The 120,750-nt window shown below is 36.7% G+C and overlaps 19 protein-coding genes across 21 annotated transcripts; 7 read left to right on the top strand and 12 right to left on the bottom strand.

Annotated features, from left to right (window-relative positions):
* Nucleotides 1–571: 571 nt before the first annotated feature.
* On the top strand, nucleotides 572–2,152 carry LOC137726665 (protein EXORDIUM-like 7). The gene has a single exon (XM_068465600.1). The coding sequence runs from the start codon at nucleotides 611–613 to the stop codon at nucleotides 1,739–1,741; it is 1,131 nt and encodes a 376-aa protein (XP_068321701.1). The 5' UTR covers nucleotides 572–610; the 3' UTR covers nucleotides 1,742–2,152.
* A 1,078-nt stretch (nucleotides 2,153–3,230) lies between these two features.
* Nucleotides 3,231–8,228, bottom strand: LOC137725749 (uncharacterized protein At4g19900-like). Its single transcript, XM_068464525.1, has 5 exons — nucleotides 6,738–8,228; nucleotides 6,499–6,648; nucleotides 4,875–5,009; nucleotides 4,139–4,333; nucleotides 3,231–3,847 (listed from the first exon to the last, which is right to left on the bottom strand). Exons 1-5 carry the CDS (start codon nucleotides 8,108–8,110, stop codon nucleotides 3,661–3,663), a joined length of 2,040 nt encoding a protein of 679 aa, XP_068320626.1. The 5' UTR covers nucleotides 8,111–8,228; the 3' UTR covers nucleotides 3,231–3,660.
* Nucleotides 8,229–8,899: 671 nt separating this feature from the next.
* On the bottom strand, nucleotides 8,900–15,015 carry LOC137725830 (uncharacterized). 2 transcript variants are annotated; one of them, XM_068464632.1, is made up of 4 exons: nucleotides 14,909–15,015; nucleotides 13,843–14,134; nucleotides 13,621–13,737; nucleotides 8,900–13,537 (listed from the first exon to the last, which is right to left on the bottom strand). In XM_068464632.1, the coding sequence occupies exons 2-4, from the start codon at nucleotides 14,125–14,127 to the stop codon at nucleotides 9,410–9,412; spliced, it is 4,530 nt and encodes a 1,509-aa protein (XP_068320733.1). In that variant the 5' UTR covers nucleotides 14,128–14,134; nucleotides 14,909–15,015; the 3' UTR covers nucleotides 8,900–9,409. The 2 variants fall into 2 exon arrangements, with proteins under 2 accessions (XP_068320733.1, XP_068320734.1); XM_068464633.1 differs by lacking the exon at nucleotides 14,909–15,015 and having other exon boundaries at nucleotides 13,843–14,604.
* A 692-nt stretch (nucleotides 15,016–15,707) lies between these two features.
* LOC137726666 (peroxisomal ATPase PEX1) lies at nucleotides 15,708–24,427 on the top strand. Its single transcript, XM_068465601.1, has 18 exons — nucleotides 15,708–16,043; nucleotides 16,133–16,306; nucleotides 16,401–16,500; nucleotides 16,628–17,110; nucleotides 17,501–18,259; nucleotides 18,408–18,499; nucleotides 19,109–19,182; nucleotides 19,305–19,527; nucleotides 20,211–20,304; nucleotides 20,445–20,599; nucleotides 21,206–21,436; nucleotides 21,628–21,828; nucleotides 22,016–22,141; nucleotides 22,226–22,287; nucleotides 22,692–22,809; nucleotides 22,994–23,278; nucleotides 23,388–23,461; nucleotides 23,953–24,427. The coding sequence occupies exons 1-17, from the start codon at nucleotides 15,849–15,851 to the stop codon at nucleotides 23,424–23,426; spliced, it is 3,411 nt and encodes a 1,136-aa protein (XP_068321702.1). The 5' UTR covers nucleotides 15,708–15,848; the 3' UTR covers nucleotides 23,427–23,461; nucleotides 23,953–24,427.
* Nucleotides 24,428–25,460: 1,033 nt separating this feature from the next.
* Nucleotides 25,461–28,487, bottom strand: LOC137724504 (proteasome subunit alpha type-5). The gene is made up of 10 exons (XM_068463245.1): nucleotides 28,382–28,487; nucleotides 28,054–28,096; nucleotides 27,858–27,939; nucleotides 27,646–27,726; nucleotides 27,057–27,170; nucleotides 26,881–26,982; nucleotides 26,453–26,511; nucleotides 26,164–26,266; nucleotides 25,849–25,914; nucleotides 25,461–25,745 (listed from the first exon to the last, which is right to left on the bottom strand). The coding sequence occupies exons 2-10, from the start codon at nucleotides 28,065–28,067 to the stop codon at nucleotides 25,653–25,655; spliced, it is 714 nt and encodes a 237-aa protein (XP_068319346.1). The 5' UTR covers nucleotides 28,068–28,096; nucleotides 28,382–28,487; the 3' UTR covers nucleotides 25,461–25,652.
* Nucleotides 28,488–28,604: 117 nt separating this feature from the next.
* On the top strand, nucleotides 28,605–33,434 carry LOC137724505 (proteasome subunit alpha type-2-B). The gene is made up of 11 exons (XM_068463246.1): nucleotides 28,605–28,754; nucleotides 28,841–28,917; nucleotides 29,118–29,182; nucleotides 29,649–29,695; nucleotides 30,403–30,478; nucleotides 30,637–30,704; nucleotides 31,337–31,406; nucleotides 31,915–32,000; nucleotides 32,137–32,199; nucleotides 32,343–32,408; nucleotides 33,082–33,434. Exons 1-11 carry the CDS (start codon nucleotides 28,714–28,716, stop codon nucleotides 33,128–33,130), a joined length of 708 nt encoding a protein of 235 aa, XP_068319347.1. The 5' UTR covers nucleotides 28,605–28,713; the 3' UTR covers nucleotides 33,131–33,434.
* Nucleotides 33,435–36,708: 3,274 nt separating this feature from the next.
* LOC137725693 (glycine cleavage system H protein 2, mitochondrial-like) lies at nucleotides 36,709–39,053 on the top strand. The gene is made up of 3 exons (XM_068464463.1): nucleotides 36,709–36,861; nucleotides 37,761–38,020; nucleotides 38,630–39,053. Exons 1-3 carry the CDS (start codon nucleotides 36,783–36,785, stop codon nucleotides 38,753–38,755), a joined length of 465 nt encoding a protein of 154 aa, XP_068320564.1. The 5' UTR covers nucleotides 36,709–36,782; the 3' UTR covers nucleotides 38,756–39,053.
* A 120-nt stretch (nucleotides 39,054–39,173) lies between these two features.
* Nucleotides 39,174–40,367, bottom strand: LOC137724659 (F-box protein SKIP23-like). The gene has a single exon (XM_068463400.1). It carries the CDS (start codon nucleotides 40,365–40,367, stop codon nucleotides 39,174–39,176), a length of 1,194 nt encoding a protein of 397 aa, XP_068319501.1.
* A 398-nt stretch (nucleotides 40,368–40,765) lies between these two features.
* Nucleotides 40,766–42,410, bottom strand: LOC137722896 (F-box protein At2g26160-like). The gene has a single exon (XM_068462014.1). The coding sequence runs from the start codon at nucleotides 42,055–42,057 to the stop codon at nucleotides 40,840–40,842; it is 1,218 nt and encodes a 405-aa protein (XP_068318115.1). The 5' UTR covers nucleotides 42,058–42,410; the 3' UTR covers nucleotides 40,766–40,839.
* A 2,771-nt stretch (nucleotides 42,411–45,181) lies between these two features.
* Nucleotides 45,182–47,621, bottom strand: LOC137726283 (AAA-ATPase At5g17760-like). Its single transcript, XM_068465185.1, has 3 exons — nucleotides 47,558–47,621; nucleotides 46,408–47,411; nucleotides 45,182–45,630 (listed from the first exon to the last, which is right to left on the bottom strand). Exons 2-3 carry the CDS (start codon nucleotides 47,398–47,400, stop codon nucleotides 45,211–45,213), a joined length of 1,413 nt encoding a protein of 470 aa, XP_068321286.1. The 5' UTR covers nucleotides 47,401–47,411; nucleotides 47,558–47,621; the 3' UTR covers nucleotides 45,182–45,210.
* A 3,485-nt stretch (nucleotides 47,622–51,106) lies between these two features.
* Nucleotides 51,107–61,674, top strand: LOC137725181 (protein NAP1-like). The gene is made up of 24 exons (XM_068463779.1): nucleotides 51,107–51,266; nucleotides 52,241–52,675; nucleotides 52,777–52,851; nucleotides 53,239–53,319; nucleotides 53,960–54,040; nucleotides 54,210–54,289; nucleotides 54,852–54,936; nucleotides 55,116–55,241; nucleotides 55,327–55,434; nucleotides 55,638–55,682; nucleotides 55,763–55,905; nucleotides 56,198–56,330; nucleotides 56,476–56,586; nucleotides 56,693–56,771; nucleotides 56,942–57,135; nucleotides 57,567–57,712; nucleotides 58,225–58,306; nucleotides 58,403–58,513; nucleotides 58,727–58,852; nucleotides 58,950–59,089; nucleotides 59,199–59,295; nucleotides 59,379–60,370; nucleotides 60,627–60,839; nucleotides 60,998–61,674. The coding sequence occupies exons 1-24, from the start codon at nucleotides 51,261–51,263 to the stop codon at nucleotides 61,476–61,478; spliced, it is 4,170 nt and encodes a 1,389-aa protein (XP_068319880.1). The 5' UTR covers nucleotides 51,107–51,260; the 3' UTR covers nucleotides 61,479–61,674.
* Nucleotides 61,675–62,014: 340 nt separating this feature from the next.
* LOC137725182 (sulfiredoxin, chloroplastic/mitochondrial) lies at nucleotides 62,015–64,172 on the bottom strand. Its single transcript, XM_068463780.1, has 5 exons — nucleotides 64,059–64,172; nucleotides 63,619–63,788; nucleotides 62,566–62,599; nucleotides 62,304–62,397; nucleotides 62,015–62,211 (listed from the first exon to the last, which is right to left on the bottom strand). The coding sequence occupies exons 1-5, from the start codon at nucleotides 64,129–64,131 to the stop codon at nucleotides 62,196–62,198; spliced, it is 387 nt and encodes a 128-aa protein (XP_068319881.1). The 5' UTR covers nucleotides 64,132–64,172; the 3' UTR covers nucleotides 62,015–62,195.
* Nucleotides 64,173–64,345: 173 nt separating this feature from the next.
* Nucleotides 64,346–66,570, top strand: LOC137725402 (14 kDa zinc-binding protein). The gene is made up of 6 exons (XM_068464069.1): nucleotides 64,346–64,452; nucleotides 64,559–64,651; nucleotides 65,180–65,266; nucleotides 65,676–65,823; nucleotides 66,019–66,136; nucleotides 66,230–66,570. Exons 1-6 carry the CDS (start codon nucleotides 64,415–64,417, stop codon nucleotides 66,295–66,297), a joined length of 552 nt encoding a protein of 183 aa, XP_068320170.1. The 5' UTR covers nucleotides 64,346–64,414; the 3' UTR covers nucleotides 66,298–66,570.
* Nucleotides 66,571–66,587: 17 nt separating this feature from the next.
* On the bottom strand, nucleotides 66,588–69,387 carry LOC137725400 (probable arabinosyltransferase ARAD1). Its single transcript, XM_068464067.1, has 3 exons — nucleotides 68,403–69,387; nucleotides 67,770–68,135; nucleotides 66,588–67,155 (listed from the first exon to the last, which is right to left on the bottom strand). The coding sequence occupies exons 1-3, from the start codon at nucleotides 69,357–69,359 to the stop codon at nucleotides 66,967–66,969; spliced, it is 1,512 nt and encodes a 503-aa protein (XP_068320168.1). The 5' UTR covers nucleotides 69,360–69,387; the 3' UTR covers nucleotides 66,588–66,966.
* Nucleotides 69,388–73,472: 4,085 nt separating this feature from the next.
* On the bottom strand, nucleotides 73,473–76,301 carry LOC137725401 (probable arabinosyltransferase ARAD1). 2 transcript variants are annotated; one of them, XR_011067518.1, is made up of 4 exons: nucleotides 75,276–76,301; nucleotides 74,643–75,008; nucleotides 74,133–74,242; nucleotides 73,905–74,038 (listed from the first exon to the last, which is right to left on the bottom strand). XR_011067518.1 is itself a non-coding variant. In XM_068464068.1 (3 exons), the coding sequence occupies exons 1-3, from the start codon at nucleotides 76,194–76,196 to the stop codon at nucleotides 73,850–73,852; spliced, it is 1,476 nt and encodes a 491-aa protein (XP_068320169.1). In that variant the 5' UTR covers nucleotides 76,197–76,301; the 3' UTR covers nucleotides 73,473–73,849. The 2 variants fall into 2 exon arrangements, 1 of the variants encoding a protein (XP_068320169.1); XM_068464068.1 differs by lacking the exon at nucleotides 74,133–74,242 and having other exon boundaries at nucleotides 73,473–74,038.
* A 1,798-nt stretch (nucleotides 76,302–78,099) lies between these two features.
* On the bottom strand, nucleotides 78,100–81,180 carry LOC137724660 (MADS-box protein FBP24). Its single transcript, XM_068463401.1, has 7 exons — nucleotides 80,923–81,180; nucleotides 79,748–79,814; nucleotides 79,470–79,634; nucleotides 78,886–78,927; nucleotides 78,753–78,794; nucleotides 78,292–78,559; nucleotides 78,100–78,104 (listed from the first exon to the last, which is right to left on the bottom strand). Exons 1-7 carry the CDS (start codon nucleotides 81,108–81,110, stop codon nucleotides 78,100–78,102), a joined length of 777 nt encoding a protein of 258 aa, XP_068319502.1. The 5' UTR covers nucleotides 81,111–81,180.
* Nucleotides 81,181–87,739: 6,559 nt separating this feature from the next.
* LOC137724662 (uncharacterized) lies at nucleotides 87,740–88,171 on the bottom strand. The gene has a single exon (XM_068463402.1). It carries the CDS (start codon nucleotides 88,169–88,171, stop codon nucleotides 87,740–87,742), a length of 432 nt encoding a protein of 143 aa, XP_068319503.1.
* An 11,200-nt stretch (nucleotides 88,172–99,371) lies between these two features.
* On the top strand, nucleotides 99,372–100,737 carry LOC137725732 (uncharacterized). The gene has a single exon (XM_068464503.1). It carries the CDS (start codon nucleotides 99,481–99,483, stop codon nucleotides 100,441–100,443), a length of 963 nt encoding a protein of 320 aa, XP_068320604.1. The 5' UTR covers nucleotides 99,372–99,480; the 3' UTR covers nucleotides 100,444–100,737.
* Nucleotides 100,738–101,848: 1,111 nt separating this feature from the next.
* On the bottom strand, nucleotides 101,849–104,339 carry LOC137725734 (peroxisomal 2,4-dienoyl-CoA reductase [(3E)-enoyl-CoA-producing]-like). Its single transcript, XM_068464504.1, has 5 exons — nucleotides 104,057–104,339; nucleotides 103,001–103,160; nucleotides 102,724–102,893; nucleotides 102,397–102,619; nucleotides 101,849–102,275 (listed from the first exon to the last, which is right to left on the bottom strand). Exons 1-5 carry the CDS (start codon nucleotides 104,240–104,242, stop codon nucleotides 102,121–102,123), a joined length of 894 nt encoding a protein of 297 aa, XP_068320605.1. The 5' UTR covers nucleotides 104,243–104,339; the 3' UTR covers nucleotides 101,849–102,120.
* Nucleotides 104,340–120,750: the final 16,411 nt, after the last annotated feature.

Here is a 120,750-nt window from a genome sequence, read left to right on the forward strand (position 1 = left end):
AATCTTCTACCCTAAGTGTAGGCTTTATACATAAAAAGGTTGATTAGCATAACACCTTTATTCTAATTAATATGGGAATAAGAATACCAGAGAGTTCTTTTTATTTCATTAATTAGTCTCTTAAACCTAACCAAGTTAGTAAGAAACGCTTAAAACCCAAACTATAGAATACAAAACTCCTTATATATAGTGTCATTACAGTTGAGTGCAATAAAATTTGCGCTCACAGTTCTATCCGTTCAAAATAGAGCTTACATATTAAAATAACAATTGTGTAAAATATTTGTACCTGCTTTCTCCTTATGCACATCTTATTATTCATTTATTTTTGTTACTTAATTTAAGAGTAGGTTAAGTCTCTGGGCTAGCCATAATAATGTGATTCAAAATCGCATTTGCAAGAATCAAACTTAAAATCTCTCATTTACAAATATAAAGAAATACCACTAAATCGTAGTTAAGCAACAATTCTTCATTAATTTCTTAAGATTCTATTGTAAAAAATAAATAAGAGTGTATATTTAAGAGAAAAAGGCTCCCATAAAGAAAAGAAAAGGTGAACAGCATAATTATCATTAAAAAGTAGACAAGACCTTGAAATTATGCAAACATGCAAAAAACTGCTCATCACCACCCACCCCATTATTTACTTTCATTGGTTTCAACTTTCCCTATCTATAAGAACCTCCCCACTCTCACCACCCACAAACACCACATACCATTAAAGATGCAAAACCTGGAACTTTGCACTTTCTTCTTCCTCTCTTCCCTCTTTTTCTCCACAACTTTGGCTCAATATTCATGGAGCCAAAACAGACAATTCAACCAGGCCAAAAACTACGAGGGTTCATCTGATCTGGTGGACCTTCAGTACCACATGGGTCCTGTCCTTGCTTCTCCTATCAACCTTTATGTTATATGGTATGGCCAGTGGAACCCTAATCACCAATCCACCGTTAGAGACTTCCTCTACTCTCTCTCCTCTCCTGCTCCGTACCCTTCTGTTGCTGATTGGTGGAGCACTGTGAGGCTCTACACTGACCAGACTGGCTCAAACATCACTAGAACCATTGCTCTCTCCGGCGAGTTTTACGATTCTTCCTACTCCCATGGAAGCTATCTCAGCCGTCTTTCGATGCAGTCCATCATAAAAAATGCCGTCACTTCACATCGAGGAGCCTTGCCTCTCAACCCGAGAAACGGGGTCTACTTAATTTTGAGCTCTTCTGATGTTAGGGTTCAAGACTTCTGCAGGGCGGTTTGTGGTTTTCACTACTTCACATTTCCAACCCTAGTTGGTGTGACTGTGCCGTATGCATGGGTGGGTTATAGCGGGAGTCAGTGTCCGGGCGTCTGCGCCTACCCTTTTGCCTGGCCCAAGTACTCAGGCCGGCCGCCACCAGGCACACCTGGAGGCAACAACATTATGCGCGCGCCCAATGGGGACGCGGGCTCTGATGGGATGATAAATGTGATAGCTCATGAGCTAGCGGAGGTATCGAGTAACCCGCTTGTGAATGCGTGGTACGCAGGTGATGATCCGACTGCACCGACAGAAATTGCTGACTTGTGTATGGGGGTGTATGGGAGTGGTGGGGGTGGAGGGTATGTAGGGGTTGTTTCAAAGGACAAATGGGGAAATGGGTTCAATGTGAATGGGGTGAAAGGAAGGAAGTTTCTGGTGCAGTGGATTTGGAACCCTGTTACAAGAAGATGCTTTGGTCCCAATGCTATGGACTAGGAGGAGGAAGGAACTGTGGTTAACAGCTGCTTAATGCTTTTGTGCAAAAGTACTTATGGATCTCTTTCTTGCTTTTGAGGTCAGAGGCGGAAGAGAGAGAGAGAGAGAGAGAGAGAGAGAGAGAGATGTAATCTAATGAATCAAAAGGGTGGATGGCCCTACTGGTAAAGGGATTAGGGATTTGGCCTGCTTGATTTGTTGGGAATTATTAGCGATTTTAAAGGAGACTAGACAAAAGCACTTTCATGCTTTGCTTGTTCTATTTATAGGCTGCTTTTTTTTTTTTTTTTTTTTTACGTAATGCATCATTGTTGTAGAAATACAGTGCCCTTGTAAAGGAACTATTTGCAATTGTAGCGCCATATGAATAAATAAGATTATGCAGGGGTGGGCACACTGCGATGCGGTTCCACCCTTAAATCGGAACCGGAACCGGAAAATATCAACGGTTCGGTTTGGTGCGATTCTACTTAAATTTATTACTAGAACCGTACTGTTCAGTCTACTCTAGTTCCGATTCGGTTCTCGCCGATTTACGATTCCAAATACTAAGCTTAAATGAAGACAATATAACATTTGATAGTAGCCTTACTCAATTATTGAAATTGAGTTGGAAGACAGATACCAAAGAACAAATATAAGATATAACATTTGATAGTAGGTTTCTTTTCTGCTCCGTGAGTGGAACATGTTAGTATTGTTAGAAGTCCTAAGCACGATGTACAATTTCTAACTAATAGTTAGACTTGATCAGAGTAATCATGCTTATGGAACAATTGTCTCCCAAAGGAAACTGGATAAAGAATGTAACAATTAGAAAATTAACGTAGTTCTTATGTCATAATTTGAGAAATCCATGCTTATAAGATATAAAAACCCAGGGCATACACATGGAAGAAGCATTGCACCTCATTTTAGCAATTATCTGTATCAATAAGCCCAAATAATTTAAGCTAACGAGCATGCCAACTACAGATTAAAAAAAAATCACAGAAGCTATTAAATACCTGCCAATTTGTTTGAAATGGCAGAGAACTCCCAAACTCCTCCTTTAACAGGTTATTCCCCAAAGTTTGTTGTTCAAGGGGAACTCCAGCAGAACTAATTTGGGTGGAAGACATTGATGCATGAGAAGTTCCATCGTGGAGAGCGTCCACAAGGAAGAGGGGTCGACTGTGTGAAATGGGGGAATGGGGATGTGAGGCTGTGAGTGAGGTGAGTGAGCCCTAATTGGATTCCAGCTAGTTCGGTTCGGTTCCAGCTAGTTCTTGTTCATTCGAAATTAGAACCGAAACCGGTTTGAACGGTCCGGTTCGATTTTTGAATCAAAGTTGACTTTCCAAGTCAACATGATTATTTTCCGTTTTTTTTTTCATACGGTTCAATGCAGTTTTGCGGTTTGGCGGTTTTTATGCCCACCCCTAAGATTATGTACATTGTAGAGAGAGAGAGAGAGAGAGAGAGAGAGAGAGAGAGAGAGAGGAGTATATAACAAAGAATAAGACATCTTTCTATATTTCCATGTAAACTATTAACAAATAATCTCTTCAATACAGGTGAACAGTTGGCCGAACCAACGTTGCATTCAAACCTTAACCGGTGATGCTCTATACTCGGAAGACAAATGACACAGACTAAGAGCCGCCTACCTAACTTGAGTGAAAAAGATTTTCCAAGATACAGCAGAGATTCCACCAGCATTTCACAAAGTAACGAACTCTATCTTTTCATGAGCATACAGAGAAGATACACGATCTTACAACTACATGAACGAGCTTGCGCTTTCATGTCCTCAACAGACAGATCACCAATACAGGTTAAATACTTATCCTCTAAATATCGGCCGGAGTGAAAACTTGATAAACCTGCAATGTTATCCGGTCCTTTCAGTATTGACCAAACAGAGTATTTATGCTAACTCACAACACATCAGTGCATCGGATACAAGAGTGGTCAATAAGCCTGGCTGCAACGCTCTCTGGCTCTGGAATGAGAGGAGATGTCAAGCTGTTCCAAAAATGGAATGTTGACGACTCATCTAGAATCTTTCTGAACAGGGCATCTTGTTGAGTCTTTTCAGTCTCTGTTGACGGTGCAGTGAAGTATCTGTTTCCACATCAACTGAGTTAGGAGGAAAGCGCATGGGAGATTTGTAAACCAAAAGTTAAAAACTGCTACATCGAAGAACAAGAGGTCAAGAATATTTGAATAAATACACCCGCATGCATCCTAATATAAAACTCGTAAATGTAAGAATATCAGAAGATGGGGTTTTCTTCAATGCAGGATGAATGTTCCAGGACTGCTGTAGGAAATGAGTAGCAGTCAAGGTGGATCGATTGGCACTCCAGCCCACAACACTCCTCTCGCATTTGAAAAGAATTCATATAAGATTACCTTGAGATATTCTGAGAGGTGATTGGGAAAAATACAAAAGAAGGTTGCACTTTCAGCTCCAGCTGTCTAACTGATTTATTACGACCACTCAAAAACCTTCGCGCAACTCTTGTCAAAAGATCAGCCCCATTAAATCTCAGACGAGTATCATCATATGTCATATAAAACTCTTTCAAGCACTCCATTATGAAGTGACTGCATGGAAAAGTGAAGCAAATATCAAATCCAAAATTTTCATACAAGTCAAATATACTAGTTTACAATTTTCCTCATCAGTGCCACTCAAATTTTCAAATATAACTCAATTTCCTAATTTTACATGTGATTCTCCTGGACTCTCTTTCTTTGGTGTTTACACAATAAAGGTTTTGCAATTCAAAACAATTTTGAATTTTTGAGATGCATAAAACACGCAGACATATAGCCCAGTACACACACAAACAAATATAGATATTTTCAAGGGTCAAGGGTTAAGGGTTTGGTGTAATGTCAAGAAGAAATCATTGAAAGCTCCTGTTTATGAATCCTAAACCAGTAGGATGGATGAGGTATAGGGACAGCAGTAGGTGAGAACTCTAGTACTCTACGCAGTGCACCCATATAAAAAGCACACTTAACCAACCATACAATGAAAACAAACCTCGTTATTAAAATTCGATGATAAATACAAGTCTGTTCTGTTTTCAACTGAATAGTATTTTGATTCCCATAATTAGAGATGAAGTCATGTTCATACCTCCTCCTATTAAATGCCATTACAGCACCACTCAAAGAACTTCCCGCAGGTCGATCCTCTTTACCAACAGAATTGTAAAATGAAGATAACGGCTTCAGAACTATTATATCAGAATCAAGATATATTCCTCCATATCTGCAAATGCAACAAATGAAGTTAGGAAGATCTTTATGCTTAACAGAAAAATGTTGAAGTTACGTTTAATGCACCATTCTGTTTAATGTAGCTTACACATATCAGCATCTAAAATCCAATAGGTAACACAGAACCAGATCATATCAGACAGGATGATAATGGCCATGCTTAAGTTTGGCATATACCATATAGAATGAAAACTCTGAACCTAAAAATTCAACATATGCGATAAGTTTTCCATGATATGCTCAGCAGGAAACTTAAATCTTCTTTAGTTGAATCAAGCTCATGTAGCAAAACTTGCAGTCTCTTTAAAACTCAACTGCTCACACATACTATGAAAACTCTTGAGTTCATTTATTTTTTTAAGAATTTTTTGATGAAAGTGAAAATGGAGCTCATTGATTTGTTAAAACTCAACCGCTAAAGCACATACCATGAAAGCTCTTCAGCACATTTATTTGTTAAGAATTTTTGCTGAAAGTGAAAATGGAGCACGGAAAATCAAAAATTTCAGGAAGAGGAATTTCATTTTGCAGAAACAATATTTCATACTTCGCTCCACTCCAGAAAAGGAAAAGAAACCATTTGATTTCCGTCTTTACAACAAAATTATAGCACACAGCTCTGTTACAACAAACAAATAAAAAACGATTGTATAGAAATGAAATGCAATTAAGAAAGATTAAGGTTTAAACTCCTTTCACAACATTAGCAACTACAAGGAGAACTAATAGTGCCCACTCCAAGAATGTTTGAAAATTATTGCAAGGATGACTACAATTACGCAGGTCCAGCTAATGGCTGTAGTTTTCTTCTTCACCAAGTAACAGCCAGATAGTCTTCTTCTAAGCTGAATTGACAGAATTTATCTCTTTATTTTTTTATGAGATACCAGATTAATATAAAATGGATAAACAGAAACATAAAAGGGGAAATAATTCCATTCCGATATATCTATAATGAATGAAACTACCAAGTTAAAATATTCCGTTGATCCTATTTCTACCAATTACTTCCTCCACAGATTGGTAAGGGGTAAATATTAAAACTTTTAGGCTTTTAGCCCTTACTTTAAGTTCCTGCTCTGAACTGTTGAAAGTTCCTAGCCAAAAGCAGAATGTGATTGTGCATTTAACATCAATTATGAATCCTAACACAACTCTATCTTGTTAAACTTTGTGTACCCTGACGATAGGAAAGACGAAAGTTAGTGCCTTGAATTGTGCCTACATAAGCATATCAGATTGACATGGTTGAACAGCTACAGTCAAACTTAAACTACGATTAAAGTAAATTGACAAGAACTTAGATTTCTCATTCATTATCTTCAGCGGTATGATAAGTATGTCAAAGAAAGTCCCAAATCTGACTGTAGGTACTATTTTGTTCCATCCCAATCATGTTCACATTCGTCCCAATTGGATTTAAAAATAAAATAATATTGACTGACCCATATAAAGACTTCTCTACAATTAAATAAACTTACTTGTAGAGAGCAGCAAGGCGGACAAGCTCACTGTAATGAGTAGCATAATACTTGGTCTTTCTCCATTCGAACCAGGCAGAAGCAAATATATGGGTCGGTGTATCCCTTAATAATTCATCAAGATTTGGCATAGCAACAGCAATTTTGTAACTATAAAAAAAGAATTGCCTCAGTACAAAATATGAACATTAGCAGATCAGCAAATAAATGTATCAAAAAAGCAAAATTTGAAGAAGTACCCGTCCTTCAAAAAGTTATCTTTAAAGAAATCGAGCTCAATTGTCTCAGACAACACTAAAACACAGGCATCTCGATGACGGAACAGTACACTCTCAAGCCCCCGCTGCTGTCTTACACTATACATCCAAGGGGGAGAATTCCACACCATAAAAACCCTCATCTCACATTTCCCCTTCCTGAAAAACGCATCCACAAAATCGGAGAATGACAAAAACGGATCCAAACCGGGATAGTAACCCCATCTCTTGCCATCTGCATATATAAAACCTGAAAACTCATCCTTAAAGCCACCCACTTGATCCAGATCCGACTCACTAATTTGTTCAACGGTGTTCCCAATTGCTTTGTCACTCACATTACTCATGTAAGACAAATTCCTATCAGTACCAGAATTTCCATTTGAACCTGAATTCAACCCCTTACTCTCATTTTCATCAAGTTCTGTTCCTACACCTATTCCATTTCCCCTTCCATTCACAACACCATCAACACTATCACTCTCCATTTTCCTACCCTCACTACCATTTTCCCGGAGCTTCACTTCTCGGGGCCTCCCCGAAACTCCCAACGGCTTCTTCCCGAGAAACTGGACCTTCTTAAAGTGATTCAGCCACCATTTCTGCAGCACCTTATCACCCCTTGTCAACCAAGTAATCCCAACCGCATCAGGGTCCTGCAGCATTGGATTCTGCAGTGGATTCAGCATCTCCAGATTGGACTTAAACATCCTATCCCTCCTCAAGAAATCGCCTTTCTTATCAAACCACTCCTCCCATCCCTCCCTCAGCGGCGAAACCCTCTTCCCCACCTTCAGCAAAAGCGCGTCCTCAATGCCTGCTACCTCACTCATCCTCCGCCGCACCTCCATATCCACCGGCACATCGTCCGATCCGAATGCCACCTTGCTCTTATCCAATGCACCCAATCCCACGTTAAACCCATTGTAATCCTCCTCCCAATCCTCAATTTTACGCTTATTGAAACCCCTCCTGATAACCCCAGTCACGTGATCGAATACATACCCGGAAACTCTAGATTGCGAAATCTCCGATTGGGGGTCGTCCTCGTCGTCTACCTCTTCGTCTTTGGGCGTCTCCTCTACGACGTCGTCGAGCTCGTCGATCTTGTCCTCGGTGGCGATGGAGCCGACGTCGTTGCCCTCGTCGGAAACGAGGGGGTTGGTGAGAGAAACGTCGTCGTATTGGGCATCGGGGTTCTGGTGGCGGTGCTGGAAGTGGTGAGATTGGGAGTGAGAGAGGCGAGTGTAGAGAAGAGAGACGGAGAGGAGGAGGAGGAGAGCGGAGATAACAGCGCAGATGTAAACGCCGTAACAGGGTCGGTGGGGCCGCCGGGGCCGAATACTTCTCAGCATTTTGGGTCTGTTTGGGGGTTAACGGAATCCGGTATCATCGGCGGAGGGCAGTGAGAGGAGAGAGATTCAGTTGCAGGTCTTCAGTTATTATAGCTAGAGTAACTTTCGGAACACTAATTTTTTTAAATCAAATTGATGCAGTGGTTTCTTAATTGAATATTCATTAACATTGATCTCTCAATTTATCAAAATATGCAATTATAATCATTTTTATCAACTCTATTAGAATTTTCGTTAAAATGAATCACATGTCCTGTCATCCACGTGAAGTTAAATCAAATGGAAAATATGGAAAATTAAATAAGAAAAATTGTATCAATAGTCCCTCAACTTTAGATTCTTCCAACTTAACTAATTTTGACATAATTCTAAAAAAGACTATAACTACATGTTTTGATGAGTTGAAAGATCACTGATAATGGATTTTTAATTAAGAGATTATTGCTAAAATTTGATTAAAATTGAGAAAACATTATTACAATTTACTCTAAATACAAAACTTCACAAAAAATATTAGAAAAAATTCGAACAAGAGACTTTAAAAAAAGACTTGAGCATAAAACCTTAAAAACCAGAGTCCTCGAAAAGGAATAGAACATAAAACCTTCAAACGCAGGACATGTAAAAAAATAAAGGAAAAAGAATGAAAAAAAACTTGAAAACTTTGAATTTTAATGATAAGGACAAAATAAAGAGTAAAGTAAATAATACAAAGATTGATTTTTTAATGTAAAAATATGATTTTTCGTTAAAATAAACAATACCGGAAGCTTTTTGTTAAAATTACAAATGGGAATATGGGGATTGAACAAATGGTCAATTACATCATAAATAAAACCTGAATTTGATGGTCAATCACATTTTCAACGTGCAATGTAAAGGCATCACCCACACAAACCACTGCAGTACAAGAAACAATATTATAATTTTCCTTCAACCTGATTCAAAAGATTCACACATCCTGGGAACATATTCAAGAAAACTATATTCTTTAACCAAAATCAGAGCTTAACCAACAAAAAGGGGTCATCACTTTGCATGCATAACCGTTGCATTCTTCCACTCCACTCCAAGCAACTCGAAAACAGCTACCGGAAGAAGGTCAAGAACGCGGCACGCGGCAGCTTTCATGCGTGTATTTCCAGCTCCTGTTAGTAACACCACGACAAGCTGAAAAGCCCTAGTACTCCGCTTTTACAGGAATGTGGGTTGATCTTTAACTTCAACTAAACAAATACTTGAAAAAACCTGTTTGTCAACTGCAATGACTCGTTTTCAGGATGAAGCATCGACCGAAAGCTAGGACCTTGTCAGTGTTGTTTGTTGAGCATTCTTCAGCTGCTTCAACCTGGCCGTTAGAATACTCCAAAGCCTCTTGTTTTCTCTTTCAGTATCATCAGTTTTACTATCATCATCAAACTCAAAATCATGAGCTAAACTTGTATTTTGGCTGCAGGCCGTCTTGAGTTCACCTTTTCCGATTCCAACGTTGCTTTGAAGAACATCCTCCCTTGCTTCCGCACTCTCAGAGGTCGCACTGTCTGACCCTTTGCAAGAATTACTGCCGCTGATTGGGAGAAAATCCTTTGCATCGTCCATGTGCTTAGAAGTCTCAATTTTAGAGCAGTTGTCTGCTATCTTGAGTACACGTTTTCTAATGACAGCCCTGCTTGGGAAAATAACCTTCTTCTCTTCCGCATTCTCGGAAGTACCAATGCTTTTGTCAACATTACTGTCGCTGATTGGATGAACATCCTTCACATCGTCCACATGCTTAGAAGTATCAAATTTAGAGCGGTTGATTGCTCTCTTGAGTACACGTTTTCTAATTATACCCTTGCTTGGAAAAAAGTCCTTCCTCTCTTCCACATTCTCAGCGGTACCCATGCTTTTGCAAACATTACTACCACTGATTGGAAGAGAATCCTGTGCATCGCCCACATGCTTAGAAGTATCAATATCAGAGCGGTTGTCGGCTGCCTTGGGCTCAAGTTTTCTGCTTGGAACAAGATCCTTGCTAATCGTATCTTCCATATTCTCAGGAGTATCAATGTCAGAACTTTTGCAAACATTACTGCCGCTGATTTGAAGAGCATCTCTCCTTTCACCCACATGCTTGGAAGCATTAACATCATAGCTTTTGAAACTATTACTAAGTATAAAAAGTCGCTCTCCAAATCCCAAATTCAGGTCCCGAAATTCTAGACAAGATTCTGGCTTTTTGAAGCAACCGACAGTGCCAAAAGGTGCCTCAGACAATTTACCGGATCTGTGATCTTTAGATGGTTCTTGCTTGTCCAAGCAACTCACGGTGTCAAGAGATGCCTCAGACTGCTTATTACTGGATTCATGTTGGTTATCACCAACACCAGCATCTACACAAATAGCAACTTCTTTGGTTCCTCTTTGCAACCCAGAGTTTAGACTACCTGAGCTGCCTATTACTTTACCGATACTAAGATCACCACTTTCAGGACAAAGTTCAAATCTTGGAAGCAACTCCAGTTCATCGACTCTTGCACATTCAATTTCAGAAAAGGCATTTTCTGTTCCAGAATTCTGTTCAGGTAATCGCAGGGCTGACTCCTGAACAGTGATGTGACTGATATCATTACAATCTTGAGACGATTTGAGCACAATAGGAACCTTAAAATCCGAGTCTTTCTGAACATTAGGATTTTTGTCTCTATATGGGATTGCAAGGCCGCCAATTGGGCTGCCAAGATCATGAAGAGACTCCATTCCACCTTCATCTTCAATTTTGACAGACGGTCCGGAAATTTCCGTTTTTTTTTCCTGCTCATATTCTTGAAATCTTTCCGTTTCAGTATTCTCGTTCTCACGACTGCTTTGATGAACTACTTGAGGCCATTCTGTACATTGCAGTAACAACTTAGGAATTGCAAGGTTAGCAATTTGGCTGCCAACATCATGAAGAAGCTGTTTTTGACCTTCGTGAACCACTCGAGGCGATTCTGTACATTGCGGTAACAACTTAGGGATTGCAAGGTCAGTAATTTGGCTGCCAACATCATGAAGAGGCTCTTTTCGGCCTTCATCTCCGAATTTGACTGATGCCGCAAAGCTTTCAACTTCAATTTCTCTTTCATATTTTGAAGATCTTTCAGTTTGATTATTCTCATTCTCATGACTGTTTTGACGCACCACAAGCGACAAACCTGTACCTTGCGGTAACAACTTACCTTGGCTTCCAACAAAAGCCTCACAACTTCCACCATCTGCACTAGTAGAACATTGTTGAGATGATACTTGTAAAATTTTAGAAGTGTTTCCATTCATGCTTTTATCATCACATTGCTCATTCACCCTGAACTTCGGTCTAACCAGCTTCCTTCTTTTGCCATTAACATCTTCACTAATGGAAGATTCTTGTGACGATGCTTGTAAAATCAGAGATGTATTTCCATTTATGCCTTTTTCATCGCCTGGCTCATTGTCATTGAAACTCGGCCTGACCAACTTTCTTCTCTTGCACTGCCCACCCAACAGTCTATCATTTCCTGCACTTTCATCCTTGGCTCTGGCTTTAGTATCACCATTAAGTTTCCGCAGCACACTCCGCCGGTTGAAATCCACAAATGGTATTTCTTCACGCCTTTGATCATCTTCATCTTCAACGCGTGTAGCAGAAGCTATGTTTGACTTCTTTGGAATCAATTCCAAGTAATTACTATCCAACTCAGAGTCCACTTTGGTCTTTTTCTTATTCCTAAACTTCTCTTTGTCATCGTGCAGTCTAGTAGGCCGCTTAGATTTTTTTGATTTCACCCAGCTGTAGTTACTCGCACTCAACATTGCCATGACTTCATCCACTGATGCATCGTTATCATTTTCCTCGTAGTCAGTATGCATACTATTCTCTTTGCCAGGCGTATCTGAAGCCAAGCGAGAAAATACACTTCTTTCATTCTTCAGATCAGAACGCATACCTTCAGAAAATGCACAAGACTTGAGATCATGATCAAAATATTTCTGTTCATGGTGGTCCACGCTGCTATGACCAGAACGCATACCTTCAGAAAATCCATAAGACTTGAGATCATGATCAAAAGATTTCTGTTTACGATGGTCCACGCTGCTAGCGCTATGACCATCAGGATGAATGCGACATTGCAACTGGCACTGAAGCTCCTCAGATGAAGTTACATTAGCAGTACATGATTCATTGTTCAATTTATGTGCCATTTCTTGCTCAAGTTTCTTTTGTAATGCTACAGGATGAGCACGATCAATCACAAAGGACAGACAGTTACTAGGACTGAGAGAATAAGATGTTGGCCTCTTGGTTTCCCTCCCGCTACTTCCAATTTGTGAAAAACTGTCAGTTGATAAAAAACTCTTCAAAACTGGGTCCCAGGAACAATGTTTTCCAGAATAATCTATGGTCATTTCTTCAGAATATGCCACCCCTGGGAAAGGCATGATGTTCCCATGACATGTGTGCTCATAATGGTCAGAGGATGCGAATGGAACATGAACATTAAACTTTGGATTGGACTCTAGGCTTTGATTGATTCCTTTTGGCTCCGTGTATGATTGATTTGCAATGGAAGGAATGCCATGTTGTTTATAACAATCTTGAACGGAATTTGAACTCTGATTGACCCCAATTGATTGTGAGCGTGGATTGTTCAGACTAAGAGCATCAGGATCATAGGTGCTGGTTACAATCGCATCTCTATAAGACGGAGATGGTGAACAAGAATGGCCAGCAATTGGCAGCTCCATTAGATGGCCAACATTTGAAGTTGATCTAGTTTGATCTTGAATCAAAGAACCTGTGTCTTCAACAGGCATGCCAGCACAGACAGGTCTATCAAGACTAGACTGAAAGAAAGCAGGGTTCTCAGTTGGCACAGCTGGCCCAAAAACATTACTTTCAGTATTGCCGATTTGTAATTGATCACCCATTAAACAGATGGAATCATCATGAATTACCAGGTCGTCATCACCATTTCCAGATTGACCCGACATAGGATGCTCAGATGACACAGATTCAACATCCACATTAAATTCATTCCCTGCCCTCTCAGACATTGCAAAAGTAGCATCCAATTGTCCAACTTCACCTGTAACAGGCACAAGATACTCACTCTGCATGATCTCCCCAACCTTCTTGTCTACTTCATGAAGATTACCCACTTCATCACTTGCCAACCTGCCACCATCTCCTTTTCCAATATTCCCAGAGACATTCCCCGGTGACCCAGTCATTTTTGGCCCCTTATGATTGTCGGCAACAAGCTCGTTGGTTGCCTTATCACTCAATAGAGTTTTGCCATCATCAACTTCCTTGACTCTACCAGCAGTGTCCACTGATATTGCTTCTCTTCTATTGGCTAATTCTCTCTGCCGCCGCTGATATTTCAACTTTCGTGAACTGAACAACATTAGAAGCCTTCGAACCTACATATATACATGAAACAACACTGTTAAAGAAAGCAATTCTAAATCCCATCAAGGTCTGACTTAATAGGTAAGGAGAAAACCTGAGCTTTGGACAGACCGAAATTGAACTTCCAATTTGAAAAATAGTTATCTTTGATTGCGCCACTGAATTCAGGTTCTGTGAGCGAATGACAACGCCAAATAAGCTTGACTTTTACCTGTATAAAGAATATAACAAGAATAGATCCAATTGGAAATTTGTAATAAATAAAAACATAAACGAAAATAGTGGATTCTCAACTGAAACTAGACATTATTCATACCTGAGCAGGAAACTGCCTTCCTGATAAATTGTAGGCAGAAGGCGAAATATTCATTTCACCATCAGAGCATGCTTGAAAAACACCATGAAGTTCTCTGCTCTCGAATTCAAACAGAAACAAAATCATTCCAGTTTTAATCTGCTTTACAAATTGGCCTTGTGAAGATGGAAGGCCAAACAGTCTCCGTTTAAAACACTCATCTATTGTTGCACTGCTTGACATGAAAATTGCACCATACTCCGGATATAACCCGCGAAAACAATCCTGCTCCTCGTCTGACTCCATTGGTGATCTAACAAAAAGCTGTCAAATTCACTATTCATAGCAACCATAACTATCCCTTCCTCAGGTAATCATACCCAGCAAAACAAAATACCAGGTCAAAGTACAAAAATGCGAAGGGTTTAGCACAGCAATATATAACTCCTCGCAGTGAGGCATGTTTAATCCAAATTTTCACCATAATCAAACACAATTTATTACAGTAACGAAGGTACAACTCCGAACATTTTCCGAAAAATGTATCCTACATTGTAATCCAGTTTATACACCACTCCGTTTCCAACCAAAAGTTCATTCCATACACAGATTCCTCTCTTTCTCCACCTCTCTCACCAAACCCCATACCCCGAATTCCGAAAAGGCTAATCACTATTCACTAACACGTAATTATCATATATTTTCCATTAAAAAACAAATTCAAGGAGGCACAGTTACTGTTAAGAACTCATTCTAATCACTAAAACGCCATTGATTCTGACAGAAAAACATTAGCAATAAAATATAATATAGTTACGCCCCTTCATATATAAACATGTATATATAATTTACTTATACACAAACAATTACAATAAATTTCTCGAGAAAATATTTACGGAAACCCTAGACCAGATTAGACAGAAAGCGATGACGAACAGAATATAAAAATAAATAAATAAATCTTAGAGAAAAAATAGCGAGAAAATAGCAGAAAAATGTGGACGCAATCCAAGCATTTACAGTAAGAGACTGAGAGAGCAAAGAGAGAGAGAGAGAGAGAGAGCAAAAGGACACGAAACGACGTTACCAGAAGAAAGAGAGAAGAGGAAGAGGTGGAAGAGAGAAGAAGACGACGGCGTGTGGCGGTGTGGCTTCTCGAGAGTGGCGTGAGCTATCAGAACTTTTGGCTCTACGCTTGGTGGAGTTGGTGGGGTTGGTGGAGTTTGATGGTGAACATTTTATACGACGTCGTGTGTGGGTGGGACCCCATAGCGGTTTTTAACTCACTATCGACATGGATCATCCGGTGTCGTTTTTTTTTTTTCTTTCTTTTTTTTTCGTTTCCTTTTACTTTCTTTTTGGGGTTCCAAAAAATCTTTCAACTTTGGCACTGTGTACTTGTATACAATAATTATTTTCCTATTTTACTCATAAGTTTATGGTACATTCCCTTTCGTTTTCTTGGCCAAATTAGTTAATTTTAAGAGAATATTTTCTTGGAATAACTTAATGAAACACCCTTTTTTTATCTTCTTCTTTTTTTAAATATTGTTTGCAAATGTTTTAGCTAAAATAATGATGAGATTGAGGTAAGTTTTTATTTTGGTCACTGAAACTTGAAATCAATATAAATGGTATTTGAGTTGTCCACAGTTAATTATTGTTTGTAAATCTTTGTTAAATAAGGATCGAAACAACAAAACTACTCTCGAAGGTGAACAAGTTCAGAATTATTTTGATCAATTTTAAATTTTGAAGATGAAATTAAAAATTACATCACTCGCAGAAATCATTTAGCTAAAAAACCGACAAATTAATAAACAAGTTATAAAATTCGAAAAAAAACACGTTATAAAATATACACACCCAAAAATCAATGGGATAATTTGGTGGGAGGGAGGATGACGTAATTTTACTCAACTCGAGAAAGCCTCGGGGGACGACCGTTTTCCGGCACTGCTCAAGCTTGACTCTTTATCTTCTTCCCGAAACGAAGCTCTACTCCGTCTCTCTGATTCTTTCTGGCCATGGAGTTTGAGGTCCGGTTAGTCGGAGGCATAGACAACTGCTTCGTCTCCCTCCCCCTGTCCCTAATCCAAACCCTCCACTCCTCCTCCCCATCCCTCCCGCCAGTTCTCGCTCTCGAGCTCCGCTCTTCCTCCACCGCCGACCGCTGGAACGTCGCTTGGTCCGGCGCCACCTCCGCTTCTCAGGCTATTGAGGTAATCTCAGTTTCAACTTCAATTTCTCTGCTTCTGCAACGGAAAACTCTAGAATTTGATCAGTGATTGTGTGCCTGATTGCTTTGCAGGTTGCTCAGCAATTTGGGGATTGCATTTCGTTGCCAGATCGCGCTAGGGTTCAAGTTCAAGCTCTTTCGAATGTGCAGAAGGCTACTCTGGTCACTATTGAGCCTTCCACTGAGGATGATTGGGAGGTTTTGGAGCTTAATGCTGAGCTAGCAGAGGCTGCAATTTTGAATCAGGTGCTCCGATGTTGTCAATTCGTGACCTTTTCGGTTGCTTGAAATCTATAAGTTCGAATATTAGCATTAGTTTGTTTACATTTGATGAATGCAGGTGAGGATTCTCCGTGAAGAAATGAGATTTCCTTTGTGGTTGAATGGCCGCACTTCCATTACATTCCAAGTTGCTTCAACCTTCCCGAAGAAAGCGGTGGGTAAGATGCTGTATGCTTTGTCATAATCCAATTATTCAATGAATTCTTAGCATTTGAAATCGATGAGCCGTGACTTAGTGGTTGTACTCTGTATTGATATCTTGGTCTACTTGTGGGATATTACCAGTGCAACTGGTGCCAGGGACTGAAGTTGCAGTTGCTCCAAAGAGACGCAAGACTGTCAATCCACATGGAGATCCTTCCATGCTCTCTTCTAACGGAAAGTATCATATTTCAAAGGCACTACTGCGCGTTCAAGATCCGGACAGGAGATTAGTTCACAAAAGTTATGTCAAGGGCGTTGAGCTTGGAGTTGTTCTCACTTCTGTTGCTATGGTTCACCCAGAAACAGCAAAAATGTTCTCATTACAATCTCTTCAGTTCGTAGCTGTAGTGCCAAGATTATCACCAAAAGAGAGCATGAAAAATTCTGAAAATGATGGGTTGAAAACAAGAAGCAGTTCAACTCTGAAGGAATCTAACAGTGGAAATGACAAAAAGGACAATCGTGAAGTAATTGTTCGGCTGTTGATTTCTGATTCAGTTGCTAAAGGGCATGTTATGATTGCCCAATCTCTTCGTCTTTATTTGAGAACTCGTCTGCATTCATGTGCGTATATTCTACACAATGTCTAATAGAGTACTTTTTAGCTATAATGCACATCGAACTATAGACTTGAATGATATTTGTTAGAGATTACATTTTGGATGTTATTTTAAACAGATAAATGCTAGTGGAACACCATCTAGATTTTGGATTGTTCTAGTTGCCTTAGTTGGATGTAATCTTCTAATTATACATGTATGATGCTTATTAGCACACTGTTTCTTTCACATTTAATCACAAAAGTTGGTGTCTTCCCAAGTATTTTCTGTCACTTCCTGTATTAAGTGGCTCATGGGGTATGCTATGCTTGCCACTTAATAAGGCAAAGAAGAACATCCTAACCTTTCATTGATGAAACATATTGTTTTAATGGGATTGCTATCATGCCTGCAGGGGTTTATTTGAAGGTATGCAATGGTATTTTGAAGAATGACATTCCATTCCTTTCACTTTCTCCTTGTCACTTTAAGATATTGAAGGACAAAGCTGTTGAAAGAAATGGTCTAGATGTTCTTGAAAGGCATAAACTTCGCAAGAAGAAAAACATGCTTCTGACGACCGGCTCAAGCACCTATATAGATGTTGCTGATTGGTCAACCCACGACAAAGTTGTTGCTGGTTTTTCATGTGAATCTTCTTGCAAAGAAGATGAAGAGGCGGCTCCGCATTCTGACGAGTTAAAGGGAGTAGAGAGTCTTGTTAAAGCGTGGGTCCTTGCACAATTTGATGCTATTGCTTCCAATGCAGGAGAAAAAGTTAATTCCTTAGTTTTGGGAAATGAAACTATACTTCACTTTGAAGTGAAGGGGCATAAATTTGAGATTGAGGAAAAGCTGCAAGAATCATCAGATGGATCCCTTGAAAACAAAAAGAAGAATGCTGAGCAACCAGTTGAAATCTTGTATGTACTGAAATTCTCCAATGAATCTCAACTTGCTGGAAATGCATATGAGCTTGTATTTGATGAAAGAAACAAAGGTAACGATAATATTGGAGGTGTAGAGTCAATTGGGAAGCTGAAGGTGGTCGATCCTAAGATGGCCGATCCTGTGACCTTTAATTCGGTTAGAGAGAGAATGTCTGAAAAAGATATCAATTCTGATGTATCAACCTTGAGCTGGATGGGGACAATTGCTTCTGACGTTTTAAATAGTAGGTATTCGTATTACCTTGTGGAGTTGTTTTCTATTCTGACACCTTTATATGTTCACCGATTCCTATGAGAATTGTAAATTATATTTACTCTTACCCCTTTAAGGATTCCATTGTGTTCCCTAATACATTATGTTTTCCTATGTAGGAATGTTGGTGTTGTTATCTCCTGCTTCTGGGGCATGGTTCAGCTCACACGATCTTCCTCTCCCTGGACATGTTCTGCTATATGGACCTCCTGTGAGTTTATTAACTTTTCAGATTTAGTTTTTCCACTGGGTGATGTATCTGAATTCTGAAGTTAAAACTTAAAACACTTATGTGGCGGTTAACCGTGTAAAGATGTGGTGTTTCTTTTCTGATGGATCTTCAATTTTCTGCTATTGTCGTGCAATTGTCATTGGGTCTTGGGTATAAATGATTAAGGTGTTAAAAGTCCCTGATAGTTTAAACATTAGTATAGTGATCAGGTAAATGCTTATTGTCGAAACATAAGCAGGGTACTTTAATTTCCTATACTCTTTTTCTACTTATCAATTTGATCCCTTAGAATCTTAGTGCCACTATTTGGGGACAGCTACAGGATCAAATTTTCTCAATGAACAGATCAAGTTTTGGTTTTGTCAAGCTTTTCCCAATGGACTTTCTCTTTTTTTTTTTTCTTTTTTTTTTTTTTTTTTTTTTTTTGATATGAAAAATGCAATTTTTTTTAAATCAATTTTAATTTGATATTAATATCAGGAAGTTAATCTTCATAAGCTGTTACGGTGTTATCCTAGGAAACAATTTTTTTTATATATTAAATATTTGATTTGATGTGTTTTTTTCTTCACCTTTTTCTCCTATCAGGGTTCGGGAAAGACATTATTGGCGAGAACTGTTGCTAAGTGTCTCGAAGAACATGAAAACCTCTTAGCGCACATGTATGTTGTCATCGTGATGAATTTGCATTAAAACTTCTAACTTTGTGAATTGTATATGTAAGAGAGGTGTACTGATGGGTAAAAACATAAATGTATTCTAATGCCTCTTTTTGCCTTGGCAGAGTTTTTGTACCTTGTTCTCAACTTGCCTTGGAAAAGGCCTTGACCATTCGCCAAGCGCTTTTGAGCTATATATCTGAGGCTTTAGACCATGCTCCATCTCTTGTAATTCTTGATGATCTTGATAGCATTGTTTCATCCTCTTCAGACTCCGAAGGATCTCAAGCTTCAACCTCTGTGCTTGCACTGACAGAATTTCTCATTGACATTATGGATGAATATTGGGTAAATACTATAGGGATGGTTCCTAGGATGTTAGCTATTATGCTGATGTTAAAGTGTTACTTATTAACATTCTAACATACAACCGTGACTTTTGCGACTTGGTACCAGAATTGATTTAGTATGCTAGACTAGTACAATATAATGTATTTGGCACTGCAATGAATAAATGGAAAGCTTATTTCAGGTTCAAATTAGGCTTGTGGGATCCAAATAAAATTTGTAGAAACAGTTCTTTCAAACCTGAAAGTGAGTATATAAATGCTGTCATTCATTTGTCTCTAAATTGATACGCCAATTTGTAATGGAGCTGTTTCACAAAACAGTCCCTAATCTTATCGATCTATGACCCTCAAGTCTCGGTTCTGCTTGAACGAAAATTAGGGAGAAACGTAGAATCAGAAAATTTCTCCATAGCTTATCCCTGTATTCTGGAGTCCATGAGTCATTTATATCTGATATTTCCTTTCAAGCCCTTTATTAAAAAATATTTGGAGTGTGCTGCTCAAACCAGAATTGGAAGCACTTGCAAAATTAGGATAAAATCCTAGCCTATTCTGTGTTTGTTATTGTAATACCTGAATGACATAGCTTTGAATCTATTATACCAACATGATGAAATGCAATAATTCTACTGTTGTTTTTGTCCTTATTCAAGCTAAGGATTCTATTGTAACTTTGAACAGGAAAAAAGGAAGAACACATGTGGAATTGGTCCGCTTGCATTCATAGCTTCAATAAAGTCTTTAGAGAGTATACCACAGTCATTAAGCTCTTCAGGTTTGTTCTTTCTGAACGTAGAATGAGTACTGCATTATAATTGCGGTAGATTCATAGCAGATATTTGTCTTCTTTTTTTTTTTTTTTTTAGTTTTATTAAAATTTAAGACTGCTCTGCTTTTGACTTTTGATGTTATCAGGAAGGTTTGATTTTCACGTGCAATTGCCTGCTCCTGCTGCCTCAGAACGTGCAGCCATTTTAAAGCATGAAATTCAGAGACGCTGCTTACAATGTTCTGATGATATCTTAGAAGATGTAGCTTCCAAATGTGATGGCTATGATTCATATGATCTGGTATTTTGCCTGTTCTAAAATTACTTCTTCAGTTCTTTGGGGAGGGGGAGTAGTGCAACGATATGTAGAAGAGGGGGAGTAGTGCAACGATATGTTGAAGTCACTTTTATATGCTTTACAAGCTCTTATATTACTCCCTTGTTGCATCCTTATCTTTCTACCTTAGAAATTTGAATTCTTGATAAATGAATGCTTGCCACATGGTAATGTTTTCGCCACCTATAATATAGTGAAAACTGATAATCTGCCTTGAAAAGTGCAATTTAAACCTAAACTGTCCAGGCCCCCAATATACATGTACACACATATTTAAAGGTCGTTTTTTAGATGTTAGAATATTTGTAATAGTTTGAGAGAGAGCTGCCTACTTACTGGTACAAATGAATATGGAGACCTCTTTGTCTCTGATTTAATACATTTGTGTCAGTTTTCTTTTCATGTGCACAAAAGAGAATCCTTTTTAGTGCTTCAAGCATGACTTTTTCTGCCTGTGGTACGACTTTCATGTTTAGAATGTTTTTGTAGGTATTCTGATCATTGAGAGTTATTGAAATTATGTTAGATCTAGTTTTGATATTGACTATCTTAACAATGCATCTGTTTCAGGAAATCTTGGTTGATAGAACTGTTCATGCTGCCATTGGTCGTTTTCTGCCTCATCATTTATCTGTCGACAATTGTGAAAAGCCCACTTTACTTAGGGATGATTTCTCTCGGGCAATGCATGATTTCCTTCCAGTTGCCATGCGCGACATCACTAAATCTGCTCCTGAAGGTTGCCGGTCTGGGTGGGATGATGTTGGCGGTCTTGTTGACATCCGCAATTCAATTAAAGAGGTATGATTGTATCAATTAGTTTTGTAATATTGGCTTGTTTATTAGTTTGTTTATGTTTGTAATATTGGTTTTATATGTTATACTGCTATCATATCTTACTTTTCATGTCATATATAATGCATTTGTTTCAGTACTTGACTTTTAAAATCTGATAGTTCTCTTATCTCCAATTCCTATATGATCAATATCAGATGATTGAATTGCCTTCAAGGTTTCCAAATATATTTGCCAAAGCTCCTTTAAGGTTGCGATCAAATATTCTATTGTATGGTCCACCTGGCTGTGGAAAGACGCACATAGTTGGTTCTGCTGCTGCAGCTTGTTCACTTAGATTTATATCCATCAAGGGACCTGAACTCTTGAATAAATACATTGGCGCTTCTGAGCAAGCTGTAAGTGGTGGTTTATTTCTTTGCATAAGTAAATCCCTTTTGAGTTGATTTCTTGTAGCCTCTATGCCCCATTTATTCACATAATTTATGTGTCTTTTCCTCTACTGGTTCACACAGATCTCAATCCTTTTATGTTATAATGATATTTTGTGAGGTGTAATGCACATTGAATGCTGCTGATGTCTAGGTTCGGGATATATTCTCCAAAGCTGCTGCTGCAGCACCATGTCTTCTCTTTTTTGATGAATTTGATTCCATAGCCCCCAAAAGAGGGCATGACAATACTGGAGTAACTGATCGTGTCGTCAATCAGGTTTCTCTCGTGTTTTTATCCTATTTTATTTTTTTCTTCTTGTCATAGCTAATTTTCTTATCCTGATATCTCCCTTTCTCACAGTTTCTGACCGAATTGGATGGTGTTGAAGTTTTGACTGGTGTTTTTGTTTTTGCTGCAACAAGGTTAGTTTCTCGTCTGAGTAATGGTTTTACTTTTAGATTCATTTTTAAATGTTGAATCCAGATATCAGTCTTTGGGTCAGAATATCTTTGTTCGAAGTACTGTCAATTGTGGTGATCAATTAAATTTTATACAGAAAGTCAATTTAGCGATTGTAATACTCGTGATTATGACCCATACAGGAATACTATATTCGTGCTAGAACAAGAAACCGAATCTTGTGCTTAACTACCTTCGTGTTTTTATGTTGATATTGTTCCTCCTATGCAAACGAAAATCCTGTTTGTGGATTGCTTCTATCATATTTGCTTCGTCTTGACTGAGTATATGTCATCTTGTCTGCTAATATGTTTTCCCATTGACTACTTATCTAATGAAAAAAAGACTGGATTTTCATGTTAAGCAGTAGACCAGATTTACTTGATGCTGCACTGTTGAGACCTGGTAGGCTAGATCGCCTTCTGTTTTGTGATTTTCCATCTCTGCGTGAAAGGTTGGATATTTTGACGGTCCTTTCGAAAAAGGTCAGTAATTAACATTATATGATTAATGCATGTACTTTTAACTTCTATTTGGATATTTTGTGGCATTGTAGCCAAGTCCCTTAACTCGATAGTAGCGAGAGTTGTTACTCCGAAATCCAATGCTTTTCCAGTATATCTTGTTTTCATTTTGGAATTTAATTATGTTTTATTTCTATTGCTTCAGCTACCAATGGATGACGATGTGGATTTAAGAGCCATAGCTTATATGACTGAGGGATTTAGTGGGGCCGACCTTCAAGCTCTGCTCTCAGATGCTCAGCTTGCAGCAGTGCATGAGATTCTAAATGCTGAAGATACCAATGATCCAGGGAAGAAGCCAGTTATTTCTGATGCTCTCTTGAAGTCTACTGCTTCGAGGGCAAGACCATCTGTTTCTGAAGCTGAGAAGACAAGATTGTATGGCATTTACAACCAGTTCTTGGATTCAAAGAGATCTGTTGCTGCACAGGTCTGTCTCTTCATCTCTCTCTAAGTTCCTTTCGTAGTTCCTGTAGGCTCATGTTTTTATACTTTAAAGAAAGAATTTACTTTACGACTAACAAATAATGGTTTTGCAGTCGAGAGATGCAAAAGGCAAGAGGGCAACCCTAGCATGATTTACGAGTGAATTTAATGACGTAATGTTCTTCAGGTAAAGATGGGACATTCTGCACTTTACATATTTCTGAACTCTGATCCATTTTTCGCATCTAGGCAAAAGACATTGTACTCCGTTAGCCTTATTTGGACAGAAAGTATCAAATATGCTTTGAAACAAGTCCTTACTTGTTTTGTTACCATATGATTTAAGTTCTCGTATCGGTTACATTTTTGACAAACAACCCCTACAGAGAAGTAAAATTATGCTTTGAAACCCCTACAGAGAAGTAAAACAACCCCAAAAGTATCAAATATGCTTTGAAACAAGTCCTTGCTTGTTTTGTTACTATATGATTTAAGTTCTCGTATCAGTTACATTTTTGACAAACAACCCCTACAGAGAAGTAAAATTAACCCTATTGCTGTGTCCACAAAACTCGCTTTCCTGGATCTTATATTTTGATTTGTTCTACCTTCATACGTAGTTATATTTGATTTTGAATTTGAATTTGAATTACTTGGTTCTTATTTTCTGTTGTGCAGGAAATCAAAATCCAGAATGGTTGCTTGACCATTTTGGCAATGCTTCTGATGGTGCGGCCTTCACTTTATGTCGCTCTGCTGATGCTGCTGCTTCAAATGACCTTTGCCAAAGAGATAGATAGCGGCGTTGTACGCCCAGGGTATGGTTGGCAGCAAAGGATGGGTGAGAACTGAGAACAGGTTTGCAATAAAATTTCATCGGGACTCAGTAGTTCGATAGAATATCAAAATTCCAATGATTTTTGTTCTTGAATATAGTGGATATACACAGTAGTTCAGTGGACGTTAAGAATAGCGCTTGAAAGGCTTAGCGTGACTGTAGCGTTACTTGGGATTAATTTGTCTGTAACTAGAAGGGATTCATATATTTTTGAACTGTTACGAAGGTCCCCCTGGAGTAATAAGAGGGTTCATGTTAACAAGTGAACCAGTTGGTTTATTTATGAAATATCAGATTTCCTTTTCAGTGGAGCAATTTTTTATTACAACAACAAAGCCTCTATCCTACTGAGTGGGAACGACCGTATTAATCCTAAAACGCTATTACACTTGGTTTTGCACCAAGCCGTCCATTAACTCTAAGTACTCCATGTATTTTCTTAATATCTCTTTCCAAGTCTTCTTGGATCTTCCTCTACCCCTTTCCTCTGAGTCTCGCCTCATAATAGCCCTTTTTTAACGAAGCAATTTCAGTGCGTCTTCATTTCATATATCCAAACACCTTAACCAGTTTTCTCATTTCCCATGTTAACAAGTTGAGCAATTTTTTATTATTTGTTTACTTTAGCGTTTGTTTATTTTTAGCATAATCAGAATTCAGTGCCTTCAGCCATACGATATGCTGATCTAAGGAATGGTAATGACAAACGCACACCTTTTTTCTTCTTGTGCACACCATGTTTATCCTTGGTCCTTAATTTTTCTTCAATTTATTCAATCTAAGGACTAAAAATAAACAGTGTGCAAGAGGACCAATTAACTTGATAATCCACAAGGTTAATTTCATCCAAAAGAACCAATTAACTTGATATATTTTGAAACGCCCGGCTGAGCGAGTTCCAACTTCTGAGCTCTATCTCTTGGTCAAGGGAGGGAGAATAATACCCGAAACTATGAAGTTTTAGAGCAACCATTGGTACTGTTCACTTTAACGAAAAACCATATTTTTATGCTAGAAAGTCAATTCTGGCGCTATTCAGTTTACCTTTTATTTTATCTTTATCGTTAAAACTCAATTTTCAAGTTATTTTCATTAATTTTCTTGTAAAAGAAACAGCCTTCATAGCTCCAAATCTAATTACCGCTCTGCAATCAAACACAGGTATAGAGCGTGAAAGTGGTCTAATAGCACGGTGCAATTCTACTGCTGGCCTGCAGTAGAAACACAAACGGAAACCGACTTCAACATGTAAGATAAAAGGCATCGCATTCCAACTGCTAGCCTGCATTGACCACATATTTGTGCACAAAACAAAATGACAGCTAAAAAGTTTCGAGTTCACATGAAATCATTCATTAGAGCGCAGGAAGGCATCTGCTCATCAAAGTAAGATGATAATATCCTCGGAATGTTTTAGTATTGCACTGCACTACCGAATGACTTTTACCGGTTAACCAGAAACAAATCCGAAATCATTTCTTTAAACTTAGCAAAAACAGTAGTGACAAGAAACAAATTCGATTCAGAGAAACACGAGAACTTATAGGCGAGCAATGACGGCCTCCACCTCAGAGGGGGTATACAGATGATATGTTGGAGAAACCTTTGCGATATCTACATTGTTGGGTGTCACCTGAAAACAGTACCATAGGTCAATCAGTGTAAATCCTATGAAAATTAGAACAACGCTCAAGAAAAGTATGCATACAAAAGCTATATCTATTATAAAGCGTCACCTTTTCTTCCATAACTTGCTTAAGGATAGACAGAGCAATTGTCTCAGCTTCTAGAAGAGTCAAGTCCTGAAAACCATCAATACGTGAAAATATTAACCTATATAGTTGAAAAAGCATGAAGAAGAAGGAAGTTCGTTCCTCCATATCTTGTTTCTACCATAAAATAGTTTTAAAAAAAAAAAAAAAAAAGGCTTCGACCTAGAAGGTCAATCATGTGTAGAACCATTTCATACTCCTTATTGAGAAGGTTGACCCGGTAAGATATGTTTATGGAAATAAGAATACATCAGTTAAACTTAAAACAAGCAAAGATACCTTGTTGTATTGCTCTTGAAGAGAGCTGTCTGCTCCCTCCGAACCTGAACCAATAGCTTTTGCATTGCACTGCCAAAATGTGCCAGATGGATCAGTGTAGTACCTGCAGCGACAGGAAACAGATTTAATTCAGAGAAAAAAATGAGTACTTGAAAGAGAAGAGGATGCACGAAACAGAAGCAACGATTTGGGGATTTTTTATTTTTCAGTTTTTATAAAGCATCTTATCACTTATCAGTGTTTATACACGTCGAATACTGCAAGACAAAGCAGACCAAGTATCACTTACAAGCTGGGCCCGTGCTCATCATGACCAGCAATTAGGAGAGATACCCCAAATGGTCGAGACTGCAAAAAAGAATATAAAGAGCCAAGCGTATAGCAATGGCGAATTACATATCAATAAGAATACAGGAACAGTACAAAGGGAATGTTGTATAGGGCCAAAAGATACTTCACTAATATAAAAATTAATGCCAAGTATATCATGGTTTATCTCTTTCTCAAAGGTAAACAGGTATCTTAAAAAACTCTAGAATTTCATCGTAAAGTGCTTGATCATAAATTGCTATAAAATGAACAGAACAGTTCAATAAACTTTAACGAAGACGAGTATTATATTATATTAGCATTTCCCAAAGTAAACAAACTTAATTATTTGACTAAAGATTAAAAACATGAATTTTCATATAAACTAAGAAATGAAATGGCTATTACCATGGACTCTTCATCACCTTCACCAAATCGTAGGGCAAGATCACAAAGAGCTTGTGTTGTAGACTCCACAGTCATTGGCTCACCATAGGAGAACCTATGATTCTGCCAAAAACTGGAAGTTAGTAAACCAGTAAAAAGGTTAGGAGATCAATGTGTATAACCACCAAGAAAATTACCTGAGTTTCAACTCGCGCATGTTCAACAAGTGTACGAGCATCAGCAATCAGTCCACTCATGGCACATCCTATATGGTCATCAATTTCCATAATTTTCTCCACACTGCTGGGTTCCTGAAAGCAAACAGTATACAGTAGCATTCATCAATGAACTTGCAAATCTCCAGATTTGAAAAATGAACAACTAAATCCACGAAAAACAAGGAGAGAAGACAAAAGAAACATTTTGGAAGACAAAAGTTGTTCCACCCCAATACAATTTTAAGATGAGATCTAATATAAACCTTTCAGAGGCTTTACTGCTCCTAATGTATGCATGATTCTTAAACAACATGATACTGACAATTTGCGAACGCCAGACACAAAAAGTACCATGTGTTGAAGGACAAAGGATCTATAACAAGTCAACTTCCCAAAAAATCAAGAGATGCTATTACATACATTTGAAACAACCTCATAGGAATTTAATTTTGTTTGAGAAGATATGGTGTAGCAGCTTTGGTTTGAAATATAGCCATAAACACTATTAACAACAAAAAGTAAAAATTGGCAAGCACATAGAAGTTATACAAAGAGAGAGTTTACAGACCAGCAAAGGCGAAGTGATGCGCTTCTCCACAGCAAGCACAACACCTTCTTTCGTCTTTAGCCCAATTGCAGTTGAACCCAACTGTAATACGTCAAAACCAATAACTTTATAACACCAACTAATCGAAATCCTACCTTTTATTTATAAATACAGCAAAAAATTGTTAAGATTTTTTAATTTGTGCGAAAGCAAGGATTAATAAGGATAAGTACCTTGATGGCCTCAATGGCATACTCAACCTGAAACAACCTGCCTTCGGGAGAGAAAGTGTTTACTCCTCTGTCATACTCAGTCCTTCACAACACGCACAAACCCCACAATCAAATCAACAAGAAATTAAGTAACACATATTATATATAATTCGAGACAAATAATTCACTTCAAAAAATTCTCAAAAATGCAATTCACCTTGTGAGAAACATTTTGGTCTGATTGGAACTTGGAGATTGATCTGAATCAGCAGTAATAAAGCACAAAATTTCTATCAGAGATTACAGACAGATCCATCTCTAGCTCGGTAAACCAGCAAAAGGGGTTTTACCCAACTAAATTCTATACTAAATATGATCGGGATTACAGTGGTAAAAATTGAAATTTCTCGGAACCCAAAAAGAAAATAGTGAGAAATCGCGAGAAATAAAAAGCTCAGTTCTTTATCAACTCTCACTCGCCGTAGAGTCACAGAGACCTACACCACCATATGTGCGTGTAGAGAGAGAAAGAGAGAGAGAGTTACCGAATTAGTGCTTGATTTGCTTCAATGCGATGAGTGTTGCTTCTGCAGAGAGGGATGGTGTGATTTATGATATACTTTCGTGTTGGAGAAGAAGGGTTTTTCCTCTTCCTTCGCCTTCTAAAGAAAATCAAAAAATAAAAGAAAAATAAAAACAGGCTCGGGTCGGGTCACATTTTTGGGCCACAAAGCCCAATCAAAACCTTCTTCTCCAACAAGTAAAGCTCCAGTCTTTAGACCCCCTTCTGTTCTTTCTGCCAAAGCCACCTCAAGTCTCTCTTTCTTCGATTCTCAGAAAAAAAAGAAGAAAAGCTTCAGTCTCTCTCTAGAAAACAATGGGAGACAGCCAGTACTCGTTTTCTCTCACCACTTTCAGGTATCTCTCTCTCTCTTTCTCTCTCTCTCTGGAAATTTAGTTGGGTTTTTGTATTTTCTGATTTATTTGCGGTGTATGGTGAGCAGTCCTTCAGGGAAGCTAGTGCAGATCGAGCACGCTTTGACGGCAGTCGGGTCGGGCCAAACCTCTCTCGGGATCAAAGGTAATAATGCACTCAGTACTTGCAATCCATTCGGTTTGCTGAATCTCCTTGTTGAAATGTTAGTAGAATCTGGATGAAAAGATGGATTCTTTATTTGGGTATCAATTTTTTTGATGGCTCAAAAGTATTATCAGGTATTTAGTTGAATGGAAATTTTAAATGTTGGGTTGTTTAATTGTGTGTTTACCTGGTTACTGCAGCTGCTAATGGGGTTGTTATTGCAACCGAGAAGAAGCTACCTTCAATCTTGGTTGATGAAGCATCCGTAAGCCACTCGTGGTCACTCTTTATGTTTTCCATTTAAAGTTTCAATTTTATTAAACAATCTTATTTTAATATTCATTATATTTTTTTATGTTAGTTATATTGCTTAGTGTTTGTAGTGAGTGACTCTTATGGTGATTATAAGTTTGTATCACTTTTAGCATTGTGTAACTTTTGGAACTCCAAGCGTGTGTTGTATAATATCTATGTGCTCGAACAACATTTTGTTTTCATAGGGTTGTTTCTCTTGTGTATGGTATGATCGGCATAGTTAATTTTCCCCTTTCCTGGTCTGAACAGTTTTTTTTTTTTTTTCTTTTTTTTTTTCTTTCTCTAGAACTCTGTTTTACAATAAACTTTCATTACTGTGATGCATTGTAAATTGTTCTACTCTCTTAGTTTCAGAGTCACACAAGTTTTCTCTCCTAAGATGGTCGTTTCTAATGATATGTGTTTTCTTTGGCCAGGTTCAAAAAATACAGAGTTTGACACCCAATATTGGACTTGTTTACAGGTTTGCTTTCTGGCTCATTCCTGTCATGAGGCTTGCTTTTTCTTAGTACTGAGTTCCTTCATAAAGGAGATGTTGCATCTAATACTTTGTGTAAGGATGATTAATGATGCTTCGTTTTGTGGACTTTCTAGTCGTTTGTCCTTGCTCTTCTTGTAAAGTTCTATAACCTTGGGCCCCTAAACATGGTTTACAAGGTCATGTGTATTAGAGACTTGGGTATAATATCATATAGCTAACATTAGAAAGCTCAGCCTAGAGGACTGGTATATCGAGTTACCTACAATTTCAAGAGAAAGTATTACTCTAGTGATGTATTCGACACCTTTGAGTTTAGAGAAACTTGATCAGCTTTCTACTGTGATATATAGATTTTAAAGGACCATATTATTGATATCAGCTTTCTACTGTTATATATAGATTTTAAAGGACCATATTATTGATATGAGGATGGGTCATGTGTTGGATGTGCAACACGGTGTGATAAGTGAGAGTTTAAATGAAGAAATGTAGAAGACACTGCATTCATGAACTTGCATTTGGAGACTACAATTCTGGCTTCTGAATGATCACGTTTGGATTGACACGAGACCCTTACTGTTGTCTTTTAATAACAGTTCCAGTGTCCTAATATTTTGTGTCCTTGTTGAATCTATTATTTATCTTCATTCAGTCTATAGGTATTCTTACCATTGCTTTCTCTCCTGCAGCGGTATGGGTCCTGATTTTCGAGTCTTGGTCCGAAAAAGCAGGAAGCAGGCAGAACAATATCACAGATTATATAAGGTATTGAGTTTTTCTCCTCTCCTATTTGATTATTTATTTTTAATACGTGATGTGACAAATGGTCATCATTCCCTTGTCAAGTTCTTGCGAACTATAATAATAAGATGCTCTTGTATATTGCAAAGGTTATAACTTGTGTAAAACCATCATGTTTCTAGGAACCTATCCCTGTTACTCAACTTGTGAGGGAAACTGCGGCTGTTATGCAGGAGTTCACGCAATCTGGGTAATTATCACACTTTATTTATCTATATAAATTGTGGTTCATTTTTTGATACACAAGGCCTAGGCCCATTTTTCGTCACATTGAGAAATTCTTTCGTCATATCTGTGACCAATGGTCTCTAGATGAGGTTAGCTTTTTAATGTCACCCATGGTAAACACTTTGTAGTCAGGTTTTACAGGTGTAAGGTGCTCTTTGAATGGGCGGTTTTTTCTCGAACATTTGGACCCACAATAATTTTCTGATTGCTCATGGGTTCAAGTGTGGAAGAAATGACCTTTTTCAAGCATTGAGTACCGAGTACTTAGTATGTCTTGTACGATATTGGATCCTTTTCCAAAATCTTTAGTGTTTGGAATTATAACTAAAACACTTGCAATCGGTCACTACAAAATTGCAAGTCTTGGGAAACAGTATAAGATACTGCTTGTGTGTGTGAGAGTGAGACGAGAGAATATAAAAGGTGATAAATTATGAGAAGTATAAGTTTTGAAAGTTCATAAGGGTTCCTGCTTGTGAGATTTATTATTTAAGGCAATTGCAGCTGAGTTTGAGTAGTTGAACTTGAAGATGAGTAACTAAAGGATATTCATATTATAAAATTTACTAGTATTTTTCGTTCCTTCTTTTGTAGTGGTGTAAGGCCATTTGGAGTATCTCTTCTGGTTGCTGGGTTTGATGACAGTGGTCCCCAACTATACCAGGTATTTTCATTTTCCAATGTGTTATTTTCTTGTTAACTTTTTCGCTATTTGTTGTTTCTGGTTGCAAATTACGATGCCATCTATGGAAAGAACATCTCGATTTAAAGTTGACAGAGTTTGGAACAAATTCTTGTAACATATTTAGTTGGGTTGCTGCTGCCCAATTTTTAGCTTTGTTGGTTTGTTAAACAAATTTTTGTGCAGGCGTAGAAATATCTAATATGTGGAATGTGTTACTTTTAACAAAAATTGGGTTGTTAAATTGACCATTAGTAATCTTGCTTGAGCTGATTTAGTCATTTCAACCTCTTCATGCAATGGATTGTACTTCTGTTTGCGTTTAGTTTTCTTGAATCTTAACTCTATTTTGGATGGTCGGAGAGGAGAAACTCCTGTCAGGAATAGTAGTGTTATGAAAATTATATATTGTCCTATGTTGACAGTTATATGATAGCTAATTCTGCTAATTCTACTACTATTGATATGGTTAATTTATATTTCTCTGTAGGTTGATCCTTCCGGTTCATATTTCTCATGGAAAGCCTCTGCAATGGGGAAGAATGTCTCAAACGCAAAAACTTTTCTTGAGAAGAGGTACTCAGACATGTTTTTCTGTTTTCTGGTTGAATAGTCAGACATGGTTTATGCTGAATAAAATTAAAATTTCGGCCTCAATTTCTTTATAGTCCTCAAATGTGAAGTGTGTTTCTTTATTATTCTTTTCTAATAGGTATACTGAAGATATGGAGCTTGATGATGCTGTACACACGGCTATTTTGACTTTGAAGGAAGGGTATACAACATAACCGTTAACTTCCAGAATTTATGTTTTTATTTTTTCTGTTATACATACGCAAGGCTTAGGAGCCACAGAAAGTGGAAGAAACTTTGTTTTATCTATCAGCGGTATAAGTAGTTGCTTCATATTTGATGCAGATTTGAAGGACAAATCTCAGGGAAAAACATTGAGATTGGGATTATTGGCACAGACAAAAAGTTCAGGTTAAGCTCCATCTTTACTTCCTGCCGAGGCATCTTTGCTCTTAATTCAATTTACTAAATATAGTTTAGATTGCAGAAAATACTTTAGCGAGATATAGGATGCATGTTAGTTAACATACACGTGGCATGCAAAATCCAATGAAAAATAAAAGTATTATGTCAACGCATTAACGAAGAGAACCCTTCACCTCCCCCTACCCTTATTTAGGTCCAAGGAGCCAGCTTACTCAACTTTAAAGTAGCTAAATGCCAAAGGATTAGCTTTGATTTCACAAAGTTGAAACTGCTATAAAAGAAGGGGTAACTGCATCTGGACTGTGTTTAGACCCAAAACCTTTGTTTTGGTTTGCTACCAAGCACTCTGGGGTTCGACCCCTCTCAAGGTACCCACCTAGCAATTGTTAGAGTTTCTTGCTTCCCAAATGTTGTAGGGTCAGGCGGGGGGGCCTAGTGATTAGTCGGGGTCAAAGATCCGGAGACACTAGTTTCAAAAGAAAAAAAAAAAAAAAAAAAGTACTTGGTATAGACACCGAAGAGATGAACACATTAGGTGTGTGCCAAGCCCGTGACACCGCACTAGTGTCCTTAATCATAATTGGTACTTTAAAATGATTGCTGATTGCCCATCATCGGAGTGTATTTCTAATTAATTTTTATGCTTACCTTGTTGCAGAGTGCTGACCCCAGCAGAGATTGAAGATTATTTGGCTGAGGTTGAGTAGTGTGGCTGTTGCAGCGGAAAATTCGAAAGAAGAAAAACTTTTAAAAGTCCAATTTATGTTGCAAGATGGTTAAGTATTAAGCAAGAACGATTTGGTATATGATTGTGCTGTGAATCTTTAGGAACCGAGTCGCAGACTTCTTGAGCTCAAGCAGCATTGTATTGCCATTATTTGTAGCCTTAAGCCTTACAATTCCTGAGCTCATTGTGAGCAGCTTTGAAATTCGTTAACACATTTACTTTGGCCCCAAAATTTGTACAATGCTTATTAACTCTCCATTTATGAATTTAAAGTGGAACTTAAATCTGTTGTTACCATCCTTAATTTTCAATATGTTACGGCCGTTTGATAACATTTTCGTTTTCAAAAACCGTACTTGCTATTCCCATTAGCTCATAGCTTAGAACGAATTTACTTCACATTCGCATACATTCCCAAATACTCGAACCAACCTCGGCATTATTTTCTATTTGAACTTGACGTCTCTTCTACCACTAAAATAAGTACCATTACGCTAGGAACTAGTTGGTTAGCGATTCCAAAATGACATTTTCTGTTTAAGAATGGCATATCGTTAACCTAGCACAAGATGAATTAACAGATGGTTAAAATTTGGATTAAAGCTAGGCGGGTAAGTAAGAACAAGAGAGAGAAAAGAAAGATAAGATGTTGTATTGTCCTTTATATATATAAGGTGTGAGATATTTTGAAAATTCAGATGTTTTGTCCTCACCCTTCCTGTATGCCATCAAACACTATCTTCTTCTCACAGAATACCAGACTGGAAGCTCCTCCTCCTCCTCCAATTTTGCAAGCGTTCATGTGAGCTCCTTCTCCCTTCACTCACTCTCTGACTCCCGGCTTCTGAATGCATACTGTTTCTGTATCATTGGTTTCATGAAGGTAAACAATAACAAACAGACCTCATACTTTTCACTTTTTTGCCTTGAAATAATTTGATCTTTAACGCCGACAAAGAAATCCCATATGCTACTTTTATCCGCCTACTCCAAAGCTGGCAACGTAGCTAAATGTGAGGACATTGTTAACGGATGCAAGTGTCCAGGCTGGAGCTAGAGTACGCTTTTGTCATCAACAGCAAGTTAAATCTGCATGACCGTTTAGGTCAGTTAGAAAAGATGGAGGAAGTTTTGACAGCCATGGAAAAAGGACCTTATGCAGCTGATATCAGTACATACAACATCTTGATTAACATATACGGAAGGGCAGGATTTTTCGACAGGATGGAAGAGCTCTTTCAGTTGCTTCCACTCAAAAACTTGAAATCCGATGTTGTGACATGGACTTCGCGGCTTGGAGCATACTCGAGAAAGAAACTGTACAAAAGGTGCTGGGAAATTTTCGAAGAAATGATTGATGCCGGTTGCTATCCAGACGGCGGAACTGCAAAAGTATTTCTTGGAGCGTGTTCAAGCGATGATCAAACCGAGCAGGTTAGTACTGTTATTAGAACTATGCACAAGATGTCAGGATGTTTTAACTATTTGATGGATGGATTTTGTGTTCAAGAGATCACAAAGTAATACATTTCTGATCCTAACCATCCATCTCTTCATCAAAATCATCAGAAAGCATTAGCCATTAAGGTATGCTCATGGCTAAAATGCTCAAGCTCCATATCTCTCGATGTGACTAAAGACTGCAAGAAAGAAGCTAACATGCACGAATAACTGTTATGTTGTTAAATTGTTAGTTCGATCACTCAACCATCTTGGAAGTCTATTATTCCGTCCTTCTCTTGCAATTATGTTCAGTTCACACGAGAGTAAGATTTAAAAAACGCTAAGTGCTTGTTGGGCAGCGAGTAGGGGCCTAACGCCTAGGTGTCATAGATTATAAACTATTAGAACACATTGAAAATATGGAGAACAAGCATATAATGAGTGTTCATTCAAGTATTTAAGAAGTCTCTTACAATTTATTGAAAAAATAAAATGCAGTATAAAAGTTATCTAATTTTTTGCTAAGTGAGAGTCGCTACCTAGATGAGTGTCTTGGCAGGTCTAGGTGCCCTTATTTAATTTTCAAATGTAGGGATTAATCGGGCAGATAACCAGCCACCTAGTGTCTAAGTTGGCGGCGCTTGCTGGGAATTTTTAGAATAGCACCTGAGAGTAGCAAGAATTTCACTAAAATGAGTAATAGATCGAATTAACAATCTAACATAACACATACTTAATAGAAAAATTATGGCCTAATTCAACCATAATAAAAAAGAAAAACGATTTTCGCACTCCATCCTCATCTTATATATAAAGCCAACACAAAAGGTGAATAGTGCTTTTGGTCTCACCAAGCTTCAACAAAAATGTCTGCAAGACAAAAAACTTCAAAGGCATCCCGAAATAATGCATCAAGTAAGGCAAGAGTATTTTTCGTCATTTTAATAGTATTTTATTAATAATTAATTTTTTGTGCTTTTTTTTTAATTAGTACCTCATAATAGGCTAGCAATAATATGATTAAATCAGTTGTTCATTCAATATTATTTTCTCTATTTTTAAACACGTTCAAAACATCTTAAGAGGCGTGTAATACTAGTTAATGCCAGTTATAAAAAAGGACTTTCGCACACGGATAATAATTTGATTAAATTAGTTGTCACATGATTTTTTTTTAACAAACAATATTATCTACACTAAGGGAGAGGGGTGGACTTAACTTCACAATGGGCTAGCAATAATGTGATTCAATCAGTTGTTTATTAAATATTATTTTCTCTATTCTTAAAGTAAATTTTATAGAGACCGATTTTATTATGCGGATTCAACTTCTTTAATTGGTTGATGAGGAGTTTCTTCTAGTATGATCTAAGATTATTCATTTATTTTGTTAATTTACGCATATAAATATATTTAAAAAGCATAAATCGCACGTAACACACTGTGATTTCAAAAATATCTTCTGCACACGTTCACGAACGTACATGAAGGCTAGTTAGACATAACAAGCAAGGAAAGTGAACAAAAAGTTTGGTCAGATTGTGGTTTCACATGTAAATTTCCACAACAGAAACAAGTGCTTATATGTCATATCATTGGAGCCTTCTACGAAAACCATGGTCTTACAAAATTTCCATACAACCATGTGACATACAATATAAAATTAATTTATTATTATTAATTAATAATCCGACACTAGCACACTGCCACAACGACACTCACCAACTTCTACCTTATTAGGTTTGTTGATGAATTGACCCACCACCTCGTATCTCCATTTACTTTTCTTTTTCGAAAATATTTTCGTAATATATATGTTTGAGAATTTTAACGAAAAATTTTCAGTACGATTCATTTTAATAAAAAAAATCATACTTTTACATTAAGAAATCAATTATAATACTATTTACTTTATTATTTATTTTGTACTTATCATTAAAACTTAAAATTTTTAAACTCTTTTCCTTAATTTTTCTTATATTATTTCTACGTACCATATACTGAAAAAAAATTAAAAATAATAATAATAAATATATATATATATATATATTTGTAATAATAAAAATAATTAGGGAAAGAGGAAATAAATGAAATAGCACACCCACCAACCCCACTATATAAAAAAAGGAGTGAAGTTTTTATATTTAAGGAGAGACAGCGTAGTGTTTGTCTTGTGTTGGATTTCACAAATGGCATCAAGGTTGCTGTGGGCTTCAAGGGCGGCTTCCTACCTCAGAATCCAAACCACCTTCAGAGGATTTGCTTCTGGTAAGCCAACAAAAAACCCACTGACTTCCCACTTTTCTTGGATCATTTTTTTTCATTTTTTCTGATTTGCTTCATTGTTTCTGCACTGATCTTTGAGAAAGATGAATGCTTTTGAACATGGGTTGCTTGTATTTTATTGATTAATCATGGGATTATTGAGAAGTTGGTCTTTTGTAACATGGTTTTGGTGTTGGTGAAGATGTGGATCTCTGTTATGTGTTTGTTGAAATGCCCGATCCATCATGTTGCTATAAAAGATCTGTTTTTTTCCTGATTGGTCGTGTGTGTGTGTGTGTGTTTTGGCAAATGGTTTGATTTGATGTGGGCTGTGGATTTAGTCTTTCAAGAGGGTAATTGGTTTTTGCGTTTTTTGCATCTGTTGATGTTAGTGTGAGGTGTAATGATCTGTGCATTATGATTCAACTGTTGTTTTTGTTTGATTGGAATTGGCTTCAGTTGTGAACTGTGAAGTGCTGTGAAAGTCTGGATGATGTTAGGCATATACATATTCGGGACTTTCATTTCGTTCGTTTGAATTACAAGTTCGCGTCTAGATAAAAATATCCGTTGTATATTATGAATGAGCTAAAAGTTTGCTTAGGAGGTAATGGATCTCTGTTTCCGTCTCTCGTTGCAATTCTGCCTATAAAAACCAATTAAAACATTCTCAGAGTTGGTTTCATGACAAAAAAGAAAGGAAAAAAAAGTATTTTTGTTCTGTTTTTCCCCAATGATTTTATCCGATGAGGTATTCTGTTCTGTGTCAAAGCTCAGAAAGAAGTTGCTATTAGTATGTTGATAGATGGAATTATTTAATTAGTTTCCTGTTTGGATTTTCAACTGGTAAATTTTCCGTAGCTTTGTGGTGGTTTCAGATTTTACTTTTCTGTTTACTGCAGTTGTGAAGGATCTCAAATATGCCGATTCTCATGAGTGGGTGAAAGTTGATGGAAACTCCGCAACTGTTGGAATAACTGATCATGCGCAAGATCACTTAGGTGATGTTGTGTATGTTGAGTTGCCAGAAATTGGGGCTGCTGTGAAGCAGGGCGAAGGCTTTGGAGCAGTCGAAAGTGTCAAGGCAACCAGTGATGTTTACTCTCCTGTGTCAGGAAAAGTGACTGAAGTCAATGAAGAGCTTAGCAACTCCCCTGGTTTGGTAGGTTCCCGTATCCTATGTTATTTCCCTACCATTGGTATAATAATTGCATAAAAACTGGCTACCAGGTTTCAGTTGTGAGCTTTTCACTACTTCTGTCGCCGTTATTGTGGTAGTATTTTACCACTTGTAATTCGGGTAAGTTCTTATATCTGAAATAGAGACGTGCTTCAAAATTAACATCACAAATGTTGTTGATGCCCCATCTTTTGTTGAGAAGTCAAGAAACAAAAGATATCTTGCTAAATTTCTTGAAAGATTGAACAAACTTAGTTCTAAATGATTAATCGGTTTTAAGCTTACCTACTCCACAATATTTGACACAGTCAAGGCTTGGATAAACAGTTGAAGACACTTGCATTCTATTAGGTTTATTTGGATTAAAGTAAAGTTAGTGGTCTTGTGAGAATTTTTTAACTCTCTTTTAAGTTTTTTCCAAACTATCAAAAGTCTTAAGCTTTGAAAATTCCCTTAAACTGCTGGAGATTTGCTTACTTCTGTTAAATTATGCATGTGGTACGAGCATTGCATCATTACAGACACATCAGCAAAGATTCCTCACCATTCACCCCTCCTGGTCGTAACGTTCGATTCATTTTTCTGAACCAGGTCAACTCAAGCCCGTATGGGGATGGGTGGATAATGAAAGTCGAGATAAGCGATAGTGGTGAACTGAATAAATTGTTGGACGCAGAAAAGTACACCAAGTTTTGTGAAGAAGAAGATGCACATTGATTGATCCTGGCCAATGGCAGCAGGCGGTTCACCCGGATGAATTGCTGCTGCGCAAAATGTAACGGGAGTAGTCAAAACTGCAAATTTACCTCTCTACTTTTATGCAGTGTATTTCGCTTTTGTTCCGCATGAGTAATCAATTTTAGAGGGATTGTTGTTTCAATCTGGATAATGAATGATAAGTTTTGTCGTTCTTTTATTCGGTCTGCCCTTTGGTGTTGTAGCAGATCTGGAATTTTGTTAAATGTTCTTTACCGAGAATGAAGTGCCACAAATTGAAGACAAATAATTTCAAACATACTGTTTTTGGAAGCCAATTGCAATTTGAATACATTTTTTTCGGTGTTAAGCTACGGATGAGATGATAGATTCAGTAAACAGCAGTGAAATCTGTTTGATGAATTTGAGTCGCATCTTTTCACACAATGGTGGGCAAAATCCAGATCGATGCTGGTACGTTTGCCTTCGGACGATCGATGCAGTACTGGTGCGTTTCCGTTCTTCTGTTTTCCAAGTTGAAGGCACCCATGTGAAGAGGCCCTTGAGGTTCTTCGTTAAGATGACCTGTCCAGTCATCAGCGACGAAGTATATGCAATTCGGCTGACATCCTGGGAAATCTAAAGCAGACACACGCATGGATGCAGTGTAATCCAAAAACAAAGCATCATTTCCAATACTCTCAATCTCCTCCACTTGTTCTGGTCTATCCCCGCAAGCACATTCCACCCTATAAACCTTGAAGCTCTGAGTCATCTTACCAAACCAAAAATCAAACACATCAAGCTTCCGGATGAGCAATAGTTCTCCACTGGACGATTCGACAAGGGTTGCTCCTCCTTGTGGAGCATGTTTTACAACTAGGATTATATCGGGTTTAGCAGTCGAGCCACTGCTGGTGTCAATCGAAAAAACCAGACCGTCATAACTAACAACCAGAAACCGGCCTTCATAGTAAATTAAATCGCAAAATCCGATCACAGTACGTATGACTATGTGACTCCAACCGTCATCCCCCGACTTAAAATGGGCTATTTTGTGTCCAGCATGATCATAGAGTACCAGAACTTCATAATCATTTGGAAACAAACAAGGGTCAGCAGATAATACTACTTTGTTAATGTAGTAATCACATTTGAATGTTTCTGCCTGCGGTGGGACTTCCGTGACTGGTGGAAGGCGAATGGTACGTCCGGTGAAGGGGTTTAAGAGCGTTATTGCCAAATTGTCATCTGCACAAGCCAGCCAACCATGGGAAGAACCGCAACACCTCTTCTTGTACGGCACATACAACTCAAAGTTGTAAGGCTTCCGTTGCGTGACACCATACAAGCCACGCCTTTCATCGCTGTTGTGTTTGGTAGGAATCATGAGCATAGGGAGCTGGTTGTGACGTGATTTGACGCGCTGCTGCTTGTGATGCAAAGCTACTGATTTCCAATGCTTGCAGACTGCGCTAAACCGGATATGGTCAGAGATTGGTATCAACTTTTCTAGTATCGAATCCAGAAGGAGGTTCGGGAGCCATGCCCAGCCTAAATCCGAGGGCATCGGTGTATCTTCCAGAGTGGTAGACATAACTTTTTTAGACTTGGATTTCGAATCTTCGATCATTGACTACTTATGAGGTATGAGGAAGCGGCTTTTCTTAGTAGACTATGAATTCCTTAGGCGTGATCGACATTGTTGAATTGTAATTCTCGTTGGTTACAAAGTGGAAATTCTCTCATTTCAGCAAAACCAATGTGAAAGGTTATGACTTTTTCTCCTTGTATGGTTCAACATGGCCAAATTCTTAATACAAAGGAGAGTCATTGATAAAATTAATCGAAAAACGCCAACCTCCCGACTAGCATGACACACAGATTGCAAAGGCTTTGAAGCTCGAGGAGTTAAGTGTGTTTACTCTTGCAGCCGAGGTTTTGTGTTCGTATTTTCCTCCCCCAATATCGTTTGTATAAGAAAAAAAAACATAACAAACTATTAACATAAGCTTACAATTAGAATCACAAATGAAATATAGAGCTTCAAATTATTCTATCATATGGAAGAGCTTGAAGTTATTCTGTCATACAAAACATCGTTTTCACACCATGGTGGGCAAAATCCAAATAGATGGCGGCATGTTCTTCTGCGAACGGCTTAAGCAGCAGTAACGTGTTCCAAATCTTCTGTTTTCCAAATTGAAAACTGCCATGTCAAGATGTCCTTGAGCTTCTACTCCCACCCAATCATCAATGCCGAAGTATATGGAATTCGGCTGACATCCTGGAAAGTTTGAAGCAGAGACACACATGGACTGGTTGTCACCTATGAAAAAAGCATCATCTCCAATACTCTCAATCTCCCGGATCCATTCGGGTCCAGTTCTACCCCCGGAAGCACTGAACAGATTGAAAACCTTGAAGCTAAAGTTTTCAATGAAACACTCACTGTAATTCAAACTTTGGAACTTCCTAAGCAGCAAAAGATCTCCCTGGGACGATTCCACAAGGTATGCTTTGTCATCAATATTTGGAACTATTGGTAAAACTATGCTTACATGAGGCTTATGAGTTGAGCCATTGCTAACGTTAATCGAAAAAACTCCACCCTCCCGACTAACAGCAAGAAACTGGCCTCTATAGTATAGTACATCATCGAATCCTATTATTTGATGCAGACCATAAAAATATCTGATTGTTTGATCTATGTGAGTCCAAGCATTGTCCCCTGACTTGATATGAGCCATTCTGGTTCCATGACAATCGACAAGTGCCACAACCTCGTAATCATTCGGACACAAAGAAGGGTCTGCAGACAATACAACCTTCTTAATGTAGTGATCTCTTCTATAAGCATGTTTGCGTATGTCCTGGGGGACTTCGGTTAGTGGTGGAAGGAGAATGGTATGTTTGGTAAAAGGGTTGAAGAGATTTACCCCGAAATTGTCATCCACACAAGCCAACCAACCGTGGGAAGAACCGCAGCACCTGTTGTTGTACGGCACATACAACTCAAAGCCACAATTCTTACCATGCGTGACACTATACAAGCCACGCCTATCGTTGATGTCTTTGCTGGGAATAATCAGCATTGGAAGCTGTTGTTGACGTGATTTGAGGCGCCGCTGCTTCTGAAGCAAAGCGACTGATTGCCAATGCTTACAAACTGCACCAAACCGGATATAGTCAGAGGTTGGTATCAACTTTTCTACAATCAAATATAGAAGGTCGCTCGGGAGCCATGCCCAGCCTGAAACAAAAGTTGATGATATTGCGTCTTCCATAGTGCTCGATATAGCTTTTTGAGGCCTTAGCTGCATGGGGCTTGATTGTCAATTTATGATGAACCAGGAGATAGGTTTCTCTTAGGCCATGGATTCCTTACGCATGAACATTGTTGAATTGCCCTCCTGTAATCTTGTGGATATTCCCCTTTCAGGAAAAACCGATAAAAAAAATATGAAATGGTCAAATTTGATTGGAATTGGCTCCAAAAGTAATAAGCAGGCGCAGGCATAAAACATACACAATTTTTGGCTAACACTGCATTAGGTTGGACAAAGGCATCATTTGCCTACCAAAGCTCGCCCAAGACAGGATGAGATCCAGTTTATGTCATCATACAGAACAAGTGGCACTATGTTGTCTCGAATCAATATCCCGAAAGTTGGCACTTCTGTCGACAGAGAATTTCTTTCTGTGTAAACATGGTAAACCTTAATTAAAAGAACACTTCGTCGACAAAGGCATCATTTGCCGACCAAAGCTTCCCACAAGACGGGATGAAATTTTTTGTGCAAATGTGGTAAACCTTACAAGAACACTCTCTTCAAAGGAGAAGATGGTGACGACCTTGACCTGCGTATAGCCTTTATTTCCGGAATGTTTGCTGACTAAATTTATACAGTCGACGTTCGAATATAATGAACTGGATGAAAATTAATTCTGCATCTCAAATTTCTCATCAAGGTATATCCCTCCGGCCACATGGGAATGCTCGTCATGTTTAATATCGGAAAAGTTAAGTTTTCCCCCTTAAATTTGCTACTGTGTATTGTCTCCTACTTTCCTCTGCAGTACTGTGTTTAAAGTACCAAATATTGTTTTGTCATCAAACTTTTCTGTAGTTAAGTATTCATACTTCATATTATTATTACCATCTTCAAAGGTATGCACATTGGAAGCTCAGCGTCCTTATCCGACATTTGAGGCTTACATTTACGATTGCAAACAAATGAAAGTACAGCTTCAAATTATTCTATCAAATGGAAATTATTTTTCTTGAAAACAATTTCCTTTAAAACTCAAAAACTTGTTTGATATGCGATTTAAAAATTTTAAATTTTATAATTTAAATTGGATAAAGAGATCTAAAAAGAGAGGGTTGAGAGAGAAAGAGGAGAGGAGAGGAAAGAAAGTAAAAGATAATTGGAGAAAAGAGAAAGAAGTGAGAGGATCGGAGGAGATAGAGAGGAAGAGGAGTGACAGAAAAAAGCCGAGAAAATAATGAGAGCGGATTGGAGGAGAGACGAAAAAGGTAAAAAAAATAAAGGAGAAGGGTAGAGAGAAAGAAGAAAATAGAGACATAGCTTTGAAGTGAGAGGGGAGGAGGGAGAAAAAAAAAATGAGTGAGTTTAAGTTTAAAAACTCTAAAAACTCATTTTTTGTGTTTTTAAAGAGTATACTATATTTTTGAGTTAATCTTGAGTTCATTTTTAAAAAATAGTAATACCAAACAAATTTTTAAAGCCTAAAACTTAAAAATTGTTTTTGAGTTTAAAAGATTGGATTCAAATAAAATACCAAACATGCTCTGAGTTTTGTCGTGAGACTTTTAGCTCCTAGATAAATGAAAGAACAGTATCAAATCAGTAGAATTGAAATGTGGCTGATGAATGCTGAAGTTCAACTCAGTTAATCCTGAGTGAGTTGTACGTGTTTTATTTACAAGGTATTACATACATCAATCAGTGCAAGTAGTCTTATCTCCAATAACAAAATTACAAACTGAAAATACATGAGATTATAGCAAGGAATTATCTGTTGAAGAGTAGGAGATAATCCCAACTCTTCCAGCGTATTCGAACATGATAATGCAATAGTGGTGAGCGACAAACTGTTGAAAGTGATTTCAAAATGTTCATGGCTTATCAGTGCAGGAGTGACCTTTGTGTTTTCCAGTAAGGTTTTAATCTCTTCAGACAAGGGGTGGTCTTCATAGATTTTGAGGTAAATAGAAGCCAAAGTTTTGAAACCCTCGTACGTGCATTAAGAGGTGTGGATGTGCAATGTGCATAGCTTGCTCTTGTGATTGGTAGTGAACACAACGGTCCTCTCTTCTTCACAACTTGGCGACAGCCCATCTGTGAAGTTTAGTAGATCGGATAGGGTAAGCTGCGCACAAAAAGAAATCGGACATGCAGTTAAAACATCAAATTTAAAGCTTCATATACCTAACAGAATCTGCCCAAATTGAGTAATCATTTTATGACCGCAAATGCCAAAGCATTATAACCAAATCTCTTATGGCAGAATACTAACCTGACCACCTTCTGACCAGTTTTTGTGCTTATATTTTATGTCCTCAGTGCCAAGAATTGACTCATCTGTTGTTGCCAGCAACACTTATCTCAATGCCAAATCAGTTTTCAAATGTGAGAGATGCAAATCGTAGACTTCGAACTCGAGGTAATTAGCCATCGCAGCTGCTAGGGGCGATTTTTCAGTGCCTGGAGGACTATATAGAAGGTACCCTTGCTTCCAAGCCCATCCCACCCTTTGGTAGTACTCTTTGCTCTCAACAAACATGTCCAAGTCCTCCAAAACCGTTCTTTTCTGTTCCAGATCCATGGCTAGAAAACGCCGTGTTTCAAGTACACCAGATGATTAAGCCTTTCAATTGGAAGAAGAAGATGATAATGCTACTTTGTCTCATTTCTTGTTTGTTACTTGTGCATACAAGCGTGTATTTGAAAGATTGACGATGAGCCATTTTTCATAAGGTTGGATTGTAATTGTTTTTTTGTTTTTCTACAGTAGTATATACGGATTTACACTTGGATACATGAAAGAGTGGTAATTTAAAATCACATTTAAACTCAATTGAGATCTTAGAAGCTTGTTAATTGGGTTGGAATATGTATTGATAGATTATTTTTTTGATTCAGAATCACAGATAGGTCTGTTCTACTTATGCATGCGGCAACTATATTAATAAATTTCTTAACATTTCCTTTTTAAATAACAAGTTGGAATGCCTCCATTTGGAACTTCATTGAACAAGGGCACGTGAAAATTGGTAGCGTAATCAAAGTAGGCAAGTGGTGGATTGCTCTGGTGGTTAAAGATGTCCTCTTCACCCACTGCACCTCGAGCTCAAATCCTAAAGGATGTGGCTTAGACATGGATCAGTTTTGCGGCGTTCATTCTTATCTCTAGGGCATGAAAACAAAAGATGAATCCCTTGACCCTTGTCAAATAAAGTACGTTAATTGTTTATGATCATTATCATCGTCATCATCCTCATATTCATCTTTCACACTGTTCTTCTTTTCCTTTAGAAATGTGACGAGACCTTGGAGTGCAACTTCAGCCTCCTCACTCTTCATTAGCTCCTCTGCCACTTGTGCAGGCGTGGCCTTTGTTTTCTGCAGTAGGGTTTCAATCTTCTCATACAAAGGGTGGGTTCCACAGATTTTGAGATAATTGCAAGCAAGCGTTTTGAAGCCCTCGTACGTGCAAAACGACATGTGGATGTGCATGTCCATTCGTCCAGAACGAAGCAATGCAGAGTCGAGCTTGCTCTTGTGATTGGTAGTGAATACAATGATTCTCTCTTCTCCACAACTAGACCACAGCCCATCTGTGAAGTTTAGTAGTCCGGATAGGGTAAGCTGTGCACAAAAGCAAAAGGAATCATATGAAAAGCGCTTTCAGATGCGCGCACGCACACACATACACACATAGGTCCTTTAAGGAAAGAGATCCCCATTTTTCAAAAAAAAAAAGAGGAACATTTTCTTGACCATTAAATTTGACTTTAATGAAATTTTGTGTCTGAGTTTAAATCATAGCCCACAGAATCTCAACCATAGGATTTCATTAAAACCAAATCTAACGGTTAAGAAGATGACCCCATTTTTTTTTTTTTTAAATGAGGATCACTTCCCTTAAAGACTTCCTATATATATATATATATATATATATATATATATATATATATGATGCATGTTATAAAACATTGTACGGAGTTTTGGTGAACTTGTTTTATACTATGGGTAGGTTTGATATATATGGAATCAGTGCAGCCCTCCCACTTGGAACAGATTTTATACACTTAAGCTTTAAAACTTTAAGCAATCGGATATTTGATCAATAATTTATATCAAGCCAACACAATAAACCACAACATCGGAACTATATCTCTAATTTTATGACCTCAAATGCTAAATCACTTGCATATCTTTTGATGAAGGTAAAATTTGTAAAATATTACGCTCTAAAAGTTTTAAAACAGTGTTAGACAACTACTAAACTCTAAAAATTTAATCAATCGGATAATTGACCACCAATTTATATAAGCTAACACGATGAACCACAACTACTGAGCAATATCTTATTTTATGACCTCAAATACTAAATTATCATTTGCAATATCTTATTTTACTAACCTGGTTGCCTTCAAACTCGGGCTTTTTTATGCCATAATTATTTTGTTTCCGATCTTGAACCGCCGGCTGACTACAATCGATGTCCTCAATCACAAGGATTGACTTATTTGTTGTTGCCAGCAACACCTTTCTCAATTCCATATCCGTTTTCAAATGTGTAAGTTGCAAATCATAGACATCAAACTTGAGGTAATTAGCCATGGCAGCTATCAGGGACGACTTTCCAGTTCCTGGAGGACCATACAGAAGATACCCTCTCTTCCAAGCTCTTCCCACTCTTTGGTAGAACTCCTTCCTCTTCACAAATCTGTCCAAGTCCTCCACAACCGCAGTCTTCAGCTCCGGGTCCATGGCCACAGTCTCGAACGTTGCCGGGTGTTCAAGATTGATTGCCTCCCATCTGATCTTAAAAGCATCTAACCTCACAAGTGTGTGCAGCTTCACAACTTTACCTTCATCTTTCATAGCCTTAAATCTCTCCATAACATAAGGCAAGTAAGAATTCATGACCTTTTCCTTGTGTCGCAAGTCAAACACGAGTTCAAAATATTGTTTTTTCTCTGGAACATTGTTAATTGATGAAGAAGAAGTTGGATTGTACTTGAAATTCTTGGAAACGGAAATGAACTTCCATTTCAGCTGGATCCCTTCGTACAAGTCATCAAACTCTTGGTTGTTCGAAAACTGGACGGTGAAATTAGTCTCTTTACGAGCTTGCGAAACTTTGAGAAGCCGAGCTGAAGGGCTGATCTTGTCTTTCAAGTAAAGATCTAACGCATCGTAGACTTTGTTACGCGTGCTCGTGCCGTGGTACTCTTCGATCTGCAGCGCCACGGGTTTTGATAAGAAACGTATGAAGAATCCGTCGAGGACCGACACGAGAAATCGTATCGTGGGCAGTAAGCAGTAGTCCATGGCCTTGGACCAAACAAGGATCAGATAAGCAACCATACTGGAAGGACATGCTGGAGTTACCTTCATCATACGATCCATGTTAACAAAATCTGCAAAAATGTGGAAATTAAACCCCAAAATAAACCTGAATTATTCAATTAAACCTCATGATTTCGAATATAATATATTTTTTTTTTTTTTTTTTTTTACAGGAAACCTAAATTATAGAAATGATCAAGAAAGGAGGAGATAATACCTGAGTGATCGAGTCTTGCTCATCAACTGAGTTAAAAGAAGAACATAAGTCAATAAGTCGTCTTAGTCAATGGGAAGTTTGAAGTCTTCGTCGATGATTGCGTTCTACCTAAACCATTTGGAAAACTGACAAAAAAAAGAAGAAAAAAAAAAAAACCATTTGGAAAAGGAAACACCATGGTCCCACTACTAGTCTATGAGATGTGAACTTTGATTTTTTTTTTCAAATAAAGAGTCACAACGAACCGTCGAGATTTCTTTAAAAAATATTATTATAATGCAAGATTATCAATTTTGTTAAACAATTCTTGTTGTCGCTCACTAGAAGAATATGCAACCAACTCAGAAAACGATAAATAGAAACAAAGAAAACACCTAAAACCGACTGCAAAATCAACGCAAATAAAAGTTGAGCCATTGGCTTTGCTCGGAGCTTCTTGGTAATTTCCACGATGAAGATGTCATGGACAATGAATAATATTTCGGGATGTGCTATCCATACAATTCATTTTACTTCTCAAACGTCCTTGATAATTTATGTTCGTTGATCTTCTTCAATTCATCTGATCCGACAGTCAAAAATTAAAAATGTATGTGAGAAGTATAATAGAATGTATGGATATCAAATCCCTAATATTTTATGCCTGTGTGACCTCATTACAAAAAGAGAGGACTTGCATGGGAAGAATTCATCGTCACTCATGCTAATTATGTAAAAACATATGTTAGTCTTTTTCCACATGTTCTTGTGTTATCGGCACGGGACATCACTATAGCGGTAAAACCGTGTGTATGTAATTGTTTACATTGCATGTATATAATTCTTGTACTTTCTTCTTTCTTGATTGAATTATTTGCTCCTAGTACGATCCAATGGTGAATTTGCAGTTGAAGGAAATTGTTATGTATATAAACTTAATATATTCTAATCGAAATACTTACTTGTAAAATTAAAACATTGACAAGTAACCCTATTTCACTGTCAAAAACTTTTATGACTAAAAATATAGGAAAACTAATGAAAATGGCTTGAAAATTTTGATTTTTAATGATAAAGATAAAATAAAGGGTAAAATGAAGTACGAGGATTGATTTTTTAGTTTAAAAATATAATTTTTCGTTAATGTGAACAGTATCGAGAGTTTTTTGCTAAAGTTCCCTATAAATATTGGAAGCAACTGAGTGCGCCACTCCATTACAAACACGAGAGTTGTAAAAAACTACCAAATTTTGGCTGGTAGTCTCTCTAAATAGTGTCCACTGAAGTGAAAGCTTTGTAGCTTTTGCCAAAAACTGTTTCTTTGAGATTAATTTCTTATCTTTGTGTCTAATGGTTATAAGCGAAATTGACAGGTAATCTACATCCCTCATCTAAAAGGGGAAGTTAGCACTCCTTCAATTCAAGAAAATTTTCATTGTGTCCGAGATAAGAATGGGTACATTATGTATCATTATATAAGTGGAGAATTTTTTTTTTTTTAAATTGTTAATTTTTTAACATAATTATCTAAACACTTGTAGTAACATGTCACACATAATGTATTGTCCTATATTCCTAGCATATGCTAAAAAATCTCTCCAAGTTTCAACCCACCCTCCCGCTTGACGATTGCCGTAGCATTTTTGGAACCCAAATTGGCTCGGACCCATGCTAATTCAAGGTCCAAATATAATTCGGACCCATAAAAAGCTACATTTAGCTTGATCAATTTTCAGTCCCACCCAATCAATAAACTTCGAAATCGGCCCAACCCGACCCATTTTATCATGCCAATAAGTTGATCTCGAAGTCGGAATTGGATCCTCTTCTAAGCAAAGGCTCAGGATCCTCGTGATTCACTAATACAGGCCGTTGGATTTTGATCCAACAGCTACAATTATTATAATTTTTAGAGGGGTCTCCTGTTTGTAGCCGTTGCATCAAAATTCAACAGCTTGTGTTATTCGGTCATGAGGATCCCGAGCCTTTGCTCAGGACAAGATCCAATTCCCTCAAAGTCAAACCGCTCCATTTTGTGACGTCAGCATTGCCAAGCATATGGTATAGTTAGCTTACCTGCGAACTAATCCCAATTAGGAAACTTAATTACCATCATAATATTGACGGCCATGAAGATAATCATGATTATTGGAAAAAATCTTTGTATTATTATAGCCGATTTTTGTAGCTTTCGCGTCCAGCAATAATCTCTCACAAATCCCACTAATTTTGAAGGACAAAAAAAAATGATAATTAGAAAACAATGATGGTTGCTTAACGTCCAAGGCAAGTATGTCTTCCACCTCATAAAACAAGGAGTGCATCCTTCTAATATACGCACAAGGCACTAACACACAGCTAGAAAGATGAACAAGTCCACAAACATACATCTTGTGAGCCAAACTATCCATATAAATATCTAACAAACTAATGTGTAGCCGCATCATGTGTGCCACTAATTAAGATCTATAGGTATAATCATATTTATCATCTTAATATTTATATATATAAATAATGTAAAATTTTAATATGTAGCAAAATTTTAATATCGTCATATTCTTACCTATAATGTAATAATTATAATTTAAAGGAACTTAGGAATAATTTTGTAACAAGTTATTTTAAATCGTGTGAGAATGTTTGGGTGCAATTTATTTCTCGTCATTTATTCAATATTCATATTTGTAAATTGTAGTTAAGTTGTCGTCGTGAGTTTGTTTTCTAGTTCTTATTTTCTCGTAAAAGAAACACAAATTATTATATGACTTCATCTATTTAAATAGGGAGATGAATCTTTAGAATCGAAGACAATTCAAATCAACATAGCGTCGTGCTGATTATGAATGTATATCAACATAACCATGTATTCCAAAATTTGTGATGCCATTGTACATCCCTAGAATGTCATGTTGCACCTTGAATTTAATATAACTATTTTTTTAGTTAAAAAAAAATGGAGCTAGAGTTAACTAATATTTAATCCAAGGAAAGAAAATACATGATTTTTTAATTGTAAGAGCGACATTGGGAAATTAAAGATTTGTGCGAAGTAACACAAGAGAAAAACATCCTTAATCAATTGAGTTTCAAACCTTGTGCATAAATTGTCACGACTTAAAAAATATCATTGCCGAGAACAAATTTAAAAAAAAAAAAATGTATAAAGAGAAGCGAATAACAATAACCCCAAATTTTCTTTTACCCCTGCTATTATCCCTACAATAATTTGTTTTTTGTATGATATTTGGTACCTTCGAGTTGTAAGGAATTTGTGAAGTTCATGTTTTCTCATAAGGAGAATAATTGAGCGGCGTATGCTGTGACATATTTCGTTCAATCCGTAGGAAGAGCGCATAAATGAGATTGTGTAAATCTTGATTTCTTTTTTATTATTCTAGCTAAAGAAATTCTATTTTTGACAACAAAAAAAGGACAAGAGGAAAGAAAAGAAACCGACCACGCCTGTCTTAAATAAATAATTACTTGGTAATTAAAAAATTAATCATTTTTTAATTAAATAAATATATTAAACCAAATTCCCAGCTCTCCCTCTCCCACTAGACCAACCACTCCTCTCTCTCTCTCAAATGCATTCAGTCTCGTAGCGGAGGAGAGCTGCTTCTCAAATCGCAATTCACAGCAGAGAGACGGTCAGATCTGAGCTCCCGATGATCTTCGCCTTCCTCCACCTGCTCTGCCTTTCAAGTTCGCAGCTTTAACTTGTATGCTAGTATGCTACTCTCTCTCTCTCTCTCTCTCTGTATTTGCTCTGTTTGGCTGCCGAGAAAATGCTGGAAAGAAAAAAGGGGAACACAGTCTGCAAACTACAAGTGCATTGACAATGCCCTTGAGTTGAGTGTGCGATCTCCTCTCATTTTCCGAGCAGGCCAAAAGGGGAATTTTTCATTTGCAGTTTTGTGATTCATGTGCTTGATATAGTGTCTGTTTGGTTACAATGGCTAAATGTTCTACATTTCGGGAAATTGGTGTCGCTTTACTAATTTGCTAGCTCAAACTCAATTATTTGGAGGGTTTTGGCTGCTGGTGTATCGAAAAGGAAATAGTCGAGTGCTAGAGGTTTTCTTATTTTGTTGAAGTCTGTTAATCCTTCAATCGGAGCTTTTATTCGTTACAAAATGAAATATGGAATGGAACCATTCTGCAAGAGCAAGCAATAAAGCTTTGTGGTGAACAAAAATTTAATGCTTTAGTACTAAGGAGCTGGAAAGCCGTATTGTTTGAAATGAAAGGAAGATTCTGCCCCTCATTTTGTTGCCCGGAACGTACGAAGAAAATGAATGAAAATGAATGTTAAGTTTCTTTTTCAAATTTTGTTACTTTATTTGTTTATTTTTGTCAATTCATGAAAGGATATGTAGAGCAGGAGAAATTCTAAGAAACAAATAGTAGTTTCACGGTCCATTTGGAGAGATTGATTCCAAAGTTAGGATTTAGTTAACATTGCTTAGTTAAATTATTTGGTTACTCTTTCTATCCCCATATTTCACGGTCCATTTGTTTATTTTTGTCAATTCATATACTCATTTCAAATACATATCAAACAAATTAAATTTGGTTATCTTAAATGTATTCTATGAACTAATTATTTGTAGTTTTTCCTGACTAATTTAACATAGATATCAAGTTTAAATCCTTTCTTATTCTTTATAATATTTTGACTTTAAACCAAAACATGAAATGCAGTTTTGTTCTGATTACTCACCAATGGCAAAATCAAGGCAACATTTCTCCAGCCAAGATTCATCACTGTCCCCAACTTCTGTGCGATCCCAAGAATGGGAGGGTCCATCAAGATGGATTGAATATTTGGGTCCAGAGACAACTTCTCCAATGAATTCGAGGAGCTCCAGGAATTCAGGTCCTGATGAACAGGTCCATAGTTCAGGCGGGTCCCACAAAGGCTTGAACATGCAGTGGGTAGTTCAAGTAACTGAAGTGGCAGAAGGTCTTATGGCTAAAATGTATAGGCTGAACCAAATTTTGGATTACCCGGATCCAGTTGGCCATGTATTTTCAGAAGCATTTTGGAAAGCCGGTGTGTTCCCCAACCATCCAAGAATTTGCTTGTTACTCTCAAAGAAGTTCCCTGAACATTATAGCAAACTACAGCTTGAACGCGTAAGACTGGATTTGTTTTCATTTAAATATTAGATATTCTTTTGTTAGTTAGTGTTACTTCGCTAATTGAATATTGATAATATAGAAAAATATTGATGCAGGTTGATAAGGTTTCTTGGGATGCCTTGCAAGACAATGCAGAACTTCATTTACAAAGCTTGGAACCATGGATCCAGGTATGAATTTAGTATTTTTATTTGCTTCAATTCCTCCATATTCTATAAAAAGCTTTTGCAGAACTATTAGTTTCCAGTGCTTATGTTTTTGGCGATTGACTAAGTTGATGGTAGGTATCACCACAAAGGAGTTAGGTATCAACAATTATTGATGCTGAAAGGCTAAAACCTAATTCTTAATTTGTTGCAAGTTTATCAACAACAGTTTCATGAATGGTTAGTGCAGGAGCTATTGCACAAACAGTTGAAATCATTTATTCTTGTTGGGTGGTGGTGCTTTTGATTTGAGAGATGGTCTGCAAATCGCTGGCTTGCTTCCTATTATAGATTTACTTTGACCACATGTTAGATGCAATAAAATAATAGTTTTTCTTTTTCATGAATCAGCTGCTTGTTGATTTGATGGCATTCCGAGAACAAGCTCTACGACTCATATTGGATCTGAGCAGCACAGTTATTACCTTGTTGGTGAGTCTCATTATCACTTATTTTACCTCTATGAATTATAGGCTTTGGGTGGAACAATGATATTGACATTGTTTTCCCTTTCAAGTTTTAACCCTATACACCGTGCCAAACAAATTGATTTCCAGAAGGATAGGATTGATGCTAAATAGTTATGGTTTTCTGATATCTCTGTCTCATACCCTCACTGATACACATTGAAGATTGAAAAAGTTGAACAAACCTTGTTTCTTGTTATGTAAGCAAATGGGAGTGTGTAGTGTACAGCAGGGTAGTCTAATTAGTAAGTGTCACGATTCCTGTGGAAACATATGCATAGTGCTTGTTAGAAGTAGCCGTATGTAAATATAGGTTTGTAGTCAAAAATATTTAAGTTCTGCTCCTCAATGTCTATCTTACACCTTTTTGGCTAACAAATGCAATGTTTCATGTAACTGATTTGATGACATGCAGCAAGGATATGAATTGACAAAAAGCTTCCCACTATATGCATTTGAGTTTTTTAACAAGTGAACAAGTAAATTAAGGTCACATCTCACATTTTACATAGGAGTTTGACAAAATAAACTCAATGCTTGCATTATTCCTTGGATGAAAAGGATTTTACATGGTATCTCTAATAACTTTGTGCAGTATTTTGCAGCCCCATCAGAACTCACTTATACTACATGCATTTATGGATCTCTTTTGTTCCTTTGTCCGCGTGAACCTTTTCTCAGAGAAGGTTGGCTAATTTCCATTCTTCTTCCTTTTTTTTTCTCTCAGTATTGTTTACTGTCCATTTTTTGAGTCTTAATTGGTTTATCTTAACTGGACATGCGTATAGTTAGAAATACGTGTATACATATTACATACATATATTTGCTGTTTTGCTAACACTATGCTTATAACAGATGCCAAGGAAAATGATGCTACAAATGTATAACCTTTTGCATTCCATGTCAAGAGACCGAGATTGTGATTTTTATCATCGGTAGGAACTATTTTTAGTTACAAGTTACTTGTTTTTGTTGCATATCGTTATCATTCATTTTGTTTAATGATTATTCTACTTCCTCTGTTAGAGTATCAGAAAATGTTTAAAAGGAATTCTTGAAATGACTCCATGAACCCGTGGTTAGTGATTATGGGGTCTTCTGCATAACTGAGTATATGGAACTTCAGAGTATTACATTGTTATATTTAGGCATGAATAGGTAGATCTGGTATACCATGTATCATTACATAACCAGAGAACAAAACTCTTTCTTTTTTATTCTTAGAACTTGTGCTTCACTTGTAGCTGTAGCACATCTTTTATTTGCCCCCCAATTAGGCTTGTAAATGAACCGAGTGATTTGCCACCTGTTCATGAGTCAGTTGATCTGAGGCTCAACATGAAGGCTCATGGCAAGCTTGGGCTCTATTGAGCTCATTGTTGACTCAGCTTGATTGCAGCTCTACCCCCAATATGATAGTTATCTTAATGGGAAATCTCTGTTCTTATTGTTCATGCTTAAAACTTCAGGCCTCATGTTTTTTTCTGATGATAATAGGTTGGTTCAGTTTATAGACAGTTATGATCCACCGCTGAAAGGATTAAAAGAAGACCTAAATTTTGTGAGCCCACGTATTGGAGAGGTTAGTTTCTTCTTTAATTTATCACTGGTTTCGATAATTATGTTTTTGTGGCCAGGGAAGAAAGAGGAGGTCCCACGTTTCCCCCCTTCCCAAACGTCATAATTTATAACAAAAAAGTGTAATTAATAAGTCTAGCACAAACGATTTTATTGCCATTAAATTTCACTTTTCCTTTCCAGGTGCTAGAGGCTGTGGGACCTATTATTTTTCTGTCAACAGATACAAGAAAGCTCAGAAATGAAGGTTTTTTAAGTCCATATCATCCTCGATATCCAGACATACTTACAAATTCTGCTCACCCAATGGTAAGACATTGACAACCTGAATGTTTTCTTAGAGTATTGGTATTGCAAACTGCATTATATGGTTAATGTTATGTTCCATTTCCAGAGAGCTCAGGATCTAGCAAATGTCACCTCTTATCGTGAATGGGTATTATTTGGGTATCTTGTTTGTCCTGATGAGCTTCTTCGAGTTACTAGCATTGACATTGCTCTGGTAAACCTTACACTGTTTCATTTCTAATTTTTCTTGCCAATTTTAATATTCAATAGAATTGAGCATATCTTAAGTGAAAGGGAAGATATGCATATTTGGGCATTTGTTTTAGGAATTTTCTTTAGACAGTATGTGCTTCTTGTTATATTATCATGCATAATGTGTCTTATTCCTTATTTTTGTTTCACTTTTGTGGATTTCAGGTCGTATTAAAAGAAAATCTGGTTCTTACTTTGTTCAGGGATGAGGTGATTTTTGCTGTCAGTTTTCTGTCATTGAAATACTTTCACCATTTTCAGTAGTTAAGTGTTGTAACTTGAACATGCAGTATATACTTTTGCATGAGGATTATCAGCTATATGTCCTGCCACTGATTTTAGAATCAAAGAAGATGGCAAAGTCTGGTCGTACGAAACAAAAAGAAGCAGATCTGGAGTATAGTGTAGCTAAGCAAGTTGAGAAAATGATAAGGTACATTTGGATGGACCATATATCAATCAATGGTTTCCTATATAATGTTCGTGTATCCGTATGGTGTCCTATGTCAATCCATGCATCATAGTAACCTGTGGAACTATGAAAGCACTCTTGTAATTGTCCTATACAAGTTCTCATTTGGATGGATCCCATGTTGTGATATCCATATTCATGTTTCAAATATGCGTAAGTAGCTCTTAGTTCCCATCAAAAGAACTTTCTTTATGATTGACGATGTTTGTGGTACCATGTACATTGAATATATTAAAATGATTACTTCATGCAGTGAAGTGCATGAGCAAGCATTACTCTCGTGTGATGCCATTCATCATGAGAGGAGAATATTGCTAAAGCAAGAGATTGGAAGAATGGTGCTTTTCTTCACTGATCAGCCTAGCTTGTTGGCTCCAAACATACAAGTACGTTTTCATTGCAGGATTCTATTAATGTGCTTTTTGAAACGGTATGCTAAACTGCATCTTTTTAAAATTTAAGCTAAAAATTTTGCACAATGATACACTCTAGTACTTATTGATTATTATGATGATTTGATGTATTCTACAGATGGTATTCTCTGCCTTGGCTTTTGCTCAATGTGAGGTCGTCTGGTATTTCCAACATATTGGGATTGTGTCATCAAAATCAAAAACCACTCGAATGGTACCTGTTGACATAGTAAGCCATATTTTCCCGTATCTATTGAGATCCATCATGATCAGTCTTTTATATTTTAACCTGATAATGATTTGCTTGACTTTAACTTTTGCGATTCCGTTTGCAGGACCCCAGTGATCCAACTATTGGGTTCTTATTAGATGGAATGGACCATCTATGCTGTTTAGTACGCAAGTACATTGCAGGTTAGTTTGAACTTTGTCTGCCATGCCATTTTTCTGAATAGAGTAAATGTGATAATTTCTATATTAAGAATTCTTCATGTGTATATTTAATAATTTATTCTCAATGGAGGAAATATGATAATTTCTATATATACTTATATTACTGTATTAAGGTATTTCTTCTTGTGCAGCGATTCGAGGTTATGCATTATCATACCTTTCTTCTTGTGCTGTTAGAATCCGGTCTTTGTTGAATACCCCTGGGATGGTGGCTCTTGACTTAGATTCAAGCTTGAAAGGTCTTTTTCAGCAGATTGTTCAGCACCTTGAAAACATACCAAAACCACAGGGTGAAAATGTATCTGCCATTACATGTGATCTAACTGTAAGACATCTGCATACCATGCTCAATTATCTTTATAATTAATCTCTCCTGGTTTTTGCATGCTGAATAGATATTTCTTGTAGATTCTGATATATCCTTGCTTATGCTTATTTGGCACCTCACTTGGAGATAAAGTTTCCCATTTATTATTTCATCACTTTAATACACATCTAAGTGCTGAAATAGGTGTAGACTACTTGTTGGTTGGTATGAATTAAAGGACTCTAAGGACTATAAAAGTCTATTCACTTTTAGTCGTTTTTGCTTTTATTTCTTAGCATATTCTAACTCATCCCTCATGGTATCGCTCTATTTAAATTATCGTTTTGAATATTGTCCTCTTCACTCTAGTATCTTAGTTCTTAAATTATTTAGGTTTTTTATTTTCTTGTACATTTTAAATGAGCGCTAATGTTGTGATTCCTAAGCAGGAATTCCGAAAGGATTGGTTATCAATATTGATGATAGTCACATCTTCCCGATCATCTATAAACATAAGACATTTGGAGAAAGCTACAGTTTCTACTGGGAAAGAAGGCTTATTATCGGAAGGAAATGCTGCATACAATTGGTCCAGGTGCTCCTTCTGACTTGGTTTTGGCCATTATGTGAATTTGTAGTCCATCATTGCAATTAGTTAATTACTTCGACGCAGCTAAACATTCTTACGAGTTACTAATGTATGGAACAGTTGGAGAAAATGATAATTAAAACCTTATTGGTGATTACTAGTAGCTATTTCTAAGTGATTCCCGTTTGTTCTTGAGTGTTAGTCTTACGATGTATGAGTCTTCTTGGATAGTTAAAGAAAACGCGTGAAGATGTTTTTAACTTTTTTTATATTACATATAGGAGCCAGGGTAGCACAGTGTTTTACCTGAAATGTGAATTTGCTATTGCTTGAGAAGTTAAATAAGATTTAAAAGTTTCTCAGTTGATAGTTGACACTGGAAATATCTGTTAAGCAGTTCCTGAAGTAAATAATTGCTTTCAACTTCTAACATTTCTTGATAGATTAACACATGGGTGCACGTGCATTTGAATGTGTCAAAGTGACAATAATAACGTGTTTGTATTTTCTCAAATCAGATGTGTTGACGAACTCGAATCTCAATTATCAAAGCATGCGAGTATTAAGAAGTTGTATTTTTACCATCAGCACCTTACAGCAGTAAGTCTTGCTCTCTTGACCTGTAATTGGTTTGCCAAGCTCCTCTTTACTCTTTAGCATAGAGAATTACTTGATGCAATTAAAATTGTTGAATAGGTCTTCAGGAACACTATGTTTGGCCCAGAAGGGCGCCCACAGCATTGCTGTGCATGGCTTGGCATTGCAAGTAGTTTCCCAGAATGTGCTTCCCCCATTGTTCCAGAAGAGGTGATTCATAAATTCAATTTCCTCCACCTCCCCTTAAAATTTTCTAGAAATATCTACGGTCACAACATGCTATCATAAAAAATTCATTACTGAGTCTTCATTTGTTCAGACAAAATCAAGCATGTTATGATGATGTTACGATAGTATAGCTTAAGTTGTTTCAGCATGTACATGGATGCATGTGACAAGAAATGATCTCTTTACTGCAAGCAGGTAACTAAAATTGGCAGGGATGCTGTCCTTTATGTTGAATCTCTCATTGAATCAATAATGGGAGGACTCGAGGGATTAATCAACATACTTGATTCTGAAGGAGGATTCGGTGCCCTTGAGATCCAGGTAATCAATTTTATCTGATCTAGTGTTGAGATACCAGGAAATAAGAAGCAGTTGAATCGGTTATGTTTTACAAAACTAATTTTGTGAAAATTTTCAGCTTCTTCCAGAGCAGGCAGCGTATTATATGAATTATGCATCCAGAGTATCAAATCTTTCAGCTAAATCTCCGAAGGGAGCATCTGGTTTCCCTTTTCCTGGTCAGGAAAGTCATCCTGAAAATAATACTTCTATCAAAATGTAAGTCCGTAATCATCATAGTTTCATGCATAAATGTTTTTCCTTTTTTCAGAGTCACCAATATTTCGACACAGCTAACAGTGCGTTTTCTTTCTCTTGGTAATGGCAGGTTAGAAGCTGCAGTGCAGAGACTGACCAATTTATGCTTGGTTTTGAACGATATGGAGCCGATATGTGTGCTAAACCATGTTTTTGTCTTAAGGGAGGTAAGGCATACTCTTCTTTCTTCAATCACAAGATTACGCGATTCCTGCATTCCACTGAAGTGTACCAATTATTCTATTCACAGTACATGAGAGAATGCATTCTTGGGAACCTTAGGAGGAGATTGCTTTCGGCACTGAAAACTGATACTGATCTCCAACGGCCTTCTGTTCTTGAGTCACTTATTCGGAGACACTTAAGCATAATCCATCTGGCAGAGCAGCATATTAGCATGGACCTAACTCAAGGTATTCGAGAAGTTCTGCTCTCAGAGGCCTCCTCAGGACCAGTTTCTTCTTTGCATTTGTTTGAGAAGCCAGCAGAGCAACACACAGGATCAGCCACTGAGGCTGTTTGCAACTGGTACATTGAAAATATAATCAAGGATATATCTGGCGCTGGAATCCTTTTTGCTCCAATTCACAAATGCTTCAAGAGCACGAGGCCTGTTGGTGGATATTTTGCTGATTCAGTCACTGATATCAAAGAATTGAAGGCCTTTGTTCGGATTTTTGGTGGCTATGGAGTTGACAGGTTAGACAGAATGCTGAAAGAACACACTGCTGCCCTTTTGAATTGTATTGACACATCATTGAGATCGAACCGTGAAGTGCTAGAGGCAGTTGCTGGCAACCTGCATTCTGGTGACCGAAGGGAAAGAGACGCATCAATAAAGCAGATACTCGATATAGACACCGTGATTGGGTTTTGCGTTCAAGCTGGGCTGGCCTTGGCTTTTGACAGACTTCTAGCTGAAGCTTCTGGAGCTGTGCTCTTAGAAGGTGCGCCCTTGATACATTCGTTGTTGACTGGGATAGCTAAGCATATACCTGAAGAAATACCTGAAAAGATAGAAATCAGGAGATTGAGGGGTGTGGCAAACAACTTTGGTGTAGTCTACGATCATGATTCTCAGTGGGTGAGATTTATCTTAGAAGAGGTTGGATGTGCAAACGATGGTTCATGGAGCTTCTTGCCTTATTTATTTGCCACCTTCATGACTTCTAATATTTGGAATACGACTGCCTTCAACGTGGACACAGGGGGATTCAACAACAATATCCACTGCTTGGCAAGGTGCTCTTGCATTCACTTTTACCATTGAGTAGAATTATATTTTATGCTAGATCTTCTGAATACAAGATGGGATTCTTATGTCCTTGAAGTTCGTAAAGGAAAATTGTCCAAACCCATACCTAATCCACTAGTAAAGTTCAATTGGAAAATATCTGTTTATGTAGTTTCTTGGTTCTTCTGTGATCATTAATTGAAGAAATAATCGATATTTTTGCAAAATGTATTGATGCCCATCATGGGCAAATTTTGTTGGCAGGTGCATTACTGCTGTAATTGCAGGAAGTGAGTTTGTTAGACTGGAGCGTGAGCATCAACAAAGACAATCTCTCCCAAATGGTCATGCTGTCGAAACAGGGGACACTGAAATGCAAAGTCATTCATCAGCTGAGGCAAGCATAAAATCCACAATGCAGCTCTTCGTCAAATTCTCTGCAGGCATTATACTGGATTCATGGAATGAAACTAACCGGTAAGTTCATTTTTTCTCTTCTCACTTGTTTGTGATTTGAATGCACGTAAAGATTGTCATGACAAGATTTCACTTGCTTGCTCATGAGTCATGTACATTGTCTATGATTCTCCTACTTAACCTGCGCAAGCTGCTAATGATTTCAACCTTCTTCACAGATCTCATCTTGTTGCACAGCTAATCTTCCTAGACCAACTTTGTGAGATCTCTCCTTATCTTCCAAGAAGCTCTCTGGAATCCCATGTTCCATACGCCATTCTTCGCTCGATATACAGCCAGTATTACGAAATCTCTCCATTGATGCCACTTGCATTACTTAGTGGTTCACCCCGCCATTCACCTGCTGCATTGCTCTCACATTCTTCTCCTGGAGTGCGACATCCTCACGGCGACTCCACTCAGTATGATTCAACTTATTTCAAGGGATCATCATCCCATGGTCAGGAGTATGATGCTGACACCGGAAGCTTACGGAGCACAGAAAGCAGGCTGCGGAATGTTCGTCGTTCCGGGCCTTTAGATTACAGCTCAAGCCGTAGTAAACTCAAGTTTGTGGAAGGCTCAACTTCAGGGAGTACCGGCCCCAGCCCGCTACCGAGGTTCGCTGTCTCAAGATCCGGTCCAATATCCTACAAGTGAAAAAAACGAAGTGAACACGAGTTAAGGGGTAAAGGGGATGGTAATTTATCTACTCTGCAATTCTTTCAACGCCTCGGTTATTAGACAGAGAGAGGGGCTAGTTCATACAAATTTTGACAAGTTGTATATCTTTATATATTTTGTTTCTGTATAAAAATTCCCAATAATATTAAGACAGAAATCAAATTGAATCCTATGCAAGTCAATACTCGGCGCTGGGGCTTCTTTATTCAAGGGAAATGATTTTCGCACAAAGAAACGAGAATGCGGGGTGAAAAAAAGGTGTGTAAAATTCACTTTTATTATTCAACTAGACTAGAAAAAACCAAAACATGTTGGAAACATCTCTTTCATCTCCTTGGAACTCAGCTCTCCTCCAAAACCCTGTACACTACTCTATCTGAAACAAAAAGCGAAGACACGATTACGGCGAGCACACGGAGTGGACATCCCCAATTCCGGGCGACCAGAGTAAACATTCGTCGTTATTTACTATGATTTCAATTTCTGTTTAGTTGAAGAAAAACAAAACCGAGCAACAAAGATTTGCATTGACATTATGGATAACAGCAGCTTCCACACAGTAAAAACCTTGTAAACAATACATATTATTGACAAGATTTTGTATAAACAAGTGGAGGCACAAGATAATCGATGCCATAGCTGATTAGCTTGGTAAACGCTGCAAATTCACTCCGACAGACTACCCACCGAGAGTCAGCGGAGGTGATGCCTGCAAGATGCAGAAAAATTATATGTGAATTAATAGAAAGAACACCTAAACCTAAACAATTAAGCACTAAGAAGACTAGGCAACAACATTACCTGAGAGTTTCTTTTGTTCCACGTCTAATTTTGCAACGTATTGTGGGGAGCCCAAGGCGCTGGTGAGCCTCGTAGCGATGACAACCAGAGAAACCTACCAAAACATGACCAAATCGTCAGCTATGATCCTGAAAAACATGTGCGTGCGGCTATAAAATTCTGGTACAAACAAATTGGGTCCTGAACAGAGTCCAATGATCTGTAAGGAAGAAATAGAGAGAAAAATAACCCTTCATAGCTTAGAATAGTGATAAGCACGTACCATAATAAACTCCATCGACCTCAAGCACATCAATCTGCATTAGCACGTCAAGTCAGACGAAAGCATACGATCCAGGAATTGAAAGCAGATACTTGCACTCTAAAAACGTATACACATTTAAACATCAACACATATCCAAAAGTTATTCGCAGCAATTAAGCCGAATCTTTAATGCTCAAACTCATCTAGCCAGAGATGATCAAAGCATCAAGATGTAATGACAACATACAAAAGCTTAAGCTACCTATGGCCTCATACCGCATGTTAACTTATCATTACATATTCATGTATCGTATTCTTTATAGAAAGCCTACTTGAGAATGCCTATATATTTCCAACAAAAAAACCTGGAATATTAGTCTCCAAATTATATGTTCTATTTGGTTTTCTCCTACATAACTGTAATCCCTGAGTTTCTTGTCAAATAAAATAGCAGAAATAAGTGTAGTTCCTAAGAGAAATTGGAAAAGGAAGAAAGGCAACCTAAGACTGATAAATCATAGCAACAATATTCCACCAATGTGGACCAGAATCTTTCAAGTTAAGACAACTACCTTCATACTCCCTAATGTTTTAGTATGGTTTGGTTCCAACACCAGCTTCAAAGTCGACAATAAGAACAAATTAGTCACAAAGATTTACTCTTTCGATGAACTGAAAACTTCCATTAATCAGCGTGAGGCGCACTATACAATTGCTCACTCGCCCCATGTTATCCTCATTTTCATTCGTTGTTAACTATAACATCCATACTTGATCGAGCGGAAAGTTAAATAATAATCGTATTTGCACATAATAATACTGATATCATCTCAACAAGTCCATTTTCTATGTCTAAGGACAAGCATTGCATTGCATACCACAATTAATAGAACACAGCCAGATATTTAAAATTTGAGAAAGGCGGGGTAAGCATGGTTCTCAAAAGTGAAAACTTCAAAATAAATCATATGCAAAGCAAATTATTTTCTCTTCACTTTCTAGGAAACCAAACAGAAAGTACAAAACCCAACATAGTAAATTTAAAAGTTTGGGGCATTTAGCAGTTCTTACAGGTACTTGAAGGCCAATTTCTTGGATGCTATCCATTAGCTCTTGAACCTTGTTTGGATCGTTACTTCTGGTTCTCATCAATGGCCGCCTTATCTTATCCAGGGGAAGCTCCAGTATCACTGGCCCACCACCACCTCCACTGCTCCCCCCAGAACCCAAAGGAGTAGACCCTGAAAAATTAAATGTTAATCTTTATCAAAGTATCAGTTCAAAACAATTCATCAAAGTATTTTCTTTTGATCAAAACAGTAGTGGGGAAGGGGAGAATCGAACTCGGAACCTCGAGTGTAAGAGTGAATGCTTGTAAACAGCTAAGTTACTACAAGCCCCTAATTCCCATCAAGGTTAACATTTTTACAAGAGAAAAACTCAAATTAACTAGCCAATTAGCAAAAAAATCTATACTCTAATAAAACTAATAGAGGGTTTAATTTTGGTACCATTGGATGAAAGAGAAGCAGAAACAGTGAAGCTTCTCAAGCTGTTTGGGACTTGCAGAACAAAGTGAGCCATTTTTCTGCAATCTCTGCACCCTTTTGCAAATAAAGCCTCTATTCTTTTTCTGTGTATTTATATCTTCCACAAAAAATGAAAAGGGGTTGTGATAGAATAGTCCCTTGACTCTATCAGAGCCGTTGGATGAGACTTTTATTGGTCTTTTTGGACGGTCCAGATGCAGCCCAATTTCCTATATGTTAAATTTTAATTAATTATTTACTTGGGAAATTCCTTTTGTGGGTATTGCATTGCAGAGTGAGCTTAAAAACCTGAGTCTCGAAAGGCAGTGAAAATTCCAATGGCTACTGCTGCAGTCACCTCCTTCTCTCTGTTTAGGTACTTTTTAATTTATTTCTGTTCTTGTTTATATCTGTAATCTTCGATCACTGTTGGTTTTGGATTTATATTTTTTAGAATTTTTAGTTTTGAAATTTTGGAACAGGAATTGTGCAGCAACAACTGTGAGAGCTTTTGTGACAGTGAAAGCCTCGAACCCCATTTTCACAACTTCCCTTCTTCCTCTCCACTCTCGCAGGTTCTCTCTCTCTCTCTCTCAATTGAAAATTTCTCAAATTTCTCAAATTTCTCAAATTTCTCAAATTTCATTGCGATATTCTCAACTTTCACCGTAATCTTCACCTGGGTATTTGTTAATTTTTAATTAAAAAATTAAGGATGAGTGAAAGATGGCCCTTTGGATATTCTTTTGTATTTGTTTGAGGAGGTGCCACAAGCACAAGCCTTTTTGTAGAGTAAATTACTGTTGGGGTGTGGTTTGACATTGGTAAACTTTTGGCCTTTCAAGATGTTTGTTGGTCGAAAGTCTCATACTTTTATCTGATTCCGGTGCCAAATCTAATTGTCAGTTGTATTCTTGTTTAGCTGCAATTGACCTACGCGGTGATCGGTTGTTGAAGAAGTTCTATAATCTTACTATATTAATTTGTTGTTCGTTTGAAAGTGTTATGTATGTGTCATTTGAAACCAACTTCAATGTCTGTTGTGCTTGTCCTTTGGTGACTTGAATATAAGTATATAACTACCTGTCCCGTATGTTTGTTAGATCCCTGTGCCGTGTTAGCGCTACAAACAACGAGGAGGCTACTGCAAAAGTAGCTGCAGTGAATGCCGACACTGGAGCTCCAACAATGTATCATCCGATTCCTTCACCTAGTAAAACTGGTTTGATCTCACATTCAAGTTCATAGCATACCTTTTGAGTCTGGAACTTCCAATTGAACTTATTGAGTTTTAACCCGTCAAAACATGGGAAGTTGGTGCTAAGTTGGAAGGAACTACTGGGGAAATTTTCTCCCAAGTGAGAAAGTGGCAATATTCTTATGTTTCATCTTCATTGATTTTATCTCATTTTTTTTTCAAAATTTCATGGAAAAAAACTTATCCCAATCATTACTGTTGAATATGCAACGTTATTTTTTTTTTTAAACGTTATTTACTTTGCAGTTTGCACTGAAAATTTGAAATGGGTAAAAGCTGAATGGAAATTTAGTACAGTTAAAACAATGATTTCTAATCAAAGTTTTCCGCCTTGTTTGCAGATTTGACAAGATCATAGCTAAGGAAATCCCATCAAGCATTGTATATGAGGATGATCTGGTCCTGGCATTCCGTGATATCAATCCGCAGGCTCCTGTTCACGTTTTAGTCATCCCAAAGTTCAGGGATGGATTAACCGGCCTGGGAAAGGTAATCTCCGGCCTTTTTTTGCCATCGTACATGCCTTTTCTTTCATCATCAATCAATCTTTGTTTTTACTAGTTACTTTTTTCCTGTTAAGACCCTATATTTTTCAAAGCATGTGTTATGCGTAGCACTTTTAAATGGTTCATAGTCTGCAGAGTGGAAACGCTTTCGTTTGATTTGCGCATTCTGTCATTGCAGGCTGAACTAAGGCACACGGAAATACTAGGCCAACTTCTCCATGCTGCGAAAATTGTGGCTGAGAGAGAAGGTATTCTTGATGGATTTCGTGTGGTTATCAACAATGGTGCAGAAGCATGTAAGTTTCCATCTCCATATCTCTGTGCCTTCCGTCCATGGTTGTGCAATGCTTAGTTGGTCGTTCAATCATTCATGGTCTCGCTCCCTCCAGGTCAATCCGTTTATCATCTCCACTTGCACGTCCTTGGCGGAAGACAGCTGAAATGGCCGCCTGGTTGAAGATCTGAAGCTGATGGCACACCCACAAATTTTAATCTTCATGTGATATGATGTGGGGAGTTCCTTACGCAGGATGTTAGAACACTTCGATGAAACGACCAGAAGAGATGAAACGACTAGAAGAGATGATAACCGGAGGCCTTTTACCAAACTCAGTTTGTGTATTGTTTGTTTGAGTCTTGATAATGTGACTGAACTGGAAACATGGTTCTCTTTTGTTTCGGTATATGAATGTTGCCACAAATGGCTGAGATCGCGATGTGTTTACGAATGCAAGGCAAGACAAAAGATGAAACAAATATGATTTTTATTATCTACCAATGTACAAATGAATTAAAAGTTACAATTAATTTAATTTAACTTCCAGCTGCTGATTCTTCATGACCACAACAGTATCTGCAAGTACAACAAATTGTATAAGGTTCCGGTATCGAAAACCCCCCATCTGTGAAAGAAAGAACTGCGTGTGTCATTCAGCCTTGCTATACCCCGCATAAAGATGCAGCTTAGAACAAAGTAGCGACCTGCTCATCACTCTTCCGACGATGCATAAGCGAATCCTTAACGGCAAATGGTCGATCCAAGGCTTTCTGATCTATATATGAAGATCCATATGACTGACAGAGTGAGTTCTCAGGTTAATATAGTCTCTCATTGATGAAAGTGGCATCATAGGCTAGTTATAATCCCGGTCTGGTTTGAGCAGGGACAAGAGCAGTCTCGCACATTTGAATCCCTCTTGACAAGTCGCCTTTCGCGGTTGATTGTCAATTTGATAAAGGGGAGCTTCTGTGCGATCTGGCGCCAGATTTCATTCACTGTTCCATTTGGTTCTCCATATTGAAAATAATGCTTCACCTAAATCACGAAATTCAGATTAGTACGGAAAAGTAATTTCCACTGGCATTACCTGTGCACTGTAATTACTTAATAGATGACAGTAATTTTGTACCATTTTCATACACCAAATTGTGGTCACATAACATGCACAAAAACTTCAATTGTAAAACTCTTATGCATCAACAACACTTTTCCACAAAGTATCCGAGAATTTCAGAGTGGCCACAGAGAGGATTCAGAGTATGTAAGATGTCATGATTTTACCGTGTAGAAGACCTTCCTAGGCACGACAACTCAACTATTTTTTGCCCCCTTCTGTTTTTTTGAAGTGAACAAAAAACAGAAATTGATGCAACCATTCCAGTTCAAAAAGTGAGGACCTAAGTACAGGTTTACATCTCAGACACACTCATATATATGGTCTAACAGATGAGATGCAAATCCTGTATCAGTTTGCATTAGTTTCCCTATGTATGCTCATGTGTTTATATACCTTAGCTTCCTTACAATGCTGAAACAGAATATATAAGTTACAAAAAAAAAAAAAAAAAAAAACAAGAATTGTAGCAGAATAATAAACAACGGAAAGAAAAGGCAAATCAAATCCCAAAATACAAAGATTTTGGACTAACCTCGTTTAGCTCTGTCTGGTACTCCAGAATTCTCTCAGTGGGGATTCCTCTCAGCATTGAGACTAAGAATCCTGGCTTTAAAGCTGCATTGGATTCTACAAATATTGCTATCTTTCTGTAGTCTATAACATCTTCGAATGGAAGCTCAATGCTATCACTGATTATCACAGGCACACACAAACTAACTATAGAATCAAAAAGTCGACAGGCTGATGGAGTATCACCAGCCGGATTCAAACAGAACTTTGACGTATGCATCCCACGTGTAGCAGCCCGTCGACTCTCTCTGGATTGGGTTCCATGCTTTACTATAACATCCTCTTCATTTTCAAGTAATTGGAAAAGTAAATCACGTATCTTTCCGCCCTGCACAAACACGAAAAAAGCCCCAAAAGTCATACATTAGCTCAGGCAGGCAGATAACTGATCCTAATATCAAACATTTACCCCCATAACGTTCCTTGATTCATAATTTCATATTCAAATCCGTAATTCATAGACTTAGATGGCAAGCAGCAATCGCACAATGCTTAATAAAAATGCAGCATTTCAAACATACCAACAAGATAGTTCATCATAATAACCAACAAAAATTATCAAGTTAAGAAATTTAGTATGAAAAAGAAAATGTACGTCTTTTCGAAAGCGGTTTCCCATGAAGAACAAAAGGGTGTTCCTTTTCTCGACGCTGATGTCGCCCGTGTAAGTGTTGATGCGGTGAGTGTAAGGCACGATCACGTCCTTCACAAGCGATCCTTGGTCCTCCTTCAACCGCCCAAAATCGCAAACAAGCAGTATACAATTTTTTACTTTGTCAATCACTTTGTACAGAGCATTGGGGTCCGAAGCCATGATCACATGGTCTCGGCCATTGTTCCTCTTCCAGTACTCCTGCGATTCCAGCCACTCAATCAAGGCCACCTGATTCTCCTCGTCGCTGTACAACGGCTTCTCCGACCGGGAAGCCCGTCGCGCCGGGTTAACAATCAGGCTCAATGACGAGAAGAAGGGCACGTAGAACAAGTCTGCCTCTTCCGGATCCAATACCCTCTCAACGGGCGAACCGACCCGTTCCGATTCGGGTTTGAGCAGGTCCCGGAACAGGTACCGCTCACCCATGTGCTGGTGACCCGGGTACTTGAGCTTCGAAACGTCGTCGTCGGGCCGGCCACCGCGAGCCAGCGAATGATGCTCGATGACTCCGTAAGTGAACCGCTTTGGGAGATCGTATAGGTACACTTTAACGGGCTTTCCGGGTAAATTAAGCTGATTTTCCAGGGTAGCAAACACGTCGGAGGAGATCAAATTGGACGCGGAGGAGGATAAGGAGGGGAAGGCGTTCTCGAGCTTGGAAGTGGCGGCGGGAGTGAGGAAGTTGTTGAGGAAGGCGTATAGGACGAGGACACCGACGATGGTGGCGAGGGATTGCTTGAGGAGCGAGGATTTTCGCGCCATTGAGACGAACCGGGTTAGGGTTTTGCGGCGGAGGGCATCGAGGGAGGTGGAAGAAAGGGCGGAGGGTTTGTTGGCTTTGCTCGATTGAAGTTCACTACTCATCATACCCGTTTTTTTCGGGGCTCGGTGTGCCATGCTAACGTGCGCCAGGGTGTGTACTGGGAGACAGGTTGGTTTCTCTGTGAAAAAAATGAGTACCTAGAATTTGTTACTTGTTATCAGAATCGCATCGTTAAAATAGTGACGTAATTAATAACTTGTGGGAATATTTATTTTCATCATTGAATTATTAGTGCATGTTTTATTTGTAATGTATACAATTGATGGAGGTTGATGGGTGAAAGATAAAGGATTTAGAAAAAACACATTACTTTGATTTTGACATGAATATTCAATATTCAACATTCAATTTTTCTTGTCGGAACCACCACAGGATGACCTAATGGTTGAGAACAAATTTAATTTAGGGCTCGAAATTTAATTTAGGGTTCGAACTCTAGATTAGGGTTTGCGAAATTTAGCACTTGAGATTTTCCCCTTAAATTTGATTCCTTTGGAGGTAAAATTAAAATAAAATTTAATCTCATGTAAGTCAATACTCGGCTGGAGCTTCTTTATTCAAGGGAAATGATTTTTGCACAAAAAAACATGAATACAGGATTAAAAAAAGGTGTGCAAAATTCATTTTTCTTATTTAACTCGACTAGAAAAAACCAAAAATGTTGGAAACATCTCTTTCATCTCCTCGGAACTCAGCACTCCTCCAAAACCCTGTACGCTATTCTATCGGAAACATCTCTTTCAACCTTGTAAACATTACATATTATTGACAAGATTTTGTATAAACAAGTGGAGGCACATGATACTCGATGCCATAGCTGATTAACTTGGTAAACGCTGCAAATTCACTCCAAAGGACTACCCACGGAGAGTCAGCGGACGTGATGCCTATAAGATGAAGAGAAATTATATGTGAATTGGAAAAGAACACCTCAAACTAAATAATTAAGCACTGATAAGACGAGGCAACAACATTACCTGAGAGTTTCTTTTGTTCCACGTCTAATTTTGCAATGTATTGTGGGGAGCCCAAGGCGCTGGTGAGCCTCGTAGCGATGACAACCAGAGAAACCTACCAAAACATGACCAAATCGTGAGCTATGATCCTGAAAAACATGTGCGTGCGGCTATAGTATTCTGGTACAAAAAAATTGGGTGCTGCACGGAGTCCAGTGATTTGTAAGGAAGAATCATAGCTTAGAGAATAGTGAGAAGCACGTACCATAATAAACTCCATCAACCTCAAGCACATCAATCTGCATTAGCAAGTCAAGTCGGACAGAAAGCATACGATCCAGGAATTGAATGCAGATTTTGCAATAAACTTCAAAGTTTGACATGTTTTGACATTGCACTCATGAAGTCCATACTTTCACTCTGCGTAAAAAAGTATACACATTAAACATCAAGGCATAACCATAAGTTTTTCACAGCTTTTAAGCCGAATCTTTAATGCTCAAAAGATGATCGAAGCATCAAGACGTAATAACGACAGACAAAAGCTTAAGCTACCCATGACCTTATTCCACATGTAAACTTACCATTACATATTCAGATGCTGTATTCTTTATAGAACGCCTAGTATATTTCCAACGAAAAAACCTGGAAAATTAGTGTCCAAATTATATGTTCTATTTGGTTTTCTCCGACGAAATACTGTGATTCCTGAGTTTCTTGTCAAACAAAATAGCAGAAATAAATGTAGTTCCTAAGAGAAACTGGAAAGGAAGAAAGGCAATCTAAGACACATAAATCATAGCAACAATAGTCTACCAACCTGGACCAGAATCTTTCAAGTTAAGACAACAACCTTCATACTCCCTATTGTTTTAGTAGAGTTTGGTTCCAACACCAACTTCAGAGTTGATAACAAGAAACAAATTAGTCACGAAGGTTTACTCTTTCGAGAAACTGAAAACTTCACAATCATATTCTTTAGCCATATTTATCAACAAATAACAATAACAATGATATCCAACATAACAATCCTACATGACGATTAACATTTCCGCTTCATCCATCACATAAATCATCATGTTTTCCACATAAAATCACAATTCATAGCGTGTAACATATTAAAAAAAATTAACAATGCACAATATTATTCTCTAGAAACATTGCTCAACTAAAATAATCATAATAACAACACTCATATCCAGTGTCATTCCACAATCTCGTCAATTAATCAATTCATGAATCAAAGATGCACGATCTTATCATTTAATTATGTTAATCAAACAATGCGATAACATATCATTTCACGAATTTAACCAATGAACTCTATATAATTCCCTACTTGGATTATGAATAATTACATGGTAATTCTAATTTGTATTCACATGATCTATTGTGGGTAATTCCCATGCACTTGAATCTAGGGTTCTAAACTAACCTTATGGAAATGAGCAAGAGTAAGGATTCCGGACCACTCAACGGAATCCAACCACATCGAGTTCCGGATCACTCAACGGAACCAAAATATCAATCAGTTTCTCGTAATCTACCCAGACTTGTCGCATGTAAAATCAGTGCCTACATCATGGAAATGGTGCACTGGGCAAATCAGAACTTGGATAAGTTGCGAAGCTCGGGTGAGTGACAATAATACAAGTACGTGATATTCAATAAAAACAGACTAGCGATCACAATCTATAAACATCAAGTATAGAATCATGCTTTATGAAATCATAATCAAGTCGTTGAAAACTCCGAATGAGTCACCTAGACATCCAACGACTTTTCTAATTCAAACCACAAGATTCTCAAAATCCATCGTTCATATGTACATTAAAAACTAAGGCTAGAAGGACGTAGTTCGGCCAAAGCCTACATAAGTAACCAAATAGGAAGTGGCCCCCCATAGTGGATTAACCAAGTAGAGCCACCCCTGAGTAACCATGTAGGTAGTGAAGCCCCATCACGGATTAACCAAGCAAAGTCACTCTCAAAAATTTGTTAGACAGTGATCACCCATCGCGGATTAACCAAGCATGATGACCCCTAAGTATGTATGGCCATAAGGATCGCCCATCGTGTATTAACCAAGCACAATCCATAAATAATATGGTCCCGATTAACCAAGCAGGACCACTAGTGACTCCCCATCGCGGATTAACCAAGCAGAGTCACACCTACAAAACTGTTAGGCAGTGATCACCTATCGCGGATTAACCAAGCATAATCACTCTAAGTATAAATGGCCATAAGGATCGCCCATCGTGGATTAACCAAGCACGATCCATAAATAATATGGTCCCCCATCGTGAATTAACCAAGCAGAACCATCCATGTACCACTACTACATGGTGTAGACTCGGTGTCACCTAACCTTGTGACACTAAGGTAACGGTCCCCTACTAGCCCTCGAATTTCTCAACATTTCAAACAAACATAAGCAAAAAAAAAAAAAAAACTAAAAAACTAAAAAAGAAAAAATTGAAAAGATGGGTTCGGTAAGAAACTAGCGATTCTTTCACATAACTGTTGCTACCATGATAGCGATAGTTATTGCGGACAATCGGTATCAAAGTACTAATCGTGGCCTTTTCAAAACACAAGTTGATGAAAATATATCTTTTGATGAACGGAACAAAAATTTGAGTTTTTCTCCCCGTTCATTCGTTGGTTTTCACACTCAAGAAATTATTTAAATAATGGAATAAAATTTTGACTTTTTGCAAAGCCTTGCTCTAATTGGAATCCAAGAAATAGGAAGAAAACTGGAGAATGTTGAAAATTTTAAAATGTAATTAAATGTAATATTCTTGTGGCTGTTTGATGATGAAGAAATTCAATGTTTTTTGGCTGGTTGAAACTGACATGACCTTATAAGAGCAGTTCCTACCATTTGTCCACTAGGCTTCTTAGAATCCAACGTAATTGTTCAAGAAAATTTGACGGATGTTTGTAAATCAAGCGGCAAGATGGAGATTTTATACAACAATTTAATTCATGTTTCTTGTCTTTAAAATGTGGATTATTCTTTTGTTTGAAAGATACGAAGAATTTGATGTGTGGTTAATTAGTTGACAATTGTGGGGTGTGTGAGATGTGAGATGTGAGGGTAATATTGGAAAATACGTGAGGTGTGTTAAGATAAATTTTAATTTAAAAAGTAAATGTAAAGTGTATTAAGTATGTGGAGATGTAGTAAACAAAACGTGAGGTGTTAATAAAACAAGCCTGAAGCAAATATGATTTTTTATTATCTACCATGTATAAATGAATTCCAAGTTACAAGTAATTTAATTTAATTTCCAGCTGCTGATTCTTCAAGACCACAGAAGTATTTACAAGTACAACAAATTGTATAAGGTTCCGGTATCGAAAACCCCCATCTGTGAAATAAAGAACTGCGTGTGTCATTCAGCCTTGCTATAACCCGCATAAAGCTGCAGCTTAGGACAAAGTAGCGACCGCTCATCACTCTTCCGAAGATGCATAAGCTAATCCTTAACGGCAAATGGTCGATCCAAGGCTTTCTGATCTATATATGAAGATCCATGACTGACAGAGAGAGTTCTCACTTCTCAGGTTAAGATAGTCTCTCATTGATGAAAGTGGCATCATAGGCTAGTTATAATCCCGTTCTGGTTTGAGCAAAGACGAGAGCAGTCTCGCACATTTGAATCCCTCTTGACCAGTCGCCTTTCGCGGTTGATTGTCAATTTGATAAAGGGGAGCTTCTGTGCGATCTGGCGCCAGATTTCATTCTCTGTTCCATTTGGTTCTCCATATTGAAAATAATGCCTCACCTAAATCACAAAATTCAGATTAGTAAGGAATAGTAATTTCCACTGGTATTACCTGTGCACTGTAATTACTTAATAGATGACAGTAATTTTGTACCATTTTCATATACCAAATTGCGGTCACATAAAATGCACAAAAACTTCAATTGTAAAACTCTTATGCATCAACACCACTTTTCCACAAAGTAACCAAGAATTTCAGCGTGGCTGCAGAGAGGATTCAGAGTATGTAAGATGTCATGATTTTACCGTGTCGAAGACCTTCCTAGGCACGACAACTCAACTATTTTTTGCCCCCTTCTGTTTTTTGAAGTGAACAAAAGACAGAAATTGATGCAACCGTTCCAGTTCAAAAAGTGAGGACCTAAGTACAGGTTTACATCTCAGACACACTCATATATATGGTCTAACAGATGAGATACAAATCCTGTACCAGTTTGCATTAGTTTCCCTATGTATGCTCATGTGTTTATATACCTTAGCTTCCTTACAATGCTGAAACAGAATCTATAAGTTCAAAAAAATAAGAACAAGAATTATAGCAGAATAATAAACAACGGAAAGAGAAGGCAAATCAAATCCCAAAATACAAAGATTTTGGACTAACCTCATTTAGCTCTGTCTGGTACTCCAGAATTCTCTCAGTGGGGATTCCTCTCAGCATTGAGACTAAGAATCCTGGCTTTAAAGCTGCATTGGATTCTACAAATATTGCTATCTTTCTGTAGTCTATAACATCTTCGAATGGAAGCTCAATGCTATCACTGATTATCACAGGCACACACAAACTAACTATAGAATCAAAAAGTCGACAGGCTGATGGAGTATCACCAGCCGGATTCAAACAGAACTTCGACGTATGCATTCCACGTGTAGCAGCCCGTCGATTCTCTGTGGATTGGGTTCCATGCTTTACTATAACATCCTCTTCATTTTCAAGTAATTGGAAAAGTAAATCACGTATCTTTCCACCCTGCACGAACACGAAAAAAGCCCCGAAAGTCATACATTAGCTCAGGAAAGCAGATAACTGATCCTAATATCAAACATTTACCCCCATAAAGTTTCTTGATTCATAATTTCATATTCAAATCCGTAATTCATAGACTTAGATGGCAGGCAGCAATCACACAATGCTTAATAAAAATGCAGTATTTCAAACATACCAACAAGATAGTTTATCATAATAACCAACAAAAATTATCAAGTTAAGAAATTTAGTATGAAATTGAAAATGTACGTCTTTTCGAAAGCGGTTTCCCATGAAGAACAACAGGGTGTTCCTATTCTCGACGCTGATGTCGCCCGTGTAAGTGTTGATGCGATGAGAGTAAGGCACGATCACGTCCTTCACAAGCGATCCTTGGTCCTCCTTCACCCGCCCAAAATCGGAAACAAGCAGTACACAATTTTTGACTTTGTCAATCACTATGTGTAGAGCATTGGGGTCCGAAGCCATGATCACATGGTCTCGGCCATTGTTCCTCTTCCAGTACTCCTGCGACTCCAGCCACTCAATCAAGGCCACCTGATTCTCCTCGTCGCTGTACAACGGCTTCTCTGACCCGGAAGCTGGTTGCGCCGGGTTAACAATCAGGCTCAATGACGAGAAGAACGGCACGTAGAACAAGTCTGCTTCTTCCGGATCCAATACCCTCTCAACAGGCGAACCGACCCGTTCCGATTCGGGTTTGAGCAGGTCCTGGAACAGGTACCACTCGCCCATGTACTGGTGACCCGGGTACTTGAGCTTCGAAACGTCGTCGTCGGGCCGGCCACCGCGAGCAAGCGAATGATGCTCGATGACTCCGTAAGTGAACCGCTTAGGGAGATCGTAGAGGTACACTTTAACAGGCTTTCCCTGCAAATTAAGCTGATTTTCCTGAGTAGTGGAAGAGGCGGAGGAGAAGGAGGGGAAGGCGTTCTCGAGCTTGGAAGTGGCGGCGGGCGTGAGGAAGGTGTTGTGGAAGGTGTTGTGGAAGGCGTATAGGACGAGGACGACGACGATGATGGCGAGGGATTGCTTGAGGAGCGAGGATTTTCGCGCCACTGAGAAGAACTGGGTTAGGGTTTTGCGGTGGACGGCATCGAGGGAGGTGGAAGAACGGGCGGAGGGTTTGTTGGCTTTGCTGGATTGGAGCTCACTACTAGTACTCATCATACCCGTGGTTTTGGGGGCCTGGTGGGGCCCTGCTAACGTGCGCCAGGGTGTGTACGGGTAGACAGGTTGGTTTCTCTATGTAAATAGAGTACTTGAATTCGTTAATTGTTTTCAGAATTGCATCCTTAAAATAGTGAATGATTTTCCAATTGTGTTTTAATCAAATAGAGACGTAATTAATAACGTGTGGGAATATTCATTTTCATCATTGAATTATCAATGCATGTTTTATTTGTAATACATACGATTGATGGAGAATGATTGGTGAAAGATAAAGGATTTATAAAAAACACATTACTTTGATTTTGACATGATTATTCAACATTCAATTTCTTTTGTCAAAACCACTTAGGGATGGTCTAGTGGTTGAGGACAAATTTTAGATCTGTATTTCACACGACACACGTATTAGTTTTGAGTATTGACGCTGTGTGAATCACACGATGATACCAAGGGGGGGTTGATATGCATCTATGAGTCTTTCTGGCCTTCGAAGAGTATACTATCGTGGGAAGCCACCGACTGGTCCCTTGAAAAAAACAATTTCCCTTGTCATATTACTAGTGCTTAAATCATTTTGTCCCTTTCCTACAAATAAAAAAAAAAAATCATTTTATCCCCCAGGAAAATGAAAAAAAATACGCAATTATTTGTTTTCATTAATCATTAATGTACTTAAAACGCAAAAGAAAACATTTCTAGTGCAAGATTTTGTGTTGATGGTTGATAACTTGATGACATTCTTTTCTTGTTAAGAAGGGCCGAAGACAATTAATTTTAGCTAAAGTTTTAGGGGGTGATAGTTAATGTTAAAGGAAAACTAACGAGAAAAAAATAAAAATAAAATAAAAAATAAAAACTTTAGCTTTAATGAAAAATGACAAATAAAGGTGTAAGTAAATAGTACCAGAAAATGTAAAAATATGATTTTTTGTTAAAAATGAACAGTACCAAGAGTGTTTCATTAAAACTCCCTAATATTAAAGGTAAAGATTTGGTCAGGTTCAATGAAGGAGCTTGATTAACAATGACATGGTAATAGTATAAGATCAAGTTTAGGGAGTGCTCCTTAACAATACAAATAAAACGACCAAGTGATTGTTTTCTTACTGCGTTGTTAATTTAAGTGTTATAGTATGATAAAGTTGATACAATCAGTGATATCACGACGATTACATTAAAAAGATCTGTACTAAACAAAGGCTTGTGATCCAAGGTTTTCTAATTAGGTTGAGCTTGACAATTGCGCCCAAGGCTATCCCCTTCACACAAGCCTTGCCCAAGATCAAGGTTTGATATATACACATGCATTGTAACATAAGTGAATTGGTAAAATCAATGACGAGAGTTTGACAGTCACGTAAAATATTTGCCTAAACAAAAGCTTGTGATGCAAGATTTCCTAATTGTGTCGAGCTTGCCACAAGGATACTTCCTTCACAAAGGCCTTGCCCAAGGTTGCCACAAGGTTCTTTCGATCATAGCCCAAAACCAAGGTGACTTTCTCATCAATATGCATATAAATTCCTTAACACCTTTGGGTGTAACTTATAATTACTTCTATTTGTTCAAAATGTAGGCAAACAAATCAAGACCAAAACAAGTCACTACATTGAATTCTTTGATATCGTCGTAGACTAAATAATGTAAATATTGTAACCAAAGCCCCAATAATATTAATTGTATGTAAAATATTAGTAATCACTCATCACTCATCATCAATATTCATGATATATATTGACAAAAACCAACATCATCTTTTGCTAGAAATTCAAAAGTAAATTAGAAATGTGGAACCCCAAATCCATAACATAAAAGGACACTGATCAGATAATATTCTTAACAAGTCATATATATCTTTTTTTAACGCATGCCAGAGCTAGCTTGCCCTTCTCATAAACTGTCACTCTGCAAAACAACAAAACTAATAAGATTCAGATAAAATTAATATCATAGTTGTAAATAGGAACATGTTGTTATAAAGAAGTAAAAGAATAGTTAATTAGGCTGCATGTATATTATATACCAATACAACTTAACACTGTGTCTTTGTGTGATCGTGATCATATAGTATATAAAACTGCTGCATACATACCGTAGATGGAAGGGCCGCTCAGATTGAAATCGAGAAGGCCGGGATGATGATGATCAGGCTGGTGAGGGTAAGGGTTGAACTGACGCTGAGGCTGCAAAGTAGCAAGCTGAAGCACACTGCTTGGTTGTTCTTCACCTCCAAATGGGAATTGATCGAGCACATATCGACGCTCTTCAGATTTCGGCAGCATCTCCAGATTCTCCACCTGCTCATGAGCCTCAAGATGCGCCTGATCATGACCAAATGCTGCAGCCTGATGCGCCTTAATCTAAGTTTCCATAAGAACGTACGCAACATGGATAACTATTATATTTGATAAACTGATCAAATTAACTGCATGCTAGCAATGAATTCGAGTGTAAAATGAATCTTATATATATGGAGAGCTTTAGGTTATGTATATATTGACTCAGGGATATTTCAGTAATTTAAAACTTAGATATAACCCTGCAGATACTCACCAGATGGAATAGTTGCTCATTTTCTTCCTCCAATCTTTTGGTCTAAGTTCCATGACAAAGCAACCCATCAGTATTTCAGATCATTCACCAAAAAGTTAATATATTGCTAGCGATCATGGGTTTAAAAATTTACCGTTGCAAGAAGATTGTCTGTCTGCTGTTGCAAGACCTCAAACTGTACACCAATTTTCCAATTAATTAGTCATTTGAAAAAAAAAAAAAAAAAACCAAGAAATATTTGAACAAAAAAGGTTAGGTAATTAAAACACAGGATTCCTTAGTATGTTACGGAGAATCATATACACCAAATTTTTGATCGTCAAATCATTGGTCAAGAATTCACTGATCAATATCTACTGGTAATTAAAAGTCTTGGTTTATTAGATACACAGGAGCATAGTAGAATTTTTGTTATTTGTTAATGGACATCTTAATGTGACCATGTTACAAATCATACAGTACCAAAGTTAAACGTGTAACACTGAAATATAGCTAACTAAAGGGCATACATATATAACATCAATATAAAGATAGGCTAATACTATTTACACACTTTTTTTTACCTCTCTCACACTGTTATTAATTTTGGGACATTGATCTTCATCAATTCATTCTATCCGATGGTAGAAAATTAAAAGGGTTGTGTGAGAAGTAAAAATGGATGTATCGATAACACTCCCCTAAAGATATTGTAATTAGGAGACAATTGAAGATTACCTTCCTAGCTCGAACCCTGTTAACAGACTCCTCCAGCTGGTGTTCAAGCTCCACCAGATCATCAAATCGAACGCAGCGTAAATCCTCGCCCGTGTAGCGTTGCAAACTCAATTCCAGATGCTGAGTTTCTCTCCTCATTTTTCTCAACTCAGCATTCATATATTCCTTCGTCCACAAATTACAAGGTATGCCACACTTAATTCTCAGAACATAAGTACTTAGAATAACCATATTGGTTTTGAATTCAAATTCAGTACATAATCATTGAGTGCATATACCGTGTCGTTGTGTTGCGGTACTCGAATCCCTTTTGTAACCTGGTACCTTTGAATAAGCTCCTCCATGCTATAAAACATACAAACAAAACCATGCAGTTCATGATATATACTGATTACTATAAAATTTAATTTCCAAAGTTGCATCATGTATAACACTTAATTGGACGTGTAGCATTGTAATTGATAGGCATATGTATGTTACATAATTAATTTACATTTCACTCAGTAAAGATCTAGAAAAATAATTCATCATAACATTTCATGCAAAGCACAGTTATAACGATCTAGCAGGTCCAATTACAGGAGAACAAATGTAGCACTATAATATATATTTTTTAAACTCAGAGAAACTTCAACTCTATAACGAATATAAAAATCTGATTTACCCAAAATTCAAAAGAGAGAAACGATCAAATGAAAATAAAGAGTAAGATCAGACTGTAGAAACCGTAGAAACTGTAGTAGGAAGACATAGTCTGTGGCAGAAATAACTATTGACTGTGAATTATTTATTTCTTACTATTTGTTTTTGCTGACATAGTTAATCATGAGTGCCTCAGTGAGAAATTAATAGGTTAGGAAAACCCTAGGTATGCAGATCTGACCAAATAGCAAGCATACTCAATTGGTCAAATCATTTAAATTTGATTAGGCTAATGAGCCAAAACTGAAAACCAAACCATAGTGTGTAAAGATCAACCTGTGGTGCTCAGAAAAAGAAATTAAAGGAAAAATAAATAACTTACACTGTTTTTTTTTTTTTTTTTGGGGGGGGGGGGGGGGGGGGAGAGAGAGAGAGAGAGAGAGAGCAGACCATGTACAAGAAGACTGTAGAAAAAACGAAAACCCAAATGGCAACAATAACAATAAAACACATAGATCACTGAAAAGAAAAACGAAAGGAGAGAGGAGTTGAGTGATTTGAAAAAAAAGCGAACCCAGAAATCAAAATATGATCTGCTGTAAAATGAAAGAGAAACATTAATCAAACTTGTGTAACCATTAATCTCCAAACTGGAAAAATATACACAAATTATGCAACCAGATCATGATAAAACCCATCTGGCAAACACATCAGAATAAAGAAAAAAAAATAAAACAAAACCCAAAAAAACACCAAGAAAGCAAGAAAATATAAAACATATAAAAAATAGGAGGGCTAGCTAGTTCATCACCTTGATGACTCACTGCAGTACTGAAACATCTTGCCAGTGCTTGAGAAAATGACAAGGCCGATCTGGGCATCACATAGCACAGAAAGCTCATGAGTCTTCTTGATCAGCCCTGCCCGTCGTTTCGCAAAAGTCACTTGCCTTGTGGTTCGGTTTTCTATCCTCGAAATAGTTATCTTGCCCCTTCCCATATTTATGTAGGTTTTCTTCTTTAGTTTGTAGGAAAAGCTAGAAGAAATTGATGGAACTCTGACTCCACCAGTGCTCAAATTCCTGATTTAGATCAAGACCCAATAAACCCAACAATTAGCTAGTTCAAAATACACATTTGAGCATAAAAAAGCATGTATATGCGGATTATATATGGGGAAAATGGTTTAATTATTAGTATGCTATAAGTACTAAAGGGTTCTTGTTTTTGTTAGATGAAAATAAATGATGAGAGAGTTGTACCCAATAAAATTCTTAAATGAAAGAGTGCTACAATAAACAAAAGAAGTGTGATCAGAAGTAGGAACCTGGTTTTCTAAAAACCCTAATGATGACATTCGTAGAAGAGAGAAACGGAGGGAGAGAAAGAGGGAGGGAGGGAGAGAGAGAGAGGCAGAAGGAGGACTTTGGAAGCAAAAGACTTAGAGGGATTGCTGCTTTACCTCTGCTTTCTCTCTTTGTCTGTTGGGTTTCAAGTTTGGCAAGATGAACTGTGGCGAATGAATTTGTAGAGACACTATATTTGGTTACAACTTAGCTTGGCAATTGGTCCGTCTTTCCAAATTATATTACCAAAATGCCTCCTTAACTTGAAAATTCGAATCGTCCATGGAATTGTTATTGACACTTCAAAATTCTCATTGTACACTCCAAACTTTCTATATTTAGAAAGAAAAATACACTTGTATTCTCATTGTACACTCCAAACTTTCTATATTTAGAAAGAAAAATACACTTGTAAGAAGTGTAGAATAAGATTTTTGGAGTGTCAATAATACTTCCCATATTAAAAATGCGTCCTTAATTACCCCTCTCTCTAATCCTCCTCCTTTCCTCCCATCTCACCTGCCCCATTCCCCCCTTCCCTCATCGTTTCAAGTATTTCCGTTTATATATGTGTATGTTTTTCGAGTTTTTTCTGCATTATTTATAAATGAGGAGAAATTAGGTTCCTATCATTCTTTTTGCTACTCCATTGATTAAAACTTATTCTTTTTCAATTTTTGATCAATGTCCTTAGGTATTAATAACATCATTAATTATTTCAATCATAAATATTTTTTATTTTTAAATATATTCCCTTAGTGTTAAAAATGTTACAATTATAGTATTTTTATATTTATGACTAAATTTTTTATCTTATATTTTTATTTTTAGTTTGTACCCATTTTTAATTTGCAAACCTTTTTTAATTTGTACCAATTTTCTTTTCAATTTTTTTTTTGTACCCATATATTAATTTCTTTTTGTGCCCTTATTTTTTAAAGTTTTATTTATATTTGTGCCTATGTGTTTACCGTCATGTGATATTGTATAATTAATCAATGATAGAAAAATTACATATATATGGTATATTTATGTTTTATGGCTAAACTTTGTATCATATATTTATATTTTTAGTTTGTACCAACTTTTAATTTGCAACTGTTTTTTAAATTTGTAGTATTTTCTTTTTAGTTTTTATTTGTGCCCATGTATTAATTTCTTTTTGCGCCCATAGATTTTAAATTTTCATTTGTACTCATAATTTTTTAATCTTTTTGGACCCTAATTTATTTATAATGTACCCATTCTTCTTTATTAATGTACCACTTTGTTATATGTGAAATGTACCAATTTTTTTAACACTATGGATATATTCTTTTGCCATTTATTATTTCTTATTGTTACATAGTTTTTATCCATTTATTCAATCAAAATGTTTGAATTTTTTTATTGTAGCCGTTTATAATACTATTATAATGAGAGATTTTAAATTTATAGGATTATAAATCTCATAAAATATCAAACAATTAATGTCAAAACTATAAAAATATAAATATTAATAGTAACATAATGAGGTCTACAAAGTCAAGGGACTTTGATCAAACTTTGAATACCATTAAGAATTTAGAGTGTTAGAGACTAAGGACCGCATGCAAAGTATCCCTGTAAATAATTATTCATCCTTTTACATTGTTGATTACCTGTTCATATTTTTTTTCCCAAAAGAATAACAATTAATCACATTGATATTCATCTTGGTCACTTTTAATACGCGTCCTAGGACGCAGAGAAGTCCTCGATTGCTCCTAGTTGTGAATACTGGTAAATTTTAACGCTTACATGTTAAAACTGTAGGTTTGGGATCGGAGCACATGGAATTGCAGGTATGCAAAGTGGTCCATGGTCTGTAATCTTAATGCTTAATCAGTACGCGAAGACCTCCCATATTCATGCATGCTACACGGATGTAAGCTTTGAATTATTGGGGGGGTATATATGTCATTTCAAGAGAACCCTTCAAAGCTTTGATGTCTTATTGCATGCAGCGACTGTTAACCACCCTGCCCTTTTGTCTGCAAACCCACCTCTCTGGATTATGCTAAATTTGGAAAGCTTTTTAAAGTTGTGAGAGCCAACCAAGCTTCCTCGAAAATGAAACGAATGTATATATGTGCATATTGAGTTTTAGATAAGTGCATTATTGATTAGTGTTAATAATGTACTCGGCTTAGTCATTAAGCATCATATATATGAAACTTCTGCTTACTAATCAAACGCACCATTAATCTGCAATTGACCCTTTGAAGTCATCTTTGGCACGTATAAGTGAGTCACAACTTTGATGAATTATATGAAGTTATTCTAATTTTTTGTTTTGCACACCTATATGCCTATTAAAGGGGACTGGTTGGTGGTTTTGGTCACAATATCATTCTTCCGAGAGCTGAGAAGACTTATATAGGCATTTTAGTCTCTTTCTGTCTAACATCGTGTGATTCATCAACGCCATGAATTGAACCCAGGACGTGCCGTGTGGAATACAGACTTGAAATACGTCCCTATTATATATAAAATGTTGAGTTGGCAAATAATTAGATATTTTATCCCATGAATTTTTTAGTGTGATGCTCACATTGATGTGGTGTTACTATTCTGCTTATGTTACATGTACTAATATTATATAATAGGTTTATTAAATATCAACTATATCGTTCACTTTTTACCAAAAAAATATATCGTTCACTTTTTATCAAAAAAATATATCGTTCACTTATTACGCATAGATTGGTAATACCACATTTGTGAGACAGTAACACTCAAAATTATATATTAAAGTCGCTAGATTAAAATGTTCAAATCTTTTGAGAAGGAAAAATAGAGAGTACTAGATAAAATGTTCCATTGATTTTGTGTCACTCTAGTATGCCCTCTGTTATAAAATGTTATGAAAATAAAGTATCTACTAGTTAATTTGTGTGTGGGTGAGATAGAGAGAGAGGTTGTAATTAAACTTGTAATTGGGATGTGAATTTCAATACCTTTTTACATATGTGACAGCAAAGTAACACTAGTCATAAACTACCTATTTAGGATTCAGCTGGGAAGAAAAGCAAGTGTCAATAAAATGATGTTGATTGGCCACAAACCCCGCCGCCCCTCCTCCCCCCACTCCCCACCATCCTCACCCTCCTCATGAACCTCCTCCCCCGAAATATATTCTACCCTGCAATGAGAATATAATCATTTTTCTTCTGTAATAAATTGGTGTGCAGGGACAGGGAGGTCAGTTTATGGAGTCCACCTTCATTGCTCAAAATGTGACCGTCGGATGAGAGCCATATACAGAAAGAAGAATTAAGAATGTTGTTTGCCTAAAATGGAACTGATAGTTTTACGTCCCCTTCATCATTGATATTTTTGTCTGAGATTCATTCCTCACAGACTCACATGGACTTTCGCAGGCTCAAATATTAAACAAATTAAGTTTAATTATTTGTCATCTACGCGCATGCATGTGGAATTTTGACTGGAATTATTTTCACATCCACAAAATTTTGTTCCGGGCATACAAGACCAACAGTTAACACCTCCTGCAAAGTCATGTGAACACATGTAATAGGGGTCAACAACATTAGTAATTAATATTGTAATTAAGCTAGGTTTTTCCATAAAAAAATAAAACTAAACATCCTACAAAACGGAATGAACTAAAAAGGCAGCAGCAAAATAGAGCCGGTAAAAGAATCAAGGGGGCTAGAGCTTCAATAAAGTATGAAATGAGAGACGTAGGTTATACGTAACTTAATTTGGGGTTCTTGATTTGGGTTTTCGATCTTGTGGTCTTAGGCTTTGAATCATTTATGTGTAGGTGTTTTGGGACTTGACCTGCTCTTGGGTTAAAAGAATGCATGATTAATTTGTTTATCTTTCAACTCCATCGTTTCTCTCTAAAGTTGTTTTAATTGATGTTGGACTCGTTTGGAATTGTTCTAAAATAAGCGTTTTGGTGATTTTTTTTTTGTTTCAAAAGCACTTAAAGTGCGCCATGCAAAATACACCAGTTATGTGCTTCTTACAGTAAATACTTCAAGTGTTTTTTCAGAATATACTTACATTTTTAAGAATTGATTCCCAAAACACTTTGATCAAAAACGTTTTTAATCATTTTGAATAATTAAGAAATTATTTTAATTCGACAACCTGCAGCTGGTAGATTCTTCTTGTGTAAATCAACTGGATCTCATTCACTCGACATTAGTCATTGCATGCGTCCATTGCATGTATATAGCTAGGTGAGTACAAATAAAATTTTGTTGATATTTTTCTCGTCATCCCATCGATCCTAAGAAATAATAATAAAATAATGAAGAAAATCAATAGATCAGTAGCCAATAACATTAAAATATATGTTACGTACATTGCCTTGAATTGGACACCTCAGAGAGGGCATACGATTAGTTGCATTGACTGCCAGTACTCTATGACTGTGTATATATATACAAACTACTACAAAATTAGCTTACTTGTTTGATATTTTCTTCTTCAGTCTTCAGGAGCAGTCAGTTGCAGGTATTATCATCATCTTCAGTCTTCAGGAGCGGCCAGATGCAGGGATCATCATGATCCTCATCATCATCGCCGTCCCTTATTCTTCTTTCCTTCTCCTCCTTTCTTCTTCTTCTTCTTCTTCTTCTTCTTCTTGTGTAAAAGTTAGATTCATATCCTTAGATAATTTGTAGATCAAAATATGATGCAAGATTGAAATCAATGGTTAATTAACAGCCAGCATGTTCTTCTTCTTCTTGGTGTAAAATTCAGATTCACGTGATAAGTAGAAGTTTGGATCAAAACATGATGTAAGCTTATGGATTTTAGTCCTTTGATTGTATGTCCATGTTAGCATCTATGTTCCAACTCAATCTTTTTCTCTCCATGGTTTATGGTTTTCATTTTATTACCTAATATACCCCACATGTTCAAAATGGCTTGTTTGTCATTTTCTTCCCAAAATTTTAGGAATTTATCATTTTGCTAGTTTTCATATTAATTCCTTTACGAGGCTGTTTATCAGATTAATTGTCCAATAATATACAACATTTATTTTTCTTCACCTAGTTCTTAAGAACATTTCAACCAAGACAGGAGGTAATAGATAAAGGTCGATATATAAATGATAAATATAGTAAACTGCAGCAGTTGCCTCCAAATAGTAGCATAGATGTCTTAAAGGTCATCAACTCTAAAGGTCATCAACCCTATGGCTGTGTAGGGATACTCTATTGGTGTAGGATAGCCTATGGAAATTTTTAGTAGTGAGTGTAAAATTGTGTTTTCTTCTTCCTTTTTCTTTTCTTTGATTCACGAAGGGAATCGAACTCAAGATGATTTATCCATACATATGTACTAAGATGGCTATGGTGTTGCACCAATGTTAATATTGTTGGAAAACTAGGAGTATATAATATTAACAAGTTTCCTAGATTACTAACAGATGTTAACATGATACCTGAGGTAGCCATTGTAGAACAAGAGAAAGGATATCTTCTACTTGTTGAAAGACTTAATGTTCTTAAGGTGATAGAACCCAATAACGCAGAACTTTTCATTACGAGTAGGGAGTCCTTATATAGATCAACATTCACCAACTTCCCTCTATCATGGAGAGTTGGTTTTTGTCAGTTAACAGCAATTTCATCAAATAAGTGGGATGTAAGTTATCTCCACAATTGTTATCCATATTTCCTTAATAATAGGAAGCAGTTTTTTTCCACGTTTGCAACTTACATCAAACTGTATTGTTACCAAATACATTTTGTCCTTCACTAAATGATAGTTTAGTCCAATTAAGTTTCTAACATTCTTCCACTTGGACGTAAACTAATCATTTAATCAAAGTGTTATCACAATTACAATATTGACTCCTTAGTGATCACATCCAGTTACACGTAACTTGCTTCCCCACATCTACCAGTATCAGTTCAAATGTCGAACTCTAGAAAACCATGTGCAGCTCATTGGCACATGCATTCTAAAATCACTGTCATTTGACTCTAATATGTATGATGTCAAACTTTCAATGAACTTAACATTCATTTTTCTATGAATCAATTCAATCAACTTTATGGATCATCTTTGGATAATCACAGCTCCCTGAATTAAAAATCATATAACACTTTGTGATATATAAGCTATATAACTCAGAATAATCATATAGATTCAGCACATGCATATTTATTACTACAACTCAGTCTTAAACCATCACTTCATAATTGTAATGGCGTACTGACAACCATGCAAATACATATAAATACACATTCATACATGCAATTCATATAAGAGTTTCTTACTCCCACATTTCAGCAGATTCTAGAGATTTGTGCACCAAGTTCACAACACCAAAGTTAGTGTTTCTTTTGAGCTTGCCTTCCTCCTGAGCATATATGGAAATTAGTTCATCTAGTGACCATTTTTGCTTATGTGTGTTGTAAGTGATCTTCAATTGATCAAAGGATTGAGGTAGAGAAGTTAATGTCATATGAACAACAAAAGCATCATCAACTGGGACCCCCAAGTCCTTCAATTTTGTTGCAGTGTCAACAAGCTTCAGTATGTGCTCCTTTACACCTTTTCCTTCATCAAATTTCAAACTGGTCAGCGTCATCATCAATTCACCCATTTCAGCTTTCTCGGACTCTTTGAACTTTGCTCCAATTGAATCTAGAAAATCCTTAGCTTTGTCACATGCAGGTATCCCACCTCTTAGAGTCTCACTCATGGTTCTTTTCATCACCATAAGCGATATCCTGTTGACTTTTTGCACTTTTCATGCTTCAATCTTTGCTCAGCAGTCGAAGTGTCAGTTAGTAGTGCAAGTTCATCATCTCTCAATGCTAAATCGAGATCCATCAAGCCCATCAAAATCTCAATGTCTTGTTTCCACCTTTTGAAGTTTCTCCCATTGAGAGGCTCGATCGACGAAAGGCTAAGTGCAAATGAGGTTGCTAAGGCAGCCAAATAAAACATTAAATACAATTTTAATTTCATGCATCACTTACACATGTTTATATATCCCGTTTAGGTTAGAAATATAAACACTCCTTCAAAATCATCATCTACATTCTGACCACTTCAATCATCTTTTATCACAGATATATCAAGTCTTTGGACAAGATAATTACAAGATTATACAAGGAATGATTCATTGAAACCTTACGCATTTTATATATTCTTTCCTTTGGAAAAGAGTATGAACATGCAATGAATCTTTAAACCCTTCTTTGCTAGAATATACATCCAAATCATTCACTTTGGTGAATTCAAAATATTATCATAAGTGCTGCATGACATTAAAAAACTTCTGAGGCAAGACTACCTCATGCATTTTATTGAACGGTGCTGTCATGTGTTGTCGGATGGAATAATGGAAAGCATGAGTGCTGCTGCCGATTTTGTCATGTGCTTTGGTTCAACACATTTCATAAAAAAAAAAAATTCACATACTGAAAACATATGCAGTTCGACACATACATTCGAATCTAGGATTTGTTAATTTGGCTTTGATACCAAATGTTGGAAAACTAGGAATGCATAATATTAACAAGTTTCCTAGATTACTAACAGATGTTAACATGATACCTGAGGCAGCCATTGCAGAACAAGAAAAATGATATCTTCTACTCGTTGAAAGACTTAATGTTCTTAAGGTGATAGAACCCAATAACGTAGAACTTTTCTTTATGAGTAGGGAGTCCTTATATAGATCAACATTCACCAACTTCCCTCTATCATGGAGAGTTGGTTTTTGTCGGTTAACAGCAGTTTCATCAAATAAGTGGGATGTAAGTGTTATCTCCACAATTGTTATCCATATTTCCTTAATAAGAGGAAGCAGTTTTTTCCACATTTGCAACTTACGTCAAACTGTATTGTTACCAAATACATTTCGTCCTTCACTAAATGATAGTTTAGTCCAATTAAGTTTCTAAGAAATATACCTATGGTATATAGTCTCTATGTGTGTAAGTACTTATGATAATTATTCTTCAATTTTGCGGTTATACCATGTATATTGAGTTTGGTTAAGAGAATTGTTATTGGCACTCCAAAATTCTCATTTTACACTCCAAACTTTCTATATTTAGAAAGAAAAATACACTTGTGAGGAGTGTAGAATGAGATTTTTGGAGTGCCAATAAACTTCCCTTGGTTAATTTTGAATGTTGCATCATTTATTCATGGTTGAATTTTATTGGAGTGGATATGGAATGAAATTCCTAGTTATAGATGGTAAATGTTTGTAAACAAAAGGAGTCATAGGTGTAGTTTAACTTGGCATGGCATTGACTTGTGAAACCAGGACCTAAATTAGATTCAGGACCTAAATTAGATTCATCTTATTTAGGCCCTAAAATTTAAATGTCCCTTACTTGTGTTACAGGTTAGCTATGGGTGTCATCCTTTCTGCTCTTTGTTTGTCCGTCATCATTGCTATCCTGGCCAGGATGAATGTGGGTAATGGAGAAAAAGCAGTACTGGTGCTTGGTGTTCTGGGAGTTGTATTAATCACCGGAGTGATAAACTGCCTGCTAGAAGCGGTAAAAAGGGTCGTGCTTTTGGGGATGATCGCATTGCTGATTTGGGCTTGTATGACCACGAGAAGGCGACCACCCGGTTCACCAACTTAGTTATTATGCCGGTTCACCAATAATGACGTCTCATACACGTAAACTGATGTATATATAATATGCGATAACTTACTAACCAATATAGGCCCACTAAGTATCACATCCCAGCCCAGGGCGGATCACTTCCCGAGCCTGCTCCATCACCGTAGCATGATATTGTCGACTTTGGGCTTACCATTCCCTCATGGTTTTGTTTTTGGGAACTCACGAGCAACTTCCCAGGGGGTCACCCATCATGGGATTGCTCTAGCCCCCTTCTTGCTTAACTTCGGAGTTCCTACGGAACCCGAAGCCAGTGAGCTCCCAAAAGGTCTCGTACTAGGTAAAGATGAGAATATACATACAAGGATCACTCCCCTGGGCGATGTGGGATGTCACACTAAGCCCTACATAGTCTCTAGTAATACTGGTTTTCACATTTAAGATCAATTCGTAGTATATTGACCAAAAGTCAAGCCTCTGTCAAAAGTAGGGTCCACAAACTTATACAAGTCAATCTGGAACATCCGCCCATGGATTTTCAATCCCTAACTTCCCAAGGGTCTCATTTATCTTCTAAAATTTTGGAACGATCCAACAGTCGATCTTTGCTATCGACATTTGGTTTTACAAATTTAGAAATTCAATTTGGGAAGATCCGTACGTTAGATTTCCAATCCATCAGTTCCTATGGTCCTTAAATATTACATTCTATAACGTATTAAGGTATGGTGACGATCCAATGGTCAGATCATCAAATCATAAAATATCCAAGTGGTGATCTCTATCAAAACTGTAGTCATACGACGAGATTTCATCAATCAAACGTCACATATGGAATAAGGGTATCCAAATTAGTTTAGGAAGGGTAGGTGAGGTCTCGACCCATGCGTTGGTCGATCGCCTTGATTCATTGGAAAATTCCACCTACTCTAAATTATTTTAGGAAGAGCATGTAGATATCAGTGAGGGGAGCAATTTTTATACCTGGGCCGAAGTCTAATTCGGCCTAGAAACACATGAACATTGTCTCGATCCACCAGAAACCCTTAAATTTGGGTGTTCGTGATTCGACACCAAAACAGCTCCGACGCCTCAACCCACCTATGGGCTTTGTTCTTGAACTCAAGGGACACATGTGAATGATGATGGTTGACGGAAAACCTTTCGGAAATGGGCGGATCGCCGCCGTGCACCCTTCGGACTCTCGGTTCGAATTCCACGAATTAGAGCCAAATTGGCTCGGGTTTTTGTATGAGAAAGGTAGAGGGAAGGATCCTAGGATGATTCCGAGTGATGAAGGTTTTAATTTGCCGGAGAACCACCAAAAATTACATCAAAATCAATGGCGCCGCCGGGTCGGGTCGAAATGAAAAACCGGGTAAAGGGATCCGGTGTATCTCCTCTCCCTCATTTCCCCTCATTTCTCCCTCTTCTGATTGCTCACTCTCTCTTTCCTTTCTCCTCGATTGGGCAGCACCCTCTCTTTCTTCCTCCTTTTCTTTCTTTTATCCTCCTCCCCCCTTTTTTTTTTCGTCCCTCCCACCACCTATCTTTTTTTTCCTTCTCTTTTGCTGCCATCTAGCAGCTCTCATTTTTCTTTTTCTTTTTTCTTTTTTTAAAGAAACTTCTAACGTCCATAACGTTTCCTTTCTCGTCCCGATTCACGAATGGCCTTCGCCTACGTCTCGTGGGGTTGAGCTTAATTTGAAAACATTAAGAGTGACCCCCGAAGGTCTATGGATTTAAAAATTATTTTCAAAAATTCAAACTTTGTCATTAAGTAATTAAAATCTAAAAATTAATTTAAATTCGCGAAAATACTATAAAATCCCGCGAATACGAAATATTTAGATTATAATAATGAAATCCAGGAACGGGATTTCATAGCACTACCATAAGTTCTAACTGCCTCTTCGGCTGTGTTAAAAGTCCCAAGCCAAATACTCATGTCATGCCTTTTTGAGTTGCGAATTTGAGCTGCTTACTTGCCGCCTAATGGCCGCCTCCGCATACCCCGGTATCGAACTTCTCCGGCTTCCTTCTCTTCCATGTCCTTTCCTTTGGAGTCCATATATGTGTAGTTTGCACGGCCAAATAACTATCGTGGAATTATCATTTATATGAGTTATTATTTGCCTCAACCCCGACACACCTACTACCCCCACCCTACCCTCCTCATGAGGTAAATTAGGCATACGAAATAACGAACCCCTTTTGCTGAGAACAATAATTAATATGAGCAACACGAATTATGGATTTGACATTACTACTTGTAATTTCACTCAATTATAACTCCCAAATTTTTATTTTATTCCGAGATTTCCCTCAAAAACATCCTCTCTAACTCAAATGTAATTAACAAATGATTATTCTTCTTTGAGTATTGTGTGCAATAATGTAGCATGCGTTATCTTGTTCCAACTTGGCTTCTCTTTCGATAGGCTGCAAAGCGCAAATAGTTTTTCTCCAACAAAATATAGAGGGCTGCCACAAGTCCTGCAATTCGAAAACTTAAGGGTAAGGGATAAGTATAACCAGTTGAGGAAATTTAATGATGTCTAATTATTAGCAGAAGAAACTATAAACCTCAGAAAATGTCACTGATAACAAAAATCAAGAGTTGACTCCATACAAAATGTATGCATGCACGTAAGCTCATCCAATTAAGGGCTAGTTTGGATTGCATTTTTTTTTTTCAAACGGTTTTTGCTGTGTTGTGAGAATAAATAGTTGTGAAAAAAAATTGGTAAGTGTTTGGTAAACTATAGTTCTAAAAGTTCCTTATAAGAAAAATGAAAAGATTACTAAGAGCATAAGTATAATAAGGTTGTCATAAACCATCCTGTTGTCAACCCCATGGGTCAAAGCTTTCACAATCGTTGTAACGAAAAACACAAATCCCTCAGTTGCTAAAATAGTCTTCACGACAACGTGCTTATGTGAGCAAAAGAAATCATCTAATCCCATCATCAATACCTTAACCACAGGGTCAGTTGACCGATCACCCAACTTGACTGCACGTATCAGAGTCATCTCTAACAATATGAGACTAGTGAACCATGTAATTATATCTGATACTGCCGACATTGTGTGTTTTGATTCTTTTAATTTGACAAACAAAAACCTTTAAGAATATTGGAGGCAAGGAGGATGTCTTTCAGTTCTCCTTTTTGTGAATGGGTGTGTTTATATATATATACATACACCTGAGGGATAATTAAAAATTAAAACCGATATAAAGATTCACAAATCAAATTGGGATGCACACCCTTATTGATCATCACAAATCACACTTAAGTTTTCATGGTCTCTCCAAAATCTAGCATTTATGTGATATTTAAGGACTCATTCGTCAGCTTGGATGGATGCAAGTATTATACAGAATAATATCATGAAATTATTCTCATTCATGAAGTTCTTTGTGTTTACCACCACACGGTATTCATAAGTTTCTCATTACTTGAACACGCTAAGAATAGATTTATTAATCCATTTCCATTCCCTAGTTCATGACTCTTCTCGTTCCAAGTAAAAAAGTATGCCATCAAAAACATGTAAAGAGTTAAAGCACAAGATACGCATGAATGCCTACCCTTTATTGATTTGAAGATACCCAAAATCAACCGTTTATGAACAATATACACAGCCTTGAATCAAAAGTCCAATTGCAATCCCATGCGCACACACGTGCACGCGGACACACACACACATATATACATCCTTACCTTCATCCAGAATAAGTACATCCTTGCCCTCTTCCATCATTCATCGAGTCCTTGCAAGTTGTATGGCATGTTCCGTAAGCATGATGGAAAAGGTGGCAGTGCCCCTTCTTCTTTTTTATCTCGTATGGTTGATGTTGTTTCGGATCCTAGGACTCATGTCAACCCAGAATGTCAATGCTTTGAAGCCGACGACAAGGATCATGAAAGACTTTGATGACTTGTTCAATCACCCAAAGAGGCCATTTGTGCTGAAAATCATAGTACTGATCCATATGCTTTTTACGTGTCTTATGGTTGAGTTTTATGACTCCGATCATTTCGAAGGTTACAGACCCTAGGCTGAACTTACCATCTTCGGTTCGTATACTCTTTTATGTTTGTGATATATAGTGATATTATAATTTATTTTATTTCTTACTTTTTTTATATACTTTCATCCATCGTTCTTACATTTACATGTCAATTTTCGCATCAAGAAAACTTGAAAATAGAAAATAACATTAACTGCATAGAATGAGGTGTGTGTAAGATCTCTATTAGTGACAAATGGAGTTATTTTAGCCACTGATATGTTTTTCCCTCATTAGCCACCAATAGGCTTTCTTATCCATCTCATTGTGCAGGTACAACTGAGGCTAGCTAACATGGTTACCGTAATACTACACTTATCATATTTTCATGCAAATATGATATGAAAAACACGGTAAGAGTAGCATTCTAAGATGGTTATTATCATGTCTTTATTGCAGGGATCGTGCTTAAATTTTTTAATTTTTCAATTATTATTGCATTAAACAAATTGTATTTCACCAAAGGTAACAATCAGTGGCTAGCTACTCTAAAAAAAAAATTTTGCACTCGTTCTTCATAAAACATAAAAAAAATACGCACAAAAAGGACATGATAATATATGTATTGAAGTGTCGATCACATCTGATTACAGTTGAAAGAAGATCCAGTTGATTAAAAACACTTACTTTGAGCTTCTGACTTTGCAGCGATTTTGGTGTACCTCTGGGATTAACTCGACGAAGAAAAACGCTTCATTTCAACAATACCAGTCCAAGCCTTGGAAGATGATACTGCTACAAAAATATTGCACATAGAGACACAGGACGTCTTGTCAAAGCCTAGCAATTGGAAGAAACCCATAATAATACGTTCTATTCTTGTTACCTTGAGCATCCATATCGTTTGTTTCTTGTGTGCAACATAGAATTAAAGGACTATCCTCAGATACTGCAAGGAGCGTCTCATCAGCCCTTATAAACACTACTTTCTTTTCTCGCAAAGTTGATAAACATTTTGAAGGAATAATTAATTTGGATTTAAACTTGGATGTAAGGGTGGTATTCGAATTTCCAGAGTTCATGGTTTTATTACTTATCTTAGCAGTTTGTTAATTATTTAGATTTTCTAGCATCATCTAAAGAAATATATTTGTAGAAATACCTTCAATTTGCAAATCGTTTAACCATTCATATGTATTAAACAAAGAGAGAATTCATGTGAAGCTTGATTTTCTGTTTTCTCATTAACCATTTCACCTAAAAAAAGAAAAAAGTAGTGAGGAGGCATAGAGCACAGCTTTAATGAAGGATACTCCATGAAAGGGATAATGTTAGGGAAACTTAATTTTGAAAACTAAAGGACATGGAAGTTGATGATTGGTTTATTACTTAAGTGGTGATAAACGTGTTTATTCCCATTGGTGACAAATCATATAGTCTGCAAATTTAGTCTTCTTAGCGTTATCTCTCCATAGAAATGTCAAGGGCAACTCTAAGGGGGAACTGCAAAAAATACAAGCAATGTCCACCATACACTTCTTACATAGATTTACAGTAGTAGGGAGAATGTCGACATACCTTCCAAAGCACAAATTTTGACTTGTTCGGAATATTAGCACGCGATACTTAACATGTCAATTGCAAGAGGGAAATAGAGAGACAGCCAAATTTAACATGAACCGTAGATGTAATTTTGTCAACGGTCTGTAAACATGATAGGGTTCTCAATCTGGTAATAAAGTGCATTTAGAAACCCAAGGCTTTTTCGCCATTATATCAGACCCTTTATCCGAAGGATCTCCATTTTTGGTAGTTATACGATCCACTTCACGTCGAATTTTAAAGATCTGAATCGTCTATTTTGTAAATCTCGATTTATTAATCGTTCTTGCAAAAATTTAATTTAATTCAAAACTATTTGTGTATTTGATTATCGCAATGAAATTTCATTGTTCCTTATAGAATAAAGTATTTGTCAATTTCTTTGAACTCAATTAGATATCTCAAATATTTCCGTTTTGGCCAATATTTTGCAAGAATGATCTATTGTGGTCCAACTTGTAAAATAGACAGTTTGGATCGTTAAAATTTGAAGTGGTGTAGACTCCACAACTAATCTTCATTTAAAAATAAAAAAACATAGAAATCTCTTCTCTTAAAAACTACTTTCTACTGTCCGTCTCTCCTCTTACAGTTCTTTTGTAATGTTATCTTTTCTTCGCCTTTATTAGCTTTTGCTTATGCCTTGGCATCTCTCAATCACAACCACACTTCTGATTTCACTAGAGGACTATATTTGTACGGCGGCGCAGCGAGTGCTTTTACCCTTCTACCTGTCATAGTGTCGGCCACGTTGGTTGCTATGGTGCTGTGTGCATGTTTTATCAAGCGTGTCGATGATTTCTTCATGATGGACACCCTGTACCCGGAGGAGGCCGTAGATCAGGACTCGGAAGACTAAGGGTGATCTTTGCTCTCGTTTTTGGCATTCAAGTGTGTTTAACGTGCCTACGTCCATGATGACTAAACGATTTTTCAAATTGAATAATATCTTACATATATCATCTTTCCATTGAACGTAAAGAAAATGATCGGTTTTAATTTTGATGTTCGACAAATAAAGGTTCGTTAATTGTAAGTGATGGAACAACTAAGTCTCTCATAAAAAGATAAAAGCACTATCTATTTGGGTTAATTAATATTTGAACATTGGACCTAAATGAAGGAAAGTCAAGGGTGCCAAATTAAAGTGGACTTGCCTGAAGCCTAGTATCAAGCCCAAAGACAAATTGAAGTCTTCTCAACCAAAATGCAAGCCACGTGTTTATCATTGAAGTAACAAGTGATGAAGACTAACCTACTACCAGCCATATAACACTTTTTAGTGGCATTCCAAGTAAAAAGCTGATGACTCACTACCCTCCAAGTGCTTTCGGGCAAGAACGAAGTTACAACAGTCGGGTTAATTTGCCTATAAAAGTAGGAGGATGCCCCAGAGACAAGGACACTCAACCAATCAAACAAACAAATATACAAACTCTGCTCTTAAGCCAGATTTGCATCCAAAAGTTGAAATCAACCCAAATTCAGTCCTTTTTAGCGACAAGCTATCTCTTGTCTAGTTTAAAGCTCTGTTATCTCCCTTAGTGGCGTAGTATCAATTCCCTTGTGTAAACTTGTTTACCATCCATCCCTTTTTAGCATATAAACCCTCGTTAATTCAAAGAGAAGTGATTGCAAGAGGTTCAACCTTGACAGACAAGGTGAAATCTTGCCCCGAAGCTCTTTGTTTGTTTTCTAAGTTAATAGATATATTACTTAATGCACTCTTCAGTATGTATTCAAGTTATTTCCATCAGTTTTCCTATCTTAAGAGTTCCATTTGCATCTGGATCTAGTTAGTTTAATGGATATGTTATCATTAAAAGCAATCTAAGACCAAACAAATGACTTAAGGGGATTTGGACTCCCTTCATTCAAACATACAAGACTATGAACTAAAAGGCCTTATTTATAAGGTAAAAAAAAGAACTTAATGTAGACTTAACTCATCTGCGACAATCCTTTGATAACAAGAAGTTCGAGTAACTTGGGGCACAAGTAATCGACTTAAAACACTCTTGTTCTACATCTGCTATACTGAGATAGCAGTGGCACTCAGTTAGTTTTGATTGCGAGCCTGAAGGCCTACACATAAGGCCCCACAAAAACACCTTTCAGAACTAACTTTGTTATCTTCTTGTAGCATATCAACAAGCAAGAGCCCAACTACACATCCAAAGTGTCAATCCCTTGGGGAGTTGTGAGGAGGTCCAAGGATCCTTTTTCAAAGAAATCTTCGCCCGAACTCTATCCTTTACAATATATCATGAGGTCTTTCATAAAATAAAATAGTAAGTTTACATTCTTTCTTTTTTTTTTTTAATAATCGGAAACACTACTAAATCAAGTTTAATATAAGAAAAAATTAGTATATGGTCCTTAGTTTCTAATGTTCATTGATTAAAACCTTATCAATTTTTAGATTTTAATCAAAGTCCCGAGTATTAATAGATTAATGAATCACATGTGAGTTACATAATTTTTATAATAAAAGTTGGTAACTGATTTAGAGTTTTAATACTTACACCCTTATTAAACTCCTAATTAACTTTCAATTCAAACATTTTCAAAAAATAAAAAATAAAATTAGAATAAGTTTGTACCCATAAAATTTTTATTAAAAAAAAAAAGATTTCAATTTTTCAATCTTATATGTACCCATTCTTAAATATACTAATTTGTTATATGAAAAATGTACCCTTTTTTAATATAAAATGTACCTATTTTTTATAAAAAAATTCATTCAATCTTTTCTCCAATCAATTTTTTTAACTTATATGGATACATTCTATTTCGTTGAATTGAGAATGTAGACATGTCTAGTTTAATAGAATAAATTTAATAATGTTGTTAAGCCTAATATTTTTTTTTTTTTGTGTCTTTCATTTTTAATATTTTTGATCACGTAAATTATAGGTTTTATTTAAAATTTTATTAATATAAATCTATAACTTTTAACTTTAATTTAAAAATATAATAACCTACATAGAAATACATTATTACATTAATATCAAGGATTTCGATCAAAGCCTAAAAATCATAAAAATTTGAGTTAAATAACATTGATAATTAAGGTCTATATCCAAAATGTCCCATTGGTAGTTGATTTACGGTTTACCTATCTTGATCTTGTTTCTATACCAATATCCCACAATTCACATCACACTAACAAACAAACAAACAAATAAAATAAAGATACTGTCAGTGACTCAGTATATGTCACACACATGCCACATAAGCTTATTAAATTACACGTATCCACGTCAACAATTAAATAAAACTAGCATTTGCCTACACATTTTATGTGTATGAATATATTTTTTTAGAAAATGAGAAGGAAAGAGGGAGAGAGAGAGCAGAGAGCGGGAGGTTTTTGTTTTTTGTTTTTTTTTTAAATTTTTAATATTGAAGGTATTTTAACATCATCTGAAGGTGAAGCATCAATAAAAAAACAGTAAAATTTGAACTTATGAAATTACATCATTATCCTTTTTTTTTTTGGTATAATATAAGATTAATTCATCTTTTTACTCTATTTTGGTTCATTAATTAGTAAAGATAATGACCGTCTTTCCGCCACATCTTCTTCTTCCTCCTACCTGCCTTCTTCCCCAATCTCTCATCCTCCTCCTCTCTCTCTCTCTACTTTCTCTCTCTTCATCTCCTAAAAATAAGATCTTGAGCAGTTGAGCTCACTACCTCTCTCTCTCTCTCTCTCTCTCTCTCTAAAACTCAAACACCCCATCAATCAAAAACCCAACTTTTCTTTTGTTTTCGTCCAAACAGACCCTCCAAATCCGAATGGATCTGGCCCCAGAGGAGCTCCAATTTCTCACCATCCCTGACATCCTCAGAGAATCCACCTCCATCCCCAAACAGTCCCCCAAAACCTTCTACCTCATAACCCTAACCCTAATCTTCCCTCTCTCCTTCGCCATCCTCGCCCACTCCCTCTTCACCCACCCTCTCCTCAACCAGCTCCAAGGCCCTTCCACCGACACCGCCCAGCTCCACCACGAATGGACCCTCCTCCTCCTCTTCCAATTCTGCTACCTCATCTTCCTCTTCGCCTTCTCCCTCCTCTCCACCGCCGCCGTCGTCTTCACCGCCGCCTCCCTCTACACCTCCAAGCCCGTCTCCTTCTCCAACACCCTCTCCGCAATCCCAAAAGTCTTCAAGCGCCTCTTCATCACTTTCCTCTGGGTCTCCCTCCTCATGTTCTGCTACAATCTCGTCTTCGTCGGCTTCCTCGTCCTCCTCATCCTCGCCATCGATACCCAGAATTCCTTTCTGCTCCTCTTCTCCGGCATTGTCATCTTCCTCCTCTTCTTGGTCGTCCATGTCTACATCACCGCGCTCTGGCACTTGGCCAGCGTGGTCTCCGTGCTCGAGCCCGTCTACGGGTTCGCCGCCATGAAGAAGAGCTATGAGCTGCTCAAGGGGAAGGTTGGGATGGCCTTCGTACTCGTTTTCGGGTACCTGACCATCTGCGGGGTTATCAGTGCGGTTTTCGGGTCGGTAGTGGTGCACGGCGGGGAGAATTACGGGGTTTTTGTGAGGATTGTGGTTGGTGGGTTTTTGGTGTGTGTCCTGGTGATTGTGAATTTGGTTGGATTACTATTGCAGAGTGTGTTTTACTACGTCTGCAAAAGCTACCATCACCAGGGGATTGACAAGGGCGCTCTGCACGATCATCTGGGCGGTTATCTCGGAGAGTATGTGCCTCTCAAGAGCAACATTCAGATGGAAAACTTGGATGTCTGACAGGAAAGGAACAAGATTGCTTGAATTGAATTTGTAAGTTTCTCTGTACTAAATGCTTGTAAAGAAAAAACAAAAGACAGATAAGAAACACGACTTTTGTGGAATCGAGTTTAGTCTATACATGCTTGTTAATTTTGTTTTACTTAATAAACATTTGAGCTAGTTGTCGAGTCTAATTGCTTTAGTTTGCCGGGAATTATACTTACCGCGTTGTGATGAATGCCGGAAATCTTTTCTTATGTAATTGCACATTGTTATATGTCAACAGATTAATTCTAAACTTCGATACCCGAATTTGATTGTTAACATTCATTAGTAAAGTCAACCGTTAGAGCCAATGAAGTTTGCTTTATCTTGTGATGTTACTTATCTTGTATTTGGTCCTTTGCCATGTTCTAGGGGTGAGGTTGTGTTTACCTGATTGGAAAACCTTCAGGTTGTTTAGAAATATATAAATATGAACCGAAGTCAAAGACTTTAATATCATCTTAACAGAAGGAGCCTGTTCTCTGAGTAGTTTGCATTGTGGTTGGATCGTATGCGAGGTAGCATTGTTTGTTAGTTTTAAGTTTAGCCCAATATTCAAAAAGATCTGTATCTCTGTTTATTGTATGGACATAGACAGCTAAAATTAAGTCTATATCTATTGCCACTTGACTATACAGTAGTGTTCTTGGTTCGGTTGGACCGCTAAATTAATAAATGGCGAGAGTTATAAGTTATGTATAGGACCAGAACATGTTGACTATTGCGATCTCTTATGGAGGTTCGATATATCAAACCTCCAGGTCTCTAGAGGTTTTGATCTGATATGTTTATGATCACCAAGTATAGTAAGCTTGTAGACCTTTACGGGTAGGTTTATTTCCATAATTTAAGCTCCTAGATGGAAGAAACTTATTGAGTGCAAGTGATTATGAATGGCTTATGTTTTCTGTTTACGAAAACTAGTGTTTTACCAAAAGGGAGTCGTGGGCTCCGAGGTGGAGTATTCTTTAGGTAAAGCATGTCTCCTGGGGACAATTCATCATTGTCTACATTTCCTTAAAACCATCTGGTGGATCTTGATTCCATTTGAATCTTTTTCAAACAGTTTCCATAATTCGAGATCTGTACTTTCGGTTTGGTTTGCTTTATGATGAAGCCTTAGAGGTTAGCTATAATCGGTTAGGTTAGGATAGGTCTAGGTACGATTCCGCATATGTAAGCAAACAACAGTTAGCGACAGATCGAGGGGTGTGTGCAAGATCATTTATATGTCGAAATCTTTGTGGATACATACCATCTAACATTTGCAACTTATGCTTATTTCTCATCAAGATTTGAGTTCCATAAGAACGCGGGAATGTAGAAGTTTTTAATCTTGTATTACGAAATTGTGCTTAGGGTTATCTTAACCTGCATTTATTTTGAAGAATTTGTTGGCAAATAATATAAATTTTCCGATTACAAAGAGTTATCAGCATATCAATAATCCAGCCTTCCCAATAAATATTATTAAATGATCAAGTTTGTTCTTCTCTTCGATCTCTACTGTTTGACTGGCACCTGCTTATAACTAATGTTACATTTATAAGTTGTGGCCATGAATCTTGCCAAGTTCTCCACAGGGAATTCACTGTGGCAATGAATTTATTCTGATGTTGATCGAAAACATGGCTCGCGAAATGGAACTGTTTAAAGCTTGCTCTTAGCAACACCAACTGGTTTGTCTCTAGACCTTCGCTCCACAGCTCGGGAAAGTTGCTTCACTGCCTCCTTCGGAAAATACGCCGGTTTGGTCAGCCACTCTCCCCCGTCTACAACCAATGTTGTTCCGTTGATGTATTTTCCTTCAAGCACCAAACAAATTAATAAGATATGTCTCCATACACGTGAGAAATCCGAAAGAACCCTAGCATCGACTGACTATTTTCGAAACAGATAATTCAACGAATGAGATCGATTTCGAACCTGCATCGGATGAAAGATATAGAGCGGCCATAGCAATATCCCATTTCTGCCCTAGTTTGGATACAAGAACCTGCTCTTTGGGTTTGCTCAGCATCTCCTGAGGTAAAAGTTTACTGAAACCGGCAGTGTCTTCGATAGGTCCCGGTGCGATGCCATTCACTCTAATATCATAGTCTGTGCCCCACTCCAACGCCAAGCTTCTCGTAATGCTGTCGACGGCTGCCTGGTAACATAGAGGAACCCGAATCAATCAGGACGGTCACAGACTGATCAAAAGTACACACACGGGAGCGAAGATATGGCAAAGTTTTTGGTTACTTGACAAACCTTTGCTGCAGACACATGAATCTGATACCAAGTAGCTGTGTAGTGCAACGTTGCGCTTATGTTTATTATCGATCCACCAGCAGCCGAGTTCTTCCCTGATGCTCCTTTCTTAAGATACTTGAGCGCTTCGTGACACATTGTGAAGGTGCCAACGGCGTCTATGTCTATAACTGCAGGAACCAATTTACGGAATAAGAATGCGTTTTAACAGTCCAAAAGCTTTTCAACAGGAGTAAAACTAAACAAGCTATGTTTTTTATGATCGTAAAGATTCAACCTGTTCGAAATCCGTTCGGGGATAGATCCTCGGACGGGACAAGGAAATTTCCGGCTGCAGCATTCACAAGGATGTCAAGCCTACCAAAATGCTTCACTGTCGATTCCAAAACTCGAGCTGCATCGTCTCTTTTTCGCACGTCGCCCTCAAATCCGATAGCCTGCAAGCAACAAATACAAGAATCCCAATATCTCAGCAAACACTTGGGCAATTTGCACATTTGAATCAATATAATGTAAGGAATGTTAAATTTATCACTGCAGATAATCAGTAAAAGCAAATAGTTAGAAGCTAAACATATGCATTCGGCATTTTCTGTTGAATAAAGCTAAAAGTCCAACATCAGTCAAAAAATAAATCACAACTTATATGAAAATGTTTCACTTATAATTGAATCGATGTCTTCTTCATAAAAACCCCACATATATTGATTGCATGAGTGATGAAGTGGGGACACAATGTCGATGCTATTAGTGCCCGTCTCCTTAAAACTTTAACATAGTATCAGTGCGTATTTTCAAATCCACGTCCAAATTAATGGGTTCACTTACAAACACGATTGATGTAGCTCCACGTCAGCCCAACTCAAAGTGGTCGGACGTGAGGGAGCAGGTTCAACAAAGCCAAAAATCTCACATGGTCATCTTACAAAATAAATCACTTCATCTTACATTATAAATCACAACTTACATCAAATGGTTTCACTTCTAATTGCATCAATGTATCGATGTGATCAATGATGGACTGCAGCCCGTCTCAAATTTAACAGAATAACTACTCCGACTAGAGAATTTGGGGAATATACATGTTTTTTGCACACACAGTTACATATTTGATCAGAAAACACAGCAAACAGCTGAAATAAATTTTCTTTTTGTCCTAAATTTTCCCAGCAACCAAACAGAAAACAAGCATCACCGAACAAAGCCCATAAAACAAAATCAACAGCAAAGAAAACAACACAAACACAAGATACTGACAGATACCCAGATCTACGACAATTGGAGCAAATTACAGTTAAAAAATGGGTGCTAAATTAAAGAGTGAGAAAATTACAGAAATGCCTTGAGAACGAAGGGCTTGGACGGCAGAGTCAATGACATGCTTACGGCGGCCCATGACGGCAACCGAAGCTCCATGTTTGCCCAGCTGAACCGAAATCTCGTACCCGATTCCTGATGCTCCTCCGGTCAGCAAGGCCACCTTTCCCTTCAGTATCTCCGCCTTGAATGGCGACTCCATTGCTTTCTCCCTCTGCTGACCCAAGTTTCTAACTTTTTCTGGTTTTGAGTTTAAGGAACTACTTCTGGAGGTCGTTGTTTCGGCAAGTCAGACGTGCGAAATTACATTAGCAGCCTTTCCGCGTAACTCGACTCTTCAACGGGACCATTACCTGATATCGGGTCCACATGAATGGACCTCTTATTTTTAGCCCAACTTTAATTTTTTCATAGGAGATAAGGGGATATCAAATCTTTGGCCGATTATATTGTACACCTTTCTCCTTTCCCGTTTTCAATTTAATTTTCTTCACGTTATATCTTGAGGTTTTAAAATCGTATCATTTCGGCTCTTCATCTATTTGACCGTATGTTTTTTTGTTTAAACTTAATGACGCGGCATATATAGAACTCAATTTTAGGCTGCGTAAAAGACAAACATACACTATTGAAACCAGATAAATGTTAAGGAAATTCTCTCAAAAGTGAGATTTTTTATTGACTGTCTGTCACTCATGTTTTTAGTATAATATTTTATAATGTTGGCACAAGAATTAAACGTTAAACTGTGAGGTGATAAATAGTACAGAAAGAATTATACTTTAAGATAGTATCATTAACGTTTCTCCTAAAACTAAAATATATCCTTGGATGTCGATGTTATTATTAAAAAAATTGTTATCAACACTTGAGAATATCAGCATGCGCTCCTTCGTGCGTGCGGGAAAAATTATGATACAGCCCGAACTTCACTTGTATTATTGGAAAAGCCAATGCGTGCACGGCTCACTTGTAAATATTTACATAATATGCTTATTAATAAAAAGAGGGGATGGGAAAGAATCAAACTCCACGTGTCAACGAAAATCTATGCCACATTACATTTTGATTTGGGTTAGCATGGGACCAAATTAGTTTGATTTACTTAAATTAAACCTAGGCACCAGTTTGTTTGTGTTTAAAAATCGTGATCTATTTTGTAAGAGCAATTATATATGGGATATGCTATTTACACACCTCTTTTTACTTCTCACACACATTTTATTGATTTATGTCCCATGATCTTCTTCAATTCATCAAATCCGACGGTCGAAAATTAAAAAAATGTGTGAGAAGTAAAATGTGTGAATATCACACCCCTTCTATATTGTTGGTATCTATTAAATTTTCCCAAATCTTGTTTTTTTTTTTTTTTTTTTCTGCTACTTGTGTGTGATTTTCTTCCGATCATGTTAGTTTTGCATTCATATTTGTAAGAATATGAGAACAAAGTTTTACGTCCGTAACGGTCAAATTCATAAAAAAAGCTTATAAAAAGTTGGAGTTCTATCATAAAATTACTTGGTAATAGGAGAATAACTCAACCTCTTATAATCTCTTGCATGGTTTGATCCGTCACCGATTTAGAACTTTACCCTCATATTTTCACAATGTTATGTTAGAATTGAGCACTGTCGTAGAGTAGGTTACTGATATTAGGCATAGGCACCATGTTTGCTTTTCATCCAAATTGTAATGCTTATTCTATTATTTTCGTGTCAATTATATCAATGGAAATTGTAGAAATAATTTCTCAACTTTAATCTAATGCTCCTTCAAATAAAAATTCATGACCATTGATCTCTTAATTCATTAAAACGTGCAGTTATGGTCATTTTCGTCAGCTCCGTTTAAACTTCCCCTAAAATGAGTTATGTGTCACGCACGTGAAACTGAATCAAGGGACAAATATAGAAAACCAAATGAGAAAAATTGTAGCAATGGTCCACCAACTTTAACCCGATTGAGAAATGGTCTCTCAACTTTAACTCAAGTGGAATAATGGTTCCTCAACTTTTACTCGATTGTAGCAATGGTTCTTCAAACATAACTCATTTTGACGGAATTCTAACATAGTTTATAAAAAATAATCATAATTGCACGTTTTAATGAGTTAATTGACCAATTGTCATGAATTTTTCGTTGAAAGACTATTGCTTTAATTTGATTAAAATTGAGAAACAATTACTACAATTTTCCACATTATATTATAAAATAAAATAAAAGGTTTATTTATAAAATGCAAGATGAATGGAACATTAATAAAGTCAAGCCATCCAAATCATAAATAATATTTGTGAAAAAAGTGCTTCAATCGGATTGTTGGATCGAATAAGGATACTCTTTGAATCCTCTTTGTGAGGATTCTGGAGATCTTTCAATTGTGTCTGTTCATCGTATATAATGTGATCAGAAATCATTATAAATTCTTTTATTTAAAATTGAATATAAGCGATACTTGATAAAAATTGACCTCATAATGTATGATGAACGGACACAATTGAAGAATTTTTGGAATCATCACAAAAATGATACCAAGAGGATACTTATTATGTTAGATCTGAAAGTAATAATTAATTTAAAATATCTTATAGTCCAAGATCACACTATTCTCACACGTGATGACTGAAAGTCACCCCACCATTCTCTCAACTCCAATCAGCCCACTCCAATATGCTTATGGCATATTCGAACATGTGTGTATTGGTCAACTTCCAAAATAATGACCAAAGACTATTAACCACCCACGTAACCATTACCATAAATCAAGTGGGAGAAAAAAAATTGAGCACCCACGTTAAAATTTAGGGGTTTTTTGATATGGGTCCAAAGTAACAAAAAATTAGACCTATTTCAAAAGTCAAAAGTCACTAAAAATTGGACCTATTTCAAAAGGTAGTCTATAAAATTGGACCTATTTCAAATTTTCCCTAAAATTTAATATTAAAGTACTTATTTACCTTATTATATAATGATGATTTTGACCTTATTAGGTTTTTAAAAAAAATAAAAAAAATTTAAATACATCCCAAATCACTTTTAGCGTATTATTTATCTTCTCAACTATCAAAACCCTTTCATCCTCCATTGTTGAATAAAACCCTAACCAATGAAACTACAAACATGTTGATTGAGAAAAATTGTTTATGACAAATGGAACACGAAATCGATGTTCGGAAGCTCTACATGAGGTAAGACTTCATATTTTTCTTTGTTTTAGTGATTTCGATGACATCAATAATTATTTAATTTTGCATTTGTTGCGTTATTTAAACTTCTATATTCATATTCATCTTTTAGGGATCAGAATGAGAGTTTACATGAAATCTCCTTACCTTTGTCTGTCCAAGAAATTTTTTCTCCAATTTCTCAGTGATTGGATGTAATGGATACCAATGTTTTCCAAGTGCTCCACACTGCAAAAATGAAGTTCGTGAAAGTCAAAACAAAAATTGCGTACCACGAAGTTAAACCTAACAATGAAGCCATTGTTGATGTTACCCTACCTAGCAAATCATCATTTTGAAATCATTCGGCAAACTAAACGTTCAAAATATTTGAAATCTTTCAGTAAACTAAACATTCAAATGGTTAGATTTAGTCCCTAAAAATTAAAAATGAGTGTTATAAGATTTGAGAAATGTGGGGTGTATGTATAAAATATAAGGTGTATATTAAGAATGTGGGATGTGGAGGTATTATGGAAAAGTATGTGGGGTGTATTAAGATAATTTTTAAGTGAAAAAGCAAATGTGGGGTGTATTAAGATTTGAGAAATGTAGGGTGTATAGAAAATGTGGGGTGTATGTACAAAATATAAGGTGTATATTGAGAATGTGGGGCGTGGGGGTATTATGAAAAAGTGTGTGAGGTGTATTAAGATAATTTTTAAGTGAAAAAGCAAATGTGGGGTGTATTAAGTATTTGTGGATTATTCAAAAATTTGTGGAGTGTTAATATAATAAACCTTTTTACATTTATTTATTTAATTATTTAAGAAAACCTAGTTCATTTTTTAGGGGAAAAAACGAAAATGAAAACAAAATGATTCGTAGAAACCTAGCTCTTTTAGTTTTTCAATTTGTAATTTGTTTTAGGGATTGTGTATGGTAGTGAATATTTAATTTTTATTTTATTATAAAGGTGGTAAATTATTTTTCTAAGATTCACTTACGTTTTTATTGATAAAGGTCTGCTTCAAAGATATTTTCACTAAAAACGTTTTCAACTATTTTAAAAACACTTTGAACCGAGCTCTAATATTAATGAAAAGAGTCATAGTTTGTATGAGGTGTGATTATATACAATATTTCATTGAACCATACATTCGTACATATGTAAGTACGTCCATACGTATTTCTAAGCATGGATGAAAAGGATTTGTACAAATATGGTCCCCTTTCTTCCCATGGAATTGAGAGACATATGGGAGAGGACCACAAAATTCATTGCTCAGAAAGCCGCTTACGATATTGACCATGAGTCCATGCACATACTAGAACGTACAAGACTACAACAAAACGGAGGCAAGGCAGTTTTGGTATCTTAAGTTTTCTGTTTTGGTACCATTTATTTATGGTAAATGTTTAGTAATGTTAGCGCAATAGAAGTTGTCAAATTAGAGCAAAAGTGGCATCAATACAAGAAAAAATTAGCATAAGAAAAATGAAGAAAAAAAATTCTGGGTCTAAAATCAATAAGTGAGAGGATATCTGAACAATTATACCTACAATTTCCAAAAAAAAAAAAAACAATTATACCTACTTTCTTCAAGTAGCCAGCGCAATGCATAAGCTGATAAAATGGTGGCCATATGATATACACATAGCTAATCAATAATCAACTTATCAACACACACACACACACACATAAAATGGTGGCCATATGATATACACATAGTTATGAGAAATCTACTTTTCATCTTTTCTTCGGGTGCCGGATATCTAGGCAGCTTTGGAGGTGGTTAGCATGTCAATTTGGTACCTCTTTGCCTTTTTCAGACTCCCTGGCTTTTTTTTTTGGGGATGCCTACATATGTAAGCCATTTTCCCAACAGTTGCACAATCTCTAGATTTTTGCAGTCTTTCTACCATTTGGGCTATTTGAAAAGCTAGAAATAAGTTTACTTTTTGAGGGTCGCCCAATCTATTTTCATCGTCTTTGCATGTCTATCAATTTTGGGATCATTCATGGTGGGAAGATTATTCCTAGTTATTTTCAGGGTTTTGATGTTCGTACCATTTCTTTTCTAGGGATCCAACCTATCCCTCGTAAGGCACCAACTATTCTTCCTGTGCTTTGGTCTTCTCCTTGGTTTCCTTGGATTAAACTTAATACATATGGTTTTTCTAAAGGAAATCTTGGTCTTGCTGTTTGTGGAGGAGTTTTTCAGGATTCCTATGGCCAGTTTCTTGGTGGTTTCTGCCAAGAAATTGGTCATCGCAACTCTTTCTATGCAGAATTATCAGCAGTTATTATTGGTGTAGAGTTTGCATATTAGTGGGGTTGACATTCTCTTTGGCTGGAAAGTGACTCTTCTAGTGTTATTTCTGCTCTCCAATCGATTGATTTTGATCTTTCTTGGCCTCCTCGTACACAACGGTCTATTTGATTGGACCGTATTCAGAAGATGACTTTCTATGCCTCACATATATCGCAAGGAAATGTAGTTGCGGACAATTTTGCTAACATGGTCTTGTCTTCTCCAACTTTGGTATGTCATGCTTCCCCTTCGATGGCAGTTTGTGCCACTTTGTTTTCAAACTATGTTGGCTTTCATGGCTTCCGTTTTTCGAATTAATGTGCATCTCGGCATACATGTTTGTCTCACTTTCTTGTTTTTTTCTTTCTTAACCTTGTGATGTTCCTTGTTCAGTTTTGCAGGTTTAGACCTTTAGGTTCTGCTTTAGAGGGGTTAGGTTTCATGTCCCCCCTCTTTTTCTTGTATCTTTGTTGTTTTTGTTTCTAAAAGGGTGAGGCTTATATCCCCCTCATTTTCATGTATTTTTTAATCTTTTTTTCATGTATTATGAGGAGTTCGGTTTATATCCCTTTCATATTCATGTATTTTTTCATCATTTTTTCTTGTATTATGAAGAGTTAGATTTATATCCCTTCTGACTAAGTGTAAGCTTTTTTTTCATATCAATAAAAAAAATCATACTGTTGAGATTTAAAAAATATATATATATATATATATATATATACACACACACACACATATATACATATATATATATATATAAATATAAATATAAATTATGTCGTGTGTATATGAGGTGAAAATCATGAAGACACGTTGTGGTAGGGAAAATAACGAGACAACATGATTCATGCCCATGAGATGCTAGTCGCTAAACCAAAATTTTTAATTAGGTCATATGCTTATCTAGATATATATATACTTGCTCCACTTTCCTAACTCCTAAGATATGGTTTTATATTCCATATGCATAGACACGTCACTTAATAATAAAAAACTGAAGATTGTACACCTGTATCTAGCCAAATAGCTAGAACGATGTGTTTTTCATTTGCATTTAAATTTTAATTATTCTTCACATCTGCATTTAAATTTATAGTACTCTTTCCATAATTTTATTAATTCATGATAGATAATTTGTATAAAAAAAGTAAACGATCAACATGCACCCTAAATCCCACTTCATTTCACAGAGGTGCTATGGATATCCGATTATTTCGCTGTAATTGGTGCACTTATACTAGAGAACTCATCATATATAGTTTTAATATCAGTGGTGGATTGTCCCAATAGACGAAATATTTTTCTTCAATGTAATACGTCCCAAGTTCAACTCTTCCTCCAAATATAGCTTAGAGTATTAATATTATTTGTAATCATATATAACTTTAATCTTGTTCTACCCATAAATTATAGCGCACACACCTATCTCTCTCTCTAGTAGACCATCATAAAGTTCAATCAAATCTGACGAAACTAAAAAACCAAATTAAAAGAAAATAATGGAAGAGAAAACCACACGATGGCATAAGAGACCCAAGGGTTGTTGCAAATTAGGGAGGAATTTTTTGTCAAATTATCATATCAACCGAATTACCAACCGTACCATACTAAAGTTGTGCCAAAAAAATTGTACCATTGGTAATGGTACTGTATTTGTACCGTACCGTACATTTTTGATACGGTAATCATATTCAAAACAATTACCAGTGGTATACCGTACCATACCACTCATATTAATATTATATCATTTATTTATTCATTGATATATAATTACGTATTATTATCATTATATATGCACTTTATATTTTTTTTCCTAGTCATTTATCCAATCATCTCACCCTCTAACCTCTACTTTCCCAATAAAAAAACCTAAGCCTTCTTGCGCTGCAACTTTTTATCTTTTCACTCATCTAGCCACCGACTTCATCTCTGTTGCTCCAGTTTCGGCGACTCTCTCTCTCTCCGGAGTCCATCTCATATTCTCCTTCATCAAATTGGGATGTCTTTCCCCTTGGCTTTGTCTATCAAGTTAATTTTTGTACAATTTTAAAGTATGTAGAGATGGAATTTAGGAATCTTTGTACTATTTTTTTTAGGGATATTGGGTTCTTTCAACAATTCTTCCATCTATTTACTTCTTGTTTCTTAAATGAATCTCTATAAAATTCTTATAATTATTTTTTTTTTTAAAAAAAAAAAATTAGATATCCAAGGAGAGCGGCCAAAACACTTTTGGGCCTTGAATTGGGCTGGAAAAAAAAATCAAAATTTGGCCCAAAAGAATGGCTCAAAATAAAGTGGTAATTACCATTACCATACTATGCCAACCGAACTATTTGGTGTGCCAAAATTCGGTATACCGAAAATTTGGCACGATAATAGTAATAGATTTTGTCATACCAAAAATTTGGTATGATAATTGGTACATAAGTTTTGGTACGGTAATCGTACCAATACCATCCCTAGTTGCAAAGCGGTCGCACTGGTCGGGTAGTCAACAATCCAATGATGAAAAACGTGACGTAAACCTACGGTTAGGTATTGAGTCCATCCCATGCTCACTTCATGTTCTTATTTTGGTTGTTATAAGCTTACTTCATGTTCCACTCAAAACAAAATTAGTTTGAATTGACCATACAATTGAGTCAAATATTACTATTGTCGTTATGTTGTGTTTCGGGGCCAGGTATCGTACACTCAGGAGTTTTTAGCCGTTAAATCTTGATCATTGTATCATTCATCAAAGATCTAACAAGAAAAAAAAATCTCACATATAGGAACTGTAACCAATTACTTTACTGAGAACCGAAGCTAGGGTTTCTTGCATGAAAGTTAAGGAAATATAACAGTACGTATGCCAAACAGTATATGAAAGGGCGATTTCATATGACAGGATATGTGCAGCGTCCATATTAAGTAGGATATGTGGTGCACACATGTTAGGTAGGTAAAGTTAAACCAATGAAAATCTTCTTCAAAATTACACGTTATTTGGCATGTGTAAAATGCCAAAAAGCAGACGCAGTCCGCACCGCAGGTAAGCCGAGTCGAATTTTAAAACAAACAAAATAGTAAATAGCACCCAAAAGTTTTTTTTTTTTTTTTTTTCCTTTATCCTTCTACTTATTTTAATTTTTACTTGTGGTTAGAGGTGCTAAAACACGGCGAACTTTTGTACGAGCCAATTGCATAAGACATTCATTTTACAAGGTTATATAAGTCAAAGAAAATTTTACTTTTTAAGTTTTTCTTCATTTTTATAAAGATATGTGGTATGCCAATTTATATTTTGGGCACATTGAAAAATTTCTTCATTATTTAATCTAAAAGTCTTTACGTTACATGTCAAATAAACAAATATATTTTTGAATATTTTAAGTCTCTTTTATTTATATTCAATTAGTTTTTAATTTGATATTCACATTTTAAAATTTTCTTATTGAATTTGTTAAATTAAATTCTAAGTTCAAATTTCATTCAATAAATTGTCAAAAAACCGAAAAAAAAAATAAAATAATCATTTCACGAGCATGTGAATTTCGTAATATAACAACGAATCATATCTACATGTTAACAAAAAGAAAATCACATGAGAAGGAGGGGGTCTAACTTTTTCTTCAAGTATAAAATACTATCTAAAGCAATTTAATTTACGATAAACTATAACTAACTTTGCCCGTTTGCGTCCAAAATACCATTTTTCGTTGAAAGAGTAATGTTAGCGATATCATTTGATTTACAAATGTTGTTAATTAACGTGTTGTTGATGATTTACAATCGAAAGGGAGTCTAAACCAAAACGTAGTTGTTAATAATTGAATTATTACTTAAATATTTAATTAATTTGTTTATTTTTTATTAGTGACACATTATATGATTTACAAATGTGGTCTAAAAGTTAGTCTACCTAGCATTCCTGGAAGAGAAAATGACTGTAACATGCTGAAAACTCTAATAATCAAATTTGGTTAAACACATACGTTATTAGGTGGATGATATCAAAGTTTCCTTAATACTAGTTGTTAGATATGTTTTGCCCCTACAAAAAGATTAACAGACATTCGAAGGTATGAGAGGTTAGTGGTCGACACACAAGTGTCAATGTGGGAACCCTAATACCATGCTTAATTATTTGTGTGGATCCTAATTAACCATGATAATTTGTAGGAATTTGATTACGTTCTTTCAACATTGTAGGCGGGTTGAAAGCGAGAACCCTCAAAGTCTAAGCTAATGTATTTGTTCAAATTGTGTCTCATCAATATTTACTGTCTGGGACCGTGTTACAGTTACTTAAGATTGATTAGTGCAATGAAATGATCAGAATCTTCTCTCTCTCTCTCTCTCTTAATTATAGTGAAACGAATCAGAATATTCTTCTGGTGTCTACTCGTGGACAGAACCCAAGTTGTTAGAGAAACAAACTAAGATCAGCAACAATCTTTCTTGATCTATTTTTAATGAAACACGTAATTTTAAGAGCGAATTTTCGATTTATTGCCTAAACTAGTTCTTAATAAAATTTGGCAACTACTTCTCTAATGTTAGATTTGAAGCAGTTTCGTTCAATTTTTTGTCAATTCAAGTCATATGACTTTCATGTGATACATTTTAGAGAGTAGATTGGTAGTTCTTCATAGTTTAAGGACATTTATTTTTTCGAAGAAATAGTGTACGAAGTTAAATTTGAAATGTAAATTAGACGTTAGATTTGCAACCTATTTGCAGCATTTAGGGCTTATAGGCAAGAAAATGACGGTAATATCCTCGAAAATGTGTCATGTGACTTAAGTTGATGAAGAAATTGGATAAAATAGCTTTGAGTATAATATTACAGATGAAATTAATAATTTTTAATGAATTTAAAAATCTAATTTTTACTGAGGTGATAATTTATAGACTAAATCTGCAGTTCACCTTATTTTAATTCTCATCGTTTTGACATGGTTGATCAAAAGTGTTTTTTTTAGTGATATCTTGATTTGAAAGTTATAAATGCTCCATGTCGGGTTTTATAATCACCCACTAATCTGTTGGTCAATGAAACTTCCTTGGTCTAATTAGTTTTACCAATTACACCTTCATGAGTTGATGTGGGTTTTGTTTTAGATACCTACGTCTGAGTCTGAATTCTTTTTTTCGTACATTAAAATAATTTGGAGTATAATAGTGCTTCGTAAAAAAATTGGATAACATTGTTTAAATTTAGCAATCTTACATACCAAATGAATAAAAGAAGAAGACAATTTAGCAGTTGGATTTTGACCATTAATAATTGAGCATCTAACACTAAATTATTTTAAGAGCTTGGCATGATTTCTATCATTTTGCTTAACTCCTTCTGCAGATTTTGAATAAGTAACTTCTTCAAAGCGGCAGTCATAAGAGAAATTTTTCAAAGTATCGGGAACACACATCTAATTTTTGTTTGATTGTGCAACATTTTCTAACACATAAATTAGTATGCTCGTATTTCCTGTTAACAAATTGATTACTGATAAATTGATATTATATTTTTTATAATCAAGTGAAACTATTTTTAAGGATAAACATTGTACATAGGAGAGACATGTTAAACATAATTAGTATGTTATACATGCTAAAAGGAACAACACAAGTTTACAATTACAAACTCACCAGCAAATCGACCTCTATAATTATTCAAGTGCAATGCATAAAGATAGAAGAGAAGGAAATTATTTTGTACATAAAATGCTAATTATAAAATGAAATGAACAGCCTTGGATGCAACTAAAATAAGCTTGAAAACAAAAATCAACCTAAGAAAATGATTACTTTTCTTTTATTTACAACTTACAAGCGATAGTTTTAACTTAAACTGTATTAAGAGAGAACAAAAACTCCAACACATATAAAATTGAATTAAAAAGAAAGCTATAACCACTAGGACAATTGATTCAATTAGTTTGTCTTATTGTCACAATTCCCTCTTGAAAGAGAAGTTACTATATATTGTGAATCAATTAAACTAAAAGGAAGTGACAAGGCTAACATTTTCTCTACAAATTAGATAGAATAAACCTTTTTGTGTCGAACCACAAGAGCCAAAGTCTTGCATGTGGTGCAATATCCTAGTAGATAAAGTAATGGGTGTTACGTTTTCATCCATACGTCCTGAGTTCGAAATTTTTCAAAATTATTATAATAGTTTCAAACTTTTCCTTCCCTCTAAAAATAGCAAATTAAAAGAAGGAAAAAAAAAAAAAAACCAAGAGCCAATGTCTTCTACTCACTGCTAAGCTATTCAACCTACTAATTATGGGTAGCAGAATATTTAGATGTAAACCAAATGGTGTAGTTGTTGATAATTAGTTTATAACTTAATTATTAATTAACGTACTTATTTATTGTTAAGAGCAGCTCTAGCGTATGCTGGAGCCCGATAGACAGGCGACTTTGAAGACCCACACGCCTCAGCAACAACCTTCAGCCCATGTGGGCGATTGGGGAGGGAGGGGGTCCGAGTGAGAGGCTCGGTGTGAATTGGTGGCCCAAGAGCCCGAGGGGAATGTGATGCAATGCTGACGTCAGGGTGGTGTCAGCCACTATTTTATTATTTTTGCGTCAGGCGCGTGCATAACACGCTCGCATGGGGGCGCATCCCAACAACATTTCAGAAGCCTGGGGCTGGCGGTGCAGACGGCAGTAACGGGCACATGGCTTTTTCTTGTCCGTTAGATTTCAACCGTTACTTGTTCTGGATCGTTGGATTTCCAACGGGAATTTTTTTTTTGAAACCTTCCTAAATATCAACCATTGGATTTGAGATCAACGGTCCACATTATTCGCCTTTATAAATTTAAAAAAAAAATCACAATTTAAAATTTTGAAATGTTACCGTTGTGCCACGTGGCACAATTTGGAGCGTTGGATTTCAAATTTTTTTTAATCTAACAGAAGAAATTAATTAAGTTAATAAAAATTAATAAAAAATCTGAAAAAAAAAAAAAAATTGATTTTACTTTTCTATAAATACGTTCTCATTATCTTCTACCTTACACCACAATTTCATATTTTCTCAAATACTTTCAATTAAGGTTCTAAAAAACACTAGACGCTACTCGGGCGGTGGGTTGGCGCCTAGCGCCTAGGTGGCTAGGCGGGGTCTAGGCGGGCGCCTAGGCAAATTTAGGTAAATTTTTTGTATATCTTGTAAATAAGTGCATATTGACACTTACAAAAAAATTAAACTTGCATAAAATCCATGGATAAGATAATAAAAGAATAATAAAATGCAAAAAGAGTATCCAACAAGTCCAAAATTTAAAAACACATTAAGCATATATGTCATATAACCATAGTGAGAAGTATTGTAGGATGACACATGTACAATAAGTTCACAATTTAAAACCACATAAAATGCAAAATAGGAGGAAAATAAGGAAATATAGTAATGTAGACAGGATATATATATTTTTAATTTAAAAACAAAAAAAAAAAACCTCCTAGCCGCCTAGCCCACCTAGGCCCCTAGGCCCTTTTTTAGAACATTGCTTTCAACCATATTCCAATCTTTCTCTCAAAGTTTCAATCCAATTGGTTTCCAACAAAATGACTAATGATGCAGTTACGAATTGGACGCTTATTGAAGATGTTATGTTGTGTTATAGCTAGGTTGAAATTACTCATGATCCAATTTCGGGTAATGAGATGCAATTGTAAGAAATGTGAAGTCTTATTCATACCAATTATCTTGAGAAAATTGGTGGGAAAAGAACAAAAAAATCAATGTCTAGTCGTTGGAGAATACTCAGCCAATCATTTAGTCTTTGGAAAGACGCCTTAGCACAAACTAGTGCTAATCTTCGAAGTGGGGAAAATTTACCGGATCAGGTAACAATATATTATTTGTTTGTTTGTACTATACCCAAATTTACATTTTTTTAGCTACTTTGATTATAATTATTTCTTCTCCCACATTGTGTAGACACTTCAAGCACAAGGTTGGTATATTGCCAAAACCAAAAATAAAACAAATCATTTACCGATGGGAATGTTGGAATATTGTCAAAGATTGTCCTAAATTCAGAGTTGTGCATGTCGGTCCATAAGTTATCATGAACAACACCTCTCTACACTCTACATCTGTTCATGACTCGCATATTCATAAAACCGAAACAGAAGAAGTGCTAGAAACGCCCCCCGAACAAGCATCGGGGTCGACCCGATATCCAATTAGGCCTTTAGGTAAGAAGGCTTCAAAGAGAAAATGGAGCACTTCCAAGAATGATTATGGAAAATATATGGAAGAACTTGCTCGCCAAGGTGAAGAAAGATTCAATTGCGGAGCAAAACCTCATCAAGAACTCAAAAATGGTTGATTTCTCCATCCTCGCTAGGGGTGGGAAATTTTGCCATAAACCGATTTACCAACCGAACCATACCGGTCGGCTCATAATGGTATGGTATAGTTTTGGCATTTTTTCATAATCGGTTGACATTTTATCAAACTGACAATTAATGGCATGGCTTTGGTAATTGATTTTGTATGTCGGCGGTATGCCATAACTACCAATATATGTGTGTGTGTGTGTGTGTGTGTGTATTTTTTCTATTTAGATATTTTGGGTATTTTTTACATGCTTGACTCCTCAGTTTTAGGGTTTAGAAAATAAATGACTCATTTGTTTTAGAGTTTAAAAAATATATGTGTATATATATATGTATATGATTCATACTATAATAAATATAGAAAATATTGTTAACAAAATTGATAGCATGATGATTACTGATACTATATATACACGTACATATATATGATTTTGAATGTATATGCATTGCTTATGTTTAAGATGATGGAGTCTAGCCAATCAACCGCTAGTATGGATTAACCCAAAATGAACCACACAATGCAACCGAACAAGCACCTCAATCTGAAAATCAAAGTGAGCCCTTGGAATTGGAAAATAGCGAGGAAGAAGTGGAAACCACCGGTTGTGCCATTTGCCAACTGAACCAGCCAATAATTTTGGCTAAACCAATTTTTGGCAATCGCAAGAAGACGGTTGGCTAGCGGTAATTGATTTTCAGTAATTATGTATATGTGGTTGGCAGGTGGCACAAGGAATTTGGCACGGTTTGCCAACCGAACCCAGCCCTAATCCTTGCTATCTCATCCACTAGGTCTGCATATGCTCCATATGCAAGCATCCACATGGCAACAATAATTTTTTGTTCAAGAAGGAGACTCGTAACACCAAAATCATCATTATTTTGAAACAAAGTAAGAATCATGGTTGCAAATAGCATCATGATTTTGTTGAATAAATGTTGTTCCATTCTAAAATGACGCCTAAAGTACGTACGAGGGAATGCATTGTTACGGGCAAAATAATCGTCCAAAAGATCCTTACCTCGTCGTTGCCTGCTTCTATCAATGTTTGCGGAACGGCTGGGCCTGCAGATTTGAGCCACAACTTCGATGACTCGATGGGAATGTGAGGCTCTTTGGCTTCTTGCTTCGTCATCTCTACTTTAATGCTCCTCATCCTCTTCCTCTTCCATCTCATTTTGGGCCACCTGGAGATTGAACATTTTATCCCCTTGCTTAAACAATTCTTTCTCTTGCTCCTTGGTTTCCCACAACATCCTTGAAGAAGAAGACATTGTAAGAAGGAAGCATAAACTATAAATAATGATAGAGATTTTGATTTTGGTGAAGAAGGAAACCAAAACTATGAATAATGATAGAGATTTTGATTTTGGTGTGTGCTTTCTTAGGATGAATGATGGGTTATATAAAGGAAAAAGAAAGCATTAGGTTGTAGATAATGTCACGTGACATGCCGTCATTCGTTAAAAATCTGATCGAAATCTATCATCAAAGATTGTAAACAGATTGTGACACATGACGTGACGTAATTGGTTAAAAATCTTATCGGAAATATATCATCAACGATTATGAAAAGGTAACGACACGTGGCACGACGGCATTGTATAAAAATTTCATCGAAATCTATCACCAATAATTGTCTTTTCAGATAATGACACGTGGCGCAACAAGAACGATTAAAAAATCTTATCCGAAATTACAAATAAAATTATTTTGTATTATTTTATAAAATAAAAATTACTAATATTTTATTATCTATTGCCATTGTTATTCAGTTTAGAGGTGAAGATGCAAAATGCAGTTACTGTTCATTAAAAAAAAATTACTATTTACTAGATGGATTCAATGGTGAGTAGCCCTAGGAGATATTTGTAACGCTGAGGTTGCTCTAAGGGCATCTATTAATCAGTGCGAGTGTATAAATAAACAAAGAAGCGAGGTTCCACCAGATTGGACACACCCAATCAACTAATCAGTTTCGTGGGCCCACCCCTCACGTTAAAAACATTAAACTTGTGCACATCATATATCACGCTTCAAATATTTTATTCTATTCCATCTGTAACCTTCTTATTTAACTAGTTCCCAAAAAAACCTCTTCTTATTTAACTATTTGTTAAATTTAGCTCACTTGATTAATTTTTTGGAGTGCTACACTACTTCTTAATTTGCAACCGTTTTCGAATCGATTGCATTAAAAAAAAGATTAAATGACAAAGGAGGTATAAAAAGTAAAAAAAGTATATGAATATCATATTCTAATTTTTTTTTTTTTTACAAAGACGTCAGTTTCATTTATGAAAGAAAAACACGATCCATTATGTTCCCCCCGTTTCGTTTACAAACAGGTCCGGTCTAGTTTCTTTAATTTTGGACCCAGCCTGGTTTGTGGCCAACCCTAGTTCGAATCAGTGTTTAAAATATCGGAATCGGTGGAATATCGATATGCAAATTTATGTTAATAGTGATAGATATATTGATATCGGTTGTCTTTGATGGAAATAAAAGAAATTTGCTCAATAATGTGGAAACTTACAATGAAACTTTAGGAAATGTCTCATGGCAATTTGTCAATATTCAACCGATATGTCAAAAATATCGACGAAATCTATCAATTTTGACTAAAATTTAAGAGTTTTTTTTCAATATAATATGAAGTTTAAACTTTACCAATTTTTTAGATCTTTCTCTATTTTTATGATGGTTCTAACTAACTTAACTATGTCAAAATACGCAATAAAAGATTAAATATAAGTCGACATGTTGGCCTTAGAAATCTCCTACTTAATATTTTTAGACAGAATATCTGCTAATTATATACCCGAACGTGTTTTTTTTGGTTCAAATTAACAAAAAAAATTTGTCAAAAATG

The sequence above is a fragment of the Pyrus communis genome, chromosome 2 (assembly GCF_963583255.1).
Source record: "Pyrus communis chromosome 2, drPyrComm1.1, whole genome shotgun sequence".
Taxonomy (NCBI): Eukaryota; Viridiplantae; Streptophyta; class Magnoliopsida; order Rosales; family Rosaceae; genus Pyrus; species Pyrus communis.

Excerpts from the sequence above, each read along its gene's own strand:
- LOC137726665 (XM_068465600.1), top strand. The coding sequence starts at position 611 with ATGCAAAAAACTGCTCATCACCACCCACCCCATTATTTACTTTCATTG.
- LOC137725749 (XM_068464525.1), bottom strand. The coding sequence starts at position 8,110 with ATGCTGAGAAGTATTCGGCCCCGGCGGCCCCACCGACCCTGTTACGGC. Across the intron at positions 6,649-6,737 it reads GATAACTTTTTGAAGGACGG|TTACAAAATTGCTGTTGCTA; the intron begins GTACTTCTTCAA and ends CTTTTTTTATAG. Across the intron at positions 3,848-4,138 it reads ACCTCTCAGAATATCTCAAG|ATACTTCACTGCACCGTCAA; the intron begins GTAATCTTATAT and ends ATGTGGAAACAG.
- LOC137725830 (XM_068464632.1), bottom strand. The coding sequence starts at position 14,127 with ATGGAGTCAGACGAGGAGCAGGATTGTTTTCGCGGGTTATATCCGGAG. Across the intron at positions 13,738-13,842 it reads GAAGGCAGTTTCCTGCTCAG|GTAAAAGTCAAGCTTATTTG; the intron begins GTATGAATAATG and ends TTCTTTATACAG. Across the intron at positions 13,538-13,620 it reads TCGGTCTGTCCAAAGCTCAG|GTTCGAAGGCTTCTAATGTT; the intron begins GTTTTCTCCTTA and ends GTATATATGTAG.
- LOC137726666 (XM_068465601.1), top strand. The coding sequence starts at position 15,849 with ATGGAGTTTGAGGTCCGGTTAGTCGGAGGCATAGACAACTGCTTCGTC. Across the intron at positions 18,500-19,108 it reads TTCTGCTATATGGACCTCCT|GGTTCGGGAAAGACATTATT; the intron begins GTGAGTTTATTA and ends TTCTCCTATCAG. Across the intron at positions 22,810-22,993 it reads TGACGGTCCTTTCGAAAAAG|CTACCAATGGATGACGATGT; the intron begins GTCAGTAATTAA and ends CTATTGCTTCAG.
- LOC137724504 (XM_068463245.1), bottom strand. Across the intron at positions 27,727-27,857 it reads ATGCCATTGAGGCCATCAAG|TTGGGTTCAACTGCAATTGG; the intron begins GTACTTATCCTT and ends GACGTATTACAG. Across the intron at positions 25,746-25,848 it reads AGCAAGTTATGGAAGAAAAG|GTGACACCCAACAATGTAGA; the intron begins GTGACGCTTTAT and ends TACTGTTTTCAG.
- LOC137724505 (XM_068463246.1), top strand. The coding sequence starts at position 28,714 with ATGGGAGACAGCCAGTACTCGTTTTCTCTCACCACTTTCAG. Across the intron at positions 28,918-29,117 it reads AACCTCTCTCGGGATCAAAG|CTGCTAATGGGGTTGTTATT; the intron begins GTAATAATGCAC and ends TGGTTACTGCAG. Across the intron at positions 29,183-29,648 it reads TCTTGGTTGATGAAGCATCC|GTTCAAAAAATACAGAGTTT; the intron begins GTAAGCCACTCG and ends TTCTTTGGCCAG.
- LOC137725693 (XM_068464463.1), top strand. The coding sequence starts at position 36,783 with ATGGCATCAAGGTTGCTGTGGGCTTCAAGGGCGGCTTCCTACCTCAGA. Across the intron at positions 36,862-37,760 it reads CTTCAGAGGATTTGCTTCTG|TTGTGAAGGATCTCAAATAT; the intron begins GTAAGCCAACAA and ends TGTTTACTGCAG. Across the intron at positions 38,021-38,629 it reads TTAGCAACTCCCCTGGTTTG|GTCAACTCAAGCCCGTATGG; the intron begins GTAGGTTCCCGT and ends TTTCTGAACCAG.
- LOC137724659 (XM_068463400.1), bottom strand. The coding sequence starts at position 40,367 with ATGATCGAAGATTCGAAATCCAAGTCTAAAAAAGTTATGTCTACCACT.
- LOC137722896 (XM_068462014.1), bottom strand. The coding sequence starts at position 42,057 with ATGCAGCTAAGGCCTCAAAAAGCTATATCGAGCACTATGGAAGACGCA.
- LOC137726283 (XM_068465185.1), bottom strand. The coding sequence starts at position 47,400 with ATGGATCGTATGATGAAGGTAACTCCAGCATGTCCTTCCAGTATGGTT. Across the intron at positions 45,631-46,407 it reads CCGAGTTTGAAGGCAACCAG|CTTACCCTATCCGGACTACT; the intron begins GTTAGTAAAATA and ends TTTTGTGCACAG.
- LOC137725181 (XM_068463779.1), top strand. Across the intron at positions 52,852-53,238 it reads GCTTGGAACCATGGATCCAG|CTGCTTGTTGATTTGATGGC; the intron begins GTATGAATTTAG and ends TTCATGAATCAG. Across the intron at positions 58,307-58,402 it reads ACCATCAGCACCTTACAGCA|GTCTTCAGGAACACTATGTT; the intron begins GTAAGTCTTGCT and ends ATTGTTGAATAG.
- LOC137725182 (XM_068463780.1), bottom strand. The coding sequence starts at position 64,131 with ATGGCTCACTTTGTTCTGCAAGTCCCAAACAGCTTGAGAAGCTTCACT. Across the intron at positions 62,600-63,618 it reads AAATTGGCCTTCAAGTACCT|ATTGATGTGCTTGAGGTCGA; the intron begins GTAAGAACTGCT and ends GTGCTAATGCAG. Across the intron at positions 62,398-62,565 it reads GGTCGATGGAGTTTATTATG|GTTTCTCTGGTTGTCATCGC; the intron begins GTACGTGCTTAT and ends ATGTTTTGGTAG.
- LOC137725402 (XM_068464069.1), top strand. The coding sequence starts at position 64,415 with ATGGCTACTGCTGCAGTCACCTCCTTCTCTCTGTTTAG. Across the intron at positions 64,453-64,558 it reads ACCTCCTTCTCTCTGTTTAG|GAATTGTGCAGCAACAACTG; the intron begins GTACTTTTTAAT and ends ATTTTGGAACAG. Across the intron at positions 64,652-65,179 it reads CTTCCTCTCCACTCTCGCAG|ATCCCTGTGCCGTGTTAGCG; the intron begins GTTCTCTCTCTC and ends TATGTTTGTTAG.
- LOC137725400 (XM_068464067.1), bottom strand. The coding sequence starts at position 69,359 with ATGGCACACCGAGCCCCGAAAAAAACGGGTATGATGAGTAGTGAACTT. Across the intron at positions 68,136-68,402 it reads GAAACCGCTTTCGAAAAGAC|GGCGGAAAGATACGTGATTT; the intron begins GTACATTTTCTT and ends GTGTTTGTGCAG. Across the intron at positions 67,156-67,769 it reads ACCAGACAGAGCTAAACGAG|GTGAAGCATTATTTTCAATA; the intron begins GTTAGTCCAAAA and ends TTCGTGATTTAG.
- LOC137725401 (XM_068464068.1), bottom strand. The coding sequence starts at position 76,196 with ATGATGAGTACTAGTAGTGAGCTCCAATCCAGCAAAGCCAACAAACCC. Across the intron at positions 75,009-75,275 it reads GAAACCGCTTTCGAAAAGAC|GGTGGAAAGATACGTGATTT; the intron begins GTACATTTTCAA and ends GTGTTCGTGCAG. Across the intron at positions 74,039-74,642 it reads ACCAGACAGAGCTAAATGAG|GTGAGGCATTATTTTCAATA; the intron begins GTTAGTCCAAAA and ends TTTGTGATTTAG.
- LOC137724660 (XM_068463401.1), bottom strand. The coding sequence starts at position 81,110 with ATGGGAAGGGGCAAGATAACTATTTCGAGGATAGAAAACCGAACCACA. Across the intron at positions 79,635-79,747 it reads TACCGCAACACAACGACACG|GAATATATGAATGCTGAGTT; the intron begins GTATATGCACTC and ends TTGTGGACGAAG. Across the intron at positions 78,560-78,752 it reads ATGAGCAACTATTCCATCTG|ATTAAGGCGCATCAGGCTGC; the intron begins GTGAGTATCTGC and ends ATGGAAACTTAG.
- LOC137724662 (XM_068463402.1), bottom strand. The coding sequence starts at position 88,171 with ATGAGTGAGACTCTAAGAGGTGGGATACCTGCATGTGACAAAGCTAAG.
- LOC137725732 (XM_068464503.1), top strand. The coding sequence starts at position 99,481 with ATGGATCTGGCCCCAGAGGAGCTCCAATTTCTCACCATCCCTGACATC.
- LOC137725734 (XM_068464504.1), bottom strand. The coding sequence starts at position 104,242 with ATGGAGTCGCCATTCAAGGCGGAGATACTGAAGGGAAAGGTGGCCTTG. Across the intron at positions 103,161-104,056 it reads TTCGTTCTCAAGGCATTTCT|GCTATCGGATTTGAGGGCGA; the intron begins GTAATTTTCTCA and ends TGTTGCTTGCAG. Across the intron at positions 102,276-102,396 it reads ATATCTTTCATCCGATGCAG|GAAAATACATCAACGGAACA; the intron begins GTTCGAAATCGA and ends TGGTGCTTGAAG.